Below are 121,896 nucleotides of genomic sequence, written 5' to 3'. Positions count from 1 at the left end.
AGAGTCAGGCAAACGTGGAGGACGTGGCCCAGTGCTGGGCTCTGCCTAGTAGGGATCACATTCCTCACCACACTTTCAAGGCTTATGGAGAGCTTAGGCGCTGGGAACCAAAAAGGGAGTTATCTTCACAGCCCGGGGCCTCATTACGGCCTCGTCAGGGGCGTCAGCAAGTCGCCTGACCGCTGATTTTATGTCCTTAGTGTTTTATCTCTCTTTCCGTTCCTTCCATCAGGGGGGTGCAAGCCTGAGAAATGGGGGCGCCCCTCTCCCTACTCCAGTGAACACATGAGCAGTGACAAAGCAAAACAGCCGTATTGCTGCCATGGAGGAAGTGTGAGTGACCTGGACAGAAGATCGAACCAGCCCAGCACTGCCTTCAGCCACAGCCTCGTCCAGAGCAAGGCCTCTACTTCTTTTCATTTCTATGAAGGCTGAGAGAGGTGAGGAAGCTGCCTAAGAAAACTGTGAAACCAGCAGAGGTTTACTCATGAGGTTGAGGGAAAGAAGCCATCTCTATAACGTGGAAGTGCAAGGCGGAGCAGCAGGTGCTGACGGGAGCAGCAGCAAGTTCTCCAGGGGATCCAGCTGAGATCCCTGACAGAGGTGGTGACTCCAAACAACAGATTTTTCACGTGGACAAAACAATCTTCTATTGGAAGAAGATGCCATCTAGGACTTTTGTAGCAAGAGAGGGGAAGTCAGTGCCTGGCTTCAAAGCTTTAAAGGAAAGATGGCGTCTCTTGTTAGGGGCTCATGAAGTCAGTGACTTTAAGTTGAACCCCGTGATGATTTACCATCCCGAAAATCCTCGGGCCCATAGGAATGATGCTGAGTCTCCTCTGCCTGTGCTCTATAAATAAAACAACAAAGCCTGGATGACAGCACTTCTACTTACAGCACAGTTCGGGAAGCATTTTCAGCCTGCTGTTGAGACCTACTGCTGAGACAAGAAGATTGACATGAGCTGTGATGGGGACGTAGGAGAAGACGGGCATTGTTTTCGTGCCTGCCAGGCCAGCACCCACTCTGCAGCGCATGGATCGAGGAGCAGTTTTGACTTTCACGTCTCATTATTCAATACATATATTTCACTAGGCTGTATCTACCAGAGTCAGTGATTCCTCTGATGAAGCTGGCCACAGTAACCTGAAAACCTTCTGGAAAGAATCCACCATTCTAGAAAATTTATGAGTCAAAGGAGGAGGTCAAGATATCAACAGGAACGGGAATTTGGAAGAAGTTGGTTCTGGCTTTCATGGGTGACTTTGGGGGGTTCAGGACTTCAATGAAAGAGGTAACTTGACATGGTGAAAATTTCAAGAGGACTAGAATTAGAAGTGGAGCCTGAAGATGGCACTGAATTGCTTCAGTCTCAAGATAAAACTATAACGGGTAATCATTGCTTCTCATGGATGTGCACAGAAACTGGTTTCTTGGGATAGAATCTGCTTCTGATGAAGATGCTGTGAACGTTGTTGAAAGGATCACCACGAATTTAGAATATTTTATAACCATAGTTAATAAAACAGTGGCAGGGTTTTGAGAGGATGAACTCCGAGTTTGAAGGAAGTTCCACTCTGGGCAAAACGCTGTCAAATAGCATCATCACATGCTACAGAGAAATCTTCTGTGAAGAAAACAGTCAATCTGCGTCTTGTTTTCAGAACTCACCACCCTGATCATGCCCCAGCCATCACTTTGGAGACCTCCACCAGCAAAAAGATGACGACTGGCTGAAGGCATTGTTAGCATTTTTAGGGATACGTTTTTAAATTAATGTTTATACTGTTTTTAGACATAATACTATTGTGTACTTAATAGACCGCATTGTAGTGTAAATGCCACTTTTGCATGCATTGGGAAACCACAATATTTGGGTGACTCACTTTATTGCAATATTCGCTTTATTGAATGACCTAGAACTGAACCTACAATATCTCCAAGGTGTGCCTGTGTATTGTTTTTATTTTATATGCAATCATTGCTCCACATTAAAAAATAGACATTAGAAGATGGTCATAGTAAGAATAACAATGGTGAGCTCTGGCACCGTTACACTGCAGTTTGAACAATAGCTGGCATGAGTGGGGTGTTGTCAGATGGCGGTGAGTGATTATTGCTTTCCCCAGACTGGGCACATTTAAGCTGGAGAAGAGATTCCATCTTTAAAACGGACATTTTATTATAAAGCCTGTATCTTTAAATTGCTATAATTTTATTAAGATTAAAATATATTTCAATTGCCTGGCACATTTTAATAATTGATCTTATATTGCCTTTACGTTATAAAATCGTGTTTGTATAGCAGGAAGTCGATGCAGCTCGCACTTTCTAGCGCATTTGACAGAACCTTCTCTAGGTAGGACTCTCAATGGCACCGGTAACCATGACATTAACGCGATGTGACCGGTACCACGAAACAGCAACAGGAACTCATTGGTGTCATGTTAAAGGCATTCCTAGGTGGAGTATTAAAAATAAACAGTTTTCAAGGGACTGATTTTGCTACAATTAATTGATGGCTGTTTAAAATGGTTGACAGCTCTTCTTATGCTTGTGATTTCTTTCCACTCAGACCTTAATGACTATTTCTAATGACGTGTTTCATGTGCATAACGCAATAGGAGGAAGTTCTGTTACCATTGTCAGCAGACTGAAATCACAGTCATAGACAATAGTGGAAACAAATTTATAAAACTCTAAAGTTGGAGCTTTCATTGGACTCAGTTTCTTATATTACTATAATTTGTATGTACAAGAAGGGAAAGAGCTCATTACGTTTTTGGGTTTTATTTGAACCTTATGATTAACAGATTTATGAATTACAGCCCCATATGCAGGGGTCTGGTAATTCTAATTTCCTCCTTTTAAAATGCAGTCAGCTTTGAGAAACTGTTCTATACAATGCCAGTGTCTATGCCACACGAGGCGAGAGCATTCAGATGTGAACTGAAACACGGATTCGTCATCCTGATGCTTCCCAATGTTTGGCGTCCCTGAGAAATCCCACCTGAGGGGAAGGCAGGCTGGAAGTCTTCACGAAGCATTTCTTCAGAGCTGACCCTGAGGACGTGCTCCTAATTACTTATGTGCGTCCCTGAGAAATGCGGGTGAAAAAATTTAAGTTGAATTGAACGTCAAATGTGCTAAGGACATTTGTTATTTAAAGAAACTGTGGTTAACTTATTTTTAAAGCAAATCAGCACTTCGTAATGAAAATCACTGTTCATTATTTCTTGGGTACATCTAAATTTCTTTATTTCACTGTGTAGAAATGGAGTTTCAGAAACATTGTGGATGTTTTATCATTATTTTGATTATTTTCTTACATTTTAATTTGACTTTACAGTAGTTCTTTTAGTAATAATATTTAAGTTTTAATGGCTACATAAGAACATCAGAACAAAGATATGTTTACTGCTCTGAGATTTTGCATTTCCAAGACTCATTAATTGCAAGCAGACTCTAGCTAAACTTGACCTAGCATTGTGGAAAAATAGGTAAAAGTTACTGTAATAACTCCTCTTTGTTATTCAAGAAACATGCATTCTTATGATACACACCATCATCATTACTTTCTACAAAACGTTTGAGAGTTGAAGAGAGACTTCATTCACATTACGTAAGTATTCATTGTCTTTCTATATATGCTGTCCTTTCCAAAAAGGGGTGACATATACTGACGTCATGAAATAAAGAGTCTCAAACAGATCTAAACCAATACATACAGGCACACACACAGAAACACACACCTGCACAGACGTAAACACACGTGCACACATAGAAATACACATGCACAGAGACAAACAGCCACACACGTGCACTCACAGAGAAACACACACATGCACAGACATATACACATGTGCACACATAGAAACATACATGCACGGAGACAAACAGCACACGTGTGCACTCACAGAAACACACATGCAGAGACATACACACATGTGCACATATAGAAACATACATGCACAGAGAAAAACAGCACACATGTACACTCACAGAGGACACACACATGCACACATGCATACACACATGCACACATAGAAACACATGCAGAGAAACGCACAGGCACACACATAAACTTACAGAGAAACACACACACATGCACAGATGCACACATACAAATACACATGCACAGAGACAAACACAGGCACACACGTGCACTCATGGAGAAAAACACACACATGCAAAGTTGCACACATACAAATACACATGCACAGAGACAAACACAGTCACACGTGCACTCATGCAGAAAGACACACATGCACAGATGCATACACATGTGCACATGAAGAAATACATGCAGAGACATCATAGGCACACACATGCACTCACAAGACCCATGCACAGACACATACACATATGTGGACACATTGAAACACATGCACAGAGACAAACAGAAACACATGTGCACTAAGAGAAACACACACATGCAGACACACATATGTGCATACATAGAAACACACAAGAACAAACAGGCACACATGTGCACTCACAGAGAAACACATACATGCACAGACACACATGAACACATAGAAACACACATGCAGAGAAAAGCACAGGCACACACAAACACAGAGAAACACACACACACATGCGCAGATGCATAAACACATGTGCACACATAGTCCTAGCACTTTGGGAGGCTGAGATGGGTGGATCACGAGGTTGAGAGATCGAGACCATCCTGGTCAACTTGGTGAAACCCCGTCTCTATTAAAAATACAGAAAATTAGCTGGGCACGGTGGTGCATGCCTGTAATCCCAGTTACTCAGGAGGCTGAGGCAGGAGAATTGCCTGAACTCAGGAGGCGGAGGTTGTGGTGAGCTGAGATAGCGCCATTGCACTCCAGCCTGGGTAACAAGAGCGAAACTCCGTCTCAAAGAAAAAGAAACTCACATGCAGAGAAAAACAGGCACACACGGGCACTCAAAGAGAAACACACACACATGCACAGATGCACACACACACATGCACACATAGAAACACATGGACAGGGACAAACATGCACACAGAGAAAAACACACATGCACACACAGGCTGACTTCTTTCACATTCAAGATGTGACTCAGCGGTTGTTCATTTCTTGAGAAGATTCCTACAATTTCGGTGCCTACCCCTGGTGCTGGAGATACCGTCTGGGAGAAACACACATGGACAGGGACAAACAGGCACACACATGCACACACAGGCTGCTTCTTTCACATTCAAGATGTGACTCAGCGGTTGTTCATTTCTTGAGAAGATTCCTACAATTTCGGTGCCTACCCCTGGTGCTGGAGATACCGTTTGGGAGCTTGACCCTCAAAGTCTGGCTCAGGGTCAGCTCCACACCCTCTGGGAGCTTCTCTGCTCTCAACTTCCACCCCACACAGACTAAGTGAATCGGAAACTGGCTCGTAATAAGGTCCCCGGTGATTCGTGTGCACCCTGAAGTTTAGCAACACTAATTAGGTTACTGTCAATCCTGGCTGTTGATTTCTGGGTGTGATAAAGGTTTAGCTCCTGCATCACCCACCCCTAAGCCCTCCAACGCCAGATGCAGTTCTTTCTCCATTCTATGCTTCTGCAACGTTCTCTTGGAAATTTCACAATACACATACCTTGACCTTATATTCATGACAGACGAGGTCACCTGACCTTCCACTCTGTCAACAACTCTTTTTTCTCTTTACTCTCTTTTCTTCTCACAGTTCTGCATCTGGATCTCCATATTTTTACTTTCAAGGTTGAAAACCATGCATTCTGTTTAAACCACCGATAAGTCGAGCATACTTAGGCCATAGTGGATCTGAAAGTTGAAATGGAACGATTGGGCAGTGATTTTTGGGACAAGTAACAGGAATTTCAAAGGTGGCTTAAAGCAGACATGTATAGAGCACATGTGCTTCTCTGTGAGGAGTCAATACACACCTGTGTGTTTATTAACACTCTGGCCCCTTCACTCCCTGTGTGTGTATCGGACACCCCGGCTCCCTCACTCCCTGTGTGTGTATCAGACACCCCGGCCCCCTCACTCCCTGTGTGTGTACTGGACACCCCGGCCCCTTCACTCCCTGTGTGTGTATCGAACACCCCGGCTCCCTCACTCCCTCTGTGTGTATCAGACACCCTGGGCCCCCTCACTCCCTGTGTATATCGAACACTCTGGCCCCTCACTCCCTGTGTGTGTATCAGAAACCCCAACCCCTCACTCCCCGTGTGTGTATTGGACACCCCGGCCCCTTCACTCCCTGTGTGTGTATCGAACACCCCGGCTCCCTCACTCCTTCTGTGTGTGTATTAGACACCCCAGACCCCTCACTCCCCGTGTGTATTGGACACCCCAGAACCCTCACTCCCCATGTGTGTATCAGACACCCCGACCCCTCACTCCCTCTGTGTGTATCAGACACCCCGGCCCCTCACTCCCTCTGTGTGTATCAGACACCCCGGCCCCTCACTCCCTGTGTGTGTATTAGACACCCTGGCCCCCTCACTCCTTGTGTGGGTATCAGATACCCCGACCCCCAATACCTGTGCATGTATTAGACACCCTGGCCCCCTCACTCCCTGTGTGTGTATTAGACACTCCAGACCCCTCACTCCCCGTGTGTGTATTGGACACCCCAGTCTCCTCACTCTCTGCATGTGTATTAGATACCCCAGCCCCCCCACTACCTGTGTGTATATTAGACACATGTGCTCTATACATGTCTGCTTTAAGCCACCTTTGAAATTCCTGTTACTTGTCCCAAAAATCACTGCCCAATCGTTCCATTTCAACTTTCAGATCCACTATGGCCTAAGTATGCTCGACTTATCGGTGGTTTAAACAGAATGCATGGTTTTCAACCTTGAAAGTAAAAATATGGAGATCCAGATGCAGAACTGTGAGAAGAAAAGAGAGTAAAGAGAAAAAAGAGTTGTTGACAGAGTGGAAGGTCAGGTGACCTCGTCTGTCATGAATATAAGGTCAAGGTATGTGTATTGTGAAATTTCCAAGAGAACGTTGCAGAAGCATAGAATGGAGAAAGAACTGCATCTGGCGTTGGAGGGCGTAGGGGTGGGTGATGCAGGAGCTAAACCTTTATCACACCCAGAAATCAACAGCCAGGATTGACAGTAACCTAATTAGTGTTGCTAAACTTCAGGGTGCACATGTGTTTATGCATCTGTGCATGTGTGTGTGTTTCTCTGTGTGCACATGTGTTTATGCATCTGTGCATGTGTGTGTGTTTCTCTGTGTGCACATGTGTTTATGCATCTGTGCATGTGTGTGTGTTTCTCTGTGTGCACATGTGTTTATGCATCTGTGCATGTGTGTGTGTTTCTCTGTGTGCACATGTGTTTATATATCTGTGCATGCGTGTTTCTCTCTGTGTGTACATGTGTGCCTGTGTTTGCCTCTCCATGTACGTTTTTGTGTGCTTTTTTGTGCATATGTGTGTTTCTCTGTGTGTGCAGGTGTGTGCCTGTGTTTGTCTCTGTGCATGTTTCTATGTGTGCACATGTGTGTATGTGTCAGTGCATGTATGTGTGTTTCTGTGTGGGCACATGTGTGCCTAGGTTTGTCTCTGGCCAGAGTGTTAATACACACACAGGTAATGAGGAGGCTGGGCTGTCTGATACACGGAGAGGGAGTAAGGGGGCCAGGGTGTGTGATACAGACACAGGTAGTTAGGGGGCCAGGGTGTCTCATACACACACAGGGAATGAGGGAGCCAGGGTGACTGATACACACACAGGGAGTGAGGGGGCTGGGGTGTCTGATACACACACAGGGAGTGAGGGGCCGGGGTGTCTGATACACAGGGAGTGAGGGGCCGGGGTGTCTGATACACACACAGGGAGTGAGGGAACCGGGGTGTCTGATACACACACAGGGAGTGAGGGGCCCGGGGTGTCTGATACACACACAGGAGTGAGGGGGCTGGGGTGTCTGATACACACACAGGAGTGAGGGGGCTGGGGTGTCTGATATACACACAGGAGTCAAGGGGCTGGGGTGTCTGATACACACACAGGAGTGAGGGGGCTGGGGTGTCTGATACACAGACAGGAGTCAGGGGGCTGGGGTGTCTGATACACACACAGGAGTGAGGGGCCCGGGGTGTCTGATACACACACAGGAGTGAGGGGGCTGGGGTGTCTGATATACACACAGGAGTGAGGAGGCTGGGGTGTCTGATACACAGACAGGAGTCAGGGGGCTGGGATGTTTGATACACAGACAGGGAGTGAGGGGCCCGGGATGTCTGATACACACACAGGGAGTGAGGGGCCCGGGGTGTCTGATACACAGGGAGTGAGGGGCCGGGGTGTCTGATACACACACAGGGAGTGAGGGGCCGGGGTGTCTGATACACACACAGGAGTGAGGGGGCTGGGGTGTCTGGTGCTCCTCCCAAGGCCCAGCTGTGCTGGGTCCTTCCCTTACGGTCACAGTTTCCTGCCTTACACTGGGAGTTCTGTTTTTCTGACACTCAGGTAGAGTCTTCTCCTGACCCAGCCACAATCAGGGTCTGCAGCACATGCCTACACTGATTCTCCTTCTCAAGACTGGACGTGTAGCGTGTGGCACTTCTTACTCCTCCACGAAAGCACGTGGGACTTGCCGACGGGGCAGTCACCTTCCTGTGAGGACCGGCAGTCAGTCAGCTTCCCCTGAGGCCTGCAGGTCAGTGGACTGGAAGAAGCACGCCTGATTCCCATGAGACCACTTCACTTCTCCCGAATTCCTGGAATTTGAACTAAAAGCAGTGGGTGGGTGGGTGAGCGTTTCGTGCAGTGTGGAGGGGGAATGGGAGTGGACGCTGGTCTGGCCATAGGTGGCCTCTGCTGGAGGAGCGGTTTGCCTGCGGGCTCCTTTGTTGCCAGAATACTGAAGGGAGGGGTTAGTGATGTCATCAGCTACAGAGGGAGGGTCCAGGTTACAGGGAAACAGAGCTGTGGTCATATCCAGGGGTGCTGCCCACTTCTAGAGCAGAAGGGTGATCTCCAGTGTGAGGAGTCAGCTGGGGTGGTTCTCCAGGGAGTGAGGAGAACAGGCAGCAAGGTTTGAGGAGCTCTGTAGCCCACAGGGGCTGCCCCAGGGGGTGTGGGCCTGACTGTGGTCAATCAGGTGTCAGCACACCTGCCTGCAGGTGGCCGTTGCCCCCTCACTCTCCAGTTGTTAGGCTGGTCTTTGGGTCGGTCTGCACCTGATCTCTCATCACACAAGTAAGAGCCACTATAAAACCATCAAGACAAAACCCAAACCCAGTACGAAGCAGAAAAACGTTGTGAGTTAAATGAATTGAGGAGCTGCTGTTTCAGTCTGGATTGCCTGACTGTGGACTGCTGGTTTTATCCGAAAGTAATTCTTTATTTGGTCAAGCCCCTGCCAGTTGGGTTTTCTGGTACTTATTACTAAACTCAGCCCTAATATAAACTATTTTAACCTATTAGTGAACCAACCGACTACTCAATCAATTAATGTGACTTAGCACTGCTACGGCAAGTATAATCCAGGTTCCTGCCTGTGAAAATTACACCTTACTCTTTTCTATGAGTATGAATCTGGGTTACTCTGATGAAAATGACAACTGCTCTTACATTTCACGTCTTTCATCAAAAGCTGAGGCAGCTCCACTTCATGCACAGCAGGATGTCTTCGTACTGAAAGCCTTTGTGTGAAAATCTCCATTTGTTTCTCTTGCTGTCGGGTTAATTGATCTGATCCTGGAACTGCACTGGACTCTTGCTGGGGCTGCAGGAGCTCCAGGAAGCCGCTGTCTGACGGCTGCACGTTGGAATGGGGTCCCTAACCCTCGCTGAACCTACAACTCTGCTTTTATTTTTAAATTGGGTGTCTGCCTAATATTATACCTAGAAAAAAAAAGAGTTTCACTGCTTGAAAAAATACGTACTGATCTAGTCTCCTGCTCTCAGAGAAGTTAAATCACTTAAGGTGGCACCTGTCTACCAGGCGGCAGAATAAAGGCTTTGGTTTTCTATGCCGGCTTTTCCAGGTAACTATGTAAGCAAGATGGTAAATGGGCTTATTTTTTAAAAGAAGGAGGCTGGGACAGCTGAGTGCATCATGATGCTTTTGGGGGACCAGCAGGGCAAAGTTGAAGGAGGGGCCCAGGTGGTGCCTCTGGCCCTCCAGAAAAGCTGCAGAAGGAAAGGTGAAGTCCGAAGCCCCACAGATGAGCCCTGCAAGCCATGAGCGTGAGTCTCTGAGAAGCCGAGGATGCCAAGCAGGGGTCAGTCCATCCCACGGTGCCCACCAGCGATGGCAGGAGAGGTGCGTGAGTTCAAAACTGGCCGGCCACCAAACTAATGGTGACTTATGTGAATTTAATCTCTTCTTTTAGTTTACTTCTTAATATAATCTATAAAATGCTTTGTTCCACTGTGGCCCCATCTGCTTGAGAGAGGGTAACGTGCTGTCAGGTTAGGGTCTGTGCAATGGACTCTGAAGACAGAGTGATTCAACAGGTGTGCAGGGTGGGGACGCAGACACCCGGAGGCCCCTTCTGTCACTGCAGTGACCCTTCCTGCTAAATGAAGCTTTGATTCGCATTAATTCTGGTCTTTCTGCTGACCGTGAGACTTGGGTCCGGGGGCTTTACAGTCAGCTATTGCTCTGCTTAATGTAGCTCTTTTTCCCCTCTTGAATTTTTTTTTTTTTTTTTTTTGTGTGTGTATACAGTTATTTATTGTGTGGTGCCAGTGGCTAGTCTTCACTGAGATATGTCTACGAGAACACAGTATGATATGGCATTTACTTTTGCGTGTTGATAAATAACACCAGGAACATGAAGAATACATTTTCACTGTGAAAGAAACACACAATTAGTATTTACACTGAATCCATCAGGCTCTCCCGCCCATGGTTCCTCCCTGTTCCTGAGCACACAGAGGCAGAGACCGCCCCCCACCCGCGCCTTCTCCGTCTCTCTCTTCCTCTCCTGTCTTGCTGTGGCCCCCACCCTAACCACAGCGCTGAGTCCTGAACTCTTTACATATAGTTTAGCAGAACAAAGCCCATCTATTTCGCCCAAGCATTTCTTCTGGACATTCGAACATATTCAGAACTCAGTACTTTTCCGTGTCAGGCGGTGCCTCACAATTCCATTGGAAATCCACGTTGGATGACCATTTCATGAAAGAACAGGCCTCTGATGTACATGATTTTCCTTCTCTAGAGGCTAACATGTCTCCTTAAATGACTTCATAAAAATGTCCAAATAATAAAATTAAAAGAGCATAATCACTCTCACTAATAATGGACGTGGTATAATTCTGTGGGTTTTCTGAAGTGAATTGATTCCCTTGGAAACACGATGCTCAGAAGCTTGGGGTTGAGGGACTGCTCTACTTCTTCTTCCCCACCCCCCACCCCTGGCTTTTTTTTTTTTTTTGTCCTCCAGGCTGGAGTGCAATGGCGCAATCTTTGCTCACGGCAACTTCTGCCTCCTGGGTTCAAGCGATTCTCCTGCCTCAGCCTCCTGAGTAGCTGGGATTATAGGTGCATGCAATCTCGCCTGGCTAATTTTGTGTATCCTTAGTAGAGACAGGGTTTTGCCATCTTGGCCAGGCTGGTCTCTAACTCCTGACCTCGTGATCCATCCTCCTCGGCCTCCCAAAGTGCTGGGATTTCAGGCATGAGCCACCATGCCTGGTCTCTACTTCCCAGTTTTATTTCAGATATCCAGTCACTGCAGAAAGCGTTCTATTCTCATCAGCAATGTTACCCCGTCTCCCCATACAAGTGGTGAGAACGGCAAGTTTTCCTTAAAGTGGATTAGAAATAGTCAGGGTTAGTCTTAGGACCTGATCTGCTGAGTCAGCGTTAGTCTTAGGAACTGATCTGCTGAGTCAGTGTTAGTCTTAGGACCTGATCTGCTGAGTCAGGGTTAGTCTTAGGACCTGATCTGCTGAGTCGGCGTTAGTCTTAGGACCTGATCTGCTGAGTCGGCGTTAGTCTTAGGACCTGATCTGCTGAGTCAGCGTTAGTCTTAGGAACTGATCTGCTGAGTCAGTGTTAGTCTTAGGACCTGATCTGCTGAGTCAGGGTTAGTCTTAGGACCTGATCTGCTGAGTCGGCGTTAGTCTTAGGACCTGATCTGCTGAGTCAGCGTTAGTCTTAGGAACTGATCTGCTGTCAACTGTCACAACATCAGCGTCAGTCCAAACGTGAGAGTCGCAAGCCTGCGGTTTACAATCTCCTGTGAACAGTGCGTGAGATGACTCCACTTAGCGTTTACATCTTTAAATTACGAGATCCTGACTCCGTCCTCCAGAGTGCGTTGCCTCCCGACTTCCCAGGACTCTTGGACTGAGGGGGCTTGTCGGGCCTCTCTGCTTTCATTTATGTGTTGTGATAGAAGTCTCATGGCTATTAATGACCCAGATGTGTCGCAACCACGAAAGAAAGTACACTTCCCCAAAGAGACTTTAAAAATTATTCGTATCTGGATCAAAGTTCTACCCACCCAGAGTGTTCTGCCGCCTTCAGCTCCACTGAGCCGTGCCCGCGGTGCTGCGCGTCACGGTGATGAGTCGGCCTGATCTTTCCTGCAGCGACTTTGCAGGTTGCTTTCTGTTCCTGACACATTTCTGACCATGAACGCGTGTGGAACACTGGAGAACTGCATCCTTTTTGAGAAAACGGTCACTATGACCATCTTGAATGCGTTTCAGTCATGTTAAGTGGTTTTCGATCTCTGTAAAGATTTTGCTGGAGATGAATTTCTAAATGTACTGCGGACTCTGGTGCTGGAGTCTTGTTAGAGAGGCTGCTAATTCTCGTTCACTTCTCTCTCCACTCTCAGGTGTTCCTGGGGCAGTACAGACTTACGACCTCCCCCGCCCAAGATAGCCCCCAAGGAGGGGCCAAAAGCAGAGACCCGCTGTGGGAAGGGAGTGGAGAAGTGCCCGGTTCCTCGGTAGCAGAGAAGCCCCTGCAGGGCTGGCCTTGAAGTTGCCCGGCGTCCCTGGGCCTTCAGCGAAGCTACTGTCGTGCTCCGGGCGGGGTTTGGAGCCTGGCTCCGACTTTCTTGGAGATGTTCCTGACCTCTAACACCTTTAGCTGAGTTTCGTTTCTAATTAGTCTATTTTTGTGTTTGTAAATAGGCACAAAGGATGTTAGCTCCTTTATGAGAAGCGGTCAACATGTCTTTACAGCCTGCCTTCTATACCGAACATGGGAGCATAGTTTGCAAAACGTGCTGTGAGCTCCTGGCATTGGAGAAAAACTAGGAACTCTTACAATGTGGATTTCTAGACTTGCTGGGGACTGTGGCATCAAACTGTCCAAGGCCCAGAACCCTTTATGTTTTAAAACAAGCATGCCGGGTGGTTCCCATACAAACTAAGAATGATACCAAAGAGAGTCAGATGTCGCTCCTCTGGCAGTGAGTTCCTGTTCAGTGGGGCGGGGCGTGTGTGTGCCTGTGTGTACTGAGAGAGAATGAAAGAATAAGAGGAGACGGACTTGTTCACAGCACTGTTAAAATACATACTTAGAGAAACAGATCAGGCGGTAAGTGGCTTTGGTTTTAAATGGCCAGGTGAACACACATATTTATTTCTTGCTGATTTGCTATAAAATGGTAGTTGGAAAATATATTTAGAAGAAATCTCCAAAACACAGAGAACATCATATTTTCTCACATGTCAGGGAGATGGCAGGGATGGGGATGGGGTGGCTGGGCCATGCAGGTCCCCAGCCCCAGAGAGACCTCAGCTTGTCCATGGCACAACCAGGAGGATTGAGGGGGCAGGAGTGACAAGCAGGCTGAGAATGTGACCTGGGGAAGGTCTGCGGACAGACAAACACATTCAATGTCCCACTCCCACCCCCGGGCTGCAGCAGAGCCCTGACTCCTGCGGCCTCCAGCATGGACGGGGTGAAGCACACAGGGAGAGCTGGAGCACCCGCATGGCGTCTGAAGTTGGTCTTGTCTTGGCGTTTCCACGGCTGCCTTCATCTGATAGCCCTGAAGAAAGTGGCAGCCTCTGGGAGGTGAACAGGGAGGCCTTGGCAGTCACGGGCTTGGCTTTGTGCCTGATGCAGGAGAGAGAACCTAGATGCAAAGGTGCATTGTCCTGCAGAGACGAGTCTGTCAGACTAGGTGGAAAAGCAGCAAAGCGGGTGACACAGACTCAAAGTTTGGAGGGGATGGAGGGGAGGAGCAGCCCACTCACTAGCACCTGCTTTCCTGGGTGTCTACACTGCTGAAGCTACTCTCCCAGTCTCACAGCGGCGGGAGTGCACTCAGTGCCGACCACTCAGCACACACCTGCTCCCATACACTACGCAGCAGTCCAGGCCCCAGGAGCTCTGTTGTGAGCAAGCAGAGGAAAGCCCTGTTCTCATGGAGGCTCCATCCCAGCGAGGAGGGAATGAAGACAAATCGAATCCAGCACACGGCGTGTCAGGTGGTGAAATGCTGCAGAGAAACCTAATGCCAGACGCGGGGCAGCCAGCAGGGCCAGCATCTGTGAGCTGAGGCTAGTGGGCCTGCAGGGTGTGAGGCCGCTGTGGGACCAATTCCACCGACACAGGAGGTCAGGCTGGGCCCTCCATAAAGTCCCAATGTGGCATTACCCGGCACATGGAGGAGCCCCAGTTTACCCGGGTGTGTTTTGCACATAGACAGGCTGTGAACAGAGAAGGGCCTGAGATGGGTTCAGTTTGCGGGGAGCGAAGGCCCTGGCTCCCAGTCACAATGGCAGCTTAAAACCACGTGAGCAGGTTTTATGCAACGATTTTGCTGGATTTCCGAGATGAGCTGTCACGTTCTGGGGCCTCCGAGTGCCACTCTGGACTTCCACACAGCAGAGCACATGAGAAACACAGATACCTGTGCTTTTAAATGTCTGGAACTTAATTCATCTGAAAAAAGAACTTGTGGGGAGGGTGATACGCATCTAGGTCTGTGTTCAGCCTGGGGGTTTGCCAGCTGGTGGCTTTTTTTTTTTAATCATCTTCAATCCTGGGAGAGTCGTTACTGAAAGAGGCAGCATTTAGCACAGCTCACAAATGCATAACAATCCCCCACGAGTGAATCCAAAGAAAACAGAGAGATTACAAAGCACCGTTTGAGGCAGGGAGCAGAAGGCAACCAAGACAAATAGGTTTCTGTCCGTTTGGGCCGGAGCTCTGGAGGCCCGCCTGCACTTCCTCTCCCACCGGGTGTAGGTGGCTACGCCCTGGGGCTGTTACGTCACTGGTCTGTAGAGCTGGCATCAAGGTTGAACCTGTTTCTTCTTTGCATTCTCTTGAAACAACTGCTGCTGAGTGGGAGATGTGGCCAGGCTTGGCTGTGGTGGCACTGAAAGGCCGTCTGTCTGGATGGCGTGGCTCTCTTCCCCAAGTTGAAAACAGGCACTGGCTGGGGGCCCCTCCCCACTGTGGCTGGACCCCCTGCCTTCTTGCCCCCTGTCCTGGTGGCATCTCACTGCCGTGAGGAAGCTTCTCCGGGTGCGGGGGCAGCGGCCCCTGGTTGGCTGGCTTGTCAGGCTTAGAGGTTGCTTTGGTTTTGGTTTTTCGTGTATTTGTTCCTGGTGTGGTTTGGCTCCGTGTCCCTGCTCAGATCTCATCTTGTAGCTCCCATAATTCTCAGGTGTGTGGGAGGGACCCAGTGGGAGATGACTGAATCACAGGGGTGGGTCTTTCCCGTGCCCTTCTTGTGACAGTGAATGGGTCTCACCAGATCTGATGGTTTTTATGGGAGTTTCTCCCTTTTTTACCTGCTGCCATCCACGTAAGCTGTGACTTGCTCCTCCTTGCCTTCCGCCATGACTGTGATATGTGGAACTGTGAGTCCGATTAAACCTGTTCCTTTTGTAAATTGTCCCCTCTTGGTGTGTCTTCACAGCAGCATGAAAACACACTACGATGGTTTCTAAACGCATTTATTTAACAGTTAACTAAGTTCACCGTTTGGTCTTTATGAAAAAGGTGTCTCTGAGCTGAGGAGAGGTTAAAGAAGAGGAATGATTTTTTTAAAAGATTAAACAGGTTACCCAGTGCCTTTAAGACTGAGCTTCATTATAGTTTTCCCAGCAAGCAGCTGGCAAAAGCGCAGCCAAGGCCTGCAAAGTGGACGGCTGGGCAGTGTCCGGTGTGCGGGAAGGCAGAGGGGTGGCCCTGTGGCCCCCCACACCAGGAGTCTTGAGCCAGTGGCCCTTGGCGCTGTGGGCTGAAAACAGGCCAGCAGCTTCTAGCACGTTCTGGCGATGCCTCCCACGCTCTCCCGAGGATGCATATGGCTTTCAGCCATGGCAGCAGCTCAGTGCCCACAGGCTAAGGGGGCTACCTGGGGGGCTGTGGGTCAGAAAAGACATGTGTGAGGCTGACATGCACCTGCTGTTTCTGATAAGCTACTCTGTTTAGCTGAATGTCTCAAACATGGTAGATATTCAATAAATATTTTTAATGGTTAAATCAATTCATTTACTTCATTCAACCAAGAGCAGAAATTTTAAACAGGACATTGGGGAAGATTTTCGGTCAGAGAGGTTTTTAATTCTCTTTCAATCAAAACCATTTACTTAGGTGATATTGAAGGCTCTGTCCTAATACAAACAGCTATTTAAACAATGTTACAATGGTTATTGCAGAGAGATTGCTCAGAAGAGCCTGATTAATAAACGTAGCAGCTACTGTTACAAGAGGAAGGTTCTGTTTGATTAGGACGATCAGCGAGCCCTCATCAAAAGACCCGGAATTTTCACATTTGTTGTGAGGGACTAGACAGCGTTTTCTGCGTGGAACTGAACAGTGCTTATAATGTAGGGCTTATGCTTTTAACATTATGTAAAAGACCAGATGGGATTTTGGTCTCATTGTCGAGTAGATGGTCATGGGACAGAAATGGGGGGTGCACAAGGGTCCCCACCCACTCTGGTTTAAGAGCATCCCCGGAAACTAAAATTTAGGTGGACTGAGGAAGGCCTAGGTGTTCCTGAGCCGCCTGGCATGAGCCACTGTGGCCAAAACCAGTGGAAAAAAAATTAGTTTAAATACCTGAATCGTGGAAAAGGGGCGAGCTGAGTTGGTTGAGCTGAGTCAGGGAGGAATGTTGCAGGAGGGGGTGCTCAGGCAGCAGGACGGAGCTGCAGACCCTCCTGAGCACTGAGGAGGAGCCAGGTCCTGCCCAGCAGTCTGCACTGGTGGGTCCCGAGGTCCCACAAATTAGCATTTGACTTGGCAGCAGGACCTCTCTGGCCTCTGTCCTGCAGATGTGAAACAGGTGGACCCCGCGGGAGTTCTGCAGGCTCTATGCAAAGTCAGTGGTGCAGTTAGGATGACTCACCATTCACCCAAGTAAACTGTATTTTTCACTTTTCGGTGAAACCGCTTTCTCTTATACAGTCAGAGCTGTCAGCCCACACAGCAGAGGAGAGTCTGAGGCTTTGGTTTGATGAACACATTTGTGATGGGACAGAGCCCACGGCTCTCTGCCGTGCTGGTGGCAGAGGCTTTATACCGTGTGATGATGACCTGGACGTGGAAGCAGGAGGGAGCTTCTAATGAGCGGATTCTGAGTCTCCATCCTGTCCTGGCTCGGCGCTGGGGTTCAGGTGAGAAGGTGGAAGGACGTCAGCCAGGTAAGGGCTGCCGCGATGCTGCTGTGATGCCCCCAGCTGCTCCGGCTCTGGCAGGAGCCGCGCTTTACCTGGAGGCTCCCAGCTTCTCACAGCCCCTTGCACCAGCTTTCAGGGGGACGGCAGGAGAAGCAGGTGATGGGTCCCAGACGGGATGTGGCATCAGGGTGACACAAACTTTCTCAGCTTCTGGAAAGCTTGTCTGGCATTTTGGCAGAACGTTTTTGTATCTTTGTAAAGAGACTGGTTCTTTCTTGTTCTCCCCAAGGGTCCAGTTCCTGTTGCCCTGCAGCTCATCAGCTTTGCTTCACCAGAGATGACCTTCAAATTCAGGGATGTATGGATCTGAAATCCAAGCCATGGTTGGAACAGTGATAATATGAGGAAGGACTAAGAAGCCAGGTTTTTACATTGCTTTTAGAATCGAGCAACAAGCAGATGCTTATACAATCTGGTGTCAGCCAAAATGCCGGTTTCAATAAGCAGAAAAAATAAAATACTGACTTCTCCCTACCTTTTTGAGAAAGCACTAACCAGTTACAGCGTAGTACCAGGACACGCTTATTCAGTGGCTGTGGGTAAAGGCGAGTGTGAATGTGGATGAAGGTGGTGAGCTTCGCTGCTGAGACCATTGGGCCAGATGGTGAGGGAGGCTGGCGAGACGTGCCCTCATGTGTCCAGGTTCTAGGAGTGCAGGAGACAGGCCTCGCCGCCTGCGCTCTGCAGCTGATGGACATGTGCATGCGCACAGGCTGGGAGTTCCCTTTCATCCAAAACCTAAGGATAAACTCCTCAGCCACCGGATTCACAAAAAAACGAGTTATCTTTGAGGAGGGTATTTGTAGTTTCCATTCCTCTTGCTTGCTCATGTGCTTTCTTCTTCTGGTGCCCAAATAAAGGCAGAATCCCATGCTCTGTTCACATGCAGGCCTCAGGCCGCCTCCTTGGCATCTGGCCAAATTACTTATGCACCAAAGCTGGAAATTTCATCTCCCCTGGTGGTTAGTAAGTGAGAGAACAGCACCAAGATGTAAACAGCTGGCGCTCACCTACGCACCAAGGCTGGAATGTTTCATCTCCCCTGGTGGCTTAGTAAGTGACAGCACAGCACCAAGACAGATGTAAACAGCTGGTGCTATGCTTGCAGGGAGGCTGGAGGGGGTCAGCTGCTCCCACACCTGCCACAGCGTTGCTGGATTTGGGCGGGCACATCCGGGCCCCACACCGTTCACCTGGGACACCATGTGCAATCAGTGCAGTGTGTGCTTATGGTGAAGCGGGACTAGAATGTGGAATTCCATTTGAGATTGGACTTGACACTTCAAACACCCTGATGAAGTTGTTCTTGAAGGGTACTGTGCAGTGGGACTGAGCTTTTAATTAAAGGCAGGTGGGGTCACCACCTCCTTCAGGTTAAAGTTCTCAGCTACACAGTGGAGGAGGAGGGCTCAGGAGGGAAGGAAAACTTTTAGTTTTTTTTCATTTTGGACACAGAATCTCTGTTGCCTAGGCTGGAGTGCTGTGGTGTGGTCACAGCTCACTGCTAAGTTTTAAGAGGTAAATTTCAGGTGGAAACTGAAACTCCTGATCTGTGCTGGTTACAACAGGATCTAGGGACTGGGGTCCTCCTCCTGGGTTTAGGATTCAGGGGGCAAGTCCCGGTCCAGAGGAAAAGCACCAGGCAGTGCCTTGGTGACCCCAGGGAGGGGCTGGCCCAGGGAGAGGTGTGCAGAGAAGCTTCGTCTACCGCACTGCTTTGTACCTTTCACTCCATCCATGGACATATTTTAAAGTTTGATTTTTTTTTTAATAAAAGAAAGAAAAAAGAATCAGAAGCCGTTAGGTAATAGGAATCCCAACTCTTTTCTGTAAACTTGGGCCACCTTTTCTCTTCCCCATTTACCATCATGTAAAATAAAGAAAAGCAGAGAACATGTTTTCCCATTCTTCATCTCTGCTGCAGTTTGGTTTGCTTGGTGGGCCTGGGCTGCTGCATCTATATTCCTGGATAGGCAGATGCCTCCAGACTTGATGGAGAGGTGCCAGCTGCCACGGGCTGCTCCCCACACCCTCTGTTCATCTCTGAGTGCTTTTCACAGTAGGAGGTTTCATGCTGGGGTTCATGCTTTTGCCCCGGTCAAACCCAGCTTGCTGGTCCTAGGTGTAATGCGACATTTGAATTGCACCTGCCTGGTTACAGGTTCCAACTAATGGATGCTGATGTTGACCACATCCTTCTTGGAAGCGGACCTGGACAGGCTGCTGTGGAAATTGCCATCAGGTAATCTGAGGTTAGTCATGATGTGTGATCGAAACTGCGGCTGGCTCAGACCCACATCCATCTCTTGATCCTGTCAATTCAGAAGCTCTGCACATCGCAGAGAAAGGCAGAGGAAGGGCCGCAGCAAGGAAGAAGAAGGGGGCTGGTGAGAGAAAACCTCTAGACACACGTGTATCCCTGATGGCTAGTGCAAGGACGTCCATGTGAAGGTGCTCTGTCCTGCAGCAGACACCAGCTTCTGCTCCATCTGCAGAAGCAGGGACCGTGTCTGCAGCCAGAGCAATGGACCAGGGTAAATGGCACAGATTTCCACCCAGCTCTGAGCTCTCAATAGGAAGGGAGCCCATGTCATTTCTTGTTTTTCTGGCCACCAGCACAGTCTGAGACACAGATATATCACTCATGGGTGCTGGATAATGACCCCTAGTGACATGGCATCTAAAGCCCAGGGTTCTATCACAGTCACAGGGTCCCTGCAACTTGGAAATCACCCCATGCTGACGTTTCAGGCAAGAATTTAGACAATCCATGAGATATCACGGTCTCCATAATATACTTTCGGTAGCACATTTTTCTCTATTTATCGACAATATGGTAGCCATGCTGGAAACAAATTAAAAGTATATTAAGCACCTAAAATAATACTAATGTTTAGGCATTAAAGCACATTTACTTCGGATCTGAAAAGATGAGGTAAAGTAGTTGTATAAAAGTCTCATTCAAGTGGCGCATGCCGACACCCACACCATTTACTTTCAGGAGAGAGCAGCCCTGTGTGGCTGCCTGACCATCCTGCGTGTGGCTGGGGTAGGACTTGGCTTGTGGGTGATCACAGAGACAGGGCTGAGAAGCAGATCCTAGTTTTTCTATGGACAGAATGTACGGGCAAATCACAGCTCTCTATAGTTCTCCAGAGGTGAAAAACGGAAATGGGTGCACAGGTTCTACCCACCCCACCCACGGCAAGTTGCAAGAAACGGTCAACTGTGATGTGTAAGGTCATTTTTTACTGTACTCATCTCTGAGGTGTCTGGCCAGGCATAACAGGAGGCTTTCGTGTCCCCAGATAGAAGGAAGCCACAGAGGATGAGCTCAGGAGGATGCAGATGGGCAGGTGGAGAGGAGCAGGAGGGTGGGCTGTGGAGTCAGAATCCTGGAGCGGGGAGGGGTATTCAGTCTGTGTGAGCCTAGGCAAGTTTTGTGTTCCAGCTTCCTCATCTGCAAAACAGGAGCAGGAGTCCCTATGACGTAGCGTAATTGTGTGCATGAAGTTAGGTCCTAAATGAAAAATGTTTAACCTGGTATCTGGCCTAAGGGAACACTTGCTAGTAATTTATCCTTTTTTCCAGTGCAACTGGTAGTGTGGTGTTTCTCTTTCAGGCCAGTAGCCCTGCCATAAAAGAAATTTGAAAGTATATTAAGCATCTAAAATAATGCTAATGTTTAGACATTAAAACACATTTGCTTTGGATCTGAAAAGATGAGTCTAAAACCTGCCTCAGTCATCACGCCCACCTTCACTTGCTGCACCTCCAGGAAGCAGCTGGGAGGCAGAAGCAAGAGGAGTTGTGTGACAAGGAGGATGCGTGGGAAAGGGGGCCCAGCTTGAGGGTCAGCCGTTATAAATACTGTGGTGCAGGACGTGGGCGGGCTCACCAGGACTGCGCAGGGCGGGGAGCACGCAGGAGGAAGGGCGCTGCACACGTGACAGTTTGGTTTTGGGATCACACGAAGCAAACAGATAGAGAAAGCGTGTTGCTACTTTGGGAAATTGGCAAGAAGGATGAGAATCTCAAGACGGAGTGGCAAGCCTACTTTAAAGGGTTGACCATCTATGGGAAGACTGTCTTCCCGCTGTGAGACCATGTGGGCCACGCGGACGTGCTCATGTTCCCTTGCCTTTTCTAAGCCACACCCAGGCAGTGCACACTCGCCACCCATACCTGGCCTGTCACCACCCAGGTCACCAGATTCCCAGGAGCATTCCACTCAGCAGCGGGGTCTTCGGGGTCCCTAGATGCCCTGTGCCTCTGATATTTCAAGGCCAGACACTCGAGGGCCTTGTTCTTTCTTTTTTTTATCATAGCACTAGGTTTCTTCAGAAGTCGATTCACATGAATTTGAACCAGAATTCTCAGGTTCTCTTCAACAAAGTGTCCTCGGTACTTTGCAGAAAAACACCTGTGAGTCAGCTTCCTGGATGAGCGTCTCAGTGCCTGGGAGGCCGTTACAAACGGCCTGAGCTGTTCTGGACTGAGAGGGCTCAGCTCCTCCCAGGCAGCCTTCTGAGCCCTGAGGCAGGCTGGACACAGCAGGATGGAGAATGGAAAGCTCTAGCCCGATAAGGAAACCTTAGAGAGCTCTATTCTTTTTTGGTGTCTTCTCTTTTTCTTCAGCAGGGTGTGGCAGGCAGGCTGAGGGTCCCATGTGACTCTGTTCTGGTGCAGTGCTCATACCAATGCAGTGTGCTATTTCTTCCTTTTTTTCTTCACTTTGAAAAAAGTATTTGTTTATTTATTTACTTGTGTGTATGTGTGTGCTTAGATTCTATTTTTTTATTTCAGTAGGTTTTTGGGGAGTAGGGCTGTTTGGTTACATGCATAAGTTCTTTTGTGGTGATTTCTGAGATTTTCGTGTACCCATCACGCAAGCAGTGTACCCAGTACCCATCCCCCGGCAGTGTACCCAGGACCCATCACCCAAGCAGTGTACCCAGTAACCATCCCCCAAGCAGTGTACCCAGGACCCATCCCCCAAGCAGTGTACCCAGTACCCATCCCCCAAGCAGTGTACCCAGGACCCATCACCCAAGCAGTGTACCCAGTACCCATCCCCCAAGCAGTGTACCCAGGACCCATCCCCCAAGCAGTGTACCCAGTACCCATCACCCAAGCAGGGTACCGGGTACACTGCTTGGGTGATGGGTCCACCAAAATCTGCAGTGTTTTATCTCTCCCCGCACTCCCAGGCTTTCCCCTGTGGCCCCAAAGGCCGTTGTGTCATTCTTATGCCTTTGCATCTTCAGAGCGTAACTCCCATTTACGAGTGAAAACTAACAATATTTGGTTTTCCATTTCTGAGTTACTTCACTTAGAATAATGGTCTGCAACTCCATCCAGATTGCTGCAAATGCCATTATTTCGTTCCTTTTTCTGACTGAGTAGTATTCCATAATATACATACATATACACAACATTTTCTCTATCCACTCATTGACTGAGGGCATTTGGGCTGGTTCCATGGTTTTGCAATCACGAGTTGTGCCGTTGTAAACATCATGTGCAAGTATCTTTTTCGTATAACGACTTCTTTTCCTCTGGGTAGATACCCAGAAGTGGGATTGCTGCATCCAATTGTAGTATTTAAAGGAATTTTAGTCTTCACAGAATTTTCACACAGTTTTCCTTGGTGGTTGTACTAGTTGTGCTAGTTTATATTTTCGCCAACAGTATAAAGTGTTCCCTTTTTACCACATCCATGCCAACATCGATTGTCTTTTGGATTATGGCCATTCTTGCAGAAGAGGGTATTGCATTGCGGTTTTGATTTTCATTTCCCTGATTACTAGTGATGTTGAGCATTTTTCATATATTTGTTGGCTGTTTGTGTGGCTTCTTTTGAGAATTATCTACTCATTTCCCTAGCCCACTTTTTGATGGATTTTTTTTTTTTTTTGAGATGGAGTTTCGTTCTTGTTACCCAGGCTGGAGTGCAATGGTGAGATGTCAGCTCACCGCAACCTCCGCCTCCTGGGTTCAGGCAATTCTCCTGCCTCAGCCTCCCGAGTAGCTGGGATTACAGACACGCGCCACCGTGCCCAGCTAATTTTGTTTTTGCATTTTTAGTAGAGACGGGGTTTCACCATGTTGACCAGGATGGTCTCAATCTCTTGACCTCGTGATCCACCCGCCTCAGCCTCCCAAAGTGCTGGGATTACAGGCGTGAGCCACCGAACCTGGCCGATGGGATTTTTTTTTCTTGCTGATTTGTTTGAGTTTATTGTAGATTCTGAATATTAGTCCTTTGTTGGATGCATAGTTTGCCAAGCTTTCCTCTCACCTGTGGACTGGCTGTCTACTCTGCTTATTATTTCTTTGTGCAGAAGCCTTTTAGTTTCATTAAGTCCCGTCTATTTACTTTTGCTTCTGTTGCTTTTGCTTTTGGGTTCCTGGCCATTGAGTCTTTGCATAAGCCAATGTCTAGAGGGTTTTTTTTCCCAATGTTATCTTCTGGAAATTTTATGGTTTCGGGTCTTAGATTAAAGTCTGGATTCATCTTTCACTGATTTTTATAAAAGATGAGAGATGAGGATCCAGTTTCATTCTCCTGCATGCGACTTGCTAATTATTCCAACATCATTTGTGAATAGGATGTCCTTTCCCCACTTTCTGTTTTTGTTTGTTTTGTGGAAGATTAGTTGACTATAAGTACTTGGCTTCATTTTTGGGTTCTTTGTTCTGACCCATTGGTCTATATATCTGCTTTTTACACAAGTACAATGCTGTTTTAGTGACTATGGCCTTATAGTGTAGTTTGAAGTCAGGTAATGTGATGCCTCCAGAATTATTTATTTATTTATTTTTGCTTAGCTATGAGGACTTTTTTTGGGTTGATATACATTTTAAGATTTTTTTTGTTAGTTCTGTGAAGAATGATAATGGTATTTTGATGGAGATTGTGTTGAATTTCTAGATTGCTTTTGACCATATGGTCACTTTCACGGTGTTGCTTCTACCTGTCTATGAGCATGGGATGTGCTTGCATTTGTTTGTGTCGTCTATGATTCATTCAGTCGGGTTTTTTTTTTTTTTTTTGATGGAATCTCACTCTGTCACCAGGCTGGAGTGCAGTGCCGTGATCTCAGCCCACTGCAACCTTTGTCTCCTGGGTTCAAGTGATTCTCCTGCCTCAGCCTCCCAAGTAGCTGGGATTACAGGTGCACACCACCACACTCAGCTAATTCTTGCATTTTTGGTAGAGGCAGGGTTTTACCATGTAGATCAGGCTGGTCGCAATCTTTTGAACTCATGATCCACCTACCTCAGCCTCCCAAAGTGCTGGGTATACAGGCATGAGCCACCGCACCCGGCCCCAGCAGTGTTTTGCTGTTTTCCTTCTAGAGGTCTTCTACCTTTTTGGTCAAGTATATTCTTAAGTAGTTTATTTTATTTTTGCAGCTATTGTGAAAGGGGTTAAGTTATTGATTTGATTCTCAGCTTGGTCACTGTTGGGGTATATTAGGGTCACTGATTTGTGTACATCATTTTTATATCCTGAAACTCTGCTGAATTCATTTACCAGTTCTAGGAGCTTTCTGGATGAGTCTGTAGGGTTTTCTAGATATATGATCATGTCATCAGCAAACAGCAACAATGTGACTTCCTCTTTACTGATTTGGATCCTTCTGTTTTTTTCTCTTGTCTGCTTGCTCTGGCTAGGACTTCCCATACTATGTTGAATAGACGTGGTAAAAGCATCGTTGTCTCGTTCCAGTTCTCAGGGGAAATGCTTTGAACTTTTCCCCATCCTGTACAATGTTGGCTGTGGGTTTGTCATAGATGTATTTTATCATCTTAAGGTATGTAGCTTCTATGCTGATTTTGCTGAAGGTTTCAATCTTAAAGGAATGCTGGATTTTGTCAAATGCTTTTTCCTTGTCTATTGAGATGATCGTGTGATTTTTGTTTTTAATTCCGTTTATGTGGTGTACCACATCCATTGATTGACTCGTGGATGTTAAACCACCCTTGCATCCGTGGTATGAAACCCACTTGATCATAGGAAATTATCTTTTCGATATGCTGTTGGATTCAGTTAGCCAGTATTTCGTTGAGGAGTTTTGCATTTATGTTCATCAGGGATGTTGATCTGTAGTTTTTTTTCTATGTCCTTTCCTGGTTTTGGCTTCATCAAATGATTTAGGGAAGATTCTCTTTCTTTATCTTTTGGAATAATGTCAGTAGGATTAATACCAATTCTTTGAATGTCTGACATAATTCAGCTGTGAGTCCGTCTGGTCCTGGACTTTTTTGTTGGTACATTTTTAATTACCATTTCAATTTTGCTGCTTGTTATTGGTCTGTTTGGAGTTCCTATTTCTTCCTGATTGAACCCAGGAGAGTTATACATTTTCAGGAATTTATCCATCTGCTCTAGGTTTTCTAGTTTATGCATGTACAGGTGTCTGTCGTACCCTTAAGTGACCTTTTGTGTTTCTGTGGTATCAGCTGTAATACCTCCCATTCATTTCTAATTGAACTTGTTTGGATCTTCTCTCTTCTTTTCTTGGTTAATCTCACTAATGGTCCATCAATTTTATTCATCTTTTCAAAGAACCAGCTTTTTGTTTCATTTGTCTTTTGTATTTTTTTTTTGTTTCAATTTCATTTAGTTCTGCTCTGATCCTGGTTATTTATTTTCTTCTGCTGGGTTGGGTTTGGTTTGTTCTTGTTTCTCTAGCTCCTTGAGGCATGCCCCTAGATTGTCTGTTTGTGCTCTTCCGTTTACTGCTGTGAGCTTTCCTCTGAGCACTGCCGTTGTGTCACTATTAACATTCAGTTCAAATAATACTTTCATTTCCCTCTTGATTTCATTGTTGACCCAATGATCATTTGGGAGCATGTTATTTAATTTCCATACATTTGCACGGTTTTGAGGGTTCCTTTTGGAGTTGATTTTCAATTTTATTTCACTGTGGTCTGAGAAAGTATTTGCTATAATTTTGATGTTCTTAAATTAGTTGAGACATGTTTTATAACCTTTCATATTGTCTACCTTGGAAAATATTCCATGTGCTGATGAATGGAATGTATATTCTTCAGTTGTGAGGTAGAATGTTCTGTAAATATCTGTTCAGTCCATTTGCTCTAGGATAGTGTAAGTCCATTGTTTCTTTGTTGACTTGCTGTCTTGATGACCTGTCTAGTGTTGTCAGCGGAGTATTGAAGTCCCCACTATTACTGTGTTGTTGTCTATCTCGTCTCTTAGGTATAGTACTAATTTTTTTTATCAATTTGGGAGCTCCAGTGTTAGGTGCATATGCATTTGAGATTATGATTTTTTTCTGTGGGACTAGTCCTTTTATCATTATATAATGTACTTCTTTGTCTTTTAACTGCCGTTGCTTTAATGTTTGTTTTGTCTGATGTAAGAAAAGCTGCTTCTGCTTGCTTTTGGTGTCTATTTGCATGGAATATCTTTTTCTACCCCTTTACCTTAAGTTCATGTGAGCCTTATGTGTCAGGTGAGTCTCTTGAAGACGGCAGATGCTTGGTTGGTGAATTCATATTCATTCTGCTGTTCTGTGTCTTTTAAGTGGAGCATTTAAGCCCACTTACATTTCATGTTACATTAAGATGCGAGTTACTATTCTATTCATTGTGCTATTTGTTTCCTGAATGCGTTTTTTGTCGTTGTTGTTGTGTTGTTATTTTGTAGGTTCTGTGAGATTTATGCTTTAAGGAGATTCTATTTTGGTGTATTTCAAGGATTTGGTTCATGATTTAGAGCTCTATCAGTTCTTACAGTTCTGGTGTTGTAGTGGCAAATTCTCTCAGCATTTGTTTGTCTGAAAAAGACTGTATCTTTCCTTCATTTATTCATTTATGAGGCTTAGTTTTGCTGGATACAAAATTCTTGACTGATAATTGTTTGTTTAAGGAGGCTAAAGATAGGGCCCCAATCCCTTCTATATTAGCTTGTAGGGTTTCTGCTGATAAATCTGCTGTTATTCTGATAGGTCTTCTTTCACAGGTTACCTGATGCTTTTGCCTCACAGACCTTAAGATTTGTTCTTTCATCTTGACCCTAGATAAGCTGATGACTATGTTCCTAGACAATGATCTCTCTGCAATGATAATTTCCAGGTGTTCTTTGAGCTTCTTGTATTTGGATGTCTATATCTCTAGCAAGGCTGGGGGAGTTTTCCTGGATTATTCCCTCAGATATGTTTTTCCAACTTTCAGATTTCTCTTCTACCTCAGGAACACCAATTATTCTTAGGTTTGGTCATTTAATACAATCTCAACCCTCTCGGCAACTTTGTTTATTTTTCAAAACATTTGTCTTTGTCGGGATTGGGCTAATTCAAATGCCTTGTCTTCAGGCTCTGACGTTCTTTCTTCTACTTGTTCAGTTCTATTGCCAAGACTTTCCAGTGCATTTTTTACTTCTCTGTGTCCTTCGTTTCCAGAGCTGTGACTGTTTTTATTTATCTTTTTCACTGGGTGCTTTTTCATTCACGTTTCTCTGGTGCCTCCTTGCTTGGCTTAATACTCAACCTTCTGAATTTTTTTTTTTTTTTTTTTTTTTTTGGCGATTCAGAGGTTGCATCTTGGTTTGGATCCTTTGCTGGTGAGCTAATGCGATCTTCCGGAGGTGTGAAAGAACCTCGTTTTGTCATATTACCAGAATTGTTTTTCCGGTTCCTTCTCATTGGGTAGACTACGTCAGACGGAAGATCTGGGATTCAGGAGCTACTCTGCATTCTTTTGTCCCACAAGGTGCTCTCTGGAGGTGGTGCTCTCCTCTTTTGCCTGTGGATGGGGCTTCCTGAGAGCTGAGCTGCAGTGATTGCTATTTCTCTTTTGGGTCTAACCACCCAGTAGAGCTACTGGGCTCTGGGCTCGTACTGGGGAGTGATTGCAAAGAGTCCTTTAATGCGATCCATCTTCAGGTCTCCCAGTCATGGATACCAACACCTGCTCCAGTGGAGGTAGCAGAGGACTAAAGTGGACTCTGTGAAGGGTCCTTGGTCCTTGGTTGCATTTTTGTTAAGTGCGCTGGTTTTGTGTTAGTTGGCTGCTAGCCAGGAGGTAGTGTTTTCAAGAGCATGTCATCTGTGGTAGTATATAGGAAGGATCAGGTGGTGGGTGGAGCCATAGAGCACCCAGGGGATTATGTCTTTTTCTTCTGCTACCAGGGCAGGTAGAGAAAGACCATCTTGTAGGGGCAGGGTTAGGCATGTCTGAGCTCGGACTCTGAGGTGGGGTTTGCTGTGGCTTCTGTGGGGGACAGGGGTGTGGTTCCTAGGCCAATGGAGTTATGTTCCCTGGGGGATTATGGCCATCTCTGTTGCGTACACAGGTTGCCAGGGAGTGGGCGAATACTGGCAGCCAAGCCTCACCTAGCTTTTAGGCAGCCCACAGCCTGAAAGTCCAGTTTCGCTCCTACTGTGCACCCCACCAAATGCACTGAGTTTATTCCCAGCCATCCAGTTAGCAGGGCTGAGAACTTGCCACAGACTACAAGCCTTCCAGCCGAGAAAGCAAGCAGACTCACAGTTCCTCGGCTGTTCCATGGAGCCTGCAGCAGCAATCCACCTCCTTCAAAGGGTCTATGAATTCTCTAGGCATTCCTGGTATGTTTCTGCTGTGGTTCTTGGAGCAACAGTTCACAATGTGGGTCTCCACCTGCTGCTTTGTCCATCCCAGTGGCAGTTGCAAGTTAATTCTTCCTCCTGTCTGCCATTTTTCTTATCTCTCCTGCTCCTGGCTTCCTCCTTCCATCCGTGTGCTGTTTCTACAAAATCTTGATAGTGCTGATGTGAAAAAGTCAACTTATTTCAGAAATTTGTAGACATCTGCGTAAAGGATGGTGTTTTAGTTCTGTCCTCTTCATTTCCCAGGGACTTCATTTGTTTTTTATGTCTTTTGTCACTCTCTACATTTTGGGAGAAAATAGAGGAAGAGAAGGATGTGCTGAGGAGAGTAAGCTACTCCAGATGAGTGGACATGAGCGTTGGAGAACAGCAACTGCTGAGCTCAGAGAGAGCATGCTGCCAGGAAACATCTTTTCTTCAAATTGAGCGTTTATTTTCTTTTGTGGACTTTCGGCTAAGCAAAGGTTCCCAGGCTCTCTAAGCAATTTGCAGATCGGCATTTGGTACCTAGAACAAGATTCTAAAAATTGTTTAAATGGGGTCTTTGCAGCTAGGGGAGATTGTCACTACCTTCAGTCCTTGTGTGCATGTGTCTAGACTTTACAGGGTTACATAAATAATTAGAAGTCTAAAACAATTGTTGGGTGTTTTAGAATCTGTGAAGTAAATATAAAAATTATTCTCTGCTTGCTGAACTTAGCTTAAGTTCTAAAGTTCCACCGTTATGCCCACCAGCTATCATGAGAAGAAGACGGATGCAGAGATAGTTCTTCATAGAGCCACACTGGCTGGCAAAGCTTACTCAGAGGCCTCTGTCAACTTCTCCACCCCTGTCTTGCAACACACAGCTCAGTGTTTCCAGATGTACCAAGTTTCATGGTTTCTTATTTTCCCCACCCTTGGTCTGCCTCCTGCTAAACCTGGAACTCTTTCTAGCTATGTCAGGTCCAAGAGAAACATTTTATGGCTCAAATGGGAGTGATTTGTGGCATGTGTTAAGCATCTTTGCCATGTCTATTATGATATAGTTTTAAAAGATGAGAATCACAAAGGTCCCATGAACACATTATTGAGCTGGTAATTTTTGAACTCTCACGACTCCAAAGCAAACCATATCTGTTTGTTTTTGTTTAATTTTCTGGGTTTTATATAGAGCTCCCATAAATAAAACGTTGTGCTTTGAGAATGTGAGGGCATGAAAACAAATATAGTTTAGCCAACAGCAATACCTCATATTCTAATCTTCAGAGTGGTTTCCCAGGCACCCTAAATTTTATAGTAAAAAAATTATTCTGGGGCTCCAAATATGTTAGTAACATGGAAATATATTACATATATTACATATTACATTTTGTGCAAAATCTTGTTTTATTCCACAATCAGCAAGAGCATGGGCCTCTTACCAGTATTGATAGCATGTGACTGCAGTTGGTGCCCTCTGCGCTGGTTGTGGCAAAGTTCTCAGTTTATATCCTGATTTATCTGTAGGCTGTAAGTAAGCTTGAGAGATAGTTCTTCTCATCAGTGACACATATTGATGACGATGTGCCCATGACCTGTATCCACAAACGTATTATGTTTAGACATACTTGTGGGTTGATGACGAGCAACACTTTTTAAAGGATCTCATTCTTTCCCTGGGATGTTTTTGGGATGGCCACATATAAACATACAAATATCCCCATGTATTTTCATTACCATTAATTTTTCTCAGCAACACTATGGTCCCTATCTATGTATTGATTCAATAGTAGACATGAATGAGAATTTTGGTTGCCCAGGTAGAGGGCTGTAATTGATGAAATACTGAAGATCTGCTTTTGAAAGAAGGGGAAAGGTAAAGGATGGCTAAATATAGTAAAAGAAAAATAGGGCTCCTCATTATTAGAATGAAAGCTTAGGTAGGTGATGTAGGATTACCTGAGAAAACACGTCATCTGTCAAAGATGGGAAGAAGTCTTAGACATCAAACAATCTCAAACAAAATCACCCACTAAGCAAAACTTAGGAAAGTTTTTTTTTTTTAATCAAAAAGGGGGCTTAACAGATTTTTTGACAGATACGTAATGTGAGAAATTTATCAGGCAAAAAACATTTGGACTAAATTGGAGGTGGGATAATCAGAGGAAAGTATAATTAGTCAACTAATTAAACAGTATTCAGTGAGATAGTATATCAGTTAATTTTGGTCAGGTAACAAATGACTTCAAAACTTAGTTGTTAAAACAATAGTCATTTTACTTAGCTCACAATTATGTAAGTTATATGGGTGGTTATTCAGCTAACATCTGGTGGGCTCTCTCATTCAGTGGATAGTTGGCAGGTCTGTTGGTGGCCAGGGGCTTGCTAATGTAGAATGTAGAATGGCCTCACTTAGGAGTCTGGTGGTTGGCAGGACATTGGCCAGGGGTTAGCTGAGTATTTTTATTTGTTCAGAATCTGTTTATTCATTTATCAGGATAGCTTAGCCTCATTCACATGCCAGTCTTAAGATTCCAAGTTGGAAATCCAACCATATCAAGAATTATGTTAATTGTAAATGGGCCAAAAATTACAATTAAAATGCAGAGATTGTCAGACTGAATAAAAATATAAGACTTAATTACAAGTTGTCTACAAGAGACTTTAAAAACATAAGCTGAAAGTAAAAGGATGAGCAAAAATATGCCAGGCAATCAATATAAGAAAGTTAAATTGGCTTCACTAGTACTAGACAATGTAGACTGAAATGGGGATTATTACGAGAAATAAAAAGGAATACTTAACAGTAATAAAAGTTTCAAGTTTTTAGGAAGTCCAAATAATCATTAGTAACATAACATATCTAAATATAGTGCCTCAAACTAAGTAAAAGAAGCATGATAGAATGAATGAAAGAAAAAGGCAAATAAGAAATTATAGTGAAGATTTTTATCAACCTTTTTTAGAAATTGATAGAACTGCCCCAAAAATCTAGAAAACATCCAAGGTCTTGGAAATTAAATCAACACATTTTTAAATAACTCATGAGAAAAGGATGAAAGCACTAAAAATATTTATAAAAATATTTGAGCTCGATGACAATTGTAAGTTGGTTTTGTGAACAGAAAAAAAAAAAACACAAGCCTGTAGAAATACCAATCAAGAAAAATGAAAAAACACAAAATTACCATCATCAGAAAGATTTCACTGAAATATCTACAAAATTTAGAAATATTATGAGAGAGTATTATGAACAAATTTATTCCAGTAACTTGGAGAAAATGGAGAAATTATTTGACATACAGCTTAATAAAAATAACATAAAAGTAAGTTACAAATTTGAATAATCATGTATGTAGTAAAAATTTTCAACTTTTATGTTAGAGGATATTGAAGCTTATAAAAACAACCTTGCCACAAAGATGCCTTGATTCTAGCTGGCGCTATCTAGAATAATGATGGAAGAAGTAGAAACTCAAACAAACTCTGGCAGAAAGTAGGGGACAGTGGAGGACACTTTGCAGTACATTCTGTGAGCCCACACAGCATCGATACCAAACCTGAACAAAGGCATTATTCTTCATGAACATAATCTCAAAGGGCTTTTAGCAAAATATTGGCAACTAAAAGGATAAAAGATCATTATAGAGCGGGATAAAACCCAGGAATACAAGGTTGATTTAACAATTGAAAAACCATCAATATAAATCAGTGTGTTGATAGAATAAAGAAGAAAATTAATATGATCATTTTGATATATGTAGAAAATATTTGATGACATTAAATGTGCATTAATGTTAAAGAAAACTTTCACCAAGTATAAACAAAGAACAAAAAGAAGCATCCTTAATCTGTAAAGGGCATCTATGAAAAACCTATCGCTCACTTAATTGTGAGATGTTGAAGCCTTTCCTCCTACAGTCAGGACAAGACAAAGATATTCTTTCTGACTATGTCAAGTCAACTTTGAACCAGAGCTTTAGCTAGTGCAATCACACAAGAAAAAGAAATAAAAAGGTATATAGATTACAAAGAAAGAAGTAAAACTGTTTTTGCTCACATACGTCACAATTGTTTACGCAGAAAATTCTAAGGAATATACAGAATAACTATGAGAATTTGTAAGTGAAGTTAGCAAGGCCATAAGATACAAAATAAATATATAAATTGATTGTATTTCTACATGCTAGAATTAATTGTGAAAAATGAGAATAAATGGTGTTTATAATAGAATTTTTTAAAAAGTATTTAAGAGTGTATTTGATAAAAAGGAGCAAAACATATACAGTGAAATTAAAGAAGACCTAAGCAAATGGAGATAACACTATTTTCATTAATTTAGACACTCAATGTTGTTAAGAATTCAAATACCCACAAATAGATTTTTAGATTTAATGGAACCCCAATAAAAATCTCAACAGTATGCTTTAGAGAAAATTTCAAGTTAATTCTAAAATTTATGTGGAATGCAATTTTTTTTTTTTTTTTTTGAGACGGAGTTTTGCTCTTGTTACCCAGGCTGCAGTGCAATGGCGCCATCTCGGCTCACGGCAACTTCCGCCTCCTGGGTTCAGGTAATTCTCCTGCCTCAGCCTCCTGAGTAGCTGGGATTACAGGCACGCGCCACCGTGCCCAGCTAATTTTTGAATTTTTAGTAGAGACGGGTTTCACCATGTTGACCAGGATGGTCTCGATCTCTTGACCTCGTGATCCACTTGCCTCGGCCTCCCAGAGTGCTGGGATTACAGGCGTGAGCCACCACACCCGGCCCTGGAATGCAATTTATATGGACTCACAATAACCCAAATACTGATAAGGAAGAGCAAAGCAGCAGGACCCATCGTACTTAATTTCAGGACTTACTGTAGAGCTCCAGCAATAAAGACAGCGTAATATTGGTACACATATCAACCGTCCCATCGATGAAACAAGCAGAAATATGGAATAGACACCCACATAGAAGGTATATTGAATTCTGACAAAAGTTCTAGAGAAGTTAAATGGAGAAAGGAATATTTTAAATGATGCCAGAATAACTGGGAAAAAAAGTGAAAAAAAAGCAACCTGTATCCCTACTTCTCACTACACACAAATTATGGTTCATATATTGATACAAAATATAAGCTACCACTATAAAGCTCCTAAAGGGAAACATAGGAGGATGCTGTGGCAAGCTTGGAGTGAGCAGAAAGTTCTTACAGAGAACAGAATAAGGCACGTAGCTAAGAACAAATGGGAAAATTAAACCGTCAAAGTCAAAAGTTCTGCTGCTTAAAACAGATCAGTAACATAACACAAAAGCAAAACGGGCTTGGAGAAAATATTTATAATACGTATATCAGGCAAAACATTTCTATGAAGAACAGATAAAGAGTTCCAACAAATAAAAATAAATAAATACAAATGATTCAATGACATATATATATTCCACTGAAGAATATATTTGTGTTCAATAAAAATAGAAAAATATCAAAAATATTGGATATGAGGGTAATGTAATTAACGTTAGATGAGGCCACTTTGCATAATGTATATGATTTGCTAAAATTAAAAATTCAACCTTACTGATTGTTGAGGTGGTTGCAAAGCACCTTGAACTCTCACAGATGCTCAGAAAGGGCCATAGACCAAGCACTTTGGAAGCCGTTCAGCAGTTTCTCATTAAGGTAAAAATATACCTGCTCTATGACTCTTATACTGCACTGGTATTCACCCAAGAAGTGTAAAAATAACTGTCCACAAAAAGACTTGGACAAGAACATTTATAGTAGCTTTACTCAAAATTGCCAAGGCCTTAACCAATCCAAGTACCTATTAACAGGAAAACAGATTTTGAAAAAGATGATACACTCAATCATATAGGAAAATACTACTGAGCAATAAAAAGGAATTGCACACAACAACACAATCTGAAAAATACACTGAGAAGAAAAAAAAAAGAACCAAGGCCTAAGACTGAGTACTGCATGATTCCCTTGATAGGAAATTTAAGAATAGGCACTGTCTGGACGAGAACCAGAGCTTCAGTGCCTGCAGGAGTTGCTGGCTGTTTCCTGAGCAGTTGGAGTAGAATGGAATGTTCTGGGACAACACAGATGTTTACCCATCTTGACATTGTGGTCGTCTGAAAAATGGCCTCCAAAGACATCCAGATCCTAATCCCTGGAACCTGAGAGTGCTGCATAGATAAGGGAATTTGCAAATGTGATTAAGTTAAGGAGTTTGAAATTTGTAGATCATGCTGGATAATCCCAGTGAGCTCTAAATGTAATCACATAGGTCTTTATGAAAGGGGACAGAGGGAGATTTGCAGAAAGATGAGGAAGAAGATGAGAAAACAATGGTCGCAAGAAAGAAAGGCTGATGCAATTCCGGGTCCCAAGCCAGTAAATGAGGGTGACCTCCAGATGCTGGAGGAGGGAAGGAAACAGATGGACTCTCGAGCCTCCACAAGAAGCAGGGCCCTGCCACCACCTTGGTTTTGTCCCAGTGAACCCATTGGTTGTTTAGCTTCCAGAACTGTGTGAGCATAAATATGTGTTGGTTTAAGGCATCAGATTTGGAGGAGTTTGTTGTAGCTTCTATGGAAAACTAATACAACTGGTGTGGTAATTCTTGAATACATGCATTCACCAAACCTTAACATGTACCCTTCGGATACTGGCATGATAGGTCCATGAATGCACATATTTACTACACACTAACATGTACTCTTCAGATACTGGTATAATCGTTCTATGAATGCATGTGTTTGCTACACAGTAACATGTACCCTTCAGTTATGGGCATGGTAGTTCCCTGAATACATGTGTTCACCAAATATCAACATGTACCCTTCACATATGGGCATGTTACTTTCATGAGTGCATGTATTTGCCACACACTAACATGTATCCTTCAGATACTGGCATGGTAGATCCATTAATGCACACATTCAACACACACTAACATGTACCTTCAGACTATGACATGATAGTTCCATGAATGCATTTGTTCACCACACACTAACATATACTCTTCACATACGGGCATGATACTTTCATGAATGCAAATGTTCACCAACCCTCAACAAGTACACTTCAATATGGGCATGATAGATCCATGAGTACATGCATTCACCAAACCCAAATATGTGCCCTTCAGATACAGGCATGATATGTCCATGAATGCATGTGTTTACTAGGTACTAACATGTACCTTTCAGATGCTGTCATGATAGTTCTTGGAATGTATGTGTTCACCAAACCACAACATGTACCCTTCAGATATGGGCATGATTGTTCCATGAGTGCATGTATTCACTAAACCCAAACGTGTACCCTTTAGGTACTGGCATGAGAGTTCTGTAAATGAATATATTCACCAACACCAACATGTATCCTTCAGATACAGGCAGGGTAGTTTCATGAATGCATATGTTCACCAAACCCCAACATGTACTCTTCAAATACTGGCATGATAGTCCCATGAATGTATGCATTCACAAAACCAAAACATGTACCTTTCAGATACTTACATGATAGTTCCATGAATCCCTGTGTTCACCAAACCCAACATGTACCCTTCAGATACAGGCATGGTAGTTCTGTGAATTCATGTGTTCACCAAGGACCAAAATGTAATCTTCAGATACTGGCATGATAGTTCCCTGAATGCATATGCTCACCAAACTCAATATGTACTGGATATAATGTGGCTGTGTCCCCACCCAAATCTCATCTTAAATTGTAGCTCCTATAATTCTCATGTGTTGTGGGAGGGACTGGTGGGAGGTAATTAAATCGTGGTGGGTTGGTTTTTCCTATGCTGTTCTCATGATAGTGAATAAGTCTCACCAGATCTGATGGTTTTATAAAGGGCAGTTCCCCTACACATGCTCTCTTGCCTGCAGCCATGTAAGACATGCTTTTGCTCTTCTTTTACCTTCTGGCATGATTGTGAGGTGTAGCCAGCCATGCTGAACTGTAAGTCAATTAAAACTTTTTTCTTTACAAATTACATAATCTCAGATATTTCTTCATAGCAATATGAAAATTGACTAATACAGTAAATTAGTACTGAGAGTGAGGTGCTGCTGTAAAGATACCCAAAAATATGGAAGTGACTTTGGAACTGGGTAACAGGCAGAGGTTGGAACAGTTTGGAAAGGCTCAGAAGAAGATAGAAAAATGTGGGAAAGTTTGGAACTTCCTATAGACTTGGAGGGCTCAGAAGACAGAAACATGTGGAAAAGTTTGGAACTTCCTAGAGACTCACTGAATGCCTTTGACAAAAATGCTGTTAGTGATATGAAGAATAAAGTCCAGGCTGCCTCAGATGGAGATGAACAATTTGTTGGGAACTGAAGTAAAAGTCACTGTTGCTATCCTTTAGCAAAGAGACTGGTGGCATTTGTCCCTGCCATAGAAATCTGTGGAAATTTGAACTTGAGAGAGATGATTTAGAGTATCTGCTGGAAGAAATTTCTAAGCAGCCAAGAGTTCAAGAGGAAACAGAGTATAAAAATTTGAAAAATTCGCAGGCTGATGATGCAATAAAAAAGAATACCCCATTGTCTGGGGAGAAATCCAAGATGGCAGCAAAAATTTGCATAAGTAACGAGGAGCCAAATGGTAATCACCAAGACAATGGGGAAAATATCTCCAGGGCATGTCAGACACCTTTACAGCAGCTCCTCTTGTGACAGGCCTGGAGGCCTAGGGGGAAAAATGGTTTCCTGGGTTGGGTCCAGGGACCCTTGTGTGCAGCTTTGAGACTTGGTGCCCTGCATTCCAGCTGCTCCAGCCATGGCTAAAAGGGCCAATGTACAGCCTGAGGCATGGTTTCAGAGGGTGAAAGCCCCAGGCCTTGGCAGATTCCACATGATGGTGGTCCTTTGGGTATGCAGAAGACAAGAACTGAGGTTTGGAAACTTTGGTCTAGATTTCAGAGGATGTATGAAAATCCCTGAATGTCCAGGCAGAGGTGTGCTACAGGGGGAGAGCCCTCATGGAGAACCTCTGCTAAGTCAGTGCATAAGGGAAACATGGGGTTGGAGCCCCTGCACAGAGTCCCCACTGGGGCAATGCCTAGTGGAGCTGAGGGAAGAGGGCTACCATCCTTCAGACTCCAGAATGGCAAATCCACTGACAGCTTGAACCGTGAACCTGAAAGAGCCACAGACACTCAGCATCAGCCTGTGAAAGCAGCCAGAATGGGGGGCTATACCCTGCAAAACCACAGGGGCAGAGCTGCCCAAGCCTGTGGGCAACTCTTTCATTAGCATGAACTGGATGTGAGACATGCAGTCAAAAGAGATCATTTTGGAACTTTAAGGTATAATGACTGCCCTATTAGATTTCAGACCTGCATGGGGTCTGTGGACCATTTGTTTTGGCCAATTTCTCCCATTTGGAAGAGGTGCTTTTATCCAATTCCTCTACTGCCGTTGCATCTAAAAAGTAGCTAACTTGCTTTTGATTTTACAGGCTCATATGTAGAAGGGACTTCCCTTGTCTCAGATGAGACTTTGGACTGTGGACTCTTGAATTAATGCTGAAATGAGTTAAGACTTTAGGGAACTGTTGAGAAGGCATGATTGATTTTGAAATGTGAGGCCATGAGATTTGGGAGGCGACAGGGGCAGAATGATCTAGTTTGTCTGTGTCCCTACCTAAATCTCATCTTGAATTGTAGTTTCCATATCTAGTGAGAGGTGATCAAATCATGGGAGTGGGTTTCCTCATGCTGTTCTCCTGATAGTGAATTAGTCTCACCAGATCTGTTGGTTTTATAAAGGGCAGTTCCCCTGAACATGCTCTCTTGCCTGCTGCCATGTAAGATGTGTCTTTGCTCCTCCTTGACCTTCTGCCATATAATTGTGAGGTATCACCAGCCATGTGCAGTGGGGAGTCCATTAAACCTCTTTTCTCTATAAATTACCCAATCTCAGGTATTTCTTCATAGCGGTAGGAAAATGGACTAATGCAGTACCCTTCAGATACCAGCAAGGTAGTTCCATGAATGCATGTATTGTTACCAAACTCAAAAATGTACCCTTCAGACACTGGGATCGTAGGCCCATGAATGCATGCATTCACCAAACTCCAACATGTATATCCAGATACGGGCATGGTAGTTCCGTGAATCCATGTGTTCACCAAACTCCAACATGTATCCTTCAGATATGGGCATTTGGTTGCATATGCAGTTTACTTCAATTAAAAAGAAAAACCCTGAAAAACAACACTAAGTAAAAATGAAAAATAAATATATCTCAAAAAATAAGTATAACCACAAAAAATAAGTAACAACATCTACTCTGTACTTAGATATAGAAATGCACACACAAAAAATAGGAGTCCACAATATCCGATGCATTCTTTTGAAGGGAATTAAGACAGGCTACTTTTGTGTTTGGTTCTTATGCTTTAAAGTGAAATAAATCCTCAGCCGAACCTGCCAAATCTCACTTTCTTCCAATTGTCACATCTTTGTTTAATATTCATTCTCATTTTCTCAGACTCTGCCATGCTGCTGGGTTCCATCCCAGTTTGCATTAACCAACTGGCTCCCCACCATAGGAGTAGGGGGGAACAGGGTTCTGCACCCCTTCCTCCCGTGTACTCCTTCCCCTCCCCCGACTTTCCAGACTCCCTTGGTGACATCCAAGTCCGCAACGTCTCTCCTCAGCTGATGCTCTGCGAAGCAGTGGAACCACTACATCCAAGAGGAGTGAAGGTGAAGCTGGAAGGAGTGAGATTCCTTCAGAGGAGACCCAGGCACTGGAAGGGCAAAGGTGTGGCCTGAGCACAGCATTGGGGAATTTCAAGGGGAAAGGAGTTGCATCCAGGACAGAAGATTCCTAAAGAATGTTTAAGAAAACAAGATGTTACTCAGCTTTTATTATATGAGAAAGCATGAATAGCGTTCCCCCACCTACCCCAAATCTACCCGTGAAGAGGCTCCAGAGAGCAGACTGAAACCACCCACCAGAGGAGGCCAGAATCAGCATTAAGAGAGACTGCAATGGGGCAACCACCAGCAATAATGCAATCCAGTTTGCAGGGGGGGAAACAGACGATAAACTGAAAATCTAAGGTGCTGCTACTGCATGTCACATGGAAAGAACCACTACAGGCAGAGATAAGCTGGGGCTTATGCCCCAACCAGCATGGGAACAGAATACCAAGGGGGTCACAGCACAGGCCATACACTGGGGCCAGGGGCCATGAGGGCTGGGTGGGGTCTGAATAGATGGTGATCCAGGGGGCTGTTCATAGCCTTGGCCCTCTCCTATCTCAGGTGTGCCCTGCCTCTGACCCAGGTGTGCCTCTATCTTGACCCAGGTGTGCCCCTCCCCTGACCACATGTGTCCCTCCCTCTCTGACCCAGGTGTGCCCCTACCCTGCACAGGGATGTCCCTCCCCTGACCCAGGTGTACCCCTGCCCTGCACAGGTGTGCCCTCCCCTCACCGAGGTGTGCCCCTCCTCTCACCCAGGTATGCCCCTCCTCTGACCCAGAGGTGCTCCTTCCCTGACACAGGTGTGCCCCTCCTCTCACCAGGTTTGCCCTCCCCTGACCCCGGTGTTTTCCTCTCCTGACCCACATGTGCCCCTACCCTGTCCCAGGTGTGTCCCTCCCTGACTCAGGTGTGCCCTCCCGTCACCCAGGTGTTTTCCTCCCCTGACCCAGGTGTGCTGTTCCTTTCACTCAGGTGCACCCTCTCTCCTTGGAGTCAGCCCAAAGGCCTCCCTTCTTGTGGTGATGGCCCCGTCCTCCTTCATTCACAATTTGCAGTTAAGTGTCCTCTGGATTCCCATAGTTAATGAAGGGGGAAGAGCTTTAAAATAGCCTCTGAACAGTGAAAACCAGAAAGGCGTATAAAAGGTTAAAAATAACCTGGAACATGTTTAGAAATATAATTCTATGGATACGCAATCTGTAGCTCTCAGCTGGCTCTGCCGAAAGCCGGTGCTTTGCTCTCTGGGGCTGCGGTGCCTCCATTCACTCCCGTTGAACGAACTGCAGGTGCGTTGACTGACAGCCTCCGTGCCAGGCCACGCAAGTGTCGCTGGACTGATCCCTACATACAGATTAATTCTGCAGAATATTCCACCTGACGGTGATTCTAAAACTCTTTGTGTGCATATGAACTTTATACTGTGACATGGTAAAACCCCATAAAACTGCATGCCTCAACCATACCACGGCTTTCTGTTGAAACTGCTCTCTGTAACCCAAATGTGAGTAAGTAATTAAGGTCTGCGATTTCCAGCCTACCCAGACGATGTGCAAACAAATGCTAATCTTGACTTTTGTGAACCACTTAAGTAATAATCAGAATGTCAAAAGTCCCCTGGCCCTCGCAGAGTCCGGAGCCCCTCACCCTCATCTTCGCCCAGGAGGTGATTTATAGAATCCACTAGCCCTCAGAACGTCTGAAGCCCCTCGCCCTCCCTCCCAAGGTGGTTTTACGGGTGTAAAAGGTCTTGACACCCTCCTTTCGGGGCCACGGTTGGAGAGACGTGAGTCCTCCGTGGCCACCAGCAATAAAGACCCTGCAATTTGGCACACTTTTGTCTTGCTGTTGACTTTCTGTGCTCGGGCCAGTACAACAATATAAAATTTCATTTTCTCTGAAATCGACAGAGCATCCAAATCTTCCAGTTGGCACCATCTCCCTGCAGGTGCCTGGCTGGGCTTGGGCCCATGTGCCCTGGGGGGCTGGTGTGGAGGCTTCAGGGGGCTGCATGGCTGATCTGAGCACAGGGACCAGCCAGCCAAGTCCCTTTCGGGGGGGGGCAACCTGCACTTAAGCTGTTCCCCACCCCACACTACACCCAGACTACACCCCGTTTTTTTTTGTTTTTTTTTTTTTTTGAGGCAGACTCCTGATCTGTCACCCAGAATGGAAAGCTGCAGTACGTTCTATGCTTGCTGCGACCTCCACCTCCCAGGTTCAAGTGATTCTCCAGCCTCAGCCTCCGCAGTAGCTGGGATCACAAGCGGGAGCCACCGCGCCCAGGCTCCCGTGCCCTTTAGGGAAATTGAACTTGCATTCTTTCTGTTTTACAAGAGGCTGAAAGCTGCATCACAGATGATACTGGGACAGATGAGTCTCGGCATCGTGGATGGTAGCTTTCACTCCACTGGCCCCAGAGTAAGAAAGCTGAGTTTAGACAAGGCCTGATAACATCCCTTCACCCCTCAGGGAGTCAGGCACCTTAACGAAGGAAGCAGGGAGGGAGTATTTCCCACGTCCAGTCCTGGAGATGCTTGAAGAGAAAGATCGTTAATAGAACTCGGTGTCCTCACGAGCGACTGAAGACTGTGCTCCCTCTGCTAAGGGCTGAGTGTGTCTGGGGCCCACTGCAAGGTAGACGTGGTGTCTTAGGATGCAGGTGCCTGCATTTCCTCATCAATTGGCTGTTTAATACTTTCATTTAAACTAGGAACAGAGCAACCACAGTGACTGGGCATATTAGAAAAATTTACACTTGGAAAGACAGAGAGCAAAATAAAAAATAAAGAACAAATACAAACATTTGAAGACATTTCTAAGCAGAAGAAAACTAAAATACAAAATTATTAATATCCGAGGAGGATTAGAGATGATACTGTAACCACCAAATGAGAAGAAGATGTTATTAGACAGAAATATTCTGAAGATAAATGGGAGCCCGGAGAAATTGGAAACCTGTGATCACAAGTTAAAATTTGAGTTAAAAAATACTATTGAAGACATCTTTTGGAAGCTAGAGCTAAAAGACAGAGACAGAAAATATGAAAGGAAAATACAAAACTTACAACTAGTCCTGGAGGTGCATTGTGTTAATAAGTAAGGATTGCAGAAGGAGAAGGTAGAGGAAATACGGGGAATTAGATCATTAAAATAATTCAAGAAAAAATTTCCCAAACTAAAAGACATGATTTTCCAGATGGAAATAAACAAGGACCCAACCTAAAACACAACACACTGGGGAACTTCATTTAGTGTACAAAGCTGTGGAGGCTGAAGATAGGCGCGTGGACCCACCAGTGAGCTGTGGAGGCTGCAGATAGATGCAGAGACCCAGCAGTGAGCTGTAAGACTGCAGATGGATGCAGGGACCCAGAAGTGAGCTGTGGAGGCTGCAGATAGATGTGTGGACCCAGCAGTTAGCTGCGGAGGCTGCACATGGACACAGGGACCCAGCAGTGAGCTGTGGAAGCTGCAGATAGACGTGTGGACCCAGCAGTGAGCTGTGGAGGCTGCAGATAGATGCAGAGACCCAGCAGTGAGTTGTAAAGACTGCAGATGGATGCAGGGACCCAGCAGTGAGCTGTGGAGGCTGCAGATAAATGCAGGGACCCAGCAGTGAGCTGTGGAGGCTGCAGATAGATGCAGGGACCCAGCAGTGAGCTGTGGAGGCTGCAGATAGATGCAGAGACCCAGCAGTGAGCTGTAAGACTGCAGATGGACGCAGGGACCCAGCAGTGAGCTGTGGAAGCTGCAGATAGACGTATGGACCCAGCAGTGAGCTGCGGAGGCTGCACATGGACACAGGGACCCAGCAGTGAGCTGTGGAAGCTGCAGATAGACGTGTGGACCCAGCAGTGAGCTGTGGAGGCTGCAGATAGATGCAGAGACCCAGCAGTGAGCTGTAAAGACTGCAGATGGATGCAGGGACCCAGCAGTGAGCTGTGGAGGCTGCACATGGACACAGGGACCCAGCAGTGAGCTGTGGAGGCTGCAGATAGATGCAGGGACCCAGCAGTGAGCTGTAAAGACTGAAGATGGATGCAGGGACCCAGCAGTGAGCTGTGGAGGCTGCAGATAAATGCAGGGACCCAGCAGTGAGCTGTGGAAGCTGCAGATAGATGCAGGGACCCAGCAGTGAGCTGTGGAGGCTGCAGATAGATGCAGGGACCCAGCAATGAGCTGTGGAGGCTGCAGATAGATGCAGGGACCCAGCAGTGAGCTGTCTGCAAGGCAGCTGCCAGCCCAGCTTAGCGTGGCCATTAAGAGTTTCCACCTGCAAAGTCTATGGCCAGCCCAACTCTCAGTAAGACCGCACACATTCTCAGACACTATCAGGCATTTCAGACAACATTCACCTCTACACCCTTCCTGAGGAAGCCGCTGGAGCAGACACCTCACCATCATGGAGAGGACACCAGGATGAAGGAGGCAAGGATTCAGGAAAGGGAAAAGGGCTTTCCCCGGAGGAGGTCAGGGGGGGTCTCAGAATGATGTCCCTGTACCCAGTGGAGGATAGCACGTGTATGTGTTTCTGTCTTCAGGAAGAAATGAGAAAACTGCATGTGTCTGAAATCTTTGAGAGAACATTTAGCATTGTATTAGTTGAGAACAACCAAATTAAAACAATTATTAACTCTTGAAACAACAGAGTCTCTGTTAAATAACAGGTTCATGGTTTATTTCACATTGTATCTGTCAACTGAATTTGTGCAACCACAAGAGTGTAAACGTTGAATATTGATCTAACCCAGGTCACAGCGCAGCCACTGAGGAAGGTCGGGGATGGGGCAGACATGAGCTGAGGCCTGGGCGCCTGGGCAGGAGCTCAAGACAGAGGGGTTCTTGCAAGCAGGTGATGCAGAAAGAGGGGCTGCTGTCCAAAGTGCTGGTAAAGAAGGAAAAGGGCTGCCTCTGTGCAGGGGTAGCATCGGTACAAACAAAGAGTAAAGCTAAAAACACAGGAAGACGCAGGAAAGATAAACCCTCCTGAAAACGTGGTCTGAGTGTGTGTCTGTGAAGGGGATTTTATTTTAGACTTTGCCCTCTTGTGCTCAGGGACACTAGCCAGCACCTCAGCAGCAGGCCCAGGGAAGCATGCTGACTGACAGAAATCAGCAACATGTGCAAAAACTCAAAAATGTGGCAGGAAATATTCTGCAAAAGGATGCTGGGTTACAGAAGGCAGGCATGTGAACCTGCATGTGGGGAGGCCCAGAGCTCTCACCGCTCTGCAGTGGCTGTGAGTGACCGAGAAAGTGCTGCAGATGTTGATGTTGGGGTTGCCAACACATTTCTAGCCAGCAGGTAAATTTGCAAATACCTTCTATCCTAGGGTCAAAGGTGGGGTCATTCAGTGCCACTTTCTGATTTCATTTTTCTTCCTGATTCCTTTCTTCAGCTTATTTCATACTTGTCTAATTTTACACTTTTATTCTGTTAAAATTTATCTCTCTAGTATATGTCTAAGTGATGTAGAATATATGATATGTTTACATGCAGCATATCTAGAGGAAAGAGTCATCACCGGACTAAGTCTCAATGTGTGGACAGCACTGGTAGAAGCACACGTAGGGAGCTCATCTTCATGAGTCATAAGTTGGTTCTCTATTCACCCTACTCCTTTCCCACCCTCTCTTCTTTAAAGTTCTGAGGTTAGTCCCAGGTGGCTCTGTACAACTTTCCACAGAATAGTTATTTTATGCAAGAACAGAATTCTGGTACATTTCATCTTCAAAATAGTCATTTTAACCTATGGCATTTATCAGAAAACAAGCTTTTCTTAAAGGAAATTTTTTAAATATTCAATTTCTATTTATGTAGGCTTATGTTTTTATCAATGCAAAATTCACATATGATCAATCATATTAAAGAGGAATTCAGTGATAGCGCATTCACCATGTTGTACAATTTCTAGCACCTTGTATTTTAAAAATGTTTTCATTATCCTAGAAAAGCACGTTGTACCTAAGTAATCATGTAATGACGATGAGATACTGAACAGAAACATTCAGAGAATAAACATGACCTTTTAGAAATTAAAACCATATGTGACAAAAAGTTACAACTCCATGAAAGAGTTGGAGAACATTGTTGAAATCCTTTGGAAGCTAGAGATAAAAGACAGCAATGAAAAATAGGAGAGAAAAACATACAGAAATTAGACAACTAGTCCTGGAGCTCCAATATGTCAATAAATCACAATTCCAGAAGGAGAGGAGGGGAAAGAGAGGGAGTCTCTGCTCCCTGGTAATCTCTGATCTGCTTTCCATCCCTATGGATTTGCCTGTTCAAGATAAACCACACAGAGGTAATTCACTATGCGACGTTTTGTAAATGGCTTCTGTTACTGGGCGTATTTTCAAGACTCCTCCATGTGATAGTGAAATAATATTTGTGACTAAGTCACACTGAATTACCCGTGCACCACAGTTTGTTCATCCGTTTATCTGTTGATGGGCATCTGGGCTGTTTCCACCTTTCGGGTATTGTGAATAATTCTGCTATCAACATTTAGGTGCAAGTTTCTGTGTGTTCACGTTTTCCCTTGTCCTGGATATATACCTAGGAGGGTAGCCGCCGGGTCATACAGCAATTTGGTGTGTAACTTTTTGAGAAGTTGCTGGGGTGTTTTCTGCAGCCATGGCCTCACGTGACATTCTCAAGATCTTTCTTGCCTTGGTTTCACCACATCCTTGTCAGCACGTTGCATTCTCCATTTTCTCGGCGAAAGACATTCCGGTAGGTGTGAAGTGGCGTCTCCTTGTGGTTTTCGGTTTGCATTTCTTTAATGACCAATGACAGTGAACATCTGTTCATGTGCTCCTTGACCATTTGTATGTTTTCTTTGAAGAAATGTCCTTTGCTCATTTTAAATTTTTTTTTTGCCTTTTTGTTAAGTTGTAAGAGTTATTTAATTGCTCTAAATATGAAACTGTAATGAGGCATACAATTTTGCAAGTGTTTTCACCCATTCTGTGGATTGCCTTTTCATATTCTTGACAATGTTCTTTGATGTTCAAAGGTTTCTAGTTTTTATGATGTCGAATGCATCTGTGTTTTTCTTTTCTTACCTGTTCTTTTCATGCCAAATCTAAGACTTCATTGCAAATCCAACATCAGAAGATTTACCTGTTTTCTTCTAAGAGTTTTATGGTTTTAGTTCACAGGCCACTGATTCATCGTGAGTTTAATGTTTCTGTATGATAGGTAGCAATTGAAGAGACTTTTTTCCCCTTTGAATGGTCTTGGTACCCTTGTGAAAAATCATTTGGCCACAGATTTTTGGGTTTATTTCTGGACTCTAATTCCATTCCATTCTTTTCCTATGGCGAGATGACACTGTTTTGATTACTTTCCTCAGTGCCTACATAGTACGACATTCTCTTCTGCAGTGTTTTTCTATCTTGTTCTTGACCTTGGGGTGAAAGTGTTGAAATTGGGAAGTGTGAGTCTTTGTACTCTATTTTTCATTTTCAAGGTCATTTTAGGTATTTGGGACTCCTTGCTGTTCCAGATGAATTTGAGAATCAGCTTTTCCATTTCTGCAAAAAAGACTATTGGAATTTTGGTAGGAATTGCATTAAATCTGTAAATCACTTTGGGGAACATTCTCATACTAACAATATTAGGTGCAGTTCATAAACAGGGGACATCTTCCCATTTATTTAGATCTTCTTTAATTTCCTTCAGCAATGTTTGACAGTTTCAGTGTTCAAGACTTTCACTTCTTTGGTTAAATTTCTTTCTAGGTATTTTACTCTTTTGGTTACTCTCATAAGTGAAATTGCTTTCTTACTTTCCTTTTCAGATTATCCACAGCTGGTGTTTAGAAGCACAGCTGTTTCTTGGATGCTGATCTTGATGTTGAACCCAGAAACATGGCTGGATTTGTTTAGAAGCTCTAGTAGATTTTGTTTTGCGGGTATGTGTGTGATGTGTGTGTATTCTATGGGATTTTCTATATATAGAATGCTGTCATCTGAGAACATAGTTTTACTTCTTCCTTTCCAGTTTAAATGTGATCCTCTTATTTTTTTTCTTACCTATTGCTCTTAAGATTTCCAGAACAATATTGAATAGAAGTGTGAAATGTTCATATTTAGCTTGTTCTGGACATTAGGGTGAAAGCTTTCACAATAAAGTATGAGGTTAGTTGTGGCATTTTCAATTGTCCTTTGTCATGTTAAAGAAGTTCCCCTCTATTCCTAGTTTGTTGAGTGTTTTTATCATAAGATGTCATTTAACTTTGTCAAATGCCATTTTTGCATCTGTTGAGTTGCTTGTGTGTGTGTGTTTCTTTATTCTATCAATGTGGTTACATTGATTTTTTTTTTTTTTCTGTATTGAGCTTCCCTTGCATTCTGGGGATAAATCTCATGTTATTTTGTCCCTTTATGGTATACAGTCCTTTTGGTGTGTTGATGAATTCAGTGTGCTAAGTGACAGTGGTGCTAATCTTTAAAAATGTTCACATCTTTGTTATGTCACATAGATTGAATTTTATTTAATGGACTCAGGTGAAGACCCAAAGCTGGGTACTTGGATATCCATTAGTCACACATTTGTTAGTTGGGCATTTCACAGAAATGAATATTAATCAAAGTAAGGAAAATAGGCATTGGTAAGTGGATTTCTGTTTCTAGACATCTTCAATTCCATAATAGATTATTTACTATACCTGGTCAGCAAGTCTGTCATGTTGTAATGAATACGTGATAGACTTATAGGTTTTTAAAAATGAGAATAGTAAAACATTGTCATTTTTATCCAACGTCTTTTACAGACCATATGGACATGTAAGAGCCGAGTTAATATGAACTGCTACTTTTTCTTTATACTAATAGTGATTTCTAATCACATTTAGCTTTTCTCTTGTTAAATATTTCTTAAGTATCATTTTAGTATGCTTTTGTGTTATATGTATCAAGAGCATAACGTCCATTGAATCGATTTTTCTCTGTAAGGTTATCTTTAGCTATTGAATTAGTTTTCCTTTTGATGTTAGTTTCTATTTATCACTTGGGGTACCAAACTAATTATTTCTTACAGTTGTGTATTTGTTAATAATATTTAGGGCTTTATAAAAAATAGTATCTTTCTTAAAGTAGTTATATTTTCCCAAGATGTTCTTTAAAAAACTTGTGCATGCATATATATTTATATTTATTTTCTTTAAATTGGTGTATTTCTTCTCTCCTCTTGTTTCTGAAGATATTAAATGGTAACATTCTTATTTCACACTTTTGAAAGTGATCTCTTCCAATAATAGATGAAAAATACAATTTTAACTTCCTTTCATTTTAGGTAATTATCTATTAGGATTCGATTTATCAAACTATACAGCTTCTGCTATGAGGACAATTAAAATCACTAAAGTTAAATGTGTATGTATGTAAAGTCCTTTCCCTCCTTACCACGCTGTTAAATGTGTATGTATGTAAAGTCCTTCCCCTCCTTACCACGCTGTTAAATGTGTATGTATGTAAAGTCCTTCCCTCCTTACCACACTGTTAAATGTGTATGTATGTAAAGTCTTTCCCTCCTTACCACACTGTTAAATGCGTATGTATGTAAAGTCCTTCCCCTCCTTACCACACTGTTAAATATGTATGTATGTAAAGTCCTTCCCCTCCTTACCACACTGTTAAATATGTATGTATGTAAAGTCCTTTCCCTCCTTACCACGCTGTTAAATGTGTATGTATGTAAAGTCCTTCCCCTCCTTACCACACTGTTAAATATGTATGTATGTAAAGTCCTTCCCCTCCTTACCACACTGTTAAATATGTATGTATGTAAAGTCCTTTCCCTCCTTACCACGCTGTTAAATGTGTATGTATGTAAAGTCCTTCCCTCCTTACCACACTGTTAAATGTGTATGTATGTAAAGTCCTTCCCCTCCTTACCATGCTGTTAAATGTGTATGTATGTAAAGTCCTTCCCTCCTTACCACACTGTTAAATGTGTATGTATGTAAAGTCTCCCCTCCTTACCACACTGTTAAATGTGTATGTATGTAAAGTCCTTCCCTCCTTACCACACTGTTAAATGTGTATGTATGTAAAGTCCTTCCCTCCTTACCACGCTGTTAAATGTGTATGTATGTAAAGTCCTTCCCTCCTTACCACACTGTTAAATGTGTATGTATGTAAAGTCTCCCCTCCTTACCATGCTGTTAAATGTGTATGTATGTAAAGTCTCCCCTCCTTACCACACTGTTAAATGTGTATGTATGTAAAGTCCTTCCCTCCTTACCACGCTGTTAAATGTGTATGTATGTAAAGTCCTTCCCTCCTTACCACACTGTTAAATGTGTATGTATGTAAAGTCTCCCCTCCTTACCACACTGTTAAATGTGTATGTATGTAAAGTCCTTCCCCTCCTTACCATGCTGTTAAATGTGTATGTATGTAAAGTCTCCCCTCCTTACCACACTGTTAAATGTGTATGTATGTAAAGTCCTTCCCCTCCTTACCATGCTGTTAAATGTGTATGTATGTAAAGTCTCCCCTCCTTACCACGCTGTTAAATGTGTATGTATGTAAAGTCCTTCCCCTCCTTACCATGCTGTTAAATGTGTATGTATGTAAAGTCTCCCCTCCTTACCACGCTGTTAAATGTGTATGTATGTAAAGTCTCCCCTCCTTACCACGCTGTTAAATGTGTATGTATGTAAAGTCCTTCCCCTCCTTACCACACTGTTAAATGTGTATGTATGTAAAGTCTCCCCTCCTTACCACACTGTTAAATGTGTATGTGTGTAAAGTCTCCCCTCCTTACCACACTGTTAAATGTGTATGTATGTAAAGTCTCCCCTCCTTACCACACTGTTAAATGTGTATGTATGTAAAGTCCTTTCCCTCCTTACCACACTGTTAAATGTGTATGTATGTAAAGTCCTTCCCCTCCTTACCACACTGTTAAATGTGTATGTATGTAAAGTCTCCCCTCCTTACCACACTGTTAAATGTGTATGTATGTAAAGTCTTTCCCTCCTTACCACGCTGTTAAATGTGTATGTATGTAAAGTCCTTCCCCTCCTTACCACACTGTTAAATGTGTATGTGTGTAAAGTCTCCCCTCCTTACCACACTGTTAAATGTGTATGTATGTAAAGTCCTTCCCCTCCTTACCACACTGTTAAATGTGTATGTGTGTAAAGTCTCCCCTCCTTACCACACTGTTAAATGTGTATGTATGTAAAGTCTCCCCTCCTTACCACACTGTTAAATGTGTATGTATGTAAAGTCCTTTCCTCCTTACCACACTGTTAAATGTGTATGTATGTAAAGTCTCCCCTCCTTACCACACTGTTAAATGTGTATGTATGTAAAGTCTCCCCTCCTTACCACACTGTTAAATCTGTATGTGTGTAAAGTCTCCCCTCCTTACCACACTGTTAAATGTGTATGTATGTAAAGTCTCCCCTCCTTACCACACTGTTAAATGTGTATGTATGTAAAGTCTCCCCTCCTTACCACACTGTTAAATGTGTATGTATGTAAAGTCCTTTCCTCCTTACCACACTGTTAAATGTGTATGTATGTAAAGTCTCCCCTCCTTACCACACTGTTAAATCTGTATGTGTGTAAAGTCTCCCCTCCTTACCACACTGTTAAATGTGTATGTATGTAAAGTCTCCCCTCCTTACCACACTGTTAAATCTGTATGTGTGTAAAGTCTCCCCTCCTTACCACACTGTTAAATGTGTATGTATGTAAAGTCTCCCCTCCTTACCACACTGTTAAATGTGTATGTATGTAAAGTCTCCCCTCCTTACCACACTGTTAAATGTGTATGTATGTAAAGTCCTTTCCTCCTTACCACACTGTTAAATGTGTATGTATGTAAAGTCTCCCCTCCTTACCACACTGTTAAATCTGTATGTGTGTAAAGTCTCCCCTCCTTACCACACTGTTAAATGTGTATGTATGTAAAGTCTCCCCTCCTTACCACACTGTTAAATGTGTATGTTTGTAAAGTCTCCCCTCCTTACCACGCTGCATAACTGTCAGTTGTTTCAGAGTCTGACATTTGGCTCCAACGTGAGTTTCTCAATTTCAGGGCTGGGTCTTCCCCTCTGTCTCCACTTCTAAGTTGGTGCAGGCCTTGGCACAGGATGATTTTCCTATTTTCCTTCTCCTCACCTTCTATTTCTTTTCTAATTATTTTTTCTTTGTTTTTCTTTATTCTCCCATTCTTTTGCCACCTTTCTTTCCTACATGTTTGTTGAAAAATCATGTACCCTTAAGTAGTGATTTTATACTTTATTGCCATGCAGATAATCTATTTTAATATATGGCTTTGATTATATTCTAAAATGCTATGATATTTAGTTTGCTCGATCGAATTGAATAATGAATTTTATAAATTCTGCAGTTTTCTGGAAGTAGTTCCAGAAATTGTGTGAAATATTTTCCTTTTCATAGTATCCCTATACTCCTGCAGCAGCATCTTGTAAAATAAAAATAACATAATTGAGAATATGATAAATGTACCTTGATAATCCTGACTTGTTAGCAGAAGAAAAGTTGGTAACTGCTTAACATTTCTGGTTACATCCTCATTCTTAGGCTGAAGCCTACTTGTTTTCACAGCCGAGATATAATTGGTTGGATATTAGAAAAAGGTAAAATCTCCTTACACCCAAGAGGGCACCTAGGATGAAACAGATCCTTTCAAACATGATTTCTTGTCGGCGACTCTGTGGCTTTTCCACATGTGAGTCAGACACAGAAACAGCATATTTTATCTAGAACACAAAGACCTGTTCGTCTGATGCAAATTTGAGTCATGTGCATTTGACCTTCAAGAGCCCTTCAATGCCTAGGAGACACCCCTAATTTTTTCTCAAGTTGTTCTTAGAACAAGGAATTCACAAGAGTAACGAATCCAACCCTCAGATGTCAGAGGTCAGACCCAGCGCCGGAGCTGGCTGTTACGCCGGGCCCGGCTCCTCCCCTCCTCGCCATCCTTCACATTCTCCAAGGATGCCGGCTTAATATCAATATCCTCATTATTTTGTCAGCTGCAATTTGCCAAAGCCATAAAAAAACCACACCACCCATATGTCTTTGAAACACACAAATTCTTTCACAAAAATATACCCTAGAAATTGAGAGCTGCGTTTTTGAAAGTAAATGTTCAAACTCTAACACTCCTATCGAAGTAAAAAATAATATTTTTCCAAGCCTGGCTGAGGAAGATAAATCATCTGATAATTAAGAATATAATCACCATTCTTTCTGATGAAAACTATTTTATTTGAATCCTGAAGGAAGGTGGAGGTGGAGCGAGAAAACAAGCACAGGGAAGATTGGTGGCTAAGTCACAAAAGAGCCCAGGGGTTGGGGCTCAGGCCTGTATGACCAGCGTAATCCCACAGCTGAGGTGGAAGGATCGCTTGAGCCCAGGAGTTCGAGACCAATCTGGGCAACATAGTGAGACCCACGTCTCTAAAAAATTTATGAAATTAGCTGGGTGTGGTGGTGTGTGCCGTGGTCCCAGTTCCTCAGGAGGCTGAGGCAGGAGGATCACTAAGGGCCAGGAAGTCAAGGCAGCAGTGGGCTGTGATGCACCGCTGCCCTCCAGCCTGGGTCAGAGAGAGGGACCCTGTCTCAAAAAAAAATTCAAATATATTAAAACGCAGAGAACCCAAATCACAGTGTGCATGATTTGACCTTCTTTTGATGATCTGAGTCTTGTTGGCGGGTCAGCATCATGGCTGGGAGAAAGCTATCTGCAGCGACGGCATATGCGGCCCAGAAGATACTGCCTCACCCAAAGCCCCAGGGTCCACTCATTTGCCTAAAATTTATCTCTTCATGTCGAGATAATTTGTCATATACGCAAACTTAGAAGTAACAGAATTCCAGATGACAAAACCCGGACAAATCAGTTTTTACTGCATTTTGACTATGATATTATCTTTCAATAACTATTTTATTGAAAAATTAGTTAATTTTTAAATTGGAATTTATATTTCTGATGGGCAACATGATGTTTTGATCCATATTTATATGTATACATTGCAGAATGGCTGAATCAAGCTAGTTAGCACATCCACTGTCTCACATACTCACCATGTTTTGTAGTGGTTGGAACATTTAAAACAGACCGTCTTAGCAATTTTCAAGTATATGTTACATTGCTACTAACTATAGTCACCATACTGGGCAGCAGAGCTCGGAACTTACTGCTCCTGTGCAGCTGAATTCTGCACCCTTTGACGGACATCTACCCTGCCCTCTCCCTGGCCCTGGTACCCACCCTTCACCCTCTGCTTCTACGAGTTCAGCCGTCTTAGCTTCCACGTTGAAGTGGGATCATGTGGCATTTGTCTTTCTGGGTCTGGCTTATCTCATTTAACATGTCCTCCAAGTTCACTCATGTTGTTCCAAATGACAGGATTTCCTTATTTTTCAAGGCAAATGCTGACTGGTATGCCACCGTGTATATGTACCATGTTTCTTTCACCATGTTTCATCCACTCGGGTGGATGCCATACCTCAGTTCTTGTAAACAGTGCTCCAGGGAACACAGAAGTGCAGGTATTTCTTTTAGATCCTGATTTGTTTCCTTTGGATACACCCAGTAGTGGAGTTGCTGGGTAACATGGTCATTGATGAAACGCGAAACTTTTTGTAATGGTTTTACCAACTTACATTCTCACCAACAGTGTGCAGAGGTTCCTTTCCCACCATTTCTTACTAACACTCACCTTTTCGATACTAGCCTTTCTGATGGGTGTAGGGTGATATCTTATTGCGATTTCTTATTGTATCTCCCTGATGATTAATGACGTTGAGCATTTTTAAAAAATATACCTGTTGGCCATTTGTATGTCTTTCCAGATATTTGCCTATGTTTTAATTAGGTCATTTGTTTTGTAGCTATTGAGTTCCTTACGCATTTCAGGTATTAACCTCTTGTCAGATATTTTCTCTTATTCCGTGAGTTTTCTGTTCATGCTGTCTGTTGTTTCTTTTTCAGTACGGAAGTTGTTTTTTTTTAATTTGACGCAGTCACATTTGTATATTTTTGCTTTTGTTGCCAGTGCTGTTAGGGTCATCTCCAAAAAATCACTGCCAGATTAATGCCATGGAGTGTTTCCCCCACAACTCCTTTAAAGCAATCTGTAGATTCAATTATTCCTCTAACGTTTTTCACAGAAATAGAAAAAGTAGTCCTAAAATTTATACAGAACCCCCAAAGGACCCAAATAGCTAAAGCAATCTTGAGCAAAAAGAACAAAGCTGGGCACATTACATTACCTGACTTCAAAATATAGTACAAACCTATAAATATATACACGCCAAAACAGCGTGACACTGGTATAAAAACAGACACAAAGCCCAATGGAACAGAATTGAGAGGCCAGAAATAAGTTCATGAATTTATGGTTTATTGGTTTTTGACAAAGGTGCCAGGAGCATGCAATGGAGAAAGGACGGTCTCTTCAGTATAGGGTGTTGGGAAACTGGGTGTCCAGAAGAATGGAGCTGGAGCCTCCTTCCGCACCATGGACAACTGCTATTTAAAATAAACTAAAGACATGAGACTTGAAACTATAAACCCTGGTTGGATTTAAAAAATATTAAATTTAGGATGAAAAGGAATCTGGAAATTCGATTGCTTTTATCTTTTTATTTTCTTCCTTTCTCTTTTTTAGAGACAGGGTCTGGCTTTTTCAACCAGGCTGGACGGCAGTGGTGTGATCATGGCTCATTGCAGCTTGAGACTTCTGGGCACAAGCAGGCTTCCTGCCTCAGCCTCCCGAGCGGCTGGGACCACAGGTGACAGCATGCCCAGCTAATTTTTATGTATTAATGTATTGATTGGTAGAGATGGAATTGCTTTCTATTAAAATAGGGAACCACAACCTTTTGAAAGTGAGTTGTATATTTTAGGGCTTAGGTATATATATTAACTGCACATCAAGGTTTAACATACTTTACAACTTAAAATCTGTCTTCAAAACATCAAAACAGTTTTAAGAACGAATAGTGGAGTAATAAAATATTTGTCTATATGTATGACAGAAATGCTAATTTCCATAATATAGAATGAACCATTGCAAATTAATAAGAAAAGTACAAATGAATCACCAAAAATTTCAAAAATAAAATAAATTGCTTTAAAAAGTTAAAAAAAAAAAAAGTAAGATTCTTAGAAATCAAATAAAGTTAAAATTTGGATATATCACCAAGTGGGCAGTTCTCATAGCAGTCACCATCAGTGCTGCAGGATACAGAGGAACACACCTTCTCATGAACACTTAGTGGGAATGTAGATTGGTCAAAATTTGGGGAGGTAATTAGACAAAATATTTTAAGAGTCTTAAACATGTGCACACCTTTTGACCTAGTAATTCCATTTTTAGAAATATATCTTAATAGAGACATGTGCACATCTCTGTGGGTTTACATATTTACAGAGTTGTTCAGTGTAGCATGATTGTAGCCTAATGCCTGGAAAATCACCTAGCTCTCCCACCAGAGAGGAAAAAGTAAAAATAATATGGCATAGCTTAAAATGGAATGCTATACAGACATAAATATTTTTAAAAACCATTTAAAGCCATGTGTAACTGCTCATGGCAGATTGCCTAGTAAAAGAGCAGAAAAAAATGTATGCAGAGCAAATTCCAATGACTTCCAAGATGCCTGCATGCAGGATGTGGGGATGCTCTTGTGGCTGTGTGGGCCTGTGGTCAGAAAGAGCTCTCAGGTGGTTCCCAGCCCCCACACCCTGACCGAATGGAGGCTGGTTCGCCTCAGCTTCCCCATCTTTGAATTGTTGTTGTATTAAATGAAATCACGGACCTGGCTTCCAGTGCACCACAGTTCTTCAATGAATGGTAGTTTTTCTGCTGTTATTATAGCTCTCATTATTACTATCATTATTATTCCTAAAGAAAAAATACTAATATACCCAAAATATTAGCAATGGCTACTCTGAGCAGCTAGCTTAATCTTTTTTACAATGTGTATTTTCACAATTGCACTGTAAACTCCTATTTACAATGTTTTTAATATTTTTACCTTATAGTTTCATAGAGGTTGAAGATCTTCTATAATCAACGAGTTCTTTATAATCAGAATAAAATTTCAACATTTCCGTTATGTTTCCTAACAGCTCCAGAGTCTCACTTATTTTGACTTTTTTATCTTTTCAAAGAAATTAATCTGTCATTCTGAAAATAAATTTCTTATAGTGAGTTGTTAGACTTCAGTAGCCACAAATCTTTCTGAAAATAATTTTAGAATTTTTTTCTATTATACTTAATGCTTTAGTTTGTGTTATATATTGAGAGAAAAAACTATATTAACCATATAAAAACATTTATATAGTTCCTTGGGTCTATTTTAAGTGTGTTTTTATATTCATCGGTTACCATGCAATTATAATACTTTAAAAATCATTATAACTTCAAAATACATTTCAGTATCAATTTGTATAAGGGTCAAATTCTTGCATTTTTAAATAATGATTTACAATTGACTTTTTGCCCTGGCTGTCCCTGTGCGCCTCATCCTGGTGTCTCTTTCTCTTCTTATGAGGGCGCTGGTCCTGTTGGATGAGGGCCCCACCCTTACGTCCTCCGGGAAATTTTACGCCTCCTCCAGGCTCCGCCTCCTCCAGGCTCCGCCTCCAACACGGCAGTGAGGGCTTCCACACACAAATGGAGAGGTGGGGAGGCAGAGGCAATCCATCCCATAACAGTCTGATACTTCTCATCATCTAGTGCATGATTGAAAAGACTTCTGAAGTTTGAATCTGACTTCGTACACAGATTTCTTCAGATGTATCCGTGTTAAGTTGTTTCTGATTCTCGCTAGTAGTTGTTTCCTATCGTGATTTTTTCATTCTTGGTCTCTTCACTTTGATCCATGTCATGGTGGAGGGAACTTCCCTCAGGGGGTAATTTTCAGGAAGGGCCCATGAGTGGAAGCGTTTTTGAGCTTCCAAGATGGATGAAACACATCTTTCTGGCTAAAACATTGTGTAGTCATGCATTCTCTTCCAAATACTGGGAGGCCTTTTTCATAATATTTTGACATTTAACTTTCAGGGGAAAAATGAAATTTTGGTTGCTGTGGAGGCACTTGTCCTCCTTGCCCAGTGCTGGTAGATTTTAAATTGTTATTGTACACACAACTCCTTCATTTATCTTTTATTTTTGGTTTGTTTTGGTTTTGTCTGGAATGACTGCATACACCGCTTTTCGGCTCAAGATGGTTGCCTTTTTAATTTTCTTATTGATACATAATATAGTACATATTTATGGGGCACATGCAAGATTTTCTTACATGCACAGAATGTGCAATGATCCAGTGAGAGTGTTTAGGATACTCATCACCCTGAGGGCTTGCTATTTCTTTGTATTGGAACATTTAAAATCTTCTCTTCCAGCTATTCTGAAATACACGATATATTGTTGTTAAGTATAGTCACCCTACTGTTCTACAGAAACTAGAACTCGTTCCTTTTGTCTAACTGTGTTCCTTTTGTCTAACCAGCTTATTTTTATCCTCCCACCCCTACATCTGCCCCAGCCTCTGCTATCCATTGCTCTATTCTTCACCTCCAGGAGATCGTCATTTTCTTTTTTTTTTTTTTTTTTGGTTGAGACGCAGTTTCGCTCTTGTTACCCAGGCTGCAGTGCAATGGCGCGATCTCAGGTCACTGCAATCTCCGCCTCCTGGGTTCAGACAATTCTCCTGCCTCAGCCTCCCGAGTAGCTGGGATTACAGGCACGCGCCACCATGCCCAGCTAATTTTTTGTATTTTTAGTAGAGACGGGGTTTCACCGTGTTGACCAGGATGGTCTCGATCTCTTGACCTCGTGATCCACCCACCTCGGCCTCCCAAAGTGCTGGGATTACAGGCGTGAGCCACCGCGCCCGGCCGAGATCATCATTTTCAGCTCCCATGTGCGAGTGACAACGTGTAACGTTGGTCTTCCTGGGCCTGGCTTATTTGCCTTAACCCAATGCTTCCAGCTGCACCACGTGGCTCCAAATAACAGGTTTTCATTCCTTTTTGTAGCTGAATAGTATTCCATTGTGTGTGCATGTCTGTGTGTGTGGGTGTGCGTGTGTGTGTACACACACGTGAGTGTGTGCATTTCTGTGTGTAAATATATATATATATCACATTTCCTTTACCAACCTACCGGCTGATGGACACTTAGGTTGATTCCGTGTCTTTGTTCTTGTGAATGTTGCGGCAGTGAACGTGGTGCAGGCATCTTTGACATTCTGAGTTCCTTTCCTACGGAGAGATGTCAGTTATGGCACTGCCAGGTCATACTTTTACTACGTTCTATTTTACTCTTCGTCTCCTGAGAAGCCGCTGTAATCACGCTGGACAACAAACACAGCATCAGATGAAAGATTTTTCTCCCACAGAAGGATAATTAATCATCAAATAAACTATGAGCATTAAGAAAATAAAAATAAAGCCTTGCAAGTCGGTCACAATGAGCAGAGCTGTACGATCGTCTTAAAGGAGGGCAAGAAATAACTGGGTGCGATCACACAATCCACCCTTCCAGGAATGATTTCAGAAAGAGAAACTGGTTGTGTGTCTTCAAGGGGACAGTTGTGCAGTGTGAAGATTGGCTGTTAGGTCGCCACTTCCCTTTAGGCCCAAGGGAGGCTTACAGCTGTGCACATGTGGCAGAGAAGTTGCTGGCGGGAGCGTGAGTTAGTGCCAGGTGGTCGCACCGTCCTCTGCCTGCTGCCTTTCCACGTCTCCAGTCCCTTTCTGTGGATCACAGGTGGTCCTGGGGAAGGTCCTATTTCCTGCTATAGACGCCCACCTCATTCTCACTACTTTCTGAGCTCGTGTCCTGCTGCCGTGCAACCCTTGCTCGTGGTCCCTGCATACCCTACCCCACCCCGTCTCTCGCCGGCCCCGGAACACACGTGCACCTGTGGTGACTGCGCCTCCTGGGGTCCACGCACTGCTGGTCCACACCACCTGCGTGGCTTCACACACACTCCTGACCAAGGTTTACTTGAGGTGTAGCCTCTTAATAATCCACGAAAGGCCATGCAGGCCAGGAGGCAGGTGGTATTCCGGCTGCTGTGAGAGCTCAAAACACGGCAGAGTAAGGATGACGTTCGGCTGGACACCTGGAGGGAGGCTTGTGAGAGCTTCAAGGCTCCTGTCCTCTCTTTAGGAGGAGGCGTTCTGGGGTGGAGGAGGGACAGCTGGGCATGAGTGCTTTAAGGCTCCCTCTGCCGCACGAGGAGGAAAGGTGCTGTGTGGCCGGAGCCCTGCAGGGTGGACGCCACCTTCAGTGTTCACACTTTCAGCTGCCCCTTTCACTCACGGCTTCGTGGGAAGGACGGGGCACCTCAGGGAGTCTGGAGAGGGGTCGCGGTGGCATTTACATCACTCCTTAAACTTCCTACTTGCTGCTTCTGCTCACCGTCTTCTGCCCACACCCTTTCTAACTTGCTTGGGATGGGAACTTGGAGAAGGAGATCATTGAATTAGGTCAAAATTCTATTGATAGGAAAATCCGAGCGTGTAATTATTCGATAAATGTCGATTCATATGACTGAAATTAAACTTTTAAAATATTTTCCTACATAAAGATTTAAGTGTGTAGACACAGTAACATTTTAAATTTCTTTTTTTTTTTTAATGTTTTATTTTTTATTGCATTTTAGGTTTTGGGGTACACGTGCAGAACATGTAAGATAGTTGCACAGGTACACACATGGCAGTGTCTTAACAAGCTCAAGCCTGTAATCCCAGCACTTTGGGAGGCCGAGGCGGGTGGATCACGAGGTCAAGAGATCGAGACCATCCTGGTCAACACGGTGAAACCCCGTCTCTACTAAAAATACAAAAAATTAGCTGGGCATGGTGGCGCGTGCCTGTAATCCCAGCTACTTGGGAGGCTGAGGCAGGAGAATTGCCTTAACCCAGGAGGCGGAAGTTGCGGTGAGCCGAGATCGCGCCATTTTGCTCCAGCCTGGGTAACAAGAGCGACACTCCGTCTCAAAAAAAAAAAAAAAAAAAAAAAAAAAAAAGAAGCTTTCACTATTTGTTTGAGTTACTTTGTTAACTTGATCCTTCACGTTTAAAATGTGGGGTTTAGTTTACAATCTGGGAAGATCACAGATTACGTGTCTAACTTGAGCAGGCTGTGTGACTTTTGATAGCTGTATCAGCCTCTCTGGATTTCCAATTAATCTCAGATACAGGATGCAGCAACTGACTGGCTTACATGGGTGCAGCCAGTTGCACTGGGCAGTGGGTGCTGGACTCATTTTGCCTATAATCTGCAACAGCAGGTGGCCTTTGTACTGTTGGAGTGGGTCAAGGACGGGTTATGTTCACCTTTGTATGTCCATGGGAGGCTGGGTAAGGGGCTTTCTCCCAAGGGTATGGGGCCTACAGTCCTTTCATGTAATCCAGGGGTTCCCAGCTCTGGGGAGGTTTCCAGGAGACCCATTTGGCCCATCTAGGCACATTTTGCTCAGGAATGCCAGGGCGGCACTGTCATCTACCAGATGGAGGCCACAGGTATGGCTGAACAGCCCCCCACAACAGAGACCCCTCTAGTCCAAAACGTCAGTGTGCCGAGGCTGAGAGGCAGGTGTGGCTCAATGAACTGGGATGTGCTTCCTTCTGCCTTTCATGACTCCAGTGTCTGTCATTTTGCTGAACAGCTGATGCCTTTGAACTTATCCTTGATGTAGCCACAAAGCTTCACTAGCCCAGAAGACCACTTCAATGTTTCTAGTATGTGTATTTTTTCCACAGATGCTCAAAGTACACATGATAAGAATGCTTTAGTTGTTTCAAAAAATAAAGCCCTTTGTTCCCAAACCCTAATACTACACTTGAAAGTAACTCTAAATCCATATGGTCCACGTGGACAGGGAAAAAGGCTCTTTCATGAATATTTTTTAGCTTGAGACCTTACCAATATCGTATTTCAAATGACAATATTCCCAGGAATTTCAGAAGGTGGTATAATTAGAATCATGAAAATTTTGAGCTAGAAAAAGGTTTAGGGATCACACCAACTTCAAGATGATCAGACAGAGGATGCCGGGGTCTTAGGTCTGGTATCAGGGTTCAAGAAGCTCAGTCCCACCAGCCCCCGGGGAGGAGCCAGGCCCCGGAGGTTAGTCCTAACAGACCTAAGATCAGTCCCAACAGCACCCAGGGCAGATCTGGGGCCCGGGGCCCGGTCCTGACCATGTGGGTCATCTTCATCCACACTGAGCTTCTTCCTCTGTTCCATCATGACAAAGAGTTTTAGGAAGCAGACTCACTCCTGTGTGTTTTTAAAACTAATTGACATTACCTGATCCTAAGATATATTTATCATATCTAAAAGATGCACATCAAAGATGTGGTTGTTGAGAAAACAGAATGATTTGTAACACAGCTCATCATCATAAGGTTCCTGTGTTTTACGGAAGCCGTGTCCCCGATGTATTACTCAGTGGCATTGAGGGAGTGCCATGTTCTCCATGGCCGAGATTCAAGACAAAAGGAAGCATTTTTCAGGCTGAGTGGTACATGGCAATAGCATGGAATAAAAGCTGCTGTGTGAACATCACAATCTCCTAACTAGACACCAGGTATCAGTATTTTACCAGGGCTTGGAGATGTGGCTTGTCTCTGGCATTGTATGTTCCTGCACATGTCATTGAGCTGTGCCTTTCCCAGCATCCACCGTGTCCCTGGAGCGGCAGTGGCACTGGAGACCCTGGGAACAAGTCACAGGCTCCGGTCTTGGGGATTCCCAACCCAGTTTTGGTGGAATGTGTTACTTGAATAAAGCCAGAGATCAAGATGTAATTGAAATTTATGTCAAGGGCACTGGTGAACAGGCAGGTGTGGTTACTGGCCTGATTTAGATCCAGTGGTCAAGGACAGTGCTTGGAGAACATGGCACTTGAAAAATGAACACAAATTATTTAGCAAGAGAGGGCTAGAGGGGCACACCAGGCAGGAGGTATGGTATTCCCTGTACTGGGTGATAAAAAATAGAAGCTACTCTTTCACTCTGCAGTCAGTGAACACATTATGATTTAATCGACATCCTGAAAGTCACCGTGTCCCCTAAGTTACACTGGTTAGTAGGACCCAGTGGAAAGAAGTGCAGGCCAAGGAGTGAGGCTGACCTGGGCTCCGTCCACCTGCAAGGTTTGCTCCCTGTGAGATCTTGGCTTGATACCAGACCTCAAAGCTGTGTGGGATGCATAGAGTGGGGAATGACAACCCCTATCTCCCGAGGTCTTTCTAATCAGCTTCCAGGCCCTGTAGTGGGAAGGGCACGGGGTCCCCACTAACTCTTTCACCTTGCCTTTGACCTCCCCTGCTGCAGCCGACGTGGCCCTGCCCTCCCTGGACCTGCTCTCCAGGCTGTGGACCCTGTGCCCTTCCCACTGCCCCTGCTGGCTTCCTCCCAGCTCCAGGTCCACACTCAGAGGCCTCTGCTGTGAGCCCTCAGGTCTGAGTTTTAAACTGTAGTCCCCACTGACCTGCACTCCTTATCACCTTTCCTATGTTTATTTTCCCAGGACTAATTAGCTATGATTCTCTACGTTTTCTTGATTCATTGTTTGTGTTTCCAACTAGAATTAATCAAGAAACCAAGGATTTTTCTTTGCTTTTTAATCACTGCTAAATCAGTGCTCATAAAAGTGGCTGGTAAATAAGTCGACACTGAACAGATGTTTGTTGAAAGAATAAAATTCCCATGGCTTCTGGGAGCCTTAGGGATTATGGGTACAAATGTCTACTATAGTGCCTGGCATGGGGTAAGTGCCTAAAAATTTTAAGCATTTTTGTATTTTAATATAAAAATTGGTATTTAAATTAAAAACTGGTAACAGTGCATCCTTTGAATATATATATATATTTTTTAATGAGAACCTTGTGGACAGGCTTTTCAATTAATGGTGCTGGGTGCATGCAGCAGAATGAAGTTGGACCCTTACCTCACGCCACATACAGAAACACAACCCAGAATGGATGAAAGGCCTAAATACAAGGGTAAAGCTATAAAGTTCTTAGAAGAAAACACAGGGAAGAGCTTCAGGATATCAAATTCAGCAGCAGTTTCTTGGGTATGACATCAAAAGTACAGGTAACAAAAGAAGAAATAGGTAAATTGGACTTCATTAAAAATACAAACGTGTGTGCATCAAAGGAAATCATCAGCATAGCGGCTAGACAACCCATATAATTGGAAGAAACATCTGCAAATTATAAATCCGATAATACACAAAAGGACTCTTACAGCACAGAAGAAAAGAAAACAGCAACCCAGTGAAACCGTGGCAAAGGAGTCGAGTGAGGTTTCCTCCGGAGAAGAAACACAGACGGCCAGTAAGACGTGAACAGACGCTTGACACCACTGAGGAAAGGAAATTCAGACCAAAGCCCCCAGGCGACACACAGCACGCCGCTCAGAAAATACAAGTGTGACCAGGACGCGGAGGAGCTGGGACCCTTTCGCACTGATGAGAACGTGCAATGCTGCAGCCGCTGCGGAAAACGGTGTCAGGCTCCTCAGAAAGCCAAACACAGAATCCGCACGGCATCCAGCAGTGCCGCCCCTGGTTCTACGCTGAAAGTAACTGGAAGAACAGTTGTGCGTACACCGGGGTTCAAAACAGCGCTTTACACGATGCTCGGAGGGGAGGAACCACCTGACCTCCCATCAACAAATGAATGGATAAACACAACGTGGTGTACACACAAAGGGACATGATTCAGCCTTCAGAAAATGAAGTTCTGATACACACTTCAACACAGACGAAGCTTGGAGACACTGCATTCTGTGTCACAAGCCGGGCGTAACACGCATCATTCTGTGCGAAGTTCCCTTAGAGGAGTCAAATCCGCAGAGACGGAAAGTAGAAGGAGGGCTGCCAGGGCTGGGGGACGAGGGGGCGTGTGATGCTACGAAGTTGGACTTCGTGAAAGTGGAATGTCCTGGGCATGGGTGGTGCGGCTGATCGCACGGCAGGGTGGACGTGCTTCATGCCGCTGAACCGCACACCTAAAAATGGTCACAATGGTGAATTTTGTGTCGTACACATTAATCACGGTAAAAATGAGGGCTTTCTATCTATACTTCTGAAGATATTTTCAACATTGCACTATACACAAAGCATGTGTTTTAAACGTTACAATATTATGTGATCGATATTTTGGCAATCTTTCTTTCTGTATTCCTTTTCTGTATTTTATCTTAATGCATATATAGAAGAAATCCAAAGCTTTAGAAAATTGGCCACTTGGCATCAACTTTGGACTGTCCTAACACAAACTGTTCAACATATTTAAGAGAAAATCGAGTGTTGTTATGGAGTCGGGGAAAACCAGACAGGAAGGTGCTGCCAAGGTGGGGACGAGGGACACGCAGAAGATTGCGTTTTGCACTTTTCGGCTATTAACTTCTAAGAGTCTCCATCTTCAGCCAGCACAGCCAGTTCGTTCATAACCTGCTGTATTTTACTGACTTGGTACTTAATAGGTTACTGAGCTCTGCTTGGCATGGTGCCAGGCCCTGGGAGTTGGTACACTTCAGATTTTGTGCCGTGCGGAACTGAGGACAAGGGTCTGTAAAGTGAAGACCTGAGATGCGCGATTCCTTCTCCACAATACAATTTTAATATCTACTGAGAAAGACAATTTCAGCCTTCTAAAACGATAAGTTCTGTTGGACAAAAGCCATAAAACGATGCCTTTTCATATGTGTGAAAGTGATGAAAGGCGTGTTTTAAAGGTACAAGGTATTGATCTTCGATTCCAATATCCTAGAAACTTCAGGTTTATGATTAATCTGGAGAGTGGTTTGGCAAATCAATGCCTAACTTGCGTAAGCTGATAATTCTATTGAGCGATTCCACTTTTTCCCTTTAAGGAAATGAAGAGATAAAGATCTGTAATGATTGTGTAGTAGAGACAGACGAGCGTAACGACTGAACTAACCATTTTCTATCTTTATATCACGCCGTCTCTGCTCCTTCCTACATTCTCAAAACCGACCACTTCATTTTCAAGCATGGAATGTCCAGAGCATTTAAGATTAGACAGGGAGGCAGATGTGCCTTTTACTCAAATTTAGAAACTAAGTTTTCGGTAGCAATATGATTAAGAGCACGAAAATATCAGAACCTTAAGTCAGCAACTTACTTGCCTCCAAGTTAATGTGGAAATACCTCAGAGGTATCACGGGGCTGCAGAAAGCGCTGGGTTTCTGGTGGTCTCCCGGCGATGATGGAACCTGACTTGGAGTGTCAGAGGTGGGGTGGGAGATGGCAGTCGGGGGGGTGGCAGCCTTAGGGTGTTAGAGGTGGGGTTGGAAGACGGCAGCTGGAGGAGGACATCTGTGAGGCTTTCCCCGGCCTTGAGGACCAAACCTCACAGCAAACCGAATGTCAAAATATGGCGTCCATAACCTACTGATCAAACCTATTTAAGTTACCAATCCCCCGGGGCCCAGCACACAGCTGAGAGCTCAGTAACCTATTAAGTACCAAGTCAGTAAAATAGAGCAGGTTATGAACGAACAGGCTGTGCTGGCTGAAGATGGAGACTGTTAGAAGTTAGGAGCCCAAAAGTGCAAAAGGAACTCTTCTGTGGCATCGCGTGATAAATACAACCGATGAAGAAATATGTTAGTTCAGTTACTATCACGTGGCTCAGATGAAAAAGTGTTTTTTGACTAATAATTATCAAGCGTTAATTTTAACTTTGTAGCTCATTTTTCCGGTTTTGCAGCCAGTTTTTAGTTTAGTTTTGAGGTGCTCAGGGCTCTGGGGTGACTGTGCCCGTGTTGCCTACTGGATAAGGTGACCCTGACATGAAGTGTCACATGTTTCTATCAGGTCACGCCCTTAGCTAGAGGCACAGTGCCCAGACACTGCCTATCGGTGGATGGACACAAGCCCTGAGAAGATGAAATCAGTGCTGTTTGATATTGATTAGCTCCATCAATACATTAGACATTGTTGCCAACATCATTTGAGCCCCAATCAATGCAGTGCAATCTTGATTAATTATAGAGACAAGCCACCAACAGAGACTCAAAGTCCACAGTTCACAGAGAGGGAGATGCAGGAGGCTCAACCACGAGCAGGTCTCCAGCGCCGCTGTATTCTCTGCCGGGTGTTTCAGAAACTCCGACGAGCCTGGAGCAGATTTACAAGCCTCCTAAGTCCCACGGGGCTGGCCTAGAACAGAGACAGCGAGGACCCAATCCCGGCCCAAGCTGCTCACATTGCAGGGGGAAGCCCAGGCCAGGGAGGGAGGGAGGGGACCATGCTCACCTCAGCAGGGGCCAGACGGGGAGCGTCTCCAGGCCTCCTCTGTGCACCTTTCTGTTTCCTCCTGCATGTACTTCCGTTGTGTCAGGAGAGAAGGCAGCTTCAAACTCCTGTAGCATCTCCTCTAGGGAGGTGTCCCTACGTCAGTCTCCAGCCCGGGTGCTCCAGGAATACTCACGTCAAGGAACTGAGAGTTACAAGATCGGGGAAGTCAGGGAAAGAATGGAATTGGTGCTTTGAGTAAGGTCCGAAGTGCAGCCCCTCCCTGAGCAAGCCCTGAGGACTTCATGCAATGCTGAGTTTGAGGTGTTGCTTTCAGCCATTAAGGGCAGAAGAGGAAGCCTTTGGGTGCTACTGCCATAAACCAGGTGAGCAGTGTCCCGGCTCCTAGAAATATTTTAAAAGCAGAGAAGACAGCATTTCCGGTCAGATTGGATTTGGGGTACAGAGAGAGAGGAATGAAGGATGCTCCAGCGCTTGGCCAGAGCACCTGGAGGACCGAGCTGCCCTGAGCCAGATGGGAGGGGCTGCAGGCTGGGGCGAAGCAGTGGCTGGGACTGTGTTTCGGACGCTTAGGTTTGGGTGACTGGACATTCAAGAGGAGAGGTGATGTGGACAACCATGTGCTCAGTCCAGAGTTCAGGACAGAAGCTGAGGCTGGAGACAGGACCTGGGCGGTCCTGGGGCACCCACTGTGTGCATCCCTGTAAGAGCAGAGACTAAGCCATGGCAGCCGATGTGAAGGGTTGGGGTAGAGTCAGGTGTGAGGAAGAGCCAGTCGGCAGGAGAGGGACAGGGCAGGAGGCGGCGTCCTCCCCGGGACTCAGGCGGGCGGTGTGATCCCAGAGGGCCGGCCGCACAGATGAAACCAAAGCCTGGTCCTCACTGCAGCCTGGACAGATTCCTGAGCCCCCTCCTGTGACTGAAAGCCACGCTGAAGTGAGTCCTGCTGGGCTGTCGGGAACCAAGTCTCCGAAGGTCCCCCCAGACTTCTCCGTGATAGAGATTCTAGAAAATGGGTTGTCTCTTTGTTTTTTGGTTTTTTTTGAGAGGAGTTTTGCTCTTGTTACCCAGGCTGGAATCCAATGGCGCGATCTTGGCTCACCACAACCTCCACCTCCTGGGTTCAGGCAATTCTCCTGCCTCTGCCTCCTGAGTAGCTGGGATTCCAGGCACGCGCCACCATGCCCAGCTAATTTTTTGTATTTTTAGTAGAGACGGGGTTTCACCATGTTGACCAGGATGGTCTCGATCTCTTGACCTTGTGATCCACCAGCCTCGGCCTCCCAAAGTGCTGGGATTACAGGCGTGAGCCACCGCGCTCGGCCTGGGTTTTTTCTTTGTTAACAGCAAACGAGGAACTTCTGGTTGTGGGGAAGGTGCTGTCTGACATTGATTTATTGATGTGGTTGAAGGCTAAGGAGTGACCTGCGATCCACAGAGCCTGAGGCCAGAGAATTTCGGGTGCCATTAGGGTGACTATTTGAACGCTGGTATGTTATATTAAAATGTGTATGAATTTTGTCACTTGTTTCACAATATTTTAATTTTGAATAAATAAAAAAGCAATAGTTTCCCCCCTGCTATCTTTGACTAAAAGTGAGATTCTAGGAAGACATGGCCAGCAATCTCACAGTGGATGCCTCCTCAGCCATGCTCTGACCGAGAATGTGCACAGCCACTGCACCTGGGCAGACGAGGCTGATCTCTTGCCCTCTCGTCTCCACCACTGCCCTCAGGCCTTCAGCTGTGGATAAGGCCAGTGGGGTCCTAAGGATGCCGTGTGGCCAGTGAGCCAGGTGATCCGGGGGAAGGGAGAATGAACAGAAGCTGTGAGGAGGGCACAGCCTCCAGGAGGATGAACAGAAGCTCTGAGGAGGGCACAGCCCCCAGGAGGATGAACAGAAGCTGTGAGGAGGGCACAGCCCCCAGGAGGATGGACAGAAGCTCTGAGGACGGCACAGCCCCCAGGAGGATGGACAGAAGCTGTGAGGAGGACACAGCCCCCAGGAGGATGGACAGAAGCTCTGAGGAGGGCACAGCCTCCAGGAGGATGAACAGAAGCTCTGAGGAGGGCACAGCCCCCAGGACGATGAACAGAAGCTGTGAGGAGGACACAGCCTCCAGGAGGATGAACAGAAGCTCTGAGGAGGGCACAGCCCCCAGGAGGATGGACAGAAGCTGTGAGGAGGGCACAGCCCCCAGGAGGATGGACAGAAGCTCTGAGGACGGCACAGCCCCCAGGAGGATGGACAGAAGCTGTGAGGAGGACACAGTCCCCAGGAGGATGGACAGAAGCTCTGAGGAGGACACAGCCCCCAGGAGGATGAGCAGAAGCTCTGAGGAGGGCACAGCCCCCAGCAGGATGAACAGAAGCTCTGAGAAGGGCACAGCCTCCAGGAGGATGAACAGAAGCTCTGAGGAGGGCACAGCCTCCAGGAGGATGGACAGAAGCTCTGAGGAGGGCACAGCCTCCAGGAGGATGAACAGAAGCTCTGAGGAGGGCACAGCCCCCAGGACGATGAACAGAAGCTGTGAGGAGGACACAGCCTCCAGGAGGATGAACAGAAGCTCTGAGGAGGGCACAGCCCCCAGGAGGATGAACAGAAGCTGTGAGGAGGGCACAGCCCCCAGGAGGATGAACAGAAGCTCTGAGGAGGACACAGCCCCCAGGAGGATGAACAGAATCTGTGAGGAGGACACAGCCCCCAGGAGGATGAACAGAAGCTCTGAGGAGGGCACAGCCCCCAGGAGGATGAACAGAAGCTGTGAGGAGGGCACAGCCCCCAGGAGGATGAACAGAAGCTCTGAGGAGGACACAGCCCCCAGGAGGATGAACAGAATCTGTGAGGAGGACACAGCCCCCAGGAGGATGAACAGAAGCTCTGAGGAGGACACAGCCCCCAGGAGGATGGACAGAAGCTCTGAGGAGGACACAGCCCCCAGGAGGATGAACAGAAGCTGTGAGGAGGGCACAGCCCCCAGGAGGATGAACAGAAGCTCTGAGGAGGACACAGCCCCCAGGAGGATGAACAGAAGCTGTGAGGAGGGCACAGCCCCCAGGAGGATGGACAGAAGCTCTGAGGAGGACACAGCCTCCAGGAGGATGGACAGAAGCTCTGAGGAGGACACAGCCTCCACCCTCGTCTGCACCACCTCTCCTCTCACATCCTGCTTGCACTTGGAGTCCCTGTTTCCACCATGTCCATGGGTCCCACACGGTGATTGATCGAAGGAGAGACTGGAGGCAACACCCCCAGCCTCTGTCCGGATTTAAACTGAAACAGCAAAGGCGTGTCAAGGCTTTCATGCAGGCTGGCCCGGCTCACATGAGGACGACCCCATTCCCAGCAATCCTGAGTGTGCGTTTGCCACGTCACCTCTGTGCACGTCACCTTGAAGAAACCTGTTTCTTTTTGTTTCACCTTTTCCCTCCCCCTCCATTTCTCCCTGTGTAATAAGTCTTGGTTGGTGCATTTTGCTATGAAATAGGAGGAATAACCTCCTTAATCCTAACCAGGAGAAAGCATCTATGGCCTTATTATCAGGGGTCTTGGCAGCTCTCTCCCTGGCTAAGCCAATGTCTGAGAAATCTGCATGGCAGAAGGCAGGCATCCGCAGCTCTTGGGATCATATAGTTTCTCATCAGGGGCCTACAGGAGGCCCTGGGGCAAATGCGGCTTATAAACATATTCTGTTTGGCCCTCACACCATTAAAGAGTAGCTAACATTTTTTAAAAATCAGGAGTTTATGTTAAAAGCTCTACTGCCCCTTTTCCTTGTAAAAGGGTGATTCTGATTCCAGAATATCTGAACCACCCCAGCTGTGACGCAGCCGGCCAGAGCCACAGACCAGGGGCCACCTGCAGTTCATTCCTTGCCTGTGTCTGCAGGGCCTGAGTTTGCAAACCCAAGTCCAGGTGACGTGTGTGATGTATCTGGAGCTCAGGGCACAATAAAAGGAGAGCTGAAAAATAGGAATAAAGAGTTATAAAAGTATAAAGTGGCAGCTCACACCTGTAATCCCAGCACTTTGGGAGGCCCAGGCAGGAGGATTGCTTGAGTTCAGGAGTTCAAAACCAGCCTGGGTGAGATGGTGAGACCCTGTCTGTACCAAAAATACAAAAATTAGCAGGGCATGATGGCATATGCCTGTAGTCCCAGCTTTTCAGAAGGCTGAGGTGGAGGATCCCTTGAGCCTGAGAAGTTGAAGCTGCAGTGAGCCATGATCTTGCCACTGCACTCCAGCCTGGTTTACGGGGTAAGGGAGTGAGACCCTATCTCAAAACATAACATTTACAAAAAATATTATGTATACAAAGAAGTTATTTTTAAAATAAAAATAACAAATTTCAAAAATAAAAAATAAGAATTATGATTTGAAAAAGATTTTGTAATTAATATAAACAATATGAAGTATTTAAAAACAAAATAACAATTTTATTTAACAATAAAAATACTGAAATGTCAAGAAGACTCACAACGTTGAATATTATGAAATCCGTATTTTTGGCATAAAAAATGGTCAAATAGCAGTTTCATATGATTCCGCCTGATACATGTTCATCTAACTCTTATCATGCTTGGATTCTTGCCAGCGAGAGCACTGCATTCTCAGTGGTTAGGAGGAATATTCTCAGCATGTGGCAGACATGAGATGCCCTCTTGAGCTCTTCCCACCAAGCCTCTGTGCCCTCACATTGAGGGTCTTGGGTGAGCACCTCTTCCGGTGGTCTCACCATTTCCTTTCCAGCTGCCTTGATTTGTTTGTGTTGCTATAATAAAATACCTCAGATGGGGTAATTTATAAAGAACCACAACTTATCTCTCTGCTCTGGAGGCTGGAGGCACAAAATCAAGGCACCAGCAGGACTGTGGTCTGGTGAGGCCCCAGGGGTTCCATCCAAGGTGGTTCCTTGCTGCTGCTGCTTTTGAATGAGACGGAGGCTGTGTCCTCACACGGAGGGAGGGACCGAGGTCACGAAGGGTATGAACCCTCTCTGAAGCCTCTTTTATGAGGGCATTAATCACTTTCCTAAAGCCCCACCTCCCAATACCACCACACTGGGGGTCAAGATTGATCATGTGGTTTTTTTTGTGGTTGTTATTTAGTTGTGTAAGTTTCTTATGTTTTTTTGGATATTGAACCTTTATTAGACATATGGTTCACAAATACTTTTTCCTAATCCTCTGCCTTTTGTTTGAATAGTTTTCTTTGCTGTGTGGCACTTTTTAGTTTGATGTAATCCCAGTTGTTTATTTTTGCTTTTGTTGCCTGTCCCACAAGTGTTCAGTTCAAAAAATCATTGCCAAGTCCAATGTCGAGGAGAAAAACCTGTTGTTTTTCTAGAGATTTGCTGTTTCGGCACTTTAATCCATTCTGAGTTTGTTTTGTGCACGTGTAAGATAAAGATCTAATTTCATTATTTTGCATGTGGATATTCAGTTTTCCTAGCACAATTTATTGACAAGACTATCCTTTCCCTATTGGGTCTTCTTGGTGCCCTGGTTGAAAATTAGTTGACCAAGGTTTATTTCTGGGCTCTCTTTTTTGTTCCATTGGCACATGTGTCTGTTTTTATGCCAGTGCCATGCTGTTTAGATTACTTTAGCTTTCTAATATAATTTGAAATTAGGAAGTGTGATGCCTCCAACTTTATTTTTCTTTCTTAGGCTTGCTTTGGTTATTTGTGGTCTTTTATGGTTCCATATGAATTTTAGGATTCTTTTTTAATATCTGTGGGAAATGGCACTGAAATTTTGATAGGCATTGCATCGAATCTATATATCACTTTGGGTACCATGAATATTTTAACAATATTAATTCTTTCAATCCATGAACATAAAATAGCTTCCCATTTATTTGTGTCTTCTTCAATTTCTTTCTATTTCAGTGATGTTTTATAGTTTTTAGGGTACACATCTTTCTTTATTTTACTTTAAGGTGTGGGATACATGTGCAGAACATGCAGGATTTTTACAAAGGTATACATGTGCCATGGTGGTTTGCTGCACCTGTGAACCTATCTTCTACGTTTTAAGCCCCACATGCATTAGGTATTTGTCCTAATGCTCCTCCTCCCCTTGATCCCCACCTCCCCAACATGCTCCAGTGTGTGATGTTCCCCTCCTGGTGTCCATGTGTTCTCACTGTTCAACTCCCACTTATAAGTGAGAACATGCAGTGTTTGGTTTTCTGTTCCTGCGTTTATTTTGCTGAGGATGATGCCATCCGGCTTCATCCATGTTCCTGCAAAAAATGTGACCTCATTCTTTTTTATGGCTGCATAGTAGTCTGTGGTATATATGTACCACATTTTCTTTATCCAGTCTATCACTGAAGGGCATTTGGGTTGGTTTCAAGTCTTTGCTATTGTAAGCAGTGCTGCAGTACCCATACATGTGCAAGTGTCTTTATAGTAGAATGACTTATAATCCTTTGGGTATATGCCCAGTAATGGGATTGCTGGGTCAAATGGTATTTCTCATTCTGGATCTTTGAGGAATCGCCACACTGTCTTTCACAATGTTCGAACTAATTTACACGTAGGGTATATATCTTTCAACTCCGTGTTTAATTATTCCTAAGTATTTCATGCTTTTTGAAGCTATCATAAACTGAATTGTTTCCTGATTTCTTTTTGGATGGGTCAATATTCATGTAGAATAATTAAACTAATTTTTGGATGTTGATTTAGTATCCAGCAACTTTACTGAATTCATTTATTAGTTCTAACTATGTGTGTGTGTGTGTGTGTGTGTGTGTGTGTAATCTTCAGGGTTTTCTACATACCAGATCATGTCATCCACAACAGAGATGTTTTTACTTCTACCTTTCTGATTTTAACCTTGTATTTCTTTTTCTTGTCTGATTGCTCATACTAATACTTCCAGAACCATGTTGAAAATAAGTGGTAAGAGTGGGCATCCTTACCTTCTTTTGGATTTTAGAGAGAAATCTTTCCATCTTCCCCCACTGACTATGCTGTTAGCTACAGCCTTCATAAATGGTCTTGATTATGTTGAGGAAATTTTCTTCTAAACCTCCCTTGCTGAGTTTTCAATCATAAAAAGGAGCCGAACTTCATCAAATTTTTTTTCTGTATTTATTGAGATAAAGGACGTTTTTTATTTTTCATTCTGTTAAAGGGGGATAACACATTAATTTTTGTTTGTTAAACCAATCCTGTATCTGCTGGATAATCCCACAAGGTCATGATATGTAACGTTTTTAATTTGTTGTTGAATTTGCCTAGTGTTTTATGGTGAATTTTATATCTATGTTCTTCAGAGATATGGGACTGTCATTTTCTTGTGGTGTCTTTGGCTTTGGTATCAGGATGATGCTAGGCTCATGAAATCTATTTGGAAGTATTTTTCCTCTAACTTCAGTTTTTGGAATAATTAAAACATTGGTGTTAATTCTTCTTTGAATGTTTGTTAGAATTCAATCCTAAAGCCATCTGATCATGGACTTTTCATTGATGGGAGATTTTTTATTATCGATTTTCTTGTTTGTTATTGGTCTGTTCAGATATCTTTCTTGATGATTTGGTCTTGGTAGGTTGTATGTTTCTAGAAAATTATCCATTTTTTCTAGTTTATCCAATTTGTTTGTTTGAGATTTTTTAAAATATAGGCATTCATCACTGAAAACTTTCTACTCAGAACTGCTTGTGCTACATAAAAATTTTGGGAAGGATGAAATCACTTTTGTTCATTTCATGATATTTAATTTAAAAATTTTCTTTGGCCCATTGTTGTTTAAGAATGTATGAATTTCCAAATAGTTTTGAATTTTCCTGCTTTCCTCCTGTTATTGGTTTCAATTTGACATCGTTTTTTAAAGGTGATCGTTATGATTTCAGTCTTGTTAAGTTTGCTGGGACTTGTCCCATGGCTGAACGTGTGCTCTGTCCTGGAGCGTGCTCTGCGTGTGCTTGGGGAGAAGCTGTGTTCTGCTGTCAGGGCCTGCTCTGTACCTGCACAGGTGGAATGTGGCTCCTAAGCCAGCAGATGAGTCCTCATCCTGGGACCCTGAGATGCTGCATTCCGTGTGATTTCATACTTATGCTACAGCTGATGCTACAAGTATTACCTCTGACAAATGCCAGCAGTTGTGATGACTACCTGGGTTCAGGTTAGACTCTTCTCCTTACTGATTAACACAGGCTATTTTCAGACCGATTCAAGGGTATGACACAGAGCATGGGGCACGACTTTGGCCTTCTGTGGACTTGGACTGGGACCCGGCTTTGCCACTTCCTAGGTTTGTGACTGGGGCTGTCTCACTTACCTGTTTCACTGATTCTTTACACTGAATGATTTGGATAACGAAGGAGGAGAAAGGAGGTTTGATGGAGTCTGAAGGGACCCTGAGAGTGGAGGGCTGGGATTCACCAGGTGTTTTTAGTCGAATAATATTTGGTCAGATTGTTGATTTCCTTGAACTTTCTTAAGAAGCAGTGTGCTGGGATGCTACTTTGTAACATCTTCGCCCTACAGAAGAGATCTTTCCTAACTTTTAAAAAGTAAGGGGTAGAACTTACTGCACATTGGAAGTGACTTCCCGGATGGCTGGACACAGGCGGGGTTTAATTTCAGCCATTGGGCAGCACCGCCTGTGCTGGTGCAGCATCAGCTCAGATGATTTTTGACAAATGGCTCATGTGCTTTGTCACCAGGTCCCTGTAGTGACTAGAGGAGCATTGTGCGAATGTCTGGCAAACCCATCAGAACCTTTGACAAACCCAGTCTTCCTGACATGCCCCCTCTTGCTGTATTAAGTTTGTTCATTATTTTGATTTTCCTGAGGCACTAGGAATATTATCAACTAAATCAAACAGCTGTACTGAGAAGTCACCCCAAGGCCCACACTAGCAACTTTCGCTGAACCGTCTTTATTTCACAGGAATGCTGAGAGTTAAACCTGGGCCAACACAAGCATGAGAAGACGGCTGGGGGAGCGGTGTGGAGAAAGGAGTGGTATTAAGAGTATTTAGGTAGAAAATGGACGATGAGAACCAAGGCGGAGGACGTGGTCTGTGTAACTGGATGGGGGAATGGTGACGTCACAGAAGCGGGGCATTCACAGAAGGTCAGGGGTCATCAGGAGCCATTTGAAGGGGCTGCACCTGATCAGAGATCACTGAATGTGAGGTGGATTTGGGGTGTACCAGTGGGTGACTCCCGTGCAGGCAGGCAATGCTGTCTGCAAATGTACCTGATACCTTCTAATTTCCTTGGCCAGCCTGGGCTCAGGAAGGTGTGCTGTTAACGTCTTTTTAGTACCTTTAAATTTCTATATCAAATAACAGCCATAAGTAAGTCTACTATTTTTTTTTTTTTTTGGCTTAGCAATCAGTATTTGGCTCAACTGATATTCATTGCTCACATTTCTGACAAACAAGTGGCAAATAGTCTTGTTTTCAGAGACAGGATCTTCCTCTGTTGCCCAGGCTAATGTGCAGTGGCACAGTCATGGCTCAGTGCAGCCTCAACCTCTGAATCCCAGGTGTAAGTAATTCTCCCACCTCAGCCTTACGAGCAGCTGAGACTATATGCATACACCACCATGCCTGGCTAATTTTTAATTTTTTATAGAGACAGGTTCTTCCTGTGTTGCCTAGGTTGGTCTTGAACTCCTGGGCTTAAGCAGTTCTTCCACGTCAGACTCTCAAACAAAGTGCTTGAGCCACTGGACCTGGCCAGACCAGGAATATAAATGACTGCTCCAAAGTTACAAATGAACTTGATGGCAGTATTAGGATTGAAACTGTGGTTATCCAAAGCCACTTTGACCCACGAGATGACAGCATTCCCATTCGCCATATTCCTACAGGTTTGCAGGGTGGGGCGAATGGCCATCGTGTGCTACGTGCTCTGAGGAGGCTTCCGCAACTGCTCTATGAGCCACAGATGTCAGGTATAGTTGAAAAAGCAGTGACATGAATAGTGACCCAAATACAGACCAGTCTCAAAATAAACAAAGGGAAGTCACCTCCTCTGCAGCCCATGGCCTGAGCTTTTTATGATACCAGAATGGCAAAGAAAGGTGAACACCACGTTAGAAAGCTGGTGCTGGCTTGAGGGCATGCCACGAGGACAAAGCCAGTAAAAGCAGTGCAGAGAAACCACCCTGCAGGAGCAAAAGGAAATTAGTGAATTGATTTTTTTTTTTGCAGTGACGCCTAGTGAGGTGGAATACCGACCGCGTTGCATCCTATAACAGCTTTGTCTCATACAGCCCACACGTTGTGCAAGCACGTTTCTAGGGACACACACTCCAAGCGGCTGCATCCTTAACTCACCTGCATTTTAGCGGTGGCTGCCTTCTTCAGCATCCCTCATCGCTGCCCACACCCTCCCATATCGGCCAACCTGAAACGGGGGTTTCTCTTCCCCTAGGAAATACCCAGGGTCCCACTTCCTCCTTCCACATCCACCCGTGTCTTCCACACCCCATTCTGGCCCACGCAGCCGAGCAGCCTGAATTCCGAGTTCCATGTGTAAAGCATTGCTAAAGACGAGTTGCTCCCTAGAAAATCACTGCTTTCCATAGCACACTGCGGAGTCTTACATGAAGACTTTTCTCCTTAGATACATGAATTCTGATTCAGATATTTGCTTTAATTATAAGACTTGCAGCAAAGAGTTTAAAAGTGTTTTCTTCTAAAGGTTCCTTTGGTTGAACCGACAATCCCCAGCCTCAGCTGACTCCCTTCAGCGCCGTTTGCTTCATGGATCTCTTACAGATGTGTGTCAAAGGCAGGTCATAAGCAAAGAGTCGCTATATAAAGATTAAAGACACCGTATTCATATTGAATTAATATGCTGATTGTGAGATTTTTGAGAATAACAGCCTACCTGGCATTTATTCTCTGTGAGCATTAATTAATATTTTTCACACAACTATCTATTCTAGTCAACATATTTTGAGCTTTGATCTCATTACAAAACCCTAACAAACCAAACTGTGTGTCGTTCACATGGTAAAGGACCACACATACACTAAAGCCTTCTGCAGAATCAGTTTACTGTGGATTCCATCCAATATTATGAAGTTCTTCTGTCCAAAAACACAGTTTTGAAAGATGAGGTTAGATTTATTAGTGCTGTGCTGGCTGGGATTTCATTAAGTGTGAAGAGTTGTGTAGTTTTCTCAGACCAAGCAAATTTTACGGGGCCAAATTATTTTTAGGTAAACCTATGGAATCTCTCCAGTTTGTTAGAGGCCCTAAAAGCACACTGAGCTTTTCTTTGTTTCTCTTTAGAAAATTCCCTTCCCATTTCTCAGTCTTGGATGCTATTCATAGTTACAACGCGTTATTGTTTCCTGTGGGTCTGAGGACAGTGGCGATTCAGGGCACGCTTTGTGTTCCTGCAGGTCCCAGAGGAGACTCTCCCCACGCGGCCTCCCCTTCCCTGCGATGCTGTCACCTCGGCCCGGAAGTGAACCACACAGCCAGGCCAATGACCCCGGAAGTAGAAACTGCGCAGCCAGGCCGAGGACCCTCCGTCCATGCTGAAGGCTCCAGGGCCCTCAGTCCTCCATTTCTGTAGCGGTAACTCGGTAACGTGTTACCTGCGCGCCGGGGGCGGCCGCTACACGCCTTCTCAGGGGACCGACGGCGTTTCCGTTCCCAGCACTCGCGCACTCAGCGGTTCCTCCTTCCTCGATCTGACACGCCTTGACTCACTGCTGACTCCATGATGGTGGCCGGGCTGCATCTCACAGATGAAACCACGCACAGCGCATGCCCAGCACTCAGTTGACTGCGCATTTCTCTAAAGCTTCAAACTAGAGTAGCTCAGGGATTATGTGCAATCTGCGAAAAAAGTTTGTATATCCTGTTACTGATCTCCTGAGCTATGAACTCCCTAAGGAAAAGAAAATCTTTCTCTAAAGAGACTGGCTTGTTTTCAAGCTTAGGAACACCAGCCAGAGGGCTCAGGCTAAGTTTAGACAACTAAAAATAAAGTGAAAGCTTGAGTTTTAAAATTACGATGATTATTATTTTAAAATTCATTTTTGAAATGCACTTACATAGTGGAACAACATCAGATTAATGAAATTTAATCGTTATTGTGAAGATAAGTCTGTTTTTGGCTCAGATAAACTGAAGAACTTCTGTAATACTTTTTTTTTCTCTTAAAAACCAAATGTGCATAATTCTGTTGGAGGAATAAAGATTATAATTGTGAACTTTACCCATCATCTTCAATCTGCTTGTCACTTGTTTCTTAAAAATCATTTTTAGCTCAAAAGATTTGATCTGTTTTTGTTTGGCCTGTTATTTTCTTTTAAAATGTAGTCTCAGACATATATACACTTACAAAATGGATATTTCTGGATGTAGATGTAAATTTGCCAATTGATATTTGATTTTCTTTTAAATATCAAACTCTTAACATATATGCTAAAGTATAAGGAATTACAAAAGATTCTGAAAAATAGCAACTATGGTCCCACTCTTCTACTGTAATGGAGGAAATATCTGATATTTATGGCAGGTGGATATAATGGGAAGGTAGGTATTCCCTGTCATTGTTGAAAGCATGAATGTACATATTCTGAATCTCCCTAGACAGGAACATTCTTGTCAGAACATTAAGAACAATGAAGTGATTTTTTTTTAAATTTTTTATTGGATTTTAGGTTTTGGGGTACATGAGCAGAGCATGCAAGACATTTGCGTAGGTATGCACATGGCAGTGTGCTTTGCTTTGCTTCTCCCCTTCACCCACATTTGGCATTTCTCCCCAGGCTATCCCTCCCCACCTCTCCCTCCCACTGGCCCTCCCCTTTTTCCCCCAATAGACCCCAGTGTTTAGTATTCCCCTTTCTGTGTCCATGTGTTCTCATTTTTCATCACCGGCCTATGAGTGAGAATATGCGGTGTTTCATTTTCTGTTCTTGTGTCAGTTTGCTGAGGATGATGTTCTCCAGATTCATCCATGTCCCTACAAACGACACAAACTCATCATTTCTGATTGCTGCATAATATTCCATGGTGTATATGTGCCACATTTTTCCAATCCAGTCTATTATCAATGGGCATTTGGGTTGATTCCAGGTCTTTGCTATTGTAAACAGTGCTGCAATGAACATTCGTGTGCATGTGTCCTTATAGAAGAACGATTTATAGTCTTTTGGATATATACCCAGTAATAGGATTGCTGGGTCAAATGGAATTTCTATTTCTAAGGCCTTGAGGAATCGCCACACTGTCTTCCACAATGGTTGAACTAATTTACACTCCCACCAACAGTGTAAAAGTGTTTCTATTTCTCCACATCCTCTCCAGCATCTGTTGTCTCCAGATTTTTTAATGATCGCCATTCTAACTGGCGTGAGATGGTATCTCAATGTGGTTTTGATTTGCATCTCTCTGATGACCAGTGACGATGAGCATTTTTTCATATGATTGTTGGCCTCATATATGTCTTCTTTCGTAAAGTGTCTGAAGTGATTTTATAAAGTAGGTGTTGTATATGTAGGTTATACAATAAATTTCAGTGAATTGTAAAAAATGCAGGGTTTAAAAACAGCTGTATAGAGGAAGTGATGTTAGCAAGATGGTGGAATGTGAGTTTCCAGTGCTCTTCTCCTTACAGAAACATCAATTTGGACAATGATCCACATATGAAAATACTTTCAGAAGGGCTAATAAGGAAAAAAAATGTGTTTAAGAGGGTAGGAAAGACAGTGTCATGTTACCCATGTCACTCCACCAAGCCTGCACAGCACAGCACAGGACAGAGACTTATACCCTCCTGGGGAGGGGCCAGATGGGATTGTGGCAAGCATCTGACTTTGCCATTGGTCTCAGGACCAGGCCCACCTCCAATGACTTCAGGGCCAGACTAGCCCCTGCAGCCCCAAGCTCTGGACCAAACAACTTTAAGGAAATGGAGATATATGAACTGCCTGGCAAATAATTTAAAACAATTATATTAAAGAACCTCAATGAATGACAAGAGGACACAGATGACAACTGAATGAAATCAGGAAATACACAATAAAAATGAGAAGTTAAGAAACTGATAGAAATCATTAAAAATAACCAGATAGAAATTCTGAAGCTGAAGAGAAAAATGACTTAACTGAAAAATTCCATAGAGAACTTCAACAAGGAAACTCGAACAAGCAGAAGGAAGAATCAGTGAAATCAAAGACAGGTCAATTGAAATTATCCAGCAGAACAACAACAACAAAAGAGTGAAGAAACTCTGTAGGACTAAGAGACACCATCAAACAAGTCAATATATGCATGATGATCATTCCAAAAGAAGCAGAAAAAGAGAAATGGGGAAAATAGCTAATTTAAAGAAATAGTGTTGGAAATTTTCCAACTCTAGAGATGGAAATGAACAGCTAGATGCATGAAGCCCAAAGAAACCACAACGAGGTTAAACACAAAGTGATCTTCAGAGAGACACATGACAGTCACATCCTTAAAAGTGGGAGACAGAGAATATTGAAGGCAGCAAGAGGAATAAGTCTCCTCACATGCACAAGCTTCAAAAGGACAGTGATGTTTATAGTAGAAACAAAATAATAAAAGAATCAAGCAAACCACTGGAAAAATGATCAGATCACAAAGGAAGACAGCAGGGGAGGAAGAAAGGAGGTACAGAACAACCAGAAATAATCAACAAAATGGCGATAGTACATCCTTACTTATCGATCACTACTTTAAATGTAAATGGTTAACTTCTCCCGGCAAAGGACAGAAAGTGGCTAAAGGGATATTAAGACAGGATACAAATCTATGCTCCTTACAGGCTGAAAGTAAAGGGAAGCAAAAAGATACTCCATACAAATGGTAACCAGAGGAGGTCGGGGGCGGTACTTACAGACTTGAAGTAATAAACTGTAATCAGAGACAAAGAAGGGCACTGTGTAATGATAATGGGATCAGTTCATTGCGAGGATATAACAGTTACAAATATGTATGCACTCCACATTAGAGCACTTTAAATGTATAAAGTCCATGTTAACAGAACTGAAGGGAGAAATCGCAATGTGATAATACTGGGGAACTTCAGTACCCCACTTCCAACAATGAATAAATCATCCAGGCAGAAAATCAATAAGCAAACAGAGATCCTGAACAACGTTACAGACTAAATGGCTGTAACAGACACGTACTGAACATTCCATCCAACAGCAGCGGAATACACTCTTCTCAGCCCATGGGAAACATATTCCAGGATAGATCCTATATTAGGTCACAAACAAGTCTTAACAAATTTAAGAAGATGAAGCCATATGAAGTATCTTTTCTGATCACAATGATACAAAACTAGAAATAGATAAAAGGGGAGAAAGAAATCAAGAAAACAGAGTCCCATTTATAACAGTGATGAAGAGTTAAGACACATAGGAACAAATTTAACCAAGAAGGTGAAAAATATCTACACCAAAAACTGCAAAACACAGATGAAAGAAATTGAAGAGGATACAAATAAATAGAATGATGTCACTTGTTAATGAATTGGAAGAATTTATATTGTTAAAATGTCCATACTACCCAAAGCAATCTACAGATTCAATGTAATTCCCTTCAAAGTACCAATGGTGTTTTTCACAGAAATTTAAAAAAAGCATTTTTAAAATTCATATGAAACCACAAAAGATGCTGAAGAGCCAAAAGCATCTTGAGCAAGAAAAAAAACAACAAACAACAATAAAAACAGCAACAGAAAGCTGGGTGCATCACACCACCTGACTTCAAAGTATACCACTAAGCTGTAGTAACCAAACTAGCATGGCACTGGCATAAAAACAGACTCACAGACCAACGGGACAGAATAGAGAGCCTTGAAGAAAATCCATGCATCTGTAGCCAGCTGATTTTTGACAAAGGCGTCAGGAACATACAGTGGGGAAACAACAATCTCTTCAATAAATGGTGTTGGGAAAGCCAAATATCCACATGAAAAATAAAAAAATTGGACCTCTTTTTGCATCATATACAAAAAATCAGCTCAAAATGGATTAAAGTCATAAACATAGGATCTGAGATGGTAACACTGCTCCAAGAAAACAGAGAGAAAAAACTTCCTGACACTGGTAATGAATTTATTCAATATGACACTAAAACCACAAGGCAACAAAAGTGAAAATGGACAAATGGGATTGCATCAAACCAAAAAACTTCTGCCCATGCAAAGGAAACTATCAGTAGAGTGAACACACAATCTACAGAATGGGAGAAAATAATTGCAAACCATCCATCTTTATACGGAGTTAGTATCCAAACTATGTCAGGAACTCAAGTCAATCACAAGAAAACACAGGACTAGGCAGGCGTGTGGCTCATGCCTGTAATCCCAGCTCTCTGGGAGGCTGAGGTGGGTGGATGGCTTGAGTTCAGGAGTTCAAGACCAGCCAGGATAACATGGCAAAACCCCATCTCTCCAAAGAATACAAAAATTAGCCTGGTGTGGTGGTATGCGCCTATGGCCCCAGCTACTCAGGAGGCTGAATGGGAGAATCACTTGAGCCCAGGAGATGGAGGTTACAGTGACCTGCGATCATGCCACTGCACTCCAGCCTGGGCAACAGAGCCAGATACTGTATTTAAAAAAAAAAAAAGAAACAAAGAAAAAAGAAAAGAAAGAAGGAGATCCAGAGAGACCCAATTTAAAAATGTGCAAAGAACCTAAAAGATATTTCTCAAGAGAGGCATACAAATGGCCAATAGGTATACGGAAAAAGTTCAATATCATAGTCATCAGAAAAATGCAAATTAAAAGCAAAATGAGCTATTACATCACACTTGTCAGAACTACTATCAAAAAGACAAAAAGTAGCAACATTAGGGGAAGCAGTGGTAGAAAGGGAAGCCTTGCGTGCTGTTAGTGTGAATGTAAGTTGGTGCAGCCATATGGAAAACAATATGGAGTTTCCTCAAAAAATTAAAAATAGACCTACCATATGATCCAGCATCTCTCTTGTGTGGTGTGTCTAACCAAAGGAAAGAAAATCACTGTATGGAGATGTCTGCTCCCCATGTTACTGCACCACTCTTCACTGGAGCCAAGACATGTGATCAGTCTATGCCCAGCACAGGAAGACTGGATAAAGAAAATGCGATACGTACATAGAAGGAAATATTATTTAGCCTTTAAAAAGAAGGAAATTCTGCTGTTTGTAACAACACAGATGAACCCGGAGAAAGTTATGTTAAGTGAAGTAAGCCAGACACAGAAATACAAACACCACATGATCTAATTTGTATGTAGAATCTAATGAAGTCAAACTCATAGAACTCGAAGTAGATGGTGGTTCCCAGGGGCTGGGCTGGGTGAGGAAATGAGGTGACATAACACTGGTCATAGGTGCAAAGCTTCAGTTATGCAGGTGACTAAGTCCTGGGGATCTAAGGGCAGTGGGTAACTATGGTGGATGATATTGTATTTCATACTTGAAAGTCACTAAGAGGGTAGAAATTCAGTGCTCTCACTGTGCCTGTGTGTGTGGGGGTGTGTGTGTGTGCGCACACCAAGGTCACTACGAGAGGCAATGGATGTCTTAATTAGCTTGTGATCATGTCACACGGTACACAATGTATCAATCATCACCTTGTCAATTTTATGCAATAAAGCTGGAAGAAAATTAGGTGTTTTTAAATAAATAAATGAATAATAACAACTTCATGGAAATAAATGTGAATATACCTTAGAGCATGACACAGAGGCAGTGCAACAGCCCGTTATGTGAATGGCCTGCCAGGATTGACGACTCACTCTTAGGACGGTGTAATTTTAAAAGTAAAGTAGATCTTTGGGTCTCTCATCTCCACACGGTGCCCTGAGTGCTGGGACCTCAGCGGGATCGCGCATGGCAGCCGACAGAGCTGGAGAAGTCACAACCTTTCACACCGCATGAGGCCACCCTGGGGCTGCCTGGGTTGGCCGGGGACGCCGCTGCCATCGGAACTCAGGCTGTTTGAAGTTTCTGTTGGCTCCATTTACCAGTTCTTTGTCATCCCCAGATCTGTGATATTCCCGTTGCCAGGGAGGATGATAAAAGATTTACTGACCTCAACATGCAGACACTCAACTTACAATGGAGTTATGTCTCCGTAAACCCAGTGTATACCTTGGAAATACCGTGAGTAGAAAATGCCTCTCCCTAGCATACTCTCCCGTGAGTAGTACCCTCTCCCCAGGGAGCATCACGGCCTGGCCTGGTCCACCTTAGACACACTCAGAACACACATCAGCCCACAGCTGAGCACAACCATCTCCCACAAACCCCATTTGATGCTAGTGTTGAGTTCTCATGTGATTTGTGGAAGATTTTACTGAAAGTGAACAGCAGAACAGTTTCTAGGGAATGCTTGTCACTTTCATGCCATCACAAGGTCAAAAAATCTGAGTCAAACCATTGTATGCTGGGGACAGTCTATACCCTGTTAATGTGCCTTGTTATGGAAACCATTCCCTGTGAACTGAGGAAATAGTCCAGACGCAACATGGAAAAAACCAGGCATTTTCCTATTTCTTATTAAATAAAAGTGGGCAGCAAAGTGTGGTTGTTAACCCGGAGGAGGGAACGGCTGTGCAGCGCATGTGGCGGCAGCTCGGCTCACACCACTTTGCCGTGCAGCCTCCCGCCTCAGACCTCAGGGGCAAGTGTGAATGCAGAACCCTACAGAGATCAAAACACACACACTTAATAAAACAGACAATAACAGCCTCTCACTGGGTGGGCCGAGAACCTCCGGGAAAACATCCTTTTAAAACTGCTGTTACCTGGAAGTCAGCGAAGTGGAGAGTCTGGCTGGAGGGAGATTTTCGTGAATGGTGCCCCAGGAGCACCTGCTCGCCTGCGGCTTCCTGAACGGGGAGGCCTGGGGGTTGTAGCCTGGGTGAAATATTGGGCGTTTGAGATGTGGCAGTTCTCAGGCTCTGAGGAACTGCAGAGCAGCACCCCAAGCCACCTGCCAGGCCCTGGGGACTGTGGCGCTGATGAGCAGTTGCCTACATGTGTGTTCTAGTCAGGAAACCTTCAGGATAGTTATCATGAACGGTTTTCTACATATAAGGAAATGTAAACACAAAACTTAAGGTATAATAATCCATGATTGTCCACGGAGCTTGGCATTTCTGTGTCCCCGTGGCCTTCAGCTGGGATGCAGTGATTCTCAAGGCCATCCCAACTCAGAGCATCTCAAAGCACCCGCATCCTGGCATAGGTCACGGGCTGCCAACTCACCCAGCCAGAGCCCCAGGCACTGAAACGCAGGGGGCTTTTTCAATGTGTTTATTCAAACAGAAGATAAATGTGCAGGAGATGAGCTGTTTCATCCTGTGAAGTAGGTATTACTGCCCTCTCCTTTTGCAGACAAGGAAACCAAGCAACAGAGCGATTGTGGCCACATGATTGGGAAGTGCCGGTGGATTTAAATCAAGTGTCTGGGACAGAAGCACACACACTCCCCGCCCCACCACGTCACTTTTCAGAGGTGCAAGCTGATGAAAACACAGAACCACTCCTTTTAAAGACACTGACGAATAACCCTGGGAACTGGATTCGGCAAACAGATACGGGAAATACCCACTCGTAGCAACGTGGCTGACAGATTCCAAACCTGACTTCGTAAGAGAAAACAATACATAAAAAAAGTTACCAAAAATCCCTAAGAGTTGTAAGAAAATAGATTTAAGAACATAGTTAATAAGGAAAACCCAGAGTCAAATACGCCATAAAGCAAAAGAGAAAAGATCCATTATTGTAGTGAGCCTGGCCAGAGATGGGCCGGAATTATTGGTATTTTACCTGGGAAGCTGTGAGGGGAGGGCTGCAGGCAGGGGCCAGCTGCGCTGGGGCAGAGCAGGTGCGGCTCAGGACGGTCGCTCTGTCCTCACACGGGCAGCACGGCTGAACAGGGCTCAGGCCTATTACCAGTCACTAGCTCCATGTTCCTGGGTGGTGCTTTCTTTGAGAAGAAAGATGGCAGCGTTTATCTCGGCTTTGCTTTGTGTCTTTCTCTGGGCTTTCCCTCCCTGGCGCTGTCCTGCAGGGTGAGCCAACATGGCTTAAGACACTCAGCATTCAGCAACTGTCGATTGCCAAGTCTAATCAACAGCGTGACTGTGTGACTGTCATCAAAATACTGGAATTATTTTTAAAAATCATTTTAAATACTTTTTCTGACACACACATACACACACACTTAGACAATTTAACTGCACTTTTTTGCTAATAAAATTTACATTCCTTGTGCAGTTAAAACTACCTTCTGGCAGCCTTAACTGAAGATGAAAGTTGAAGAATTTATTTTTCACATAATGCCTGGCAAGAGGCTGCCATGCAAATTTCTACCTGGGCACAGAGTGTCTCTGTCCCTTTAAAAAGGGAGTAGACAGTTCTATAACTTGATATGGAAAATTATTACCATCCAGCTTTTCCTACTTTCTGGGTAAACTTCCTGAGTGCTGGGCTTTTTCCAGATGCCAGCTAACAGATTCTTGGGGCTGGTGGCTCCATGATGAAGCCAGGCCCACCCTGCAGGGCTGGCAGCCTCCTGTGACCCTGTGACCCTGTGACTCAGCTACCACTGCCTGTCTCTGCAATGAGCCCAAATGGCCCAGCCAGCACTGAGAGTCTGGCCAGGAACCCAGGTACACATGCAGGTAGGAGAGCCCAGGGTGGAAGCCCTGACGCAGCAGGAGCGGGGGTCCCGCTGGACCTCCCGTGCTGGGCACTCTGTCCTCCTCCTATATAGGGAAACGGACATGGTTTCTGAACTCAGTGACACTAAAGTTCTTCATCTTTTTATCCTTTCGTTGATGCAAGGAGTAGTAGGATTTGAAGGTGGAGAATTTGGATAGAAATGCTCTTATAGCAGATTATAATGAAGGGGAATACTTGGACTGACTAGTTTGGTGGAAATGTGTATAGATAATCAATAACTGTGTATGTACTTTGATTCCAAGTGGTTTTGAAGTCCTGGAGCTCTGGGAAAATGAAAGGGTCTAGCTCTGGAGCAAGGAATCAGAATGTGCTGGAAAATATCGGGCTGTCATTGGCGGGGGTCACACCTGTAATGAGATGGAGGCAGGAGGATCACTTGAGCCCAGGCATTCTAGACCAGCCTGGGTAACATGGTAAGGCCTCATCTCTACTAAAAAAATTAGCTGGGCATGGTGACGCATGCCTGGGGTCCCAGCTACACAGGAGGCTGAGGCGGGAGGATGGTGGGACCCCAGGGGGTTGAAGCTGCAGTGGACAGTGTTGGCGCCACTATCCTCCAGCCTGGGCAAGAGAGCAGACCCTGCCTTAAAAACAACAAAAGATCATAGTAGTCAAATGTTAGGATAAATTAATCTTATTACTAAAATTATGTTGTTTAAATATCAGCTAAGCCCAGAGAGGGAGCCACCCTTTGCTTCGTTTTTCTTTAAATGATGTGTAGGTATTATTTCTAACATAAGGCTTGAAAATGTAACTAAGCATCATCATTTTAATGAATAGGTAGTTTGTGAAAAGAGAAGTTTAGGAATTCCATGTTTCTAACCTTCATCTTAGAAAGCACAACCACAGGCCCACCTGGAGACTGGCGCCTGGTTCAGGCTCTCCTGCTCCTGCTTGGAACTGTGGCGGGGTGGGAACCCTGTTCACCCTCAAACCCAAACTCCCAAGTGTCAGCCTGCACCAACTGAGCATGGCAGCTCTTGTCTCCCTTCTGCAAAGACCCCCTTACACCACAGCCCCCTCCAGCCCAGCCAACCCCCGGAGCTGGTCCTCTCACACTGGCATGGGGCATTTGTACATAAAGGAAGCTTTGCAGAGTGCAGGGCTCACCCAGAAACTGACTGTGACCCTCCCCAGGGCCCTTGGCCTTTCGCCAATATTATTACGGGGGTGCCTGGGACTGCCACAGATTCCTGGTGGCTCCTGCCTTCTGGAGCCTGGGCCCCGGCACCTGCCCTCCTCCCGGGGCTTCCTGAGAGTCAAGGCTGGCTGAGGACCCTCTTACAGAGGAGAGAGCACTTGCTTAGTCAAGGATCTGTGAATGGCGGGCCTTTCTTTTTGGAACCCCCTTTGAGAAATCATTTGGAAAGTGAACGGTTCACTATTGCAACTGCCAACAGGTTTTTTTTTTTGAGACAGAGTTTCGCTCTTGTTACCCAGGCTGGAGTGCAATGGTGTGATCTCGGCTCACCGCAACCTCCGCCTCCTGGGTTCAGGCAATTCTCCTGCCTCAGCCTCCTGAGTAGCTGGGATTACAGGCACGCGCCATTGTGCCCAGCTAATTTTTTGTATTTTTAGTAGAGACGGGGTGTCACCATGTTGACCAGGATGGTCTCGGTCTCTTGACCTCATGATCCACCCACCTCGGCCTCCCAAAGTGCTGGGATTATAGGCGTGAACCACTGCGCCCGGCCAACAGTTTTTAAAGTGCTCAAAGTGCTGGATTTTGTAAAGTGCTGGACTTCGAGCACTTTATAAAGAAGGAAATCATGATTTTAAATAGCCCTTTTCTATTGTGCTGTCCTTTTATGTTCTGAAAGAAAATGTGGAATGAGAATTGAATGAAAAAGTGAAATAACAAATTTATACTTGTAGATAATGTGGCCAAACATGTTTAGAAAGTCCTGTAATGATTCACAAGCCACGTGGACACAGTGGGGGCCTGGCTGGGTGAGGGTCTTCTCCTCCCTCTCTGGAGGGAGATGGAGCAGGTGAGTGCTGAAATCCCGCTCCCTTTCCCCGAAGGGAGATGGCTAATGATCCACCCCTGGGCTCCGTGCTGCCTGCTCAGGACTTGAGTTACTGGATGTTGGAGGCTTACAAAGTGCTCTTTCTGAACTAAAAGGTAATTACAGTGTTTAAGAGCAGCTCCAGGAAGTGTGTACAGATTCTTCAACTTCGTTTCCTTCTCTCCGGCTAATAGAAATCATCCAGCCCTCCCGATGAGGCCGCCTGGGGGCCGAATCCCCAAAGTGGCAGGCGGTCCCGTGAGAAATCCTTTATTCGATGAAAGAAAAAAACCCGTAAAACCATTTATTCATTCCTGGTCCAAAGAGCCAGTTTCCCTAAGAGGAGGTGTGATCACAGGGCTGGGCAGGGGATGTATTTGCTCTGTGCAGTTGTCAGAGGAAAAAGCAGTGAATTCTCCTGGGTTTGACAGACACAGGGCCCCCTGCATGCAGAATAGCAGCTCTCAGAGCTGAACCTGTTCCCTTTTCTGAACCGCAGTTTTCTTCTTATGTTAAATTCTTCAGCAATAGCTTTACCTTGACAAGAATGATTAGAACCTGCATCCCCGTGGTGGCCTCATGAGAGGAGATGTGAGGGCTTTGTGTTAGAGTCCACAGGTCCTGCCACGGGTGGCGGTTCAGACCCCTGTCCTCTCTCCTGAGGTGGCTCTGCGTGGCCCTCACGTCATCCTGCAAGTCAGCAAGGGTGTCCTCCCTGCAGGCGCCTACTGCTTGCCACTCACCTGAGAGCAGGAGCCAGGCTAGGACTTGGGCTGAACTTCCCTCTTTTGCTGGTGCTCTGCTTATTACCGTCATCACCCTGAGGCTGTTTTGCCCTTGCCCCTCTGCCCTCCTCCCCTCTGACCTTGCCCCTCTGCCCTCCTCCCCTCTGCCCTACTCCCCTCTGCCCTCCTTCCTTCTCTGACCTCTCCCCTCTGCCCTCTGCCTTCTCCCCTCTCCCTTCTCCCCTCTCCTCTCTACTGTCTCCCCTCAGCCCTGCTTCCTGCCCTGTCCTGGGGCTCTGCCCTCTTCGCCCCTCTCTGCATCCACTCCTTCACTTTCTCCAAACAGTGATTTTTTGAAACTCGAATATCAACAAGATCAGGTCAACTGCACTCACTTCACCCGAATCGTCAGTTTCTTATTTAGCAAATGCAGACTACACAGTGGAATTGGCTCCTTCATGGAACCCACGATGTTTTTAATTTCTGAATTCACAATCGGATGATTTGGTTAAATTTTACGTCCTTTTGTAGCATTAACTGTGCGTTTCTTGGATTTTTCAGCAAAATTCAAAATATTTTTTAAAAAGAAAGAATTATAGACCAACTATCACCTACAACTGAAAAAAACAAAATATTTTATTATAGCCAAAGGGTTTTTCCAACTTGTCCATCACAGAAAGGTAATCAGTCAAATTTCCTAATACTTTTCTGTGAATGTTCCGGTCTGAGACGGAAGAAATCGCTGATCACTTGTCTAAGTAGCCAGACAGCTTCCAGAAGGAAACCACAGTTAACTATGTATATGAATCTATCTTCAGGAGAAAATGCAAGCTCCAAGCAATTTTATTTTCATATTATAAAAACTGTACGAAGTAGAAAAGGATGAAATCACCTTGAACAATTCAAATGCCATAATCTCACCGTCACTAATATTTCAGTGTATTTCTCACACTTTTTCTCTACAATTACATGGCCATATAGTCATGTCTTGAAAACATAGAGCAACCGTGTATCTGCCTTTTGCGTTTGTAACTTGGGATAAGCGCAGCTCCCTGTCCCGCATGGACGTTCCGCCTTCGCTGAGAACAAGCAGAGCTGGAGTCTGTGGTTTTATGGTTGGGTCCCTCATGTGTTCTTTGCTTTTCTGTGCTGACCCTCCTCACACCCCGGTGACAGCTGGAGGAGACAGAAACTTCGGGGATTTCAGGCTCTTTGAGTCCGGGCGGACTCAGCTTCCAGGGGCAAATATTCCACCCCTTGGAGCTCCTTCTTCCCTGCTGTGGGCAAGGGGGAGCCTGGCGTGGTCTGTGGTTGGCTGCAGAGGCCGGAGTCTGGTCTCTGCAATCTGCTGGTGGCTCCTGGCAGGTGCCGTCGGGGGCTGGGTATGCTGTGCTGCTGCCACCACCTCTGGCTGGGAACCCTCTAGGGCAGAGCCTCAACACCCCAAACTCTGCCTCCTAAGCTGCTGCATGTGGTCTCCACCAGAACTTGCTTAGCAATACTGACTTGGAAGCTGCTGCAGGTTTGAGCTGGGGCTGGGGCTTGGCCGACAGGCACCCACCAGGCACCCACAGCTGCTCCAAATGCTCTGCCTTCAGATTCCGTCCTTAGCATCAGGAAAGAAAGACACGGCTTGTGCTTCCACTCTTCTTTCTGGGCAGGACACTTCCTCCATCACATGCCGAGTTTTCCACCCGGGACTTTGCGAAAGCTCCTCCAGGCCTGGCTCTTGTTGTGTCAAGACAAGTTTAAGGGGTTTAGACAGTATGTGTGTGTGTGCACACGTGTGTGTGCTCATGTTCATCCACAAGTACTTATTTATCCCTCACTTGTCCCTCTACAGCCACGACCTTTACACGTGTTTTCATGGGAACTGGATATCTTGTTCCGTCAGTCAGGACGGGAGTGACGCCTCTTCTTTTAATTTTCATTTCCACCTGACGCTCCATCTCCCTGAGCAAACGGCTGCTTCTGTATGACTAGGGGAGAGATCATGAATAAAGGAAATAAAAGAGAAGAGCACATGATTTACATATACCTTTAAGCGATCTCTTTTGCCCGAATATTCACTGGGTTTATTCATCTTTCCTGGATCCATATTGGGAATGAATGAACTGGAGAGTGTGGCACAGAGCAGCATTCCCGAGCTGGCTCGGTGTGGGCTTTAGGCGAGAGCAGGTGCCAATCCTCCAGGACCTCCACGCTTGTCTCTGGAGGCAGGGACGCCTGACCTCAGACGGACGGATGCTGGTCTCATGGGCCGTGGAACTGAGCTGAGTCCCGGGTGGGCCTGTGGGTGCTATGAGAATGCTCCAGTCAATGGCAGGAACGCCAGAGGTGATCCTGAGATGGGATGGTCCGGGCTGCACTGTGAGCTGTCTGTCTAACGTTCTGGGCGTGTTCCTGGGTGCTCTGGTGATGTTCCGCCCAGGGTGGGCCCTCACACTTTGGGGTGCTTTTTCTTTAATTAGAGATGGTAATACACAGCTGGGAGTTGGGTAGGAAAATGAGCATGGCATGAGATGCGTCAGGTGAGAGCCCTTTGCAGGCACCGAGGAGCTGTGGAAATGTGAATTGTTCACATAAAAGTCATCTTGCTGTCTTCTGGAGCAATTCTCTTTCACATAATCTGCATAACATTCTCTGTCGAGCCCAGGAAGTCCTGATATTGCGGAGATAAAATCAAAACTATTTCCATTTTTCCCAAACCCCTTTTTGAAAGCCCATGGGATGCCAGGACATTCCCTCCTAGGTCCTTACCTGCTGGGATTATGGGTGGGAGGACTGGATTTCAGCCTTGCCTGCTGATGGTCCCTGAAAAAGAAACATCAGTGATCATCCCCAGAAGCAACAAAGGGTGGTGGGAATCAGTTACTCAGTGAAGATATCAATTAATGCTTCTGTGTCTCCACCTGGGTCTCCTACCTGCAGGTGAGACGCCTGTCCCTTCCACCTCTAAGCACCTGTGACTCTAGGTGTCCCATGTGGCTCCACTGTCCCTGCCTTCAAGTGCAGGAAGCAGGAGGAGCACAGAACAGGGGGCGTCAGGGCTGGAGCAGGTGGAGGTGGGAGGCCCTGGGTGTGGACTCCACAGCCAACAAGGAGCCGTGAGCTCCACGCAGCCTCTGAGTTGGGGTCAGGACTAGTGAGAGTCATGAAACCTCCCCAGCATTTCCAGGTTTCGGTTCAGAAGAAACCAACCAACAAAGACACTTGAGCCTCTGCGGTTCCTCTGGGCCAGAAAAACTGGCACATGCTTGAGAAGTGTGGATGGACAGGAGAGGGAGCCTCTTGGATGGGGTCACAGTGAAGAGGAAAGGGCATGTGCAGATGCAAGGCACAGACCACAAGCACATCTGGGAGGCCTGTGCCGCTCACAGTCCAAACCTTTCCTCAGTGCTCCTGGAGGCTGTTTTCCATGTTGACGCTGGTTTCCATGTTGACTCTGGTTCACAGCTGACCTCCATGCTACACTTTGGGTCCTAAGAGGGCGGCTGCTTCTTCTGCTCACTCTTGGGCAGCCTAACATGGAACCTGGTATCGTGCACTCAAGCTTCACAGCAGGCTGAGGGTGCAGGTACGTGCTTACTATGCACTCCAACTCCATGAGAAGATGAGGGTGCAGCCACGTGTTTACCACACACTCAAGCTCCATGGCAGGCTGAGGGTGCAGCCACGTGCTAACCACACTCTCAAGCTCCATGGAAGGCTGAGGGTGCAGCCACGTGCTCACCACACACTCAAGCTCCATGGCAGGCTGAGGGTGCAGCCACCTGCTCACCACGCGCTCAAGCTCCATGGCAGGCTGAGGGTGCAGCCACGTGCTCACCACACGCTCAAGCTCCATGGCAGGCTGAGGGTGCAGCCACGTGCTAACCACACTGTCAAGCTCCATGGCAGGCTGAGGGTGCAGCCACGTGCTAACCACACTCTCAAGCTCCATGGAAGGCTGAGGGTGCAGCCACGTGCTCACCACACACTCAAGCTCCATGGCAGGCTGAGGGTGCAGCAACCTGCTCACCACGCGCTCAAGCTCCATGGCAGGCTGAGGGTGCAGCCACGTGCTCACCACGCACTCAAGCTCCATGGCAGGCTGAGGGTGCAGCAACCTGCTCACCACACGCTCAAGCTCCATGGCAGGCTGAGGGTGCAGCCACGTGCTCACCACACGCTCAAGCTCCATGGCAGGCTGAGGGTGCAGACACGTGCTCACCACACGCTCAAGCTCCATGGCAGGCTGAGGGTGCAGCCACGTGCTCACCACACTGTCAAGCTCCATGGCAGGCTGAGGGTGCAGCCACGTGCTCACCACACACTCAAGCTCCATGGCAGGCTGAGGGTGCAGCCACGTGCTCACCACACGCTCAAGCTCCATGGCAGGCTGAGGGTGCAGACACGTGCTCACCACACGCTCAAGCTCCATGGCAGGCTGAGGGTGCAGCCACATGTTTACCACGCACTCAAGCTCCATGGCAGGCTGAGGGTGCAGCCACGTGCTCACCACACTCTCAAACTCCATGCAGGCTGAGGGTGCAGCCACGTGCTCACCACGCACTCAAGCTCCACGGCAGGCTGAGGGTGCAGCCACGTGCTCACCACACACTCAAGCTCCACGGCAGGCTGAGGGTGCAGCCACGTGCTCACCACACACTCAAGCTCCACGGCAGGCTGAGGGTGAAGCCACGTGCTAACCACACTCTCAAACTCCACGGCAGACTGAGGGTGCAGCCACGTGCTCACCACACGCTCAAGCTCCATGGCAGGCTGAGGGTGCAGACACGTGCTCACCACACGCTCAAGCTCCATGGCAGGCTGAGGGTGCAGCCACGTGCTCACCACACTGTCAAGCTCCATGGCAGGCTGAGGGTGCAGCCACGTGCTCACCACACTGTCAAGCTCCATGGCAGGCTGAGGGTGCAGCCACATGCTAACAACACTCTCAAACTGGCAGGCTGAGGGTGCAGCCACGTGCTCACCACGCACTCAAGCTCCATGGCAGGCTGAGGGTGCAGCAACCTGCTCACCACACGCTCAAGCTCCATGGCAGGCTGAGGGTGCAGCCACGTGCTCACCACACGCTCAAGCTCCATGGCAGGCTGAGGGTGCAGACACGTGCTCACCACACGCTCAAGCTCCATGGCAGGCTGAGGGTGCAGCCACGTGCTCACCACACTGTCAAGCTCCATGGCAGGCTGAGGGTGCAGCCACGTGCTCACCACACACTCAAGCTCCATGGCAGGCTGAGGGTGCAGCCACGTGCTCACCACACGCTCAAGCTCCATGGCAGGCTGAGGGTGCAGACACGTGCTCACCACACGCTCAAGCTCCATGGCAGGCTGAGGGTGCAGCCACATGTTTACCACGCACTCAAGCTCCATGGCAGGCTGAGGGTGCAGCCACGTGCTCACCACACTCTCAAACTCCATGCAGGCTGAGGGTGCAGCCACGTGCTCACCACGCACTCAAGCTCCACGGCAGGCTGAGGGTGCAGCCACGTGCTCACCACACACTCAAGCTCCACGGCAGGCTGAGGGTGCAGCCACGTGCTCACCACACACTCAAGCTCCATGGCAGGCTGAGGGTGAAGCCACGTGCTAACCACACTCTCAAACTCCACGGCAGACTGAGGGTGCAGCCACGTGCTCACCACACGCTCAAGCTCCACGGCAGGCTGAGGGTGCAGCCACGTGCTCACCACAAGCTCAAGCTCCATGGCAGGCTGAGGGTGCAGCCACGTGCTCACCACACGCTCAAGCTCCATGGCAGGCTGAGGGTGCAGCCACGTGCTCACCACACACTCAAGCTCCATGGCAGGCTGAGGGTGCAGCCACATGCTAACAACACTCTCAAACTGGCAGGCTGAGGGTGCAGCCACGTGCTAACCACACTCTCAAACTCCACGGCAGACTGAGGGTGCAGCCACGTGCTCACCACACGCTCAAGCTCCACGGCAGGCTGAGGGTGCAGCCATGTGCTCACCACAAGCTCAAGCTCCACGGCAGGCTGAGGGTGCAGCCACGTGCTCACCACACGCTCAAGCTCCATGGCAGGCTGAGGGTGCAGCCACGTGCTCACCACACGCTCAAGCTCCATGGCAGGCTGAGGGTGCCTGCTTCCAGGCAATCTCATGCAGCCTGCACCCAAACTCCACATTCTAAAAGTGCCTGCGGATCTGCCTAGACTCCTGCATGGCTGGCTCCGATCTGCTTGTTCTGAAATGCACTAACTGCCTGTGCATGGCCATGCCGACTGTGAATGACTGCAGCCCCTGTCAGATGAGGCCCCTGGCTCAGGGATCCACCCTCCAGGAGGTGCTGGGCTGACACGTGGGGCGGCCTCCACCTCCAGCTTCCTCCCTGCTGCCTCCCGCAGCGTCTCATTCAGAAAGGAAGTGTCTCCAGAAGCCGTGCCGTTGCCATGGAGCCGGGACGGCTTTGTCAGTTTCCTTATTTGCAGCCTCCTCTCATCTCCAGACCCGCTGTGTCCTGGACTTGCTGGAGGTCTTGGCTCTCATCCTCATTGTGGTCTGCAGACTCCTGCACGGAGCCACATGTCCCGGGAGTCAGGCTCTGAGGGTCCCCACGGCCTCCCCTCGGCAGAGACCCCCACATCCGCTGCACCTATAACCTAACACCCAAAATCCTTCTCAGTGGCTCTTGCCACCTTTTGGACATATCTGTTGCCTGGTAGGTCCTTTGAGCTCTTGTACACTTCAGTTAAGAGCACGGGTGACGCCTCTACCGAGTTTGAGTGTTTCATCCTTCCACATCCAGCTCACGTGTTTTCATGACGTGCCACTGATGCCCCCTCCTAGGCTGGCGTCTCGGCTCTGCCTCCTGGTTTCACGGCCTCTCCACGTTGCCTGACTGCCCACCATGCACCTGCCTCAGCACAGCACCCTCCATGCTGGCGGACGCCTGGCTCTGCTGTCTCTTTAACTTTGGTTTTATTTATTACTTGGGAGGATATTCGCCTGGATTTAACTAATCTATAGTGCTACATTTTACTTTTTCTTTCTCGTATTCTTTTTTCTTTTTCATTTTGGAGACAGCCGGGGCTTTGTTGCCCAGGCTGGAGTGCAGTGGTGTGATCTCGGCTCACTGCAGCCTCCTCCTCCCGGGTCCAAGCCATTCTTCTGCCTCAGTCTCCCGAGTAGCTGGGACTACGTATGCCACCACACATGGCTAATCTTTGTATTTTTTAGTAGAGACGGGGTTTCTCCGTGTTGGCAGGATGGTCTCGAACTCCTGGCCTCAAGTGATCCGCCTGCCTCTGCTTCCCAAAGTACTGGGATCCCAGGTGTAAGCCAACACGCCCCACCTATGTTGCTGCATTTTAAACGCCCAGTCTTGAAGCCGTGGTGCAGCAATGGAGCTGATTCTCAGCTGCTTCATGGAGTGATGTGAAGTCCAACAGCTGAGCACAGGAAGCCTCAGCGCAGATGCTCAGGCGGGGGCGGCCGTGGAGAGAGAAGATTCTGCGGCCCTTCTGTGTGAAGAAAGCCTTCAGGTTGCTGATTATAGAAATGGATGTTTTTAGTCAACAGTGCAGCTCAACCCTCGAACGGAAGAAAATCCTGTTTTCAGCACCACGTACGCCCACAGCAGCAATGATTTCACTCCCAAATCGGCCGTGTTGCCACCACATTGAATCTGCCGTGAAATCACAGTGTCTGCCAGCACGTAGGCGTTTGGTTCATTATTGCCTTTTTATAAAGGAACTGCTTTATTGATACATTTTTCTTTGGCTTAAGTCCTTAAGGGTGCTGGTCTTGTCATGGATCTGTCAGTGGAATTGCTCTGCAGGTGGCTTCTTTTTGGAGTGAAAGCAAATGACATTTGAAAGCGTCAATGCCTGCCTCGTAGCTGTCCCAGGTCCACAGACGGACTGTACAGGGGGTGGGTGCCACACAGAGCCACGGGGGTTAAGCCGAGGCTGCCTTAATGTGGAACCGTAAGTACAGAACCCAGGAGAACAAAACCTCAGTGTGTTTCTCAGTTAGAATTGTTCTTTTGAAAACCTTGGGTCAACTGGGATGACTGAGTTTTTTATCCTCTTACCAGGTGCTTTTTGATGTTTCCTATTCCCAGCAAAGAACTAGAGAGAAAGTACGCCCTAACACGGGCAAGTGTGTCATGGACAGAATGTGTGTTGCCCTGAGATTCATACGGTGCAGCCTCACCCTCACACTCGGGGAGCTGATTAGGGTTTGATGAGGTCATGAGGGTGGGGAAGCGTGCTGGGGTCAGTGCTCTCATGAGAAGAGTCACCAGGTCCCACAGGCCCCCTCTCCTCCTCGGCCCACACAGGGAAGCCAAGCCCTGCGGGTGCGATCAGGACGGTGGCCATGGTCCCCAGAGAAGGTGCCTCTGGCGAAAGCAGTGCCTGTGGCCACTCTGCCAGTGCCTTGGCCTCAGACCTGTGAGAAGCAAAAGTCTGTTGTTTAAGCTACCAGCGTTTGGTATTTTGTTACAGAATCCTGAGCTGACCACGGCACATGGCTTGGAAAGTTTGCCACTGAATCTGAATGGAAAGCGTGAGGACCACAAAGATCTGTATGAAGTGACATGCTTGTTCTTCATTCAGCTTAACAGAGCATTTATAGATACAGTATTGAAATTCTGGTACCTTGATTCTTCAATAAACCTTGGGCTGAAATAGGGCTGATAGGATTTGTTCCTGTTTTAGACAAAGAACCTGAGATACTCCTTGCAGACGGCTTGGGCCCTCCGAGAAGGCAGGAGCAGGTGGAGCCTGGGTCTTCCCGCCCAGCATCCTCCCCACCCCGCCTCCGGCATTGCCATGGCCTGGGACCCCTCTACTTGCGAAAGCTAAGGAAGGTGCAGGTTGGATGAATGACGGCACAGGTAGACACGGGGATGCTGTGCAGTGATTTATTGTGAGGCTTCCACATAATTTTAATATCAAGGTGCAGTGGACACCTGTGAAATGTTTTACATCCTGTGTCTTTCCTTTGGAGAATTTCAACCTGCACCTGGTGAGTGTGTGTGTGTGTGAATACACACATATTTGCACTTGTGTTTATATTTATATTACTACTTAACATAGTGTGGCCAATAAATCTTTTCCTTTATGTTTGCAATGTTTGTGTTTTGTTAGGACAAATTTTTTCTTCCCCAGGATAAAGGCATTTTCCAAGAGTATCTTATAGGGTCTCTATTCTTTCACCCTTCCAGTTGATTTCCAGTCCACCTGGGGTTTGTTTCGTGGGAGCATGAGGTGAGTTGAGTCTCCTTATTTTCTCTATGTGTGTCGATGACCCAGCGCTGTGGGGTGGAGGTTCTTGGAGACATTCCATCATTGGTGGGTGTCCCCGTGGAGGTTCTTGGAGACATTCTTGGAGACATCATTGGTGGGTGTCCCCGCCTACCTGGCTCTGCAGCTTCTGCATGCACCCCCTTCACTCAGCTGGTCTTGGCGCCAGGCCTTCAAGGCACAGCCAGTGCCCTGGGTTCCTTTCCCAGCCCCTTTACCTTTCCTTGGCTTCTGCAATCCATATAAATTTCAGAATTTGAAAAACTTGACGAGCACAATTTCTGATGACAATTAATGATAATTCACTGAATCTACAGATTTTTTTGGTAGTAAAAGATACCTTCACAACATTGAGTTAGCAGCTCTGTGCATATTTTGTAAATTCGTCCAATAAATTAAATGTTTTCTAGTGCTTTTATTTTCTGTTTCCGACTTACAAAACTATAATTACGTTTAATATTTTGACCTTGTGTCCAGAAATCTTACTAAATTCTAACTGTTTATCTTGATTTATTTTGGACTTTTAACATACATGGGCTGTCATTTGTGGTCATGGTGATTTTCTTTCTTCTCTCCCACATGCATACTAAAAAGCCAAAGCTGCAGTGTTTTTCAAAGTATTCCATCAGAGTTTGGTGTGCTTTCCTTCGAAGTCATGGTGCTGCTCTGCTGACGTCAGGGAGACTGGGGACAGCTGCTGTGAGCACAGCTCCTTGGTTCCCCGGAGTGGGAGGAGCCACACGCTGCTTCCCAGAAGCCACCTCAGGGAGGGTCACGTTTCCATGCGGAGTGAAGGATTTGGGCAGGTAAATTAAGTCAGCATTCTTTCAGGGCACAAGAGAAAGCCAAAGGGCAGAGGTATTTCATTTGTTTCTGTAATTTTAGGCTTTTGCTATGAATTCTTTTATTTTGATTCTGGAGAAAATAGAACAATTAAAGAAACCATTTTGCCAAATGTTTAAAAAATGCAGAATGCAGTAGCTATCCTCAGATATTTCTATGCTCAGAAATTAGCGTGTGCTTCCAGAGGACAGGAGGTATTGTCTGATTGTTTTTCAGTTTGTGAATCAAACGCTACGTGGCCTGGGGCTTCAGTGAATTTCCTGAATCTCCTGAACCCCTCTTAGCATTTCTAGTTCCTGACGCTCCAGATATGTGCAGCGTGACCAAGGCAACATTCAGTCCAAACTCAAACCATATCTTAAACTCAATTAATCGAAGGCTCAATGAAAATAACTGCTCTTTTTATTACTTATTCACTCAACAAATGTGAATTAAGTGCCCACTGTTTGCTGAGCACTGACGTGTCAGAGACACAAAGGTGAAAAGCGCCAACTGGGGCCTTCTGGGACCAAAGCCATGGGCTGTGCAGATGGCCAGGGCCACAGGGCTGCAGGGTTATTTAACAAGTGCTACAACACTGAAGCTCAAGACAGGCACCCCAGTCAGCCTCGGGGGGCAGTGGGGCCCCATGGGGAGTCAGCCAGGCAGACAGCATGGCACATGCAAGAGGACTCAGAGGTGAGAAGGAGCCTGCGGCACATTGAGGGACCCGTGTGCCACGTTGCCAGGCCACGTCAGAGGTCAGGGCACATTCCACCCACCTCATGCTTCTGTGCCATCTTGCTGGAGCATTCCTTGTCTCTCTGATGACATAATCCACCACTGATGCTTCTCATCCCTGACTCCAGGCCGTGGAGGATGGGACAGGCCCTGGGTTCACAGCCCCAGAGCTGCGTGAGGAATGTGACCACCTCAGACTGTGCACGCCTCACGGCTGGGGCCACAGCATGTCACTGGTGATTAGAATTAACTGGTGACTAGAAAAATACATAAAATATGCTCAATGGGTTTGTAGAAATGGCACTCTGCAATTCTGTCCCCAACTTTAGGGCCTGCGTGGAAGGGGTGGAGGCTGGAGTGGGGTGGGAAGGATGGGTGCCCTCTCTGCCGCCTCCCAGCTGTGAAACCCGAGCCAGGAAGACAAAGCACTTGGCTCAGTTTTTCTTTAAATAAAAATGGAAATACATCTACTCAGCAGGCGTTATGAAAATTGTAAACGTCTGTGTTTGAAAGTCACTCTGTGTAGTGTCTGGTCCAATGTAGTGGCTAAATAATGACACTGATGTTCTTATTAATAGTAATGATGGATCCTAAATAAACATCAGCTTTGGGATCAAAATGTCTGTGTTTGGTCCTTCGCCCCACCGTGGACTGACCATGCGGCTCTGGGCACTTCAAATTCTTATACCAGTGCTCCCACCTGTGAGATGGGGAGATTAATATTTATCTGAAGGGGTTTACTATGAGCCAAGCAAAATTGTTATACTAATCCAAGCACCTGGTGGAAATTCCAGCAATGCCAGTGTTTTCCCTCTCTTCCTGCACTTGTAGGAATAATCTCATAAACACCACAAATGGGAGTTCGAATACAGGAATGTGAGCCAGTGCTTCACCGTGACGGTTGAAGGCCAGGAGTGATTTGGGTATTTGGAACTGCCATGGTTGGAGAAATGAAGGCAGGGCCCCAGCGTCCAGTTTTCCAAACAGAAGGCACCGGCCGGCCCTGTGGCCAGAGAGAGGCCTCTTCTTCTAGATTTGAGATGTGTGGTACCAGCTGGCCCCATGGCTGGAAGAGAGGCCTCTCCCCTCTAGATCTGAGGGCACCTCGCAGGGGCAGCTCTGGCAGCAACACCCTTCCCTGAGCGCAGCACCAGGAACTGCAGGGACTTGCCCTTGGTGCCTCCATCAATGTTGGCCGTGTGAACCATGACACTATTTAAAATAATGCCAAAGTGAATTTACTTATCAAAACAGCCTTATAATTCTGGGAATCGTGGTAAACAAATCACCCTGACAGCCTTCGGGGGGCGGGGCAGGAGAGAAAGAGAGAGAGAGAGACAGAGAGACAGAGAGACAGAGAGAGAGAGAGAGACAGAGACAGAGACAGAGAGAGAGAGACAGAGAGACAGAGAGAGAGAGACAGAGAGACAGAGAGAGAGACAGAGAGACAGAGAGAGAGAGAGAGAGAGAGACAGAGACAACCTTTGATCAAAAATATAATTTTCCAGTTTGTGGTAAAATTCAAGATCAGGAAAAAAATGTGTGTTTCATTTTTAAATATTGAGAGGGCACATGGTAAGTTCTGGGGCACTGACCACATCTGTCCTGAGTGAGTGCTGCTGTCTTGAGGGTGCCTTCAGCCACTGACTGACCCGGCCAGAAGGGAGCGAGCTCCGTCTTCACAGCCTGCCTGCCGGGGTCCGGGTCGGCATGGGCGTGGGAGAGGCTGAGGGGCCCCCTCACACCTTAGCAGTGGTGGGCCTGAGGAACCAGTCTTTCCCAGCTCTCTCTGTCCGTAGGAGCTGTTCAGAAGCCTGGGAACATTTTTGCATTTGGAATTATCTTCAAATAGTTTGGTGAGGGTATTAGTCTGTTTTCACAGTGCTGTGAAGAAGTACCTGGGAATGGGTAATTTGTAAAGGAAAGATGTTTAATTGACACACAGTTCTACATCCTGGGAAGGCCTCAAGAAACTTAAAATCATGGCAGAAGGTGGGGGAAGCAAGCTTGGGCCTTCCTCACATGGCATCAGGAGAGAGGAGTGAGGAGCGAATGGGGAGGAGCCTCTTGTAAAACCATCAGATCTTGTGAGAACTCATACACTATCACAGAACAGCATAGGGAAACCACCCCCATGACCCGGTCACCTCCCATCAGGTCTATCCCGAGGCACATGGGGATTATGAAGATTATAATTCAAGATAAAAATTGGGTGGGACACACGTGAAACATATCATTCTGCCCTAGCCTCTCCCAAATCTCATGTCCTCACATTTCGAAACACAATCATGCCTTCCCGACAGTCCCCAGAGCCTTAACTCATTCCAGCATTAGACTGGAAGTCTAAGTCCAGAGTCTCATCTGAGACAAGGCAAGTTCCTTCAGCTTCTAAGCCTGTAAAATCAAAAGCAAGTTAGTTACTTCCAAGATGCAACTGGGGCACAGGCATTGAATAAACGGTCCCATTCCAAATAGAAGAAATGGGCCAAAACAAAGAGGGTACAGGCCCCATGCAAGTCCAAAATCCAGCAGGGCAGTCATTAATCTTCAAGCTCCTAAAAAATGTCTTTAGATTCTACGTTTCACATGCAGGTCATGATGATGCATGGGGTGGGCTTCCTGGTCTTGGGCAGCTCTGCTCTGTGGCTTTGCAGAGGATAGCCCCGCTCCTGGCTGCTTCCACCATTTGCTGGTGTTGAGTGTCTGAAGCTTTTCCAGGCACATGCTACATGCTGTTGGTAGATCTACAATTCTGGCGTTTGGAGGATGGTGGCCGTTTTCTCACAGCTCCACTAGGCAGTGTCCCCGTGGGGACTCTGTGTGGGTGCTCCAACCCCACATCTCCCTCTGCACTGCTCTAGCATGGGTTCTCCATGAGGGTCCCACCCCTGCAGCAAACTCCTGCCTGGGTGTCCAGGCATTTCTATACATCCTCTGAAATCCAAGTGGAGGTTCCCAAATCTCAATTCTTGACTTCTGTGCACCCACAGGACCAACACTATGTGGAAGTTGCCATGGCTTGGGGCTTACACCCTCTGAAGCAATGACCAGAGCTGTGAATTGGCCCCTTTTAACCGTGACTGGGGTGCAGGGCACCAAGCCCCAAACTGCATAATGCATCAAGACCCATTTCTTTCTCCTGAGCCTCCAATCCTGTGAGGGAGGGGAAGCTGCTGTGAAGGTTTCTGATGTGCCATGGAGACATTTTACCAATTGACTTGATGATTAACATTTGACTCCTTGTTACTTATGCAAATCTCTGCAGCCAGCCTGAATTTCTCTCCAGAAATTGTGTTTTTCATTTCTATCGCATCCTCAGGCTGAAAATTTTCCAGACTTTTATGCTCTGCTTCCCTTTTAAACATAAATTCCAATTTCAAACCATCTCTTTGTGAATGCATATAACTGAATGCCGTTAAGAGCACCTATGTCACATTTCGAGTGCTTTGCTGCTTAGAAATTTCTTCCAGCAGATACCCTAAATCATCTCCCTCAAGTTTAAAGTTCCATAGATCTCAATGGCAGGGGCAAAATGCCACCAATCTCTTTGCTAAAGCATAGCAATTCCATGTAAGTTCCTCATGTCCATCTGAGACCACCTCAGCCTGGACTTCATTGTTTGCCTCATTATCAGCATTTTGATCAAAACCATCAACAAGTCTCTAGGAAGCTCCAAACTTTCTGGCATCTTCTTGTCTTCTTCTGGGCCCTCTAAACTGTTCTAGCCTCTGTCCATTACCCAGTTCCAAAGTCACTTTTACATTTTCAAGAATCTTGATGATAGCACCCCAGTCTTGGTGCCAATTTACCTTATTAGTCCGTTTGCACCCTGCCGTAAAGAAATACCTGAGAGTGGGTAATTTATAAAGGAAAGGGGTTTAATTGACCTGCAGTTCCACATGGCTGGGGAGGCATTAGGAAGATGAAGGATAAGCTTGAACCTTCTCACATGGCAGCAGGAGAGAGAAGAATGAGGAGTGAAGAGGGAAGAGCCCCTTATGAAACCATGACATCTCCTGAGCACTCACTAGCATGAGAATAGCATGAAGGAAGCAGCCTCATAAACAAATCACCTCCCACCAGGCATTTTCCTAGACACATGGGAATTCTGGGAATTACAGATCAAGGTGAGAATTGGGTGAGGACAAAGTGAAACCATATCACAAGGTTTTCAAAAATACAGGCTCCTCTCCAGATTTTCTAGCTAATTTTTGGAGGCTATTTTTTCACAGACCCTTAGTGAGACAAGCAAACTTAGAAGCTGAGGCTGAAGGGAAAGTCATGGCAGAGTGGTTGCTGAGTGGATATGCCAGCCCCTCCCTTTCCTCTAGTTCCAATGTTCCAACATTATCAAAGGGATGCATTAGTTGGGGCCCCTGGAGGCCATGCAGGAGAGAAAGTTATTGCACATTCAGGGTTAATTTGAGTCTTACGACAATAGCCAGGAAAAACAGTTGGTTAGTAGTTCAGCAGAACTGGTCCCCTCAATCGTGACTATACATTGGAATCAGCTGAGAATCCTTGAAAGCACATCAGTTACTGGTCTGGCCCCAGAGCACCTGACTTAGAATCGTCCCTGGGCTGGTTGTCAAGAGAATGAAAACACAGACAGGTCAAACGCATGCCATGCCTGGGGTCTGCAACTCTAGTGGTAATTTCAAAACAGGCATTGGTGTGCGATGAGGCCCAAGGAGCCCCAGTTAGAGGTCATCCTTCAGGCCTTAGGACACATGGAGCTCACAGCCTGTGTGACGGGCTGGGTGGAGGCAGTGCCACAGATGGTGAGCAGGAAGAACAAACCATCCTCGGTCTCTGTGCAGATGCCGACAGTCTGGCCACGCACACAGCACCTGACCTCTCCTGGCCATCTGACTGTAGGGTTGTAAGTCCATAGTTGTGAAATTTAAGAATGAAAAACAGCCCCTGCAGCCAGGACTGGCCTGTGCCTTGGGGAAATGCTTTGTTCTCTCCTGTTGGACAACTCAGAGAATGTAAACGTCAGACAAGCCAATCGGGAATCAAGACAAAAACAAGACCCACCCGGTAATCACCCAGAGCACAGACAAAACAGAAACATCGTTCAAACCACAGAATCCCCAATCTCCCTATCCAGCTAATGTGAGGGGCAGCTGCATCTTCACCAGCTCAGCCTAGTGTCATCTTCCCTCTTCTTAAAGAAGATTTATTTGAGACCAAGTCGTAAAATTATTCCTGCTTCCTGAGGAGATCCAACCCGTAGAAAATCCACCCCCTAAATTACCAAGCACAAGCCAAACCCTGTGACAAGTGCTTCCTGACAGCCCCTTCCGGACAACCTGTGGCTCCCCAGGATGAGTCCTCCCTGCTGCAACCATTCATGAGCTCAGCTGTCCTAATGCAGCTGTGCTCCTGGGGTGTGGTTGGAAGGCTTTGATGGCATTTATAAAACCGAAATTACCCTTGATTCTGCGGGTTAGACATACTATGCTAGGGGACATGGGCAGAATTAACAGTCATCCTTCTAAAACTTGAATTAAAGGAACGTGGCCCACAGTTCAGGAGAAGCTCGTTATTGCTATTTATCAAGCAAGATGCTATAAAAGATCAAATTTTATTTTGCTGCCGGGTCCAGGTGGTGAAGCTCCTTTAAATCTTCAACCGCTGCCTGAGTAGTCATGCTTGACGCAATAGTGACAATGCCTCTTTGCAAAACAGGAAGAGCAATAAAATTAAATGTTAGTGCTTTTGAGAAATACTGACAACACAGTGTCTGGAGTTGTCCTGGCCAAAACCCATGCTGGGGAAACCTTAACTGATCCAAACCAGTCTGACCTTGTGCAGACCTCACACACACGTCTGTCCCTGTGCCTCCAGGTCCCAGCAGGACGCCAGACAGCATCACCCTACTGTAAAGGCTAACACGATAGGCTCACTCTGGATTGGCTGCATCTGGTTTTAGGGTGCTAGTGTAATTTACCATGGCTGTATGATGGGCGGGAAGCAGCAGCATAACTCCATTTCAGCCTGTGGGCAGCGAGAAAGGGCTGGCGACCCCCTCGGCTACGCTGGCTGTTGCTCAGTCGCTGTCCTAATGGCTCCAGATGCCATGTCCTCCTCCGGACCTCCCAGCCCATGTTGACTCTCCCTGAAGCTCACCCCCTCACCTGCACTAGCCCTGCTATGAGACAACCATGTGTCCAGTGAGCCCTCACTCAGAAAGACCCATTTGCATTTTGTCACGTCCTCCACAGCAATCCTTGGACAGGACTTCCTCCCTCAGGGCGCTCTTCAGAGGTTTCACAGTGGCAGGAGGCATGCAGGTTGGTGTGTGGACTCCGAGGTTTCACGGTGGCAGGAGGCATGCAGGTTGGTGTGTGGACTCAGAGGTTTCACGGTGGCAGGAGGCATGCAGGTTGGTGTGTGGACTCAGAGGTTTCACGGTGGCAGGAGGCATGCAGGTTGGTGTGTGGACTCAGAGGTTTCACGGTGGCAGGAGGCATGCAGGTTGGTGTGTGGACTCAGAGGTTTCACGGTGGCAGGAGGCATGCAGGTTGGTGTGTGGACTCAGAGGTTTCACGGTGGCAGGAGGCATGCAGGTTGGTGTGTGGACTCAGAGGTCTCACGGTGGCAGGAGGCATGCAGGTTGGTGTGTGGACGCGGGACCGTCTCTTCCATCCACGCTCAGTTCCAGCCGTAGTATGGGACTATGTGGCTGAGGAGGAAATGTAATATACATACGAGTAATGGATTTGCTGGGCAAAAGTTAAGCTTTTAAAATGTTAAATGCAGATTTTGCAAAACATACCAAAACTCCAAAACACGAGCTTATGAAGTGCCACGGTTTTACAGTTATAAAGCTTTGGATGAAATGCAGCTGCATCTTAAAATGTGTTGCTGCCTATTTGTTCACGCAGTGGGCAGCGATTACATTATGTGTTAAACCAAACGCTTCCAAAGGAAATAGTTTTCTAATTATTGAAGCCATCTTTTGAGGATACTGGAAATTCAGTCTTTTCAAATTTTTGTAAATTAGAAGTTTTTTTTAAAACAGAGTTCTTGCTGAGTTAATGGAATCTTTTTTTTTCCTCTGACTAAAAAAAAACTTTCTTTCTAAATCTCTCAAATTTAAAATGTGGGATGTCGGAGGAGGCATGTTACTGGATGACTCGATTGTGCTGAGATTCACGGCCCAGGCAAGAGGGGACTGATGCGTAATGTAACAAAGCCGACGTGACTTTTCAACCTGAACACCCATGAAGACGCCAAAGAGGAAGGTCAAAAATGATCAAATAAACAAACGTCTTTGGAGAATCGCAGCTAATCTAGGCACAGCAGTAAGGCCAAAAGGAAATATTATCTGAAAGTTCTTGTGTAAACACTGCACCCAAATATAAGGAATGTTTCACCCATCCACATGTGAGCGTGTCAACTTACGATGCCGTGGGAAATACTCACACATGTGTTCACTCCCCATTCACCAGTCAAGGTATTTTATACAGGAAATTGAGATCTTTGGTAATAGAGAAAAAGGGACATACTCTCTTCTTAGAAAAATTCTTTTTCTAACAGTCTGTGGAAAAATCAGCTGACACAAGTTAAATGTGTGACATGGACTGGCGCTGTGTACGCAGAGACAGGAGCACAGAGGAACAGTTCATTTATTCTGCATAAGCAGAGGTCACAGAAGCCACCTACGTGGCTTCCTTTAAAAAACCCTGAAGAGGCTGGCACAGTGGCTCACGCCTGTAATCCCAGCACTTTGGGAGGCTGAGGCAGGTGGATCACAAGGTCAGGAGTTTGAGACCATCCCGGTCAACATGGTGAAACCCCATCTCTATTAAAAGTAGAAAAACTAGCCAGGTATGGTGGGGTGCAACTGTCGTCCCAACTACTTGGGAGGCTGAGGCAGAAGAATCACTTGAACCCAGGAGGCAGACATTGCAGTGAGCCGAGATTGCGCCACTGCACTCCAGCCTGGGAAACAGCAAGACTCCATATCAAACAAACAAACAAACAAAACCAGCCCTGAAGAAAGACTTAGGCTTTACAGAGCAGAGGACTTTCAAGACAAGGATGCTCCGTGCCAGTGTGCAGAGGCACAGAGGCACAGCTCTCCTGCAGAAATGGTGAGTCACCCACAATGAGTCCATCACTCCAAGCAGAATCATAAAGTTCTTCCTGTTATATTCTCCTTCCTCACACAAAACACCAACAGCAATGCCTCGAAGTTCTGTCTCCAACACATCACACACTCTGTGCAGCATTCTCACCATGCAGACCACCATCAACTGTGTAAACCACCATCCAACCATCTACACCACAACCCTCTCAATCCACAACACAATCCGCTATTGTCTATATGATTATTCTCAACATCCACACCACCATCCTCACCACCCACAGCACCATCCACACCACCCACACCATCATCCTCACCCTCCACACCACCATCCTCAACACCCACAGCACCATCCACACCACCCACACCATCATCCTCACCCTCCACACCACCATCCTCAACACCCACAGCACCATCCTCATTGCCCACACCACCATACTCACCACCCACACCACCATCTTCACCACCATCCTCACCGCCCACACCACCATCCTCACCACCCACACCACCATCCTCACCATCCACACCACCATCTTCACCACCCACACCACCATCCTCACCACCCACACCACCATCTTCACCACCATCCTCACCGCCCACACCAATGTCCTCACCACCCACACCACCATCCTCACCGCCCACACCACCATCCTCACCACCCACACCACCGTCCTCACTGCCCACAGCACCATCCTCACCACCCACAGCACCATCCTCAGCATCCACACCACCATCTTCACCACCCACACCACCATCCTCACCATCCACACCACCATCTTCACCACCCACACCACCATCCTCACCGCCCACACCACCATCTTCACCACCCACACCAGTATCCTCACCATCCACACCACCATCTTCACCACCCACACCACCATCCTCACCGCCCACACCAACGTCCTCACCACCCACACCACCATCCTCACCGCCCACACCAATGTCCTCACCACCCACACCACCATCCTCACCGCCCACACCACTGTCCTCACTGCCCACACCACCATCTTCATCACCCACACCAGTATCCTCACCATCCACACCACCATCCTCACCACCCACACCACCATCCTCACCACCCACACCAATGTCCTCACCACCCACACCACCATCCTCACCGCCCACACCACCATCCACACCACCCACACCACCATCTTCACCACCCACACCACCATCCTCACCGCCCACACCACCATCTTCATCACCCACACCACCATCCTCACCATCCACACCACCATCCTCACCGCCCACACCACCATCTTCACCACCCACACCACCATCCTCACCATCCACACCACCATCTTCACCACCCACACCACTATCCTCACCACCCACACCACCATCCACACCGCCCACACCACCATCCTCACCATCCACACCACCATCCACACCACCCACACCACCATCTTCACCACCCACACCACCATCCTCACCGCCCACACCACCATCCTCACCATCCACACCACCATCTTCACCACCCACACCACCATGCTCACCCTCCACATCACCACCCTCTACCATCTACACCACCAACCTGCACTGTGCTTAACCACTGTGCTCATTCCTTATTTTTAATCTTGCCTTTTTAATAATTTGGGTTTTATTTTTATGTTTTGCTTGAGATGGTGATCTATAGATTTGCCTCTGCCACCCACAACATTTCTATAAAATCCCGTAGCTAATTTGGACATATTTAATGAGTTCTGATAGAGACTGATACTGGAACTTACTGCACAAGATTTGTAGATTCTCGTCTTTGAAACCACACAGTCAACGGACACAGTCCTCAGTATGTTATATGAGTCTCACATTTATTATCAAATACCTCTTTCCAGATTTACTGAGGTATAATTGACAAACCCTATATATTTATATATACACAATGTGATTTTGGGATATAACTAACCGTTGTGAGATGATTACCATAATCAATCTAGTTAACACATCCATCGAATAGGTACCTTTTTGGGTGTGTTGAGAATGTTTGGGATCTACTGTCTTAGTAAATTTCAAGTATACATTGTACAAATATACGTACCTACAAATAATATGTTATCATTAACCATAGTCACCATGATAAACGTTAGGTCTTTAGAATTTACTCCTCTGATGAATGCACTTCATACCCTTTGACCACCATCTTGTCATTTTTCCACTCCCTGCTCCAGTCCCTGGTCACCACTCTTCTGTTCTGCTGCTGTGAGTTTGACTGCTTTTAGCTTCCTCAGAAAAATAAGATCATACAGTGTTTGTCTTTCTGTGTCTAGCTTAGCATAATGTACCCTAGGCTTTTTTTCTGTTGTTGCAAATGACAAAATTCCTTTTTCTTTAAGGCTGAATAATATTCCATCATATCACATCCCGGTACCCATTCATCCACCAGTGGACACTTAGGTCATTTTCATACCTTGGATATTGTGATTGATGCTGCAGTGAGCGTGGGAGAGCAGAAATCTCCAGCTAGTGCTTTTATTTCTTTGGATAGTTCGTGGAATAACCACTGCTGGTTATGATGACAGTTTATTCTCAATTTTTTAGAACACTGTTTCATACTGTTTTCTCTAATTTCTGTACCAGTTTACACTTCCACCATCAGTATACAAGGATTTCATTTTTGCCCAATCCTCACCAACACATCTGACTTTTGGATATTAGCCATCTTAACAGGTGGGATAATATCTCATGTGGTTTTGAGTCTCATATCTCTCACAATTAGTGATGCTGAGCTCCTCATAGACCTTTAGGTCATTTGTATGTCCTCTTTGGAAAAATTTCACTCAGATCCTTTGTATTTTTAAATTATGTCCTTCCTTCCTTCCTTCCTTCCTTCCTTCCTTCCTTCCTTCCTTCCTTCCTTCCTTCCTTCCTTCCTCCTTCCTGCTTCCCTCCCTCCTTCCTTCCTTTCCTCCTTCCCTCCCTCCCTCCTTCCTTCCTTCCCTCCCTCCCTCCCTCCCTCCCTCTCTCCCTCCTTCCTTCCTTCCATCCTTCCTTCCTTTTTGCTGTCGACTTGCATGAGTTCCCTACATAATTCAGACATTAACTACTTATAAGATACAGGGTTGGCAAATGTTTTCTCTCATTCTGTGGTTGCCTCCACTCTGCCGACTGTTTCCTCCACAGAAGTATCTGCAGTTTGATGCAATCCCATTTGTTAATTTTTGCTTTTGTTGCCTGTGCTTTTAGTGTCACATCCAAAAATCATTGCAAAGACCAATATCATGGATCTTTTCCTCGTGTGATTTTTATACGAGTTTTGTGGTTTCGGGTCTCATGTTTAAATCTCTAATCAATTTTGAGCTGATTTGTATGTGTAAGCTTTTTTTTAAGAGTTAATATTAAGTGTTCCCAACACCATCTATTCATGAAACTCTTCTTTGCCCATTGTGTATTCTTGGTCTCTTTGCTAATGATTAGTTGACTGTAAATGTTTGAATTTATTTCTGGACTTTCGTTATGTTTCAGTGGTTCATGCATCTATTTCCACTGGTCTGTGTGACCATATTGTCTTGATGCTTTGCAATATAATTTGAAATCAGAAAGTGTGACACTTCCAGCTTTGTTCATCTTCCTCAACATTGATTTAGCAATCTGGGGTCTTTTGTGATTCCATACAAAATTTAGAATTGATTTTTAAAAATTTTTCTGAAAAATGCCATTGAAATTGAGGCAGGGATTATATTTAAGATGTAGATCACTTTGGATAGTGATGCTACTTTGACAATATTTATTTTCTGTTTATGAACATGGAGTATCTTTCCATTTATTTATGGAAATAAATTAAAACTATTATGCATCGTATTTTTGTACCTACATTCATCAGGGATATAGACTTGTAATTTTCTTCTCTTGTAGTGTCCTCGTCTGGCTTTGGTATTAGGGTGATGCTGGCTTCATAACATGAGTTTGGAAGTCTTTCCTACTCTTCAGGTTTTTGAGAAAGTTTCAGAAGGATGGTGTGAATTCTTTAAATACTTGGTAGAATTCATCAGCAAAGCCATCAGGTCCTGGGTTTGGTGGACAATTTTAGATTACTGACTCAATCTCCCTATTTTCTATTTCCTCATAATTCAGTCTTAGTATGTTGCATGTGTCTAAACGTTGCTTTGTTTCTTCTCGGCTACCCATTCGACAGGATATAATAATTGTTCATTGTAGTCTGTACTGATCCTTTGCACTTGTCAGGTATGTTTTCATGTCTCCTCTCTCATTTTTATTTGACTTCTCTCTTTTTCTTTGCTACTCTAGCAAAAAGTTTGTTAATTTTGTTTATCTTATAAAGAAACCTCCAACTCTTAAGTTTTGTTGATGTTTTCTATTGTTTTTCTAGACTGTGTGTCATTTACATTTTTGTTGGTCCTGTTTCCTTTTTCCTACTAATTTTAGTTTGTTCTTTTTTTAGTTCCTTGAAGTATAACATTAGCTTATTTAGGTCTTTTTTTTTTTCACGTAGGCACTGAACACTACAAACTTATTGGAACAGATTTTGCTGCATCTTATACGTTTTTGTACACCGTATTTCCACTTTTATTTGTCTCGTGTTATTTTCAGTTTTTATTTTTCTTTGACCTATTGGCTGTTCAGGAATGGGTTGTTTAATTTCCACATATTTTTGAATTTTCCACTTTTCCTTCTGTTATTGATTTATAATTTCATACCATCATGGTTGGAAAAGATGTTTGATATAATTTCAAAATTGCTAAGACATTTTTCTATGGCCTAACAGATGAGGTGCCCCGGAGTGTGTTCTGCGTGTCTTAAGGGGAATAAGTATTCTGCTGCCATTAGATGGAACGTTCTGTATATGCCTGTTGGGTCCATTTAGTCTGAAGCGTAGATCAAGTCCAATGTTTCCTTATTGGTTTTCTATCCAGATGATATAGACATTACTGAAAGTGGGGTAACAGCATCCCTTATGGTTATTATATTACAGTCTATTTATTCTTTCAAGTGTGTTCATATTTGCTTTCTACATTTAGGCGCTCTGATATTGGATGCATATATGCGTATCATTGTTAGATCCTCTTGATGAATTGACCCCATCACATTATATAATGACCTTCTCTGTTTGTTGGTGTAGCTTTTGACTTAAAGGCTATTTTGTCTGCTACAAGTGTAGCCACCCTTGCTATTCTGTGGTTTCTGATTGCGTAGAATATATTTTGTCTTGCTTTCACCTTCAGCTTACGTGTGTTCTTAAGGCTGAGATGAGTCTCTTGTAGGCAGCACGTAGTTGGTCTTGCTTTTTGAATTTTTAAGCAATTTAGCCCGTCGATGTCTTTTGACGGGAACATGTGACCCATTTATGTTCAAGGTAATTACTGACAGCTAAGGATTAGCATTAATTCTGCTCTGGCTGTTCTGCAGACCTTTTGTTTCTTCCTTTCTCTCTTGTTGCGTTTCTTCATGATAGGATGCTTTTCTGAAGTAGTATCCGTTGATTCGTTTCTCTTCATCTTTTCTGTATCTGCTATCATTTGCTTTGTGATGGTTAGGAGGCTTAAATAAAACATTGCAGAGTTATACCAGCCTATTTTAAATTGATAACAACGTAACTTTGATTGAATCAAAACATCCTCACTTTACTCCCCCCTCAGCGTTTTACATCCTTGATGTCACGATTTACATATTTTTACGTGTGTATCCATAAACAAATGCTCATAGATACAGCAATTTTAATACTTTCATCTTTTGATGTTTTTAATAGGGTTATAAGTTATTTAGACGTCACTGTCGTATTGTTAAGGTATTCTGAATGTGACTACATGTGCTTAACAATCAGTCTTGTACGGTGTATTTTCATGTTGTCAGTTAACTTCCTTTTGTTTCAACTTGAAGAACCTCCGTTAGCTTTTCTTGGAGGCAGGTATATTGGCAATGAACTTTTTCACCTGTTGTTGGACTGGGAAAGTCTTCATCTCTTCTCCATTTCTAAAAGACTGTCTTTCTAGGTGAAGTCTTTCTGCTTGTCAGATTGAGGTTTTTTTTTTTTTTTCTCATCATTTCAAATATAGCATCTTCCTCTGTCCTGGCCCTCAAAGTTTCTGCTGAAAAATCCTCTAGTAGCCTTGCAGGTGTTCCCTTCTATCTGATTTGCTTTTTTTCTATTGATGCTTTCAAAATTCTCTCTCTGTCTTTGATTTTTGGCCATTTTATTATAATGTGTGTTGGTGAAGTTTTCTTTGGATTGAACTTAATTGGAGACATTTTAGCTTCACATACTTGAATGTCCATATGTTTTCACAGATTTGGTAAATTTGAAGCGATTATTTTTTAAAGTAAGGTGTCTCCCTCTTTTCCTCTTTTTTTGAACCTCTGTAATATGAATTATAGCTTTCTTGATGGTGTCCCATACATTTTGTAGGATTTCTTCACTCTTTCGCAGTCTCTTTTTTTTCCACGGACTGAGTATTTTGTAGGATTTCTTCACTCTTTCTCAATCTCTTTTTTCCCATGGACTGAGTATTTTGTAGGATTTCCTCACTCTTTCTCAGTCTCTTTTTTCCCATGGACTGAGTATTTCCAAACGCTTCGTCTTCAAGTTCCTTCTGTTTAAGCCGGACATGGATGCCACCTGGTGCCTTTTTAAATTTCATTAGTTTGCTCTTCAGCTCCAGAATGTTCATTTGGTTTTAAAACGGTTATTATGTCTGTGTTGAGCTTCTCATTTTGTTTATGTATTATTCTTTAATTTCGTTGAGTGTCTGTGTTCTGTTGTAGCTCACCAAGCCTCCTTAACACAATTATTTTGAATTTTTCTGGCAATTTGTATATCTCCATTTCTCTAGGGTTAGTTGTAGGAATATTATGATGCTCCTTTAGTGATGTCTTGTTTTCTTGAATTTTTTCATGTTTTTTGAATTCTGACATTGCTGTTGGCACATTTGAAGAAGCGGTCACCTCTTCCAGTATTTACTGACTTGCTTCAGAAAAGAAATACCTTCACCAATCAGTCCTGTTTTGGATTCTGGGGACATTTTCGATCTTTTCTGTGGATGCACCTGCTTAACCCCTCACGTTCCTCCTTGGCAGGAAGTTCTAAAGATTGTATACCTTCTGATTCTGCAGAACCAGGGCACGTGCTAAAAGCCTCTCATTTGTTTTCTCCAGTGTGTGTCTTCTCCAAATTCTGCAGAGTTGAGCTCGGTGTCTGCTTGCTATGCTTGCACTGGCTGTCTGCAGGGGCATGCTTGGGATGCCAGCTTAGGGGCAGCAGAAGGAGAGCTGCATGTAGCACTTGGGGTGCCCATGGGCTAGTTTGGGGATCCACATGTGGATGTCCCAAGTGACTCATGCATGGGCTTCCACATGGAGTCTGCACAGTGTTGGCAGAACACCCATCTCTCTTCTGTGCTCCCAGCATCTCCCAACACACAGCTGTGCTGATGACCTCAGTGTTCCAGGTGGGGCGAGAAAAAGTGGGCCTCTTGGGCAATATCCTCCAGGCTGGGGGGCTGGATGCCCACCTACTTTGCTTTCACTTTCCTCTCTCAGGGAGATCGTGGGCTGAGGGGTTCCCGGGGGCGCTGAGCTATGCTGCATGGCAGGAGGATTGACAAGGTGAAACTGTGCTTTTTATCCACTTCAAAACATTCATTCTTGGATTTCTTTTTGTTTTGTCAGTGTGCTAGACCTTCTCCTGTTAGGATGGCGGGAAGCTCCCACCCCACCAGGTGGAAGATGGCTGGGGGCTCCCGCCCCACCATGTTGATGGTGGCACTCTCATCGGGAGCTTGTGGAAAACTTGATGCTTAGTTGTAAAATTTGATGGTTTTGTGGACAGATGACAGGAAGCTCCTCCCCCCCCCACCATGTTGATAGTGGCACTCTCCTCGGGTGCTTGTGTGGTCTTCATACAATTTCAGGGTGAATCACTATTAATGTCACTGCTAAATGGGATACCTGAGCCGTGAATATTTTGTCTGATTGTTAGGCTTAATATTTTAAGCCAAAGGATGAACAAAATAGGTTAAAATTGCATGTAAAAAGCACAACATTTCTGAGTTTGCTTTTAATACTTTAGAAGATGTTATAAAGCTGTTGTATTAAACAGGAAGGATTGCTGTAGGAACCAATTTGCCAGAAAATAAAAATCCATCTTGAAATGGAAAATGACAATTAGCTACACTTCATATATATATTTACATCAACTGTTTTTCAATAAGAGGAGTTTGTCAGTGACCTCTATCCTAATAATTGTGCATTTCCACCTTCTGTGTTTCCCTGGGGAGCAAAGCCGTTCTGACTAAGCGCCTGTCAGGGCTGAATACACTGAGCAATTTTGTCAGCAGGCTTTTAAAAGTAATGTTCTTGGGGATCTAACACGACCAACAATTCTTTTGCTTCGGGAAAATTATTCATGCTTCGGACCTTGAAATTATGTTCCCAGCAAAGCCTCGTTTCTGAAGCAGCAGCGTCTGTTTCTTATTGGGGTCTTGCCTCTACCTAATTGTGTTGCTGGTTTGAGAGACGAAGGACGTGTCAGGTAATCCGGCTGAGAAAACAGGTGAACAAGGAAATTCACCTCGGTGTGAACCAGAGAGCTCCCAGAGGCAGCTGTGGTCCTCTTGCTGCTGTATTAAGCCGTGTCTACTGTAATGTCACAAAACACTCTTAATCAGGAAACAGAAGTGTGGTAACTTTCATGAAACTTAATTGGAGACTGGGAAGTCCACGCTTTTCTGCTGTGAGATGTACCCAAGGCAAGCGAGAGGAAGTCATCAATTTGTTTCCTTAACAAACATTTACTGAACACCTAATAAGGCATCTGCTTCCAGGAAGCCCAGATTAGAGCAGGCGACACAAGCACCCTTCCTGGTGCCCATGCCGTGAGGCCCTGCAGCTGAAGGTCTGTGTGGACAGCAGCCACAGATCGAATGTGTTAGCATCGGAACAGAGAAGATGCTCTTCCGCTTCCTGTTCCCTCGTGAGCGTTTCCTGAATGACCCCGAACGCTGGGACTCAGGTAGCCAGCTCCAAGCGTTGCTTTCCACGTTGCTTTCCATGATTGCAACTTCTTGACCTACAGACCTCGGTCAAATCCTGTATACGTGAAGTTCCTTCAGAATTTCTTCCCATTCGTCACCCAAGTGGCTATTAACACAAGTGCATTGACGTTGCAGGCACGTCCCACCCAGATTCTCCCTAGGCTGCCTGCCACGTGAGTGAGTTTTCTATATCATATGTGAGGCAGTGAGGTTCTTCTCACGGCGCTTCATAGCCCGCAGGAGAGAGCTTATACTATTTAGCTATATTTATCTAATTTGATGTATTTTATTCACAGAAATTATTTATATTCTCCAAATATGCCTTTACACAAATCTGTGTCTTCAGAAATGGTACTTCCTTTCCTAGAAGGCCGGCAGTCCACGTTCTCACTGCTCTTTATCTGAGGTCTCTCCCAAGCATGGCTTTTGACTTGCCCATCCCTGAGCACCTGGTCTTGGGTGGACGCCAGTCCCTACGATCCCAGTGCTCCCTGGGCATGGGGCGGCCTCAGGGTTCTGCTTGTGTGTGTGTATCTCGTTGGTTGGTGTTATGATGAGTATTTTGATTCTGGTCTGTCTCAGTAACATTCTTAGGGGCAGCTGGGGCTGCATTAAGTATACCTTTATAGTCCTGTGTGCTTCACGGAACAAGCAATGTCCTTTGTGAAATGAATGAATGAATGCTGTAATGTGTCCAGGAAGAGAACTGTGTTTCTGAGAGGGTGAGACACAGGCGCCTTCTCCAGTGTCTCTGCCTTGTTACGATCTCCGTGACCTCACAGCACGCGGCGCGTTCTCGGCCACTCCTCAATGCCCCTTCAGACTCCTGGCCTTCTTCCTGAGGAAAAGACAGGTGTATAATGTAGCATCTGCGAACAAGCATGCATTCAACATACAATCCTAAAAATCATGGGATTGAAAGTGTAGCATCATGCAGCCAAAGCAAAGAACGAGGCCACGTCCTCTGCAGGGACACGGATGAAGCCGGAGACCATGATCCTCAGCCAATTAACCGGACACCGCATGTTCTCACTTACAAGTGGGAGATGAATAATGGAACACAGACACACAGAGGGAGCAGCACACACTGGGGCCTGTCGGAGAGTGTAGGGTGGGAGGACGGAGAATTAGGGCCACCAGGCTTAATACCTGGGTGATGAGATAATCAGTACAACAAACCCCGTGACACAAGTTTACTTATGTAACAAACCGGCACTTGTACCCCTGAACTTAAAAAGTAAAAGTATGGTTTGCAGAATGTATTATTGTATCATACAAAAGTCAATTAATGCAAAGAGAACATGTCCCTTTAACTTATAAAGAAGTTTTTTTGTTCCTTTGGGAAGAGAAAATGCTAGAAATTAAGCTGCAGTAAAAAGCGGAGCTGTGTGGACAGAATCCCGAGATTCCTGGTGGCCCTGGTGGCCTTGGTGGCCCTGGTGGCCCCGCCTCCTTGTGCCCGTAGTGCACGATTGGAGAGCTCGCGGTCCACCTGTCTGTGGACTTCCTCATCTTTGTGTTCCCTGAGAAGAGCTGGGTGTTCTGTCGTGAACTTCGGGATTCGGGATTCAGCCTTCTGCTGCTTTTTCGTGTTTTTCCTTTTTCTTTGTTGCTGTTGTTTAAATCCTGTAAGGAAGCTGGAATTACAGAGCCTCTGTCAGTCCCTCCGTTCCGTGAAGAACTGTCTCTACATCCATGGCAAGACTTTCTAGAGTTAGCTGAAGCTTTGAATTTTAAACTCCATTTTTCAATATTTCTAGCGACATTTTTGTAAGAACCAAGTTAAGAGATGTGACTGGCTTGGGCATGCTGCAGTGGTTCCCACTGGGCTTGAAACCGGAGGACGCACCTTTAACGTCCAGGCTTCTCCCTCCAAGTGCAAAATCCCCTTTAATATACAACTGCTCACCGTGGAAAAAGTCACTGAACATAAGCTCCAGAGTTTATGTGGACCTTTAATATCTGCTTTTGAGACCGACACAAATTGTAAATGCTGACTCAGAAACACTTGCTTTTGAATCTGAAAACGGTACATAATTTTAAGGTGAAAGACCCACAGTACAACATTCACAAATAACTTTTAAACCATATGTGCCCGGACACATTGTAAATTACACTCCAGATGTGTCCTTTCCATGAACTGTAGCATGTTGGAGACCTAGCCCCTTGAAACTGAGTTACTCAGCCCAGTACAAAATAAAATTCACAAAACCAGAGAAAATTAAAAACTTTTGCCAGGAGGCACTGCTGTGCACAGCCTGTGGTTGGAAACGTGGGTTTCACTGTGAAGGCGTCTGTCCGGAAGTGGGAATAGAGAAAGGGTGATTCTTATCGCTGAACAAGGCATGTTGTTTTAATCTCACCAGAAGTTTCATCTGATTTGAAATAGAAAAAGGTTCATTTGGCCATTCATAATTTTTAATAAGTTAGAAAATACTTAGCGAGTGCTTGCTCTGGGCCATGCACTCTTCTAGTCTCTGCGGATTCAGAGGTGAAAGGAACAGCCCTGACGTCAGGAATTCAGAGTCGTGAGGGGGAATTACAAGCCAAATGCACATGCACGTTTTCCATCTAGAAGGCAGGCTCAAGAGTATTCTCAGTCTACCTTCGCCACTCGGTGGGGTCACACCGCATGCCGCATTTATGGTGCTGATGGGGAAATGAAGGGTCTGGGAGGAATTGCCTCAAGGGGCTCCCATTCCCACCGACCTTCCTCTGCTCTTTCTTGGCTCTGCGGGGCTCAGGGGTTTTGCAAGGCCCAGCTCATGTGGCCGCCTTATCGCTGCTGGGCAGGGCTCTCTGCCTGATGTCACGTGGCCTTCGTGGTGAGGGGCAGACAAAAACCGTATTTCTTCTCTCTAGTTTTGCTTAGTTTTATTTCAATTGTATTAACCTTGTACCCCAATTTAACTGCACACTGGCTGAAGGTGAGTCATACCTTGAATATCTTTATTTTTTCCCATCGAACACTGCAGATTGAAACCAGGTGCCTGATGGACACCTGCTCGGGGGCTTCTCTGTAAGTATGTGCATCGTTGCAAATAGATCATGAGGGCTCCTCCCTCGCGAATGGGTGGAGCTTATAAATGCTTATCAAAACTTAAGAAGAAGCTTCATGCAGCATTCGGGCTTTTGCCCTTCCACCCCTCCCGCCATGGGAGGAAGCAGCAGCAACGCACCTTGGGAGCAGACGCCCTCGCCCGACCAGACCCTGCCGAGGCCTCGATCTTGGATTCCAGTCTCAGAACTGTGAGCGGTAAATCTCTGTTACTA

General features: G+C 45.2%; 2 long non-coding RNA genes across 2 annotated transcripts; both read left to right on the top strand.

The window, feature by feature from the left end:
* Positions 1-17,380: 17,380 nt before the first annotated feature.
* LOC144579205 (uncharacterized) lies at positions 17,381-79,465 on the top strand. The gene is made up of 2 exons (XR_013526243.1): positions 17,381-17,593; positions 78,642-79,465. It is a non-coding gene; the product is annotated as an uncharacterized LOC144579205 (long non-coding RNA).
* Positions 79,466-97,585: 18,120 nt separating this feature from the next.
* On the top strand, positions 97,586-102,160 carry LOC144579204 (uncharacterized). Its single transcript, XR_013526242.1, has 3 exons — positions 97,586-98,655; positions 99,900-99,942; positions 100,573-102,160. It is a non-coding gene; the product is annotated as an uncharacterized LOC144579204 (long non-coding RNA).
* Positions 102,161-121,896: the final 19,736 nt, after the last annotated feature.

Source organism: Callithrix jacchus, chromosome 14 (genome assembly GCF_049354715.1).
Source record: "Callithrix jacchus isolate 240 chromosome 14, calJac240_pri, whole genome shotgun sequence".
In the NCBI taxonomy this organism is placed as follows: Eukaryota; Metazoa; Chordata; class Mammalia; order Primates; family Cebidae; genus Callithrix; species Callithrix jacchus.
The sequence above is the reverse complement of the archived record's forward strand: the minus strand, read 5'-3'. Positions and strand labels throughout refer to the sequence as shown.